The sequence below is a fragment of the Scatophagus argus genome, chromosome 13 (assembly GCF_020382885.2).
Source record: "Scatophagus argus isolate fScaArg1 chromosome 13, fScaArg1.pri, whole genome shotgun sequence".
NCBI classification, from domain to species: domain Eukaryota; kingdom Metazoa; phylum Chordata; class Actinopteri; family Scatophagidae; genus Scatophagus; species Scatophagus argus.
In genome coordinates this window covers 22,296,090-22,440,268 of record NC_058505.1, presented here as the reverse complement: position 1 = coordinate 22,440,268, position 144,179 = coordinate 22,296,090, and the positions used below count along the sequence as shown (strand labels likewise).

General features: G+C 41.0%; 5 protein-coding genes and 4 long non-coding RNA genes across 12 annotated transcripts in view; 3 read left to right on the top strand and 6 right to left on the bottom strand.

The window, feature by feature from the left end:
• The window catches only part of LOC124069194, a 2,813-nt gene extending 2,355 nt beyond the window's left edge, over positions 1 to 458 (top strand). Inside the window, exon 3 of the long non-coding RNA XR_006845028.1 lies at positions 347 to 458. This is a non-coding gene — a long non-coding RNA (uncharacterized LOC124069194). The remainder of the gene's footprint in view (positions 1 to 346) is intronic.
• A 12,672-nt stretch (positions 459 to 13,130) lies between these two features.
• Positions 13,131 to 16,384, bottom strand: LOC124070031 (serine/threonine-protein kinase pim-2-like). 2 transcript variants are annotated; one of them, XM_046409638.1, is made up of 6 exons: positions 16,185 to 16,384; positions 14,887 to 14,934; positions 14,488 to 14,709; positions 14,076 to 14,253; positions 13,773 to 13,946; positions 13,131 to 13,678 (listed from the first exon to the last, which is right to left on the bottom strand). In XM_046409638.1, exons 1-6 carry the CDS (start codon positions 16,299 to 16,301, stop codon positions 13,587 to 13,589), a joined length of 831 nt encoding a protein of 276 aa, XP_046265594.1. In that variant the 5' UTR covers positions 16,302 to 16,384; the 3' UTR covers positions 13,131 to 13,586. The 2 variants fall into 2 exon arrangements, with proteins under 2 accessions (XP_046265594.1, XP_046265595.1); XM_046409639.1 differs by lacking the exon at positions 16,185 to 16,384 and adding an exon at positions 15,390 to 15,539.
• A 4,648-nt stretch (positions 16,385 to 21,032) lies between these two features.
• Positions 21,033 to 28,408, bottom strand: LOC124069624. The gene is made up of 7 exons (XM_046408920.1): positions 28,150 to 28,408; positions 27,870 to 27,954; positions 27,162 to 27,306; positions 22,636 to 22,826; positions 22,374 to 22,515; positions 21,718 to 21,845; positions 21,033 to 21,613 (listed from the first exon to the last, which is right to left on the bottom strand). The coding sequence occupies exons 1-7, from the start codon at positions 28,275 to 28,277 to the stop codon at positions 21,299 to 21,301; spliced, it is 1,134 nt and encodes a 377-aa protein (XP_046264876.1). The 5' UTR covers positions 28,278 to 28,408; the 3' UTR covers positions 21,033 to 21,298.
• Positions 25,719 to 45,297, top strand: LOC124069623 (serine/threonine-protein kinase pim-2-like). 3 transcript variants are annotated; one of them, XM_046408917.1, is made up of 10 exons: positions 25,719 to 26,059; positions 27,789 to 27,948; positions 40,101 to 40,236; positions 41,542 to 42,030; positions 42,150 to 42,244; positions 43,496 to 43,543; positions 43,720 to 43,941; positions 44,175 to 44,352; positions 44,482 to 44,655; positions 44,750 to 45,297. In XM_046408917.1, exons 3-10 carry the CDS (start codon positions 40,209 to 40,211, stop codon positions 44,839 to 44,841), a joined length of 1,326 nt encoding a protein of 441 aa, XP_046264873.1. In that variant the 5' UTR covers positions 25,719 to 26,059; positions 27,789 to 27,948; positions 40,101 to 40,208; the 3' UTR covers positions 44,842 to 45,297. The 3 variants fall into 3 exon arrangements, with proteins under 3 accessions (XP_046264873.1, XP_046264874.1, XP_046264875.1); XM_046408918.1 differs by having other exon boundaries at positions 27,789 to 27,952; XM_046408919.1 differs by lacking the exons at positions 25,719 to 26,059; positions 27,789 to 27,948 and having other exon boundaries at positions 39,956 to 40,236.
• LOC124069625 lies at positions 30,873 to 32,452 on the bottom strand. The gene is made up of 2 exons (XR_006845075.1): positions 31,930 to 32,452; positions 30,873 to 31,240 (listed from the first exon to the last, which is right to left on the bottom strand). It is a non-coding gene; the product is annotated as an uncharacterized LOC124069625 (long non-coding RNA).
• A 6,035-nt stretch (positions 45,298 to 51,332) lies between the features above and the next one.
• Positions 51,333 to 52,183, bottom strand: LOC124069522. Its single transcript, XR_006845055.1, has 2 exons — positions 51,864 to 52,183; positions 51,333 to 51,605 (listed from the first exon to the last, which is right to left on the bottom strand). It is a non-coding gene; the product is annotated as an uncharacterized LOC124069522 (long non-coding RNA).
• A 2,153-nt stretch (positions 52,184 to 54,336) lies between these two features.
• LOC124069904 lies at positions 54,337 to 57,692 on the top strand. The gene is made up of 3 exons (XR_006845122.1): positions 54,337 to 55,659; positions 56,623 to 56,707; positions 57,655 to 57,692. It is a non-coding gene; the product is annotated as an uncharacterized LOC124069904 (long non-coding RNA).
• An 11,211-nt stretch (positions 57,693 to 68,903) lies between these two features.
• Positions 68,904 to 70,591, bottom strand: LOC124070013 (cadherin-18-like). Its single transcript, XM_046409597.1, has one exon. The coding sequence runs from the start codon at positions 70,496 to 70,498 to the stop codon at positions 69,851 to 69,853; it is 648 nt and encodes a 215-aa protein (XP_046265553.1). The 5' UTR covers positions 70,499 to 70,591; the 3' UTR covers positions 68,904 to 69,850.
• A 1,602-nt stretch (positions 70,592 to 72,193) lies between these two features.
• Positions 72,194 to 120,426, bottom strand: LOC124069479 (cadherin-18-like). The gene is made up of 8 exons (XM_046408677.1): positions 120,172 to 120,426; positions 111,565 to 111,752; positions 107,586 to 107,839; positions 105,086 to 105,222; positions 92,172 to 92,296; positions 87,864 to 87,978; positions 72,841 to 73,110; positions 72,194 to 72,246 (listed from the first exon to the last, which is right to left on the bottom strand). Exons 1-8 carry the CDS (start codon positions 120,320 to 120,322, stop codon positions 72,194 to 72,196), a joined length of 1,293 nt encoding a protein of 430 aa, XP_046264633.1. The 5' UTR covers positions 120,323 to 120,426.
• Positions 120,427 to 144,179: the final 23,753 nt, after the last annotated feature.

Genomic DNA, 144,179 nt, shown 5'->3' with positions numbered 1-144,179 from the left:
AACGCCGTTATGAAGGCTTTAATTTGTGTCAGCGTTGCAACATTCCTTCATGAATAAATAGCTCTATTAACTGCACAGGTCTGATTTAACATCGCCAATTTCATATGATCTACCTGCACCGATGTAACTGGGCAACATGTTTCTTGGAAAACTTTGCTTGAATCGGCACTGCACTAGTTTCAATAATGGGCAGACAACAAAGTCATTCACTCAAGTTCTCTATGTATTAACTTAAAATATTGCCATCTGCTACCTAGCCAGTAATGCCTCTGTCTGACAGCCACTAGCCACTTGCCATTGCACTGATGTTTTTTTTTTTGTTTGTTTGTTTGTTTCCAATGAACAGCATGTTTAACAGGATCTACATCCCTGGTTCCAAGGACTACATTCTTCCAATACTTACAGTACCACTGCTGGATGAGTCTTTGAGGCATGGGAATGCGAGCACCAGAGAAGATGTCAGGGCCATCTTTGTGTCTGCAGTAGGTCTGTTTATACATAAAATACAGTGTTAGTTCAATGTAAATATTGGTCATGGTGCATTCATTATTGATAATAAGAATTCAGAACTATCGGTGTGCTTATGAAGTAGCTAGTCTATTCGTTTTGCACCAAAGCTCCATAATGTTGTTTTAACTCAGGGTGGGCTGTCTTCTCTGTTTTGCGGGTCACATACTGAAAAATCTTAAACTGCCTAGGGCCAATGCAAAATGAAGTCTATTGCAGCCACCTCCTAGTGTCATTTTTCTCTACATCTACTCCCAGTACCCCATAATGACAATACATTTCATAATTGTAGAGTTTTTTGCAAATATCCACATTGACAAAAGCATTCATATGTAGTGCGGCCAGTTCTAGAGGTCTTCCTGGTTGTCCCATTCACTTTGAACTCTCATGGTGCTTTCAAGTTGCCTGCGGTTTGCCGTTTTGCATTCTGCTATGCTCGACACACAGCCAATTTCACCTGCTGATTGCTCGGGTCGTTAGCGCTTTGCATCATGACTTCACCACCTGTAGTTGTACTATTGCAATAGATTTAATAACCCTGCTTCAGATTAAAAAAATATACATAATCCCTCCAGTTTACAAGTTTCAACAATGCTGAGTGAATTCTACTTGCTCACCCGCTCTGCAGAGTTTAAAAACACCCATGTGTTTATTTTCTGGCTCTCTCACTGGTTGTGTGACCAAACGTCATGCGCTACCGCGGTCAAAGTTGAACCAAGTTGAACTTTGACCGCAGCACAGCAGAGGTGTGGTTGTGGGTGGTCATGGGCGTGTTACCGCAACCTGACAACAACGCATTCTGCACTGCTCAGCCACAGCGGCAAACTGCTCTGGCGCTGGGGAAACACTATGAGATTTTAACACACAGCTGTGCAACTAGTGCTGGCAATGTGAAAGCACCTTAATGCCTAATACAGACTTTATGGGAGATGTTATCATAACCTCTTACACTGCACTTACGTTTCGCCATGTTTTTCGATCAGGTGGGATACCAGGATGCGCACCATACATCGCCGCTGGGCAATTGTTAGGAAGCCATCTGTGGTCAGGCTGTCAAGAATGGACTTCCCAATTATTATTATTCTATTTTTCATGTGACCTATTGGAAGTAGTGCTATATTTACATTAAAGCTAAGTTAATGCTATAGCTGCTAGCAGTCCTTTTTGCAAATAGTTAGCTTACCGGTAGCTAGGTATTGAGACTGTTCATCGTGACATCATGGATAACTTTACGCTACTGTATGGATTACGTATCACTTATGGATTACATACGGCACGTTCCTGATTTTTTAATTTTTTTTCCCCGAATATGATCTACAATGGTAAGTACTACATTTCTTGAAATATTGGCTACGTTGAGCATTAGCTGCTAACTGTTGTATAAATGAAAGTCGTTGCTAATGTTAGCTATTTCTACGGTATGTTCTCATGCCACAACACGCTACAACAGGTGTCGTGTAGTGTGATGTCCGCTTTAGTCAAGTTGATAAAACTCGCCTCACAATAGCCCAGTTAACGCATCCTCAATTTAACATTAAGAATAATATTATTGATTGTAGTTTTATATTCTACTATTATTTTCACAATGGTGGAACTGACCGTGTCTCCTCGAAGAATAAAAAAAGACCGCCTAAAATTGCGAGATGCCTATTGCAAATAACCCAGTACTGGTGTTGATAACAACCCTACTGTTGGGTTAAAATAACACTGATGCTGCGTTGTCTCAATATGACTGCTCTGCCACCACCTCATCTTGCATAATGGCGTTTGTGTTGGGGAGAAATGGTTAATGTCATTTTCAAGCACATACAATCATGGGTTATGGTAGTTTATTGCTCGATACTTTGGCATCTTCTATGGTATGGGGCACAATAGAGGACATTTGCAGGGATTGTGCTGCCTGTTCTCAGCACAATTCCTGCTAGCAATCTGTGGAATTTGCGAGTTCGCAGTCTGCAAGATGTCGCACAAACAAGCTTCGACGCACAACCATGATGTGCGCTTCTTTTCTCTGGCTAAAATTCACAAATTTTAATGAAAAGTATAACGGGATCTACTGATCCAGGCTATATTATGACAATCGATCTGCCATCTAGCGATCTTCAGTGCTGTGCAAATAATCCGGTACATGCGTTTACAACGGCGTGGGGAATGGAAAAAAAAAACAACCAGATAGGTCTAGCTATTACTGCAGTAATCTATTACTATTGAGTTAAGTTCTTACCACAATTCATATGCAAAAACTTTTAAAGACAAAAAATTAGGAAAAACAAACCTTGGTCATTTTTCTTCTGGATCCTGCCCCTCTGTCAGTCGTAAAAAAGGCCACTTCACGAAAGATGATGCTTTTTATATTATTAATAACTCAGCAGTTGAGTTACATTTGCCCAGGGGTTTGGTTAGTGTAATCTGGTATGATCACAACAACTGACCCAACTCGTAACCCAAAAAATGGGTGGGATGAAACTACCCAACAATAGTTGATATAACCCAGTGAGGGTGCCCAACAGCTCCCCAACAGCTCCAACCCAGTGTTTGGGTTGAAAAAATAACCCAGTGTTTTAATCAGCAGTTATCATTGTTGTAAGTTTATGCAGTATATTAAATGCATGTTTTTTTATTGTCTTACTGGAAACCAGGCATGACACCCTCATTTATTATTCACCCTCAACCATTTTTTTTGAACTATGGATATTACAAAACACAGAGAAAAAAAAGAAAAAAGGGAGAAAAGAGCACATACAAACAAACTTGGAAAAACATTTCAATCCAAGAGCAATAGGATAGGTCAATGAGTCACTTTGGTATCATTTGCACAACAATCACACCTTTATGTGATGTTATGATGCCATGATGGCTCTGAATGCTTCTCTTCAGCCTTCTGGTTGAAGTCTGGGCTCACAACTTGAAGATCAACATTGAAAGACTAACTGAAGTCCTATGGTACTACAGGCATCATGGGTTATGTGTAATTATGTGTCAGATTTGTTGCAAGTAGTCAACAGACCAATGTACCTACCACTGCGTGGTAGCAGCCATGGCCACGCTGTGTCATCAGACAGAGGAGCTTGGCAATCTTTGTTTCTGTTAATATCTATCTAAAGATGCTGATGCAGTCCCCTGATACTTGCCATCAACACCTCTGTTCAGACGGCCAAGTAAACAATAATAAAGCTCTGTCATGTTCATGGAAGGTCTCATGTCATTGTCATTGAGGTGCCATATCAGTCTTAAACTTTGAACTTTGAAGCTTTGTCATTCTGTGGTCATCCATTTTCTCAAATGGTTCTTCTGGCTTTCGCTCTCTCTCTTTGTCTACTTTCCTTCCACCCTCTTTGCACTGACAATCTTGCATATATCCATCCATCCATCCATCTTCTTCCGCTTTATCCGGGACCGGGTCGCGGGGGCAGCAGCTTGAGCAGGGATACCCAGACTTCCCTCTCCCCAGACACTTCCTCCAGCTCTTCCGGGTGGACCCCAAGGCGTTCCCAGGCCAGCTGAGTGACATAGTCCCTCCAGCGTGTCCTGGGTCTTCCTCGGGGCCTCCTCCCGGTGGGGCCTGCCCGGAACACCTCCCCAGGAAGGCGTCCAGGGGGCATTCGGGACAAATGCCCAAGCCACCATCTACTCCGAGCTCCTCCCGGGTGACAGAGCTCCTCACCCTATCCCTAAGGGAGCGCCCCGCCACCCTGCGGAGAAAGCTCATTTCAGCCGCTTGTATCCGAGATCTCGTTCTTTCGGTCATGACCTAAAGTTCATCACCATAGGTGAGGGTAGGAACGTAGATTGACTGGTAAATTGAGAGCTTCACCTTGCGGCTCAGCTCTCTCTTCACCACGACGGGCCGGTACAACGACCGCATTACTACTGTCGCTGCACCAATCCGCCTGTCAATCTCACGCTCCCATCTTCCCTCACTCGTGAACAAGACCCCGAGATACTTAAACTCCTCCACTTGAGGCAGGAACTCTCCTCCAACCTGAAGGGGACAGACCACCTTTTTCCGGTCGAGAACCATGGCCTCGGATTTAGAGGTGCTGATTCTCATCCCAGCTTCTTCGCACTCGGCTGCGAACCTCCCCAGCGCACGTTGAAGGTCCTGGCCTGAAGAAGCCAACAGGACAACATCATCCGCAAAAAGCAGAGATGAAATCCTGTGGTTCCCAAACCAGACACCCTCCCGCCCCTGGCTGCGCCTAGAAATCCTGTCCATAAAAATAATGAACAGGACCGGTGACAAAGGGCAGCCCTGGGAACAGGTCCGACTTACTGCCGTCAATGCGGACCAAGCTCCTGCTCCGAGAGTACAGAGACCGCACAGCCCTTAGCAAAGGACCCCGGACCCCATACTCCCAGAGCACCTCCCACAGGATGCCACGGGGAATACAGTTGCATATACTGTATGTTATTTAAGCAGAAAAAGACATTTAGCCATATAATAAATACAGCATAGTTATTATGATGCAATATAAAATGCAAGATGAGGCTGGGGGAATCCACATTTTATCCATCCATCCATCCATCCATCCATCTTCTCACGCTTCATCCGGAATCGGGTCACGGGGGCAGTAGCTTGAGCAGGGATACCCAGACTTCCCTCTCCCCAGACACTTCCTCTAGCTCTTCCGGGTGGACCCCAAGGCGTTTCCAGGCCAGCCGAGTGACATAGTCCCTCCAGTGTGTCCTGGGTCTTCCTTGGTGGGGCCTGCCCGGAACACCTCCCCAGGAAGGCACCCAGGAGGCATCCTAAACAGATGCCTGAGTCACCTCAACTAGCTCCTTTCTATGTGGAGGAGCAGCGGCTCTAGTACAAGCTCCTCCCGGGTGACAGAGCTCCTCACCCTATCCCTAAGGGATCCCAAGAGGAACTCCCCTCCAACCTGGAGGGGGCAGACCACCTTTTTCCGGTCAAGAACCATGGCCTCGGATTTGGTGGTGCTGATTCTCATCCCAGCTGTTTCACACTCGACTGCAAACCTCCCCAGTGCATGCTGAAGGTCCTGGTTTGAAGAAGCTAACGGGACAACATCATCTGCAAAAAGCAGAGATGAAATGTTATATTTCACATTTTATATCACATTATATTTTATATCAGTATGTAAGTACACTTAGTAATGTGGAATCATTGTATCGTCCACTGCAGTTAATGTGGGCAAAACAATAGCTGCATTTTAACTATGTGGTCTTTGACTACCTGTTCACTTTCTCTCCTGGTTGTTGCTCTTTGTCCTTCTCTTCCTCTCCATCCTCCTCTTTCACTCTTTGTGTTGTTTACCAAAAGGCAAACACAACCCGGAGTAGCTATTTATGACACAATAAAAGGTAGGAATCAAATATCAATTTACAACATTATTTTAATTGAATACTGGGATGCTCTGAGTAATGTATCAGGTACCATCAAAAACCATCAGACCTACAGACAGTCAAACAGTCTATTTCTAAATCTGGTTCTTATTCTGACAAATGAATCAAACCAAAAGTCTGGCAGTTGTTCAGAAAACTCTCCATGAAGACAGAATAGAAAGCTACATAGCTGCACCTTACAACATATTTTAATACGAGATTCAAAAATATCATATACTGAAATCTTTTGGTGATATGAGGAGGAAATTTTAAGTGTTGAGATGTTTTAATGAACCAAATCCCTTGTTCGTGTAGGACCCTGAACACATGATCTTTTTGGTGTGAGAAACATGTTTTACATTGAGAAGTGCCTGAATCAGAATATATCCTCATAAAGTGTGGCCAAAACCTAAGGAGTTAATAATTATCAAGTTAGATATACTGTAAAGATGTAAAGATATACTGTAAAAGTTCGACAAGAATGTTGTGCATTCTGGCATACATTTCGAAAAAACATAACGCAAATACACTAAATTACATGCTGTGAAAACGTGAAAATGTAATGTTTGACACCCGTGAGTAAATTTTAGAAATCAGTGAGTATAAGTTTTGTTATTTGTTTATTCTGAATGTGTGACTCCTTTGATATTCATCATATGCAGCCTGCAGGGAGTGTATGATGATAGTAATTGGGAACAGAATTAATATCAGAGCAGTGGAGCTAACGGGCGCAAACATGTTTACTCTGTTCAGTCTGCCTACTCATGATCAGTGTTTCACTGCAGATGAGTCAGGCCTGGTGCTATGACCTGACACACCTGACACTTTACTTCTCTCCAGCCCTGTGAGCTGTATAGTGCACTCACATCCAATTTAACCACCTCTGGAATTTTCTGCATACAGAATATGTTGTTCTTTACTGTACAGTCTTACAGATTTTCTCAAATGCTAAGACACATTGGGATCCACTTGATGTTCACCATCACAGCAAAAGTCTTCTCTTGCAAACATGGCAACTTGTCAAATGTATTTTTCAAACATTTTTCACACCCTTTTTCAAAAACAGCTAGCACAGATCCCACACAGATCCATCACATTAAACATCTATCCACAACTGCTAGAAATCATTTGTATAATTGTGTGTGAAACTCCTTTGTACAACACTTCCGTAGTCTGTAACTCTGTAATGTTCCTCATCCATCTATAATGGCCAAAGCCCAGGGGAGTAGGGAACCACAGCCAAATAAGGTCCTTTGTCCTTTTGGTTTGCCATGTAAGCCGCACCACATGGCCACCCGCCACACCCATATATATAGATATATACATATATCTATATATATATATATACAGTGGTATGAAAAAGTTTGGGCACCCCTGATCATTTTCAGGATTTTCCTTTATAAATCATTGGTTGTTCGGATCAGCAATTTCAGTTAAGTATATCATATAGCAGACAAACACAGTGATATTTGAGAAGTGAAATGAAGTTTATAGGATTAACAGAAAGTGTGCAATAATTACTTAAACAACATTAGGCAGGTGCATAAATTTGGGCACCACAACAGAAAAATGACATCAATATTTCGTAGATCCTCCTTTTGCAGAAATAACAGCCTCTAAAGGCTTCCTATAGCTTCCAATGAGGGTCTGGAGTCTGGTTGAAGGTATTTTTGACCATTCTTCTTTACAAAAAATCTCCAGTTCAGTCAGGTTTGATGGTTTCCGAGCATGGACAGCCCGCTTTAAATCACACCACAGATTTTCAATAATGTTCAGGTCTGGGGACTGAGATGGCCATTCCAGAACGTTGTAGTTGTTCCTCTGCATGAATGCCTTTGTAGAGTTTGAGCAGTGTTTGGGGTCGTTGTCTTGTTGAAGTATCCAGCCCCGGCGCAACTTCAACTTTGTCACTGATTCTTGAACATTGTTGGCAAGAATCTGCTGATACTGACTGGAATCCATGCGACCTTTTACAAGATTGCCAGTACCTGCACTGGCCACACAGCCCCACAGCATGATGGAACCACCACCAAATTTTACTGTGGGTAGCAAGTGTTTGTCTTGGAATGCTGTGTTCTTCTTCCGCCATGCATACCGCCCCTTGTTATGTCCAAATAACTCAATTTCACATTCATCAGTCCACAGCACCTTATTCCAAAAGGAAGCTGGCTTGTCCAAATGTGCTTTAGCATACCTCAAGCGACTCTGTTTGTGGCATGTGCGTAGAAAAGGCTTCCGCCGCATTACTCTCCCATACAGCATCTCCTTGTGCAAAGTGCGCTGAATAGTTGAACGATGCACAGTGACACCATCTGCAGCAAGATCATATTGTAGGTCTTTGGAGCTGGTCTGTGGGTTGAGTTTGACCGTTCTCACCATTCCTCGCCTCTGCTTATCAGAGATTTTTCTTGGCCTGCCACTCCGGGCCTTAACTAGGACTGTGCCTGTGGTCTTCCATTTCCTCACTATGTTCCTCACAGTGGAAACTGACAGCTTAAATCTCTGAGCCAGCTTTTTGTATCCTTCCCCTAAACCATGATGTTGGACAATCTTTGTTTTCAGGTCATTTGAGAGTTGTTTTGAGGCTCCCATGTTGCCACTCCTCAGAGAAGATGCAAAAGGGAGAACAACTTGCTACTGGCCACCTGAAATACCCTTTCTCATGATCGGATTCACCTGTGTATGTAGGTCAAGGGTCAATGAGCTTACCAAACAAACTTTGTGTTCCAATAATTAGTGCTAAAGGTACTCAAATCAATAAAACAACAAGGGTGCCCAAATTTATGCACCTGCCTAATGTTGTTTAAGTAATTGTTGCACACTTTCTGTTAATCCTATAAACTTCATTTCACTTCTGAAATATCACTGTGTTTGTCTGCTATATGATATATTTAACTGAAATTGCTGATCCGAACAACCAATGATTTATAAAGGAAAATCCTGAAAATGATCAGGGGTGCCCAAACTTTTTCATACCACTGTAGATATATATATATTCTCTCTCTATATATATATATATGTGGCAGGACGCAATCGGTGGTCCGATCAGTTTCAGCTGGGTTGGGATTTTGGCCAATCATTGTGGGAGGAGATTGCTTAAAAGCGGGTAGAGAGCACCTGTCTTCCTTTTTTTGGGCTTGTCAGAGGCTGGGTCGTAGCACTTCCTGGCATTCCCCCAGTTCCGTCCCGGCGTGGTGGTAGAGGCCATTGGGGGTGTGCTATGCTCCACCGATTGCTCGCTGCGGGTAGGTGTGTTGTTCTCCGGTGTCTTCCTATTTGGCGTTGTACTTGTGGCAACCTGTGCATTTGTTTGCAGGTTGTTTCTGTGCGGCGTCTATTCCTCTCCTCCAAGCTGTGTCATCCAGGACTGCCTGATTGGCATGTAGGCTAGCACTTCGGTCCCTCCTCCAGCCACTTCTGAGTTGTTTATGCTGTATGATTATGATTGTAGGGGGAAGTATAACCCAGCTGCTGCGCAGTGTCGGCCGATCAGCGAGGGAAACCACTGCTGCTTTGCCGGAGATTGTTTGGCTGCAACCGCGGCTAACTGCTCTGCCTCATACCTGAGATTGTCGTTGGTGACAGAGATTGCCCGCTTCCGCTTTACGCTGGATACGGCGTGCCGTCAGAGGGATTAACTGCTTGCCTCGCCTTGGGCTCGATTGCTTCGCCCCGGGCGCGCGCTGTTCCTCTGCAACCGGCTTGGCCTCTGGCTGGCCGTTCGGTGCTCCCGTGGTTGGTTGGAGCTTTCTCCCTGTGGTGTAGCCGATATATCCATATGTATATGTCTGCGTGCACTAAGGTGTGCGTGTGTGCGTATGGCGAAGAGTGAGTAGCGGGAGATTATTCTGTTGTGTGTGCGCGTGTGTGTATGTTTGTGTGTGTGTATATATCTATAGTTTCTTTTTTCTTTTTCGTTTGTTTTGTTTTATTGGTTAGTGGTTGTTTGTTTTCCTTTTATAACCTGTTGATTTTTGTGGTCTCCCCATTCAGGTGCTGAACCTACGGTGGTGGATGGTCCTGGTGGCGGTGTCCCTTTTGTGTTGTTTGCACGCCGGGTGGATCTTGTTGTCCCAGGTTTGGTTTGCTTCATGTGTGGTGTTCCAGGGGTTCTCTTTTTATTTATTGTTTGGATCAAGCTCAAGAGGTTCAACCCTGATTGGTTTCTGTATTTGAGTGACAGGTTTGTGTTTTCTTTTTTTTGAATTCATGTATTTTCAGTCTCTGGTTTCTCTTTTTATTGTAAATAAACTTATTATTTTTACGAGCTACGGTCTCTGCCTCAGCTGTGGACGAACCTGAAGTTCACCTATTCTTGGGGAGTTAGTCCCCTGGAAAGAGTTCCCTGGGTGAAATTCCCAGGGTGGCGTTGTCTGGCAACTGGTATCGATATCCATGGCACTTTTTCTCTAGCACGCGGAGGTCTCGCCCTCGTGCCGCCACATAGGGATAACACAGGTACAGCAGCAAGAGTATATCTATACATAGGTGTGCATATATACAGGAGTGTGTGTGTGTGTGTGTGTGAGAGAGAGAGAGAGAGGGAGAGAGAAAGATGGCGATGGCGACCAAGATGGCAGACGGATGACGCGGGGGGGTATGTCCCTCGAAGGCAAGATGGCGGGTCGTCGTGTGAGTGACGTCAGTGAGACCAAGATGCCGATTGCCCACATAATGTGGCTAACGTGGCAAACAAAGACTACAAAGGCAAAGACCCTTGAGCGTCACGTGTCTCGCGAGGAGATTTGTGATCGTGTGCTCGGACCTCTAACTCATGCCCATGTAAAAATGTGAGAGAGAAAAAGATAGAAGAGGAAGTTAAAGAATTAAGAACCCAGTAAAGATCACCACTTCAGTTCTTGTGAGTCTCACACTATCACCACACAATAGCGGAGTCAGTAAACCGAAGTTTATCTGCTCAGATATTGGTCTTTTAACCGGTGATGCGCGAGCTCACGGAACTGATGGATTTGGATGATCGGTAACAAAAATTAAATGATTGCAGCACACATAAACGAGAGTCACACGTTAGAAACTCTATCTTAATGCTGGTAACAAAACTTAAATGATTGCAGCACATATAAGTCAAAGGAAACACGTAAACGACTCTACTTAACACTATCTCAGCCTTAATAATGCCTCCGCCCAGACATAAGCCTCTTACTATGAGTTGTTCTGGTCCTTCGGAGTTGGAAAATGAATAGTCCACTTAAACGTTCGCTGCGATGTCCTCAGCGGGGTGCTGGCGGTCTGTTGTTTCGCTTCTTTGGCGATGCGGCGTCTCACTGTGTGTTCCTCGGCGGCAGTGGGGAAAATCACAGAAAACTAACTTTGTTTCGTCCTTAAATAAAGTGATCAGCTGATTGCAGCGATCCACGTCGGCAGAATGAAAAAGGAAAGTTACAAAAAACACAGCAGTCTGTTTCTCGGCCTGTGAGTTTAAGAACTGTGACCTAGGATTTTAAAGTGATGATAATAATCAAACGTTTGACTGTTGCTCCCTTTCGGCGAGCTGGACACCTTGGAGAGCCTGGAATAGCTCTCATTGTCACAGCAAGCAGTGACCTTTTATTACCTGAGTGACGTCACCTTGAACCCCTGTGGAGATGGCTGGCACACAGCCAATGTCAGTGTCGGTTCTCTAACGGTTAGTCACTCTAACTCAGGTCTCTTGGGTTACATGTAGGCCTCTCTATTGTTCTCCAGAGCACATGGCCAGAGGTCCCAACACACTCCTACACTGCCATTACTCAGTACATCATAATCCACCACTGCGAAGGACAGTGCAGTGCAGACTGCAGTGTATCATTGGCTCTGCTGAGGAAGTGATGTACTGCAAACTGGTATTCCGTTAAAAGCTGTGGTCTCATCACTATAAGGACCCTCACTGAAATGAACCCCTTGCTTCCTTATAGATAACACGTTACAATAACCAAAAATCTCCACATTTCAAAATGACACGAAGTCACATCTTTTGAAATATTGGCTCAGTATATCGCACGTTATTTATACATCATTTTGCAGAAAATATAAAAAAATATATATTTCATTTTAAAGAGACATATTTTTCTCTACATTTTTATTGTAATTTTTATTTTTTATGTTTCATGACTTTTGGTGGGGCGGCACAGTGGTGCAGTGGTTAGCACTGTCGCCTCATAGCAAGAGGGTTCCAGGTTCGAATCCCGGTCTGGGCCCTTCTATGTGGAGTTTGCATGTTCTCCCTGTGCCTGCGTGGGTTTTCTCCGGGTACTCCGGCTTCCTCCCACAATACCAAAAACATGCACATTAGGTTAATTGGCTACTCTAAATTGCCCCTAGGTGTGAGTGTGAGAGTGTGTGGTTGTCTGTCTTTGTGTGTTGGCCCTGCGATTGACTGGCGACCAGTCCAGGGTGTACCCCGCCTCTCGCCCGTAGTCAGCTGGGATAGGCTCCAGCTCCCCCGCGACCCTGACGGATAAGCGGTATAGAAAATGGATGGATGGATGACTTTTGGTTCATGTTAATTTCTATGAACTAAAACACTCAGGCATATTCCCTTTAAGTGAAAAACCATCCTTAATCTCATATAATTTCTTTGTTCCACTTTTCAAATGTTAAGTATTTTCTACTCTTTCTTTCAATGTTGTGTTTCTAACGTGATTGTACAAAGAAATATCAGTCTTTACTTGTATTTGTCAGTTCTATACATTATGCGTGTATTATGGTAGGCATATAAAGCACTTAGATGCAGGTTATACCTGTTCTGTGGGTAATTAAGAATTTTTGATGACATTTAGTCACTTTCCATCAGAAACACTTTGAGTTAGGAACCTGTGAGGTCATCCTTGTCCCACTTGTCTCTCAAGATGTGTGTTTCTTCACAGACTGTAGATATGCTGAGCAAGAAGTGCTGACAATGCATTTTCCTTTTTGCATGAGTAAAATAAATCAGATTTAGAAATTGTAAAAATCATCAAGCAGTGTCCTCTTCTTTACAATCTTTGGACTTTGCAAGTCCTACATGTAAATGTAAGCATCCCACAAATGAGTCATCTGTACCATTCATCACCTTAAAACACTGATGTTTTACCTAAAATTTTTGGGAAAATTCAGACCATTAGCATGAGGTCAAATGCTGATTCATTTATTTGTAGTGCAGTACAATGTCAGATACAGTGTTCTTCAGAGATGTGCCCTCAGGTCACATAACTTGAAATTGAGTTATACTCAAGACACAAATGTGATGATTTTGGACTACAGTGAAAGTAGTGCTCTTCAGAAATTACAATCAGTGATAGAGAAGCTTCTTACTTTATTTGATAGCTGAGGTTGCACATGGCAAATTGAAACATTTTCATTAAAAAGAAAAATAAAACTGCTCTGCGTGCATGAACTTAAAACATGAAAACACATGAGACACAAACATGAAATGTGGCACGTGGACTACCAAAAATCAAAAAACAAAGCATAACCAAAACACCAGGCATGACAATTGGTTCCTGACCCAGCCCAAGCTCTCTAAGAGGACGAGGAAAAACTCCCCAGAATTCCTGAGCCCATCAGGAAATTGGGAAGAAACCTCGGAAGAGGCAATTCAAAGAGAGATCCCCTCTACACGGACGGCTGGGGGTTACACAGGACATCGAGATGGGGAAAAAGTCAATGTCAGTATCGTAGAAATGAATAATTTCCTTTGTGTTGTCCTTTTTTTCTGTGTGTCCTGCACTGATGCAGTTGTGGATGGATGAGACTTAGTTGAGCGCAGGGTGCATCTGTAGCTCCTCCAGAGTGGTTCGCAGCTCAGGGTCTCTGGTCAGACACATATACACCAAGATCTTGACCTCTGGGAAACGAGAGAAATCGAGATGAAAGGTTTTAGTGGGAAGTGATCCAGTGAAAACAAATAACAGATCTTGTGTTGTCCTTGTGTTTCTTACCCTTGGGCAGATCTCTGTTGAACTGAATGTGGTTGTTCATGAAGCTCACGGTGGTAAAGGTCCTATGTCCACACAGCAATGAATAAAATAGAACTCCAAGCTGCCAAACAGTGGTGGGACGAGCACTGTATTTCTGATCGTCAAACCACTCGGGAGGGAAGTATGCACGGGTACCTAGTACACACATCAGCAGAGCAATGGAGGGAAAAGACAGGAAGGGATGAAGAGAATCTTTGTTTAAACATGAAAATCATTATTTCAGAGATTGGCAAATGACTGAAGAGCACAAGCCAGATATCATACCACAAAAAGTTCTGTAAGACGCCTCAGTGGAGAAGCTGCCACAGCCAAAGTCGATGATACGCACTTTGGGTTCTCCACCGTTCAACTGCACCAGGACGTTCTGTAACTTGATGTCCCGGTGAAAGACACCCTTTGAGTGCATGTCGATGGCTGCGTCCACCAGCTGTCTCAGGATCATCTGAGAGGGACAGAATTGGAAGAGAAGGTCAGGAAAAATGTATCTCTTGAACAACACAACAATGAAAAATATGGCAGTAATGTATCATAAGTTCTGTGTGGGTTTTATTTATGAACTCTGATCTTCCTGTAAGGACCCAATTACACAAACATCTAATGAATAAACAATTAAATAAAATGTTTAGTCACACACACACACTCCCATACAGAAATGTTCTCCACCCAGCTTCCATACCTTTGCCTCATGTTCATCCAGGTATCCTCCGCGAAATTTAAGGTAGCTGAAGAGGTCCATGGAGCCTCTTGGTCTTTCCATGACCAGTATTAACTCCTGGTCCAGATGGTACCAGTCCAGAAGGGACACAGCAGTGGATTGTCCAATGGATCCTGGTAGACCTGCGGTTTTCAGCATGAGTGCCACCTCCAGAATGATGTTGAACACCTTCCCATTGCATTTCTAAAGAAAAAAAAATGCTTACATGTCAATGACTTGTAATAGATTCCAACACCGAATGTTTCAGACACAGAGACAAAACATGTGCAGTTCATTCACAGTATAGCAAAGACACATTTAACGTTCACATTTTGTTTTAAATACGTCACCTGGTGTTCATCATCTGATCAAATTACTTACAACTTTTTCTGTTCTCACAGCGCTCATGGGAATGTGCTTGATGGCAACCTGCAAGACAGAAGTTCAAATGATTTGGTTTGTGTGTAAACCCACCATGACATCACACATTGGTTTGCAGAGCGCAATCTTGGTTAGCCAAACAGAAGTGACCAATTACACATGTAGGTGTACAGGTCCTCCCCGCCACACACACACACACACACACACACACTCTGCTATATTATCATCTGGTATAAATGATGCACGCTAACAAAGCTCAGTGTGGGAACACCTGCTCCTCAAAGTCAAATGTAAATTAAGTTTAGTCACGTCATTAAAAGTTACTGCGACTGAACAAATTTAAAAACTGTTTAAGCAGGAGGAGGATGAGCTAAAACTCAAGCTAGCTTGGGCTGAAAGCAGGCAAGCTAACCACAGAGTGTGACCCTTTTTGCAGAGGTACCACAGAGACACAACTCAGTGTAAAAGTAAGTGTGATTATGCGAGACGAGTGTGTTCCTCACTCAGAGTCTGTCTGGCACACGGCAGAAGAAGCACAGAGAAGCTGACTAGTGCGGCTCCCCGAAGCTCATTGAGTCAATGGAGAGCCAGAATCAAAGAAAGAAAGCATCTCCTGCATTTCATGTCATTTTGTATTTTCCCCAGAAATGAAGTAGTTTTAATTAGCAGTTAGTGGATGTCTGGCTAGTGAAAGCAGATTTAACCAAAACCCAGACATTAAGGCACAAAACTACACTTTATCGTCTATTTCAGATGAAAGAAAGTGAAAGTGACATATTTTGTCATTGGAGGGAACTCACTCCAACGAAATTCGTGCTCTGCATTTAACCCACCCAAGTGACGTGCACACACACACAGCAAACCCGGGGCAGTGGGCGACCGCGTGCGGCGCCCGGGGAGCAGTGGGGGTTAGGTACCTTGCTCAAGGGTACCTCAGCCATGGACACCGGTACGGGGAATCAAACCAGCGATCCACCGGTTACGGGTCCGACACCCTAACCACTGATCCACGACTGCGGGGACTACAATTTATATACTGAGCATGTTGTATTGATAAGACCTGGACCTTGCAATTGAGACCATGAAGCCATGAAGTAATACAGTAATTCATCAAGTAAGCAGCATGGTCCTTTTCTCTTAAGATTACATACAGATGGACTTTTGTCATCAAGTGGAGTGTGCCCATTTTTTAGACTGGGAAACTCAGCTCAGCACGTACAGTACACTGTCTATAGCTGATACATCCTGAGGATCAGTGAATGTTGCAGTGTGTGTGAGCGTGTGTTTGTAAGACTTACTGGTTGATGGTCTGATTTACGGAAGCCAGCGCGCACTGTGCCGAAGCCTCCCTCGCCGATCGGATCCAACTCGCAGTACTTGTTCACGAAATCAGCTGAAAACACACAGACAGACATTTTCTTCTGAATTCTTTCCTTATTTTTTCATACTTCTTACATGAATAATTTTACACCTATTCTTGTGCAGTCATTTTGTTTCCCACTATCTGCTTACCTCTGCTCGTGTTTAGTGAGGAGGCCAACTCAAAGATCCTCTCCTCCTCGGACGAGGCACTGCTTGTGTTGTTGCAGACGTCTCCTCCACTCTTATTTACATTTGCTGCTGATGAAGAGGAGGATTCAGTATCACTGAGCAGAGGGAACCAGGACACTCCGCTGTCACTACAACTGGTTTTCTTCTCAGGTGCCTCATTATCGTCGTTGGCCTTTCTCTTGTTTGTCTCTGCTTTGGGCTCCACCACAGCTATTACACTGGGGTCAGAGTTGGAGCTGTTTCTGATGCTACACCTTCTCTTCTTTTCAGGTGGCCTGGCATCTACACTGATCTTCCTCTTTCCTCTCTGACTGATTCTGTCCTTTACTGACACATCACTGTGTTCAGAAGGGTTGGTGAGGTTACTGCACCTCATCCTTTTGTCGGGCATCCTGCCATCATCACTAGCCCTCCTCTTTCTCATCTCACGATCTGCCTGCATGTTGTTCTCTAAAATGAGAAATAATCTGTTTTGACTGCAGTACGTTTTAAAAATAAAGCAGCAACTTAAACATGAACTACGATGGTCATGTACTCAGACTGACTCAACATAAGGATCATAGAATAAACTTCATTTGTGATGGATGTGACAGATAACGTCAAAACTGGCCAGAAAGGAAAAAAGCATATAATGGATTTAATTAAGACTTCAGCCCAATTCACCTACTTTGTGCAAAATGTTGCTCGGATTAAAATGCCAAAAATCTGCTACTTGACAGATAGATGAATTTCTCATGTCTGAAAAGGTTTGTACTTTGAACAAAACCTAAAGAACCTCTCTGTTACAACAAACAGACCTTATATTGAAACTTATCTAAGAAATAAGCCTACAAGGTTTTGCCTAAAATGACTCTGGTGTCACACTGGACTACAAAGACCAATTGGGCCCACACAATTATAATTTTAAACTTGCATCAGTTAGTCACAGCACATTAAAGATTAGTTTCCAGGATTTGAGCAAACACACAACAACAAGACTATGAGCTGTAACTGGAAACACTTTGCACCTACCTGAATCTGTTCTGGAGGTCAGAGTCATCAAATGTTGGATGAACTCGTCGAATGAATCGAAGTTTCAGACGAGTTGTACTGTAAACACGTGCAGATAACCTGGAGAGTGTGTACTGATACCGAGTGAATCTCAGATCTGTTGGAGAGCACACTGTTCTGTTCAGAATGTGATGACACATCAAAGTCAGATGAAAGGTAAAGAACCAAGAATGTGCAAACTAGCATTCTGAAGTTCCATCACACAAGATTTGTTTGTTTTTTTAACTATATATATATATGTATATATACATACATACATATATATATATGTATGTGTGTGTGTGTGTGTGTGTGTATAGATATTTTTCAGAGGTCCTCTCAGGATGACAGACATTTCATATTTAAAGTGTACAGTGGTGTTAGCCACAACAAAGCAGTAAATCAGATAAATGAAATATTATTTCTGTCTGTTTCATGTATTTGTGTTCTACAGCACAAATAAACCACATTGCTGTGTTTTAAGTGAATTCACACACCAATCAGACACACAGACCAGCCATGAGACAGATAGGGCCTATAGCCTACAGTCTGACCTCACACCCTGCACACTGTTACTGGCTGGGGGCTACAAGCCCACAGACTGATGCTCAGAAATGTCTCTGACACTGTGAAATAACAATATGAAGAAAATGCAGGCACACAGAGTCTCTATAGGTACCACCTGGATGTTCACAGGTGCAAGTGGTAATGTCCTTCTCTGGAAGTCAATCACCATCATTTACTGGTGTTTAAGCACAGGTAGTTGCGCTCACACCAGTCCACAAAGTCCAGGATGACTGACCTGTACTCCTCAGGTCTCATTCCCCTCAGACACACAGCCAACAATGGCTGAGTCGTCAGAGAACTTCTGGAGGTGACATCTGTTGGTGTTGAATATATGAAAATGGGAAAGTCTCAAAGGAAAGCAGAGACAAAATGTTTTCAATGTGGATTAACAAAGTTAATGTGTGTGTTTGTGTTCTCAGGCTCCCTGAACAAAGTGACACCTAATCCTCAACACTGGCCCAATAGCATTTCCACAGAAGCTGCCAGCCTTCAGGACTATAGAAACAGAGACCAGGCATGCTTCTTTTGGATAGTTTCACACGGGCAACACCAGCATCTTCTCAGTAAAGGTGCTTTTACACAACAAGCAGATGCCACAAGGTCTACTGTCGAGGTTCTGTATTTTGAATGGGCAACAGGATGCACCTCTCCTGCCAGAAGCTCTCTGTGTGATGGCTCTTTCTTTCGCTCCTTATCTCCTTCCTGGAAGGCCAGTGCCTTTCAGGTACCAGACTTGGTTTGGTTTGATTATGTTTACTTTATCCTTTGGTATTGATACAGACAGTTTTAGTTAAAGTTATCCTCTGATTGTTTCACAACAGTTACATTGTGAACAAACAAACACAGCCACACCTCCACACAACCTGCCAAGAAAGTAACGCTTTTCTGGATTTGTATGAATTCACACAAAGCACACTGGAAATACGCACACAGAGAGCCCAGGCAGTCTGGCTACAGTGCCCTGCCCATAGACCTCCCAGCAACAGGTTATGTACCACATGCGTTTAAAACCGCTGTTATCAGACCTTTGCTTAAAAAACCTTCACTTGACCCAGACATCTTAGCAAACTATAGGCTGATATCCAACCTCCCATTTTTGCCTTTTAGAGGGCAGAAACCTCGGAGCAGACCCCAGCTCAAGATGAGTGACCATCTGCCTTGACCGGTTGGGGGGGGAGGTGAGAGAAGCAGCACACAAGCAGAGATGCATAGCAGCAGTAATAATACTAGAAATATTGTAACTGTAGATAATGATAATGAAGTATACAGGAGGTACTACGGTGATTATGATAGCAGTATTAGTAACAGTAACAATGGTAGTAGCTGTACAGAGTAGCAACAGAATTGAAATAGATTATGACTAAACAGTAGTAATTGCAGTGAGTTTCGAGCAGGACCGCAGCAGGAGGTCCATGATCCATGGGAACCTGCGAGACAAGAGAGCACAAGGACTCCAGGGAAGAAGTTGAGTTAGTGATGTGCATTAATGGGACATAAATGTGTGCAGAAGGAGAAGGAGAGGAAGAAAGAGCTCAGTGCGTCATGGGAGGGCCCCCGGCAGTCTAAGTCTATAGCTGCATAACTAGGGGCCAGGCTAGGCCAGCCCTAACTATAAGCTTTATCAAACAGGAAAGTTTTCAGTCTACTCTTAAATGTAGAGAGGGTGTCCGCCTCTCAGACCGAAACCGGAAGAGGGTTCCATAGTAGAGGAGGACGTGTCATTTATCCATCACATTAAACAGACCTCTAAGACCGCCTTCTTTCACTTCCGTAATATTGCTAAGATTAGGAGCGTCCTCTCTCAGAGTGATGCTGAAAAACTTGTCCATGCTTTCGTTACTTCTAGGCTGGACTACTGCAACTCACTATTGTCAGGATGTCCAAATTACTCTGTTAACAGCCTGCAGCTGATCCAGAATGCAGCAGCTAGAGTTTTAACAGGAATCAGTAAAAGGGATCATATCTCCCCCATCTTAGCTTCTCTTCACTGGCTTCCGGTAAAATTCAGAACAGTCTTTAAAATTCTCCTACTTACATATCAGGCCCTAAATGGACTAGCCCCATCATACCTGCAGGATCTAATAGTCCCATATATTCCCAATACAACACTCAGATCACAGAGTGCAGGTTTACTTGCAGTTCCCAGAATTCATAAAAGTAGAACGGGAGGACGAGTCTTAATCTGGGTTCAACAGGCAGACTCCACCTTAAAGACCAGACTTAAAACCTTTCTGTTTAGTAAAGTGTATAGTTAACCTCAAGCGAAGTGTGTAGGGCTGGTAGGCATAGTTACACTCACTTCTTGATGTACAGCTACAGGTAGAATAGGTCTGACTAACTGTTAATCTTTAATCTCTATCATAGTGTTAGGGCCAAATTATCTTTGTATTTAAGATGAATTACAGTTTTTATTTTAATCCTTGTGATGACTTGTGTTGTGGTGCCTTGCCCCTCACCCTCCCCTCCTGTGAGCGGCTATAACATAGGCTTTATATTAAGCAGCAGCACATCAGAGAAATGATGATACGTGCAGGGTTACTACCTGCAGGTTTTATCTGGAGAGAACATCAACTTCTTGAAACACGCTTCAGCTGCTGATTATAACAATGTTCCTGAAATTTCTTATTATTCACTGTAAGTGACAAGAAAATGACACTCTCTAAAAACTACCCAGTTACAGTTACTACCAGTTACTACCAGTACTAAAACCCAGGTGCTGAGTCACTATTGGACAGCAAACGTGCTGTGTTAGAATGACCCATCAAGATGGGTTGGTATTTTAACCCAACATGTGGGTAGCTTAATCCACCCAGATATTGGGTTATTCTGACACGGACGTTGGGTTACAGTGACCCAGAAAATGGTTGTGAACTTTTGACCCAATAATGGTTTATATTAACCTTTTTAGTTGGGTTTATTTGACCCTTCAATTATGTTGAATTATGTTATGTACATCTATCACTACTATTTATTTTTACATTTTTTTCAGGAGCCATGTAATGAAGAAATTCTTGAACCTTGAATCTTAAATTTATTTAAAATGGGAAAAATGTACAAAAAGTTGAAAAAACAGTAAAAAGTAATTATGTACAAGAGCAAATGTAATTATTATGTACAAGAACAATAATTATGTCCAAGAACAAATAGATAAAAATATATAACAGAATGAACAATTCAACTACACCATAAACTGGGGACCCAGTTCAGTTTCCGCCCAGTCCTTCCCAGTCTCTCTCTCAGTTGCTTTATGTGATGAAGGCAAAAGCTAAACTTTGTCAGCTTCTAAAATGGCCATGACAAAAGCCATGGAAGGAGTTGGTGCTTTTGTGCCCAACTGAAATATGGCACTTTGGAGGAACTCCCAAATGGAGGAGCATGGGCGGGGGAAATTAACATCAAAAACATAAAAGCTTTTGAAACAAACATCCACAGCATGGAGGACACTGCTTTCTTCCAGGGCGTTTCCGACCAAAATCACAAATGCCTGGGAGACTGTGCCTTCATCTCCCAGGACGAGAACAAAAGGATATGGTCGGCTGCTCTCCACATCCCTCAAATATTCAACCATGTTGATGCCAACCTGCAATACAAGAGCAATCAAAATGACAAAAAATAATGTGTTCAATGTTAAAACAAAGCAAGAAAATGTGACATTATTTTCTAAAGTTCCTAAACATCACTTACAGGTTGAAGGTCAATAAAGGCCTTTAAGGCTTCAGAGACTGTGGGTCGCATCATTTTTTTGCCCATTTTGAAGGCTTGTGGGGGCAAAAGGCTGGGTAGCAGCCTCAAGGCCTTGTATCCCTTGACATCTAGAAGAAGGAAAAAGGGGTTTTAAACAGAAGACAAAGGGCTGATTATTTAAAATATGCAGTAAAAATGTTCATAGTCAGGGTTAGATGTGGTAATATGCATACAATAAGTAGATGTAGACATGGAAGTGCTGGAAGTTGTGCTTTGCTGTTGAACTACAGAGGGGACAGCAACCAATTCCAAATCACAGTTGCTTTCTAGTTCATTGTATTTGCATAAGCTGCATGTGGCGAAGTGTCAGTGTCAAATTGTGTGAGTAACCAGTCTTCTTTGTCTCTTGACTACCTAATTCTAAATTCAAGATTTAAGATTTCCTTATAATGTCTCATTATGAGAGTAAATTATTATTATTAGTGTTATTGTACTTTGGTTCCCCATGCAATGCAAGTGTGTGTGTGCTTGTGATAGAGGTGAGGAAAGCATAGTGTGAGAGTATACAACCCAATACATATTTCTTTATTTGTAGGAAATTGGGAGTAATCTATTTACTTACATTACAATTACATTTGCAATAAAAATAAATATACCTTGTGGCAGTGAGTCAGTGGCACATTGCAATTTCCCCTCTCGTCTTGCTAGGCGAAGAACTTTCTCGGCAATGGTGATGTTCCAGGTCTCAAAGAGCTTCGGCGCAGCCTCTGCATAGAGAGTCTGGAAGTCCTGAGCAATCTAAGAAAAATAAGATAGATAGATAGATACTTAATTGATCCCGAGGGAAATTCAAGAGTGATTGCTCTTATACTACATACTAAACATTACACTCACACAAAATGCATAAGGAATACCTACCATTCCAGGACAAAGGTGTCTGGGGAACTCATGAAGGACCTCCTGCATGGTTTTCGAGCTGTTTGCTTTCACCCATTCAGCCCGATAAACTGCTGTGGCCTGCATGTATTCCTCCACCTGGTTGGTAGGCCTTGAATTTTTCTTCAGCCATTCCAGCATTTGCTCTGCCCTCTCTGGGCATATAGGTGAGGCTACAATGATATGGAGAAACAATTGAGAACAAAACAGAACATTAATAAGATAAAATATTACTTTGTATTGTATCACTGAGGCAGAATAACAATAATGTATAAAAGCATTTTGTGTAATTTGCATAATTTTCCATTAGTTGCTGAGTGTAGTTTAAATTCTTTGTTTAGATTGTTTAAATTCAAGTAAGCCTGGCATTCAAACTGTAGCCTATATTCTCATTCCTGATTCTAGATCAGGGGTGTCAAACTCAATTGTACAGAGGGCCAAAACTCAAACCACACCTTTGGTCGCGGGCCGAACAGGATAAACATTTATTGAATACACTAAAACTTGATGTTTTTTTTTAACACAAATATGAATTAAAATCAGACAGGAATATTATTCCAGAATAAACAAACTTAAACATTAATAACTTAAAATACTTTGCTCCTGTCAAAACTATACAAATTCAAAATGCATTCATGAAAATGAAAAAATGCAAATATAAATAAAATTTGTGCTTTTCACCAAAAGTTAAAATAACAACAAATTAAAACATTCAGTTTATTTTTTTTTTCAGTTTTCATTCAGTTTTTTTTTTTCAGCTTATGCCATTTTGTCAGAGCTGGATGCTCGGCATCTTTTGTTGGCAACAATTTCATTCAGGTTTGGTGTGAGGTCCTGTGTTGCAGAGATTCTCAGGATGGACTGCAGGTGTTCATCAGTGAGACGACTTCTGTGTACTGTTTTGTTAAGCTTCATCACTGAGAACAGCTTCTCACATAGATATGTGCTACCAAACATGCACAAGGTTCGAGCCGCATGTAGACGGAGCTGGGGCATTGCTTCAGGAATGGAGCAAAAAAACTGTGCGGGCCCTGCAGTGTCATACTTTGCCTTTAGTGTCCCATTACACTGCAGTTCAATCAGCTCCATCTGCATCTGTACAGGTGCAGTTTCCACATCGACGGCAAATGGGTTGCGAAGCAGCTCGAAGTTATTTTTTTGTGCTTCAAAGTCACCAAAGCGCCGTGCGAACTCAGTGCGCAGTGCGCTCAGTTTATCAGCAAAGTGCGCATTTGGGAACGCTGCTGTGTCGACGTGGTTCATCATTACTTGGCAACGGGGAAAGTGAGGCAAGTTGCACTGGTGCATTTGTGTCTCCCACAAGAGCAGCTTCACTTGAAATGCCTTCACCGCATCATACATGTCAGTGATCATGCGGTCACGTCCCTGGAGCTGCAGGTTTAAGGCGTTGAGATGAGCTGTTATGTCAGCCAGAAACGCCAATTCAAATTTCCATTTTTCGTCCCGCAAAACTGTGGAGTCTTTTCCTTTACTGTCCATGAACTGACAGATTTCTTTAATGAGCTCGAAAACTCTGTTGAGAACTTTTCCCCGACTCAGCCAACGTACCTCTGTATGATAAGGAATCTCGGCAAAATCCGAATCTATTTCGCGCAGAAAAGATTGAAATTGCCGGTGATTTAATCCCTTGGCTCGGATAAAGTTTATGGTCTGCGTTACAGTGTTCATCACATGCTCCATTTTTAGGACTTTACCACACAGCGATTCTTGGTGAATAATGCAGTGATATGCAGTTAGCTCACCAACACAGTTCTCCTCCTGCATCTTTACTCGCATCCTTCCCACTAGTCCACTTTTTTCACCACACATTGCCGGTGCCCCATCCGTAGTAAGTCCAACAAGTTTGTCCCAGGGCAATTTCATGTCGGTTACACTTTGACACACGTTTTCAGAAATGTCTTTTCCCGTTGCTGTTCCATGCATCGATTTAATGTCCAATATTTCTTCTGTAACGTGCAAATTAGAGTCCACTCCACGGAGGAAGATCGCCAGCTGTGCAGTGTCCGTCATGTCTGTGCTTTCATCCGCAGCAAGAGAGTATGCAACAAAGTCTCTGCTTTTTTCACTCAACTGTGTTCTCAAATCAGTGGCAATCTCACAAACCCGATCAGCAACCGTATTTCTACTCAGGCTTACATTTGCGAACATCTGCTTTTTGTCTGGACACAAGACGTCGCACACCTTCATCATGCAGCTCTTCAGAAACTCTCCCTCGGAAAATGGTCGGCCTGATTTGGCGATCTCCTCTGCCACTATAAAACTTGCTTTCACAGCAGCTTCACTTTGGGATTTTGCTCTGGTGAAAAACATCTGCTGGATCTTCATATTCTTCTTTAACTCTTCGACTTTCTGCATCTTCTGCTCTGCATTCAGGTTTTTTAGCTTATCCTGATGTTTTGTCTCGTAGTACCGTTTTACATTATATTCCTTAATTACGGCCACATTAGCTCCACAAAGAAGACACACGGGTTTACCTGCAATGTCAGTAAACATATACTCAGCCTCCCATCGGTTTTGAAAGGCTCTGTTTTCAGAGTCAACTTTTCTCTTGGCCATTGTGAGGGATTAGCATCCGCGAAACCCACAGCAACAGAAACGTCACCCTGCTTCCCTCCGTACAGCCTTCATGTAACGTAGAAAAATTCAAAAAAAAAAAAAAATCAACGATAGAAGCTCAGTTTCTCAACTGGCCGACGAGTAGTTTTAAAAGTGGCTGCGCTCGTCAGGCTCCCGCGTCAAGTTGACGCGGGAACGTTTCCAGGAAGTCTTGCGGCGGCAAGGCAGCTGAAGCGCTGAATTATGGGATCTGTAGTTTGAGAGTTATCAGCGTTTCATATAGCCGGACCATTATAGTAGATTAATAAAATGATTTCACGGGCCGGATATAATTGTACGCCGGGCCGGATGTGGCCCGCGGGCCGTGAGTTTGACACATATGTTCTAGATAGATAGATAGATAGATACTTTATTGATTGATTGAGGGAATTTTTTTCTGTCTAAAAAAAGGGACATCTAACATTTAACCACTTGATTTAAACAAAATATTTTTGGGCCTGAAACCCCTGAACCCGCCCCCGCCCCCCTCAAAATGTTCCTCATCACTGATCCCGGTTGCACTTTATTCCATATTATATTCCATATTATTATTTATACAAAACTAAATATTATAGTATGTTAATATTATACAAATGTAACTTAACGCGATAAGCCTGTGCGGCCCACTGTCTCCCCGTGGTGACCCCTCCTCCATCTCCAGGTGGTTTGTTCTATTATGCTTCAGTTTTACCTCAGGTTTGGAGAAGGCCTCGACAAGGCATCAAGAGTTGGGGGACAGAAAACAACAACAACAAGAGACAGCGAGTTGATTCTCGCGCGTCGCGTACAGGTTGGTCAATATTTTAAATATCAGTTGTTATATACAGGGAAATGTGTAATATTTAACTTGTGCCATATGCTTATGCTCACTTCAGGTTAGCTAGCTATACCGTTAGCAATCTGTTTAACGTTAACTTAGCTCCAACTAGCCGCATGTTCGGTGTTCTGTAATTGATGCTGGCTACTTTGAAGCCTTTGAAAACGCACCAGATTACACTATATGGTCGTCTTGGATGTTATGGGTTGTAATAAAAGTTGTTAATTGTCGAAACGATTCATTCATTTATTTATTTTAAGAGTAGCGTTTACAGTTTTCTGGCCAAGTGCGCTCGTACAGGTGTGCTCTCCACCGACCAAGTCCAATTAGCCTGGGATGCACGGCATGCCTAGTATTGATAGCACTCGTCATCTCAAAGCAAATGAAAGCACACTAAACATTCATTCACACAATCATTCGTGATGTGGCGGCGTTCCAAGTGGCAGCCTGTAGCTGCAGCTCCCGTGGTGTTTTTTTCTTTGTTTATTTGTTTGTCTATTTCTGTTAGTTTGTTTTTCTTATTAACCACAGCCTGGTCAAAAAAGTTGTGACAATAGCTGGAACGGCTCTGTACCGCGGACATTGAATTGCTGGCGGTGGGAATGTGTCCGTATTATTTACCTGGGGAGTTCACGTCTACCATTGTTATTACTGTTTACATCCCCCCCCCGTCAGCTGATGCGGCGGTGACCTGTGAAGTCGTCAGCTCCACCGCGGCCAAATTACAGACTGAACACCCGGATGCATTCATGGTTATTACAGGAGATTTTAATGGACAAAAACTCAATAACTTTCACCAGTATGTCGACTGCCCCACCAGAGACAATAAGACATTGTGTGCTAATGCCATGGATGCATATGACGTCATAGTCTCCTTTATTTATGTACCGTAAATAAAGTAAATTTATTCAAAATTCTGCTTAATCTTTGTGGACTTTGCATCATAGGCTAAATGCAGTCTTGTAGGAATGGGTCAGTGAATAGCTTGCCTACGATGACACTTGGCTAGAAAATAATAAATCCTCCACCTATACTCTTAAAAGTAATAAGTAAATTGGTTCAGTTTAACAGTTACCTGGTAAGAATATGGGGCGTGGCATGGATTCCTCTTCTCTCTGGGATCGTTGTGCAGACCTGATACTCTTTCTTATGTTCCTCAGCCTCTCCTCAAGAAAGCCAGTGGCTGGCCGATGCAGGCGCCCCTTGGCATACCAAGTGTCCTTTAAAAACAGAAACAGTCACTGTCATTTAGTTTTTCAAACACATCTCTACCATTTGCTAGCCAGACTAGCGTCACCTAGTGCTTCCGCTCGATATCACACTTTGCTACAGCACAGTCAGGGATCTCTCCATTAGCCAGATGCTTTGTACAAAGTGAAACAATGTGAAAGCGTTTGGTGCACCAGGCTCACCATTTACAGTAATCATATCGGTATTAAAAGTGCATTTTTAATCCTCAGTCTACATGAAAGATGTGATTGCTGTATTTGAGTTAATATCGTTAAGCTTAATTGTATTGCTGGAAGTGAATGACAGGTTTACATGCTCGCTCTTATATTCTGAATTTGGGGGCTTAAAAGTAATGCATGTACGCTAGCATTCCTTGCAGTTGCAGTGATAAATGCTTCACAAATTTACCAGTCTGTAGGTAGTTGGTATGTCATATCAGTCCTAATTTTGGCATTTTGTGATTTCTTCATAGGCCGATCTCATAATGAGACACCAAATGAGATACCCAGACACCTAGTGGCCAAGGATGTGACGAGTGATTGTGGCAACTCACACAGCCGCTGGTAGATGGATCCTTGAGACAGGGGAATGTTTGCACCAGAGAGGATGCCAGTGCACTTTTGGTATCTGATGTAGGTCTGTAACATAGGGAATATGATAATCTAACATTTGCCTCTCAAGATTGCACAAAACACCAGCACTAATTTGAATACCAGCATCAAGCATCCTTGAGTTTGATTGATTTGAGAATTTAATTATGTAATTATCATTTGTTATTATTAGTAATACTAGTAGACTGAATGACCAGTTAATTTAAAACATGATCTACTCACGTCTCTCCAAATGTATCCATTAGATAAGAAACCAAGATCCGGACCAGGCAACGCCTCTCCTTTATTGTTATTACACTGGTGATATCCAGGCTGTTCAATATCGCCTTCCCCTCTGCTGTATCTGCCATTATCTGTCGGATATCCTAAAAAGGACAAAGAAAATTTTGACAGAAGAGAGCATTGGTTGAGAATAACTTAATAACAAATCCATATTTGTTACCTACAAATTTGATACCTACAAACACAGGAACAATTTGGAGCACAGCGATGGATGGATAAAATGTGGATTCCCCCAGCCTCATCTTGCATTTTATATTGCATCATAATAACTATGCTGTATTTATTATATGCCTAATGTCTTTTTCTGCTTAAATAACAGACAGTATATGCAAGATTGTCAGTGCAAAGAGGGTGGAAGGAAAGTAGACAAAGAGAGAGAGCAAAAGCCAGAAGAACCATTTGAGAAAATGGATGACCACAGAATGACAAAGCTTCAAAGTTCAAAGTTTAAGACTGATATGGCACCTCAATGACAATGACATGAGACCTTCCATGAACATGACAGAGCTTTATTATTGTTTACTTGGCCGTCTGAACAGAGGTGTTGATGGCAAGTATCAGGGGACTGCATCAGCATCTTTAGATAGATATTAACAGAAACAAAGATTGCCAAGCTCCTCTGTCTGATGACACAGCGTGGCCATGGCTGCTACCACGCAGTGGTAGGTACATTGGTCTGTTGACTACTTGCAACAAATCTGACACATAATTACACATAACCCATGATGCCTGTAGTACCATAGGACTTCAGTTAGTCTTTCAATGTTGATCTTCAAGTTGTGAGCCCAGACTTCAACCAAGGCTGAAGCGAAGCATTCAGAGCCATCATGGCATCATAAAGGTGTGATGGTTGTGCAAATGATACCAAAGTGACTCATTGACCTATCCTATTGCTCTTGGATTGAAATGTTTTTCCAAGTTTGTTTGTATGTGCTCTTTTCTCCTTTTTTTCTTTTTTTTCTCTGTGTTTTGTAATATCCATAGTTCAAAAAAATGGTTGAGGGTGAATAATAAATGAGGGTGTCATGCCTGGTTTCCAGTAAGACAATATAAAAACATGCATTTAATATACTGCATAAACTTACAACAATGATAACTGTTGATTAAAACACTGGGTTATTTTTTCAACCCAAACACTGGGTTGGAGCTGTTGGGGAGCTGTTGGGCACCCTCACTGGGTTATATCAACTATTGTTGGGTAGTTTCATCCCACCCATTTTTTGGGTTACGAGTTGGGTCAGTTGTTGTGATCATACCAGATTACACTAACCAAACCCCTGGGCAAATGTAACTCAACTGCTGAGTTATTATAATATAAAAAGCATCATCTTTCGTGAAGTGGCCTTTTTTACGACTGACAGAGGGGCAGGATCCAGAAGAAAAATGACCAAGGTTTGTTTTTCCTAATTTTTTGTCTTTAAAAGTTTTTGCATATGAATTGTGGTAAGAACTTAACTCAATAGTAATAGATTACTGCAGTAATAGCTAGACCTATCTGGTTGTTTTTTTTTTCCATTCCCCACGCCGTTGTAAACGCATGTACCGGATTATTTGCACAGCACTGAAGATCGCTAGATGGCAGATCGATTGTCATAATATAGCCTGGATCAGTAGATCCCGTTATACTTTTCATTAAAATTTGTGAATTTTGACCAGAGAAAAGAAGCGCACATCATGGTTGTGCGTCGAAGCTTGTTTGTGCGACATCTTGCAGACTGCGAACTCGCAAATTCCACAGATTGCTAGCAGGAATTGTGCTGAGAACAGGCAGCACAATCCCTGCAAATGTCCTCTATTGTGCCCCATACCATAGAAGATGCCAAAGTATCGAGCAATAAACTACCATAATCCATGATTGTATGTGCTTGAAAATGACATTAACCATTTCTCCCCAACACAAACGCCATTATGCAAGATGAGGTGGTGACAGAGCAGTCATATTGAGACAACGCAGCATCAGTGTTATTTTAACCCAACAGTAGGGTTGTTATCAACACCAGTACTGGGTTATTTGCAATAGGCATCTCGCAATTTTAGGCGGTCTTTTTTTATTCTTCGAGGAGACACGGTCAGTTCCACCATTGTGAAAATAATAGTAGAATATAAAACTACAATCAATAATATTATTCTTAATGTTAAATTGAGGATGCGTTAACTGGGCTATTGTGATGCGAGTTTTATCAACTTGACTAAAGCGGACATCACACTACACGACACCTGTTGTAGCGTGTTGTGGCATGAGAACATACCGTAGAAATAGCTAACATTAGCAACGACTTTCATTTATACAACAGTTAGCAGCTAATGCTCAACGTAGCCAGTATTTCAAGAAATGTAGTACTTACCATTGTAGATCATATTCGGGGAAAAAAAAATAAAAAATCAGGAACGTGCCGTATGTAATCCATAAGTGATACGTAATCCATACAGTAGTGTAAAGTTATCCATGATGTCACGATGAACAGTCTCAATACCTAGCTACCGGTAAGCTAACTATTTGCAAAAAGGACTGCTAGCAGCTATAGTGTAACCAGCTTTAAGAATATAAAAGTGAATTACAGTATAATGATAACTAATAAAGGAATCTGGGCCAGAATCAGAAGATACCAAATTCGACAGGAGCCAATATACTGAGCAACGATAATGAGACAGACACAAGAATAACAGTTGAGTAGCCACTCTTATATTGTGCACAATGAACCAAGTAAATTGTTTGTACAGGATATGAGGTACAACAACAGTTGAAGAAAAATAAAAAAGTAGTGTGCACACTGGAAAATAAAAGAAATGTCCGTTGGGGCCCTTGAATGAAATGAAAGTTGTTTGAAGTGTAATTGTTGTAGAGTTGATGTAGTGAACCTGTTTCCAAGGATCGTTGTATTGTAATGTAAGTGTTTAGTGTGCGTGTGAATGGGTGCATATACGTGGGTAATCTCCTCGGTGCTGGACTTTCTTCAGGGTATTTGGCTCGCCATCAGTTTCAGCAAGTTCGTTGTGGACCACGTTCGTCCTCAAGAAAAAAAAACCTGACCTACAAGCAGGGTCAGAAAGCTTACATTCAACACCATTCTCTCAGATGCATCATTCTGGATATCTAATGTCAAGAGATGTACACTTTTTACATCTATTTCTGACATGAATCATCTCTATCCAAATCTCAAATCTCTCGGAGTTGTACAATATTTAATCGTGCATTCTTTATGAGACTAAGTATTAAAGTGCTCACGTGTTTACTTGCTGTTCGTGTGAACAGTGTTTCAATAATCATTAACATTCAAAACCATGTGCAAATAAACTAACAGTACTCTTTCTGAGTTAAGATTTAGTGGTATTAAAGAAGTGTGCTTAATTTACTCTGACACTATAGGCCTATTCATGACAGAGAAATGCACTAAAATTTACCCTCTAGTTACCTTAAACTCAGTTGAGCAACATAACATGTTCAATCAATTGCACAGTACAAATGAAACATTACATTCATTACAACATGTAAAACTATTCTCTTATCTCTTTAAATTGGCATTAGAAAAATAAAACATCATATACATACATTCACACATCAGAATAAATCGACAATCATACCACAGAAATGTTCAGAAACACTGCACCATTATTCAATTCAGTTCGCTAATGATATTAATATCACCACTGCTTTCTTTTAACACATGGAGAACAAAGGGGATAATGGCGCCAGAGCAGCTAACATGGCACATTTCTCACCGTTGCTGTGTGCAAATCAAGGTGAAGCACGCTGGTGTCGAACTTCGTAATAGCTCTCCAGATGAAGGGCAAGCAGTTAGCCGACGTAACTTTCCTTCTGTTGTTCTGTCACACTGCTCCGGACCTCCAGTGGATGTGCTACGACTCTTGCTTTTCTCTTTTCAACGTAACTTCGAGTATTTCCCCTCTTTTTCCTTTTCCTCTTCACACGCAGCTGACCATGCTTCTCTGGCTGAAATTGCAAAGGGCTGAAGAAGAACGCGCTTGCACTTCGTTTTTCGCGACGACAGACAGAGCGTGGCCTGCGTGACTCCTGATTGGCTGCTTAGACTACGCAACCCCCCACGTGGGGCTATGTGAACTGTGTGGTGCATTCAATTTCAATAGGGAAACTAACAATGCCAATGTGAACAATTTGCCAGTGTGAACAAATAAAAATATGGCAATTAAACAGTCTCTTTTTGGCTTTTAGTGTATTTAGTTAACTGTATGTTCTTTTGTTGTTTTCTTTTAATCCACCTGGCTACAATAGCATTAACTTAGCTTTAATGTAAATATAGCACTACTTCCAATAGGTCACATGAAAAATAGAATAATAATAATTGGGAAGTCCATTCTTGACAGCCTGACCACAGATGGCTTCCTAACAATTGCCCAGCAGCGATGTATGGTGCGCATCCTGGTATCCCACCTGATCGAAAAACATGGCGAAACGTAAGTGCAGTGTAAGAGGTTATGATAACATCTCCCTTAAAGTCTGTATTAGGCATTAAGGTGCTTTCACATTGCCAGCACTAGTTGCACAACTGTGTGTTAAAATCTCATAGTGTTTCCCCAGCGCCAGAGCAGTTTGCCGCTGTGGCTGAGCAGTGCAGAATGCGTTGCTGTCAGGTTGCGGTAACACGCCCATGACCACCCACAACCACACCTCTGCTGTGCTGCGGTCAAAGTTCAACTTGGTTCAACTTTGACGTTTGGTCACACAACCAGTGAGAGAGCCAGAAAATAAACACATGGGTGTTTTTAAACTCTGCAGAGCGGGTGAGCAAGTAGAATTCACTCAGCATTGTTGAAACTTGTAAACTGGAGGGATTATGTATATTTTTTTAATCTGAAGCAGGGTTATTAAATCTATTGCAATAGTACAACTACAGGTGGTGAAGTCATGATGCAAAGCGCTAACGACCCGAGCAATCAGCAGGTGAAATTGGCTGTGTGTCGAGCATAGCAGAATGCAAAACGGCAAACCGCAGGCAACTTGAAAGCACCATGAGAGTTCAAAGTGGATGGGACAACCAGGAAGACCTCTAGAACTGGCCGCACTACATATGAATGCTTTTGTCAATGTGGATATTTGCAAAAAACTCTACAATTATGAAATGTATTGTCATTATGGGGTACTGGGAGTAGATGTAGAGAAAAATGACACTAGGAGGTGGCTGCAATAGACTTCATTTTGCATTGGCCCTAGGCAGCTTAAGATTTTTCAGTATGTGACCCGCAAAACAGAGAAGACAGCCCACCCTGAGTTAAAACAACATTATGGAGCTTTGGTGCAAAACGAATAGACTAGCTACTTCATAAGCACACCGATAGTTCTGAATTCTTATTATCAATAATGAATGCACCATGACCAATATTTACATTGAACTAACACTGTATTTTATGTATAAACAGACCTACTGCAGACACAAAGATGGCCCTGGCATCTTCTCTGGTGCTCGCATTCCCATGCCTCAAAGACTCATCCAGCAGTGGTACTGTAAGTATTGGAAGAATGTAGTCCTTGGAACCAGGGATGTAGATCCTGTTAAACATGCTGTTCATTGGAAACAAACAAACAAACAAAAAAAAACATCAGTGCAATGGCAAGTGGCTAGTGGCTGTCAGACAGAGGCATTACTGGCTAGGTAGCAGATGGCAGTATTTTAAGTTAATACATAGAGAACTTGAGTGAATGACTTTGTTGTCTGCCCATTATTGAAACTAGTGCAGTGCCGATTCAAGCAAAGTTTTCCAAGAAACATGTTGCCCAGTTACATCGGTGCAGGTAGATCATATGAAATTGGCGATGTTAAATCAGACCTGTGCAGTTAATAGAGCTATTTATTCATGAAGGAATGTTGCAACGCTGACACAAATTAAAGCCTTCATAACGGCGTTGAGTTGGAGCTAGTGCCATTATTCCACGCATTGCATACCCATGCATTTAGCTGTTGTTGGGAAGTGATAAAACTAACCGCATAACCATGGCCATCTCAGTGCTATAGGACTTGAAATGATGGTTGAATGAATGGTATGCAGATAGCCAACGTCCAGATAAAGAGTGGCTGTTTTAGATTTAACAGACTGCTTACCAACGCGAGTGTGCGTGTGACTTCACAGTTGTTACTGTACATGCACATTTTAACAGACTGCTTGTGTAATGTTTATTTGTTACATCCTATTTAGCTTAATTTAACAACATCTTTCTTATATTTGTCAAAAAATGACCAAACTTTGCACTGCACTCACGCCATTAGCAAGACCCGTGTCAAATTTGAGGTCAATCGGACGAGTGGTTCGAGTCTTATGCATGGAACAGACAGACAGGAGGACAGAGTGACACACAGACAGACGTTCCTTGCATTAATAGATAGATAGATGACTGCTACAAAGCTGTTCCATCATCATCTATTACAAAATGTACCTCAATTCATTGTAGGACACCTGGTTTGCCAAGGGAAGAAGAGGCCATCCTGCTACCGGCTTCCTGGAGGAGCGCCTCCGTAACATCCGAAAGCGCATCAGGAGCTGGAGAAGGGGAGGAACGCCAGCCAGACAAGAGTCATCATCATCATTGTCATCAGTATTGTCATCGCCAGAAACCCGTATAATAATTACACCAGGTATGCAATTATGGTCTTAAAAGAATACGCCACCCTCAGGTGAAATTGAGTCACTCCCCATAGTCCCTAGAGTTGGATAAGTGTACAAAAGCGTTTTGCTGCCGACCAAGCCATTGTCTAAACCTGTAAATACCTCGGTTAGCTTTAGCTTTGCATAGTCGCTGTAATCCGGAATGTCCAGCAAGACAGTCGGTGCAATAGTGAATCAGATAACTCAAGATTTTTTCCTAATTATTTCCTGTGACCTCTACATTCACATCAAGTGTAAATATTAATGCAATCTTACACGAATGGATTTGCGAGACCAATTTAGAGTTGGAACTATTTTTGGGCAAAGCACCGGCGAAGCACTGCTGCCAGGTGCAAAGACACCATGCAGCACCCTTCACACAGCAAATAACCATTATTACTCAGTAAATGTGAAACTAACCTCAAACTACTAATGTAACAATCTTACTGTCTATCAACTGGTAACTCCATGCAGGTCAGACGGAATTTGGTTCTTTTCAGGTTCTGCGTGGTGTGTTTGCGCCACGAAAATGCTTTGCCAGAAAATAGTTCCAACTCTACATTGGTCTAGCAAATTCATTGTGTAAGATAAGAGTGCATTCACTCGATGTGAATGTAGAGATTTAATTAATGTAGACATTTTTCTATTCACGCTGTTTGGCTGCTGTGTGTATGGTCACATACCTAGCTTTGACTGATTAGAGGTGGACTGTCCAAATTTCAAAGCAACATTCCACTGTGTTTTCAAAGAGTCGCCCATACCGCCAGAAGAAGCAACACAAAAGACAGAATGGTTGAAGCACAACTCTCTGCCAGCCAGCCAAGTGGAGGACTACATGAGGGTTACAGCCCAATACAGGGCAAAATGGATCAGGGACAACACAGGGAAAACCATTGCCGATGTTTTAGGCGAGTTTCCACACCTGACCACACCAGGCATGGTATGTCCACCTCACAGTTGCAAATATGTTATGTTATATATGTTATATATGTTATATACATTTAGGTAACGTTACTAATAACATGCTAACGCTCCCTCACAGGAAAGGTCAAAAACTACAAGTCGCAGTTTAGAGAAGAATAAGAAGACAAAAGAAAAGAAATTACTTACCAAATAGACTTCTTTGGTTCGCCGTAGGTAGTTTCATCGGCTGGTCTTCGTCGGATGCTTTATCAATGTAGTTAAACTGCGCATGGTTGTCTTGAACCCCGTGAATGTGCGTGGTCACCTGAACTCAATCCGAAGAAAAGAGACCGAATAGCCGGAACTGTGACCTTTGACCTCGAAGTGATCTCAATACGCAAATGGACAAATTTGTATAATGTTTCTTCATCAACCATTTCCACATCAAAATAAATTCCTAATCAATTCCCTTACATGACAACAGTGATAGTTATTACCCAATAAATTATACATTGTGTGTGTGTGTATGTGTGTGTGTCAGTGTGTGAGTGTGTGTATGTGTGTACGTGTGTGTGTGTGTGTGTGTGTGTGTGTGTGTGTGTGTGTGAGACAACATGTGTATAATTATTTCTTTATTTTTTATATTTTTTCTCCAGAATACTCAATGTGCACTAATGGCTAAATGTAATCTTTCCCATTAAAGCATTCTGTTTGTAATTATTAGATGCCAAGGGAATACTGGCCCTTAGGACTTTGCCAAAACTTCTGCCATCTCCAGTCTACAAGAAAGGCAGGAAAACCATTCGGCATAGCTCAGAGGAGGCCACTAAAGCATTCCTGGAAATCAGGCCAGTAAGTGACTTTTTTCATTATTACTTAACTGGTATCTTTACCATATTTCTATCATTCCACCTCTTAAGTCTTCATATGAACATAACAGATTCATTTTAATATTCTTCTCTTCTCTCCTTTTTCTGAACTGCAGATTGGAACAAACATGGTAGAATTTCTACTGGAGGCTGGGGTGTCCAAACCTTAACCATTTGTATTGATGCTGGGGGAGGAGAGGATATGCTCGCAGGCATTTGTCGTGCTGTGTGGGGAGGCAATTGAGCAGCACACACTCCTTGGGGCAGTTGATGTCTGCTTCAAGGCCTTTTACATACTTGACATCAACTACCCCAAGGAGTGTGCGCCTGTCTGGGAACTACTCCAGACAGCAGTCTATGAGTTGGGGGGGGCAGTTTCACCGACTGTAAACTTCCTGGCCTCTCAATTACAGTAGGTGTTGGTGATTAGCTGAAATGTGGTTTGTTATGTTTTGTTGTGTTTGTTAGTGTTTGTTGACAGACCTCATGTTAGCCCCAGAGACTGGACTTTTTTTATGATGTATTCAGGGGGCAGGCAGCAAGTGTCATGATCCCTGTTAAGTGTTTTATTATTTCCCTCATGTTTCATGTCTTGTCTTCCTGTTTTATTTTACGTTCACTCACCTCTGTCTCTGTTTCAGGTTGTCTGTCCTGCCTCCTCCCCGTCTGTGTGCACCCGTTCCCTGAATGTTTTCCCCGCACCTGCCTCATATCACTCCCCATTAGCCTCGTGTATATATTCCCTCTTGTGTCTTGTCTCGTTGCCAGTTCGTTGTCGTATTTACTTCACGTTCCAGCATTTTTTCATAGTCTTGTCACCAGTGTTTTGATCCCTGCTCGTTTGTTTCCTGACCTCGTCTTAGCCTCACGTTTATTGGATACCGTTGCCTGTTTCTGACTGCCTTTTTGCGTACCGACCCCAGCCTGATTAAACGTTGTTTCTCTGCTTGACCGTCTCCAGTCGCGCTGTTGAGTCTTTCCTTATTTGCCTAGTCAGGACCGTGACAGCAAGTGGATCAATGGTCCCGCCCACCTTCCTGCCCCTTTGCTTTTAATGGTTTGACTGTTGAATTAATTCATCCGAATTTTTAAATTTGAAATTTTGAATGTTTCTAATAAAATAAAATAATAATATTTTAATAAAATGTTTTTTTTACATTTCTGAAGCTTATTGGCATTTTACTACACTTGGTAAATTACAAACATTTTGTAGTTGTTAATTTATTCACACACAGGCCAGAATAGATGTAAAGGTATGCAATGTATTTTAAAACAATTTATAGAGATGCTTTATTTATTCTGAAGGAAATTAAGAATGTTGTAAGTCATTATATGCATACATTTAGATTTGGGGAAAATATATATAATAACTTATAAGTTAGGTCAAAATAACCCAGTAATGAAGGTGAAAATAACATAAATACTAGGTTAAAAAGGACACCCAACAAATATGTAGGATTAACCTAACAGTTTTGTTACAATAACCCAATGTTTGGGTTGGAACAGCAACCCAACTCATTGGGTTGACTGCACAACCCAATTTCCTGTGTTAAGATAACCCATGCTGGGTTGGTCCAATAGTTACCCAGTGACTGGGTTGAAATTGGGTTGTTTTCAACCCAATATTTTTAGAGAGCAGCGTCTCCCAGGTGTCACTGATTGACGCACTAAATACCTGCACGTAGCCGCTCACAGGAGGGGAGGGTGAGGGGCAAGGCACCACAACACAAGTCATCACAAGGATTAAAATAAAAACTGTAATTCATCTTAAATACAAAGATAATTTGGCCCCAACACTATGATAGAGATAAAAGATTAACAGTTAGTCAGACCTATTCTACCTGTAGCTGTACATCAAGAAGTGAGTGTAACTATGCCTACCAGCCCTACACACTTCGCTTGAGGTTAACTATACACTTTACTAAACAGAAAGGTTTTAAGTCTGGTCTTTAAGGTGGAGTCTGCCTGTTGAACCCAGATTAAGACTTGTCCTCCCGTTCTACTTTTATGAATTCTGGGAACTGCAAGTAAACCTGCACTCTGTGATCTGAGTGTTGTATTGGGAATATATGGGACTATTAGATCCTGCAGGTATGATGGGGCTAGTCCATTTAGGGCCTTATATGTAAGTAGGAGAATTTTAAAGTCTATTCTGAATTTTACCGGAAGCCAGTGAAGAGAAGCTAAGATGGGGGAGATATGATCCCTTTTACTGATTCCTGTTAAAACTCTAGCTGCTGCATTCTGGATCAGCTGCAGGCTGTTAACAGAGTAATTTGGACATCCTGACAATAGTGAGTTGCAGTAGTCCAGCCTAGAAGTAACGAAAGCATGGACAATTTTTTCAGCATCACTCTGAGAGAGGACGCTCCTAATCTTAGCAATATTACGGAGGTGAAAGAAGGCGGTCTTAGAGGTCTGTTTAATGTGATGGATAAATGACACGTCCTCCTCTACTATGGAACCCTCTTCCGGTTTCGGTCTGAGAGGCGGACACCCTCTCTACATTTAAGAGTAGACTGAAAACTTTCCTGTTTGATAAAGCTTATAGTTAGGGCTGGCCTAGCCTGGCCCCTAGTTATGCAGCTATAGACTTAGACTGCCGGGGGCCCTCCCATGACGCACTGAGCTCTTTCTTCCTCTCCTTCTCCTTTTGCACACATTTATGTCCCATTAATGCACATCACTAACTCAACTTCTTCCCTGGAGTCCTTGTGCTCTCTTGTCTCGCAGGTTCCCATGGATCGTGGTCAGACCTCCTGCTGCGGTCCTGCTTGAAACTCACTGCAATTACTACAGTTTAGTCATAATCTATTTCAATTCTGTTGCTACTCTGTACAGCTACTACCATTGTTACTGTTACTAATACTGCTATCATAATCACCGTAGTACCTCCTGTATACTTCATTATCATTATCTACAGTTACAATATTTCTAGTATTGTTACTGCTGCTGTGCATCTCTGCTTGTGTGCTGCTTCTCTCACCCCATTTCTGAGCATCAGTCTGTGGGCTTGTAGCCCCCAGCCAGTAACAGTGTGCAGGGTGTGAGGTCAGACTGTAGGCTATAGGCCCTATCTGTCTCATGGCTGGTCTGTGTGTCTGATTGGTGTGTGAATTCACTTAAAACACAGCAATGTGGTTTATTTGTGCTGTAGAACACAAATACATGAAACAGACAGAAATAATATTTCATTTATCTGATTTACTGCTTTGTTGTGGCTAACACCACTGTACACTTTAAATATGAAATGTCTGTCATCCTGAGAGGACCTCTGAAAAATATCTATACACACACACACACACACACACACATACATATATATATATGTATGTATATATACATATATATATATAGATATATATATATATAGTTAAAAAAACAAACAAATCTTGTGTGATGGAACTTCAGAATGCTAGTTTGCACATTCTTGGTTCTTTACCTTTCATCTGACTTTGATGTGTCATCACATTCTGAACAGAACAGTGTGCTCTCCAACAGATCTGAGATTCACTCGGTATCAGTACACACTCTCCAGGTTATCTGCACGTGTTTACAGTACAACTCGTCTGAAACTTCGATTCATTCGACGAGTTCATCCAACATTTGATGACTCTGACCTCCAGAACAGATTCAGGTAGGTGCAAAGTGTTTCCAGTTACAGCTCATAGTCTTGTTGTTGTGTGTTTGCTCAAATCCTGGACACTGATCTTTAATGTGCTGCGACTAACTGATGCAAGTTTAAAATTATAATTGTGGGCCCAATTCATCTTTGTAGTCCAGTGTGACACCAGAGTCATTTTAGGCAAAAACTTGTAGGCTTATTTCTTAGATAAGTTTCAATATAAGGTCTGTTTGTTGTAACAGAGAGGTTCTTTAGGTTTTGTTCAAAGTACAAACCTTTTCAGACATGAGTAATTCATCTATCTGTCAAGTAGCAGATTTTTGGCATTTTAATCCGAGCAACATTTTGCACAAAGTAGGTGAATTGGGCTGAAGTCTTAATTAAATCCATTACCGTATTTTTCGGACTATAAGTCGCTCCGGAGTATAAGTCGCACCAGCCAAAAAATGCATAATGAAGAAGAAAAAAACATATATAAGTCGCACTGGACTATAAGTCGCATTTTTGGGGGGAAATTTATTTTATAAAATCAGAGATCAAAAACAGACATTACATCTTGAACGGTAAATTATAGTAATAACAATAGATTAGAGAACAACGGGCTGAATGGGTGTCTGGTATGTTAATGTAACACATCAACAGATGTTCAGATAACTATAACATAAACAACATAAGTTTACCAAACCCTGTTCCTCTAGCTGTGGCCACCTAGCTTTTAGCCCGCGATTAGCTTTTTTGGTTTTCTTCATTGCAGTTAGAGTATCCTCCGCTTTTCGCCAGTCCCTCACAAGTTTCTCGCCAACTACAAACTTTCTTTCAGCTGCTTCATTACTGTTTTTGACTGCATATTTCACTACTTGCAGCTTTTAATCTGCAGGGTATGATTTTCTTTTTGGGGCATTTGTGTTCAGTCTGTCTCAGTTGTCTTTATAAGTTTATGTTTAAATTTAAATTTTTCGGTGGTACAGGAGCGTAGCAGATACTGGCACACCAGCCTAGAGCGCCCCCTCGCGACTGTCAGCGTGAACATGTGAAATTACCGTATATATTTTATTATATAAGTCGCACCTGAGTATAAGTCTCAGGACCAGCCAAACCATGAAAAAAAGTGCGACTTATAGTCCGAAAAATACGGTATATGCTTTTTTTCCTTTCTGGCCAGTTTTGACGTTATCTGTCACATCCATCACAAATGAAGTTTATTCTATGATCCTTATGTTGAGTCAGTCTGAGTACATGACCATCGTAGTTCATGTTTAAGTTGCTGCTTTATTTTTAAAACGTACTGCAGTCAAAACAGATTATTTCTCATTTTAGAGAACAACATGCAGGCAGATCGTGAGATGAGAAAGAGGAGGGCTAGTGATGATGGCAGGATGCCCGACAAAAGGATGAGGTGCAGTAACCTCACCAACCCTTCTGAACACAGTGATGTGTCAGTAAAGGACAGAATCAGTCAGAGAGGAAAGAGGAAGATCAGTGTAGATGCCAGGCCACCTGAAAAGAAGAGAAGGTGTAGCATCAGAAACAGCTCCAACTCTGACCCCAGTGTAATAGCTGTGGTGGAGCCCAAAGCAGAGACAAACAAGAGAAAGGCCAACGACGATAATGAGGCACCTGAGAAGAAAACCAGTTGTAGTGACAGCGGAGTGTCCTGGTTCCCTCTGCTCAGTGATACTGAATCCTCCTCTTCATCAGCAGCAAATGTAAATAAGAGTGGAGGAGACGTCTGCAACAACACAAGCAGTGCCTCGTCCGAGGAGGAGAGGATCTTTGAGTTGGCCTCCTCACTAAACACAAGCAGAGGTAAGCAGATAGTGGGAAACAAAATGACTGCACAAGAATAGGTGTAAAACTATTCATGTAAGAAGTATGAAAAAATACGGAAAGAATTCAGAAGAAAATGTCTGTCTGTGTGTTTTCAGCTGATTTCGTGAACAAGTACTGCGAGTTGGATCCGATCGGCGAGGGAGGCTTCGGCACAGTGCGCGCTGGCTTCCGTAAATCAGACCATCAACCAGTAAGTCTTACAAACACACGCTCACACACACTGCAACATTCACTGATCCTCAGGATGTATCAGCTATAGACAGTGTACTGTACGTGCTGAGCTGAGTTTCCCAGTCTAAAAAATGGGCACACTCCACTTGATGACAAAAGTCCATCTGTATGTAATCTTAAGAGAAAAGGACCATGCTGCTTACTTGATGAGTTACTGTATTACTTCATGGCTTCATGGTCTCAATTGCAAGGTCCAGGTCTTATCAATACAACATGCTCAGTATATAAGTTGTAGTCCCCGCAGTCGTGGATCAGTGGTTAGGGTGTCGGACCCGTAACCGGTGGATCGCTGGTTCGATTCCCCGTACCGGTGTCCATGGCTGAGGTACCCTAGAGCAAGGTACCTAACCCCCACTGCTCCCCGGGCGCTGCACGCGGTGTGCTGTGTGTGTGTGCACGTCACTTGGGTGGGTTAAATGCAGAGCACGAATTTCGTTGGAGTGAGTTCCCTCCAATGACAAAATATGTCACTTTCACTTTCTTTCATCTGAAATAGACGATAAAGTGTAGTTTTGTGCCTTAATGTCTGGGTTTTGGTTAAATCTGCTTTCACTAGCCAGACATCCACTAACTGCTAATTAAAACTAATTCATTTCTGGGGAAAATACAAAATGACATGAAATGCAGGAGATGCTTTCTTTCTTTGATTCTGGCTCTCCATTGACTCAATGAGCTTCGGGGAGCCGCACTAGTCAGCTTCTCTGTGCTTCTTCTGCCGTGTGCCAGACAGACTCTGAGTGAGGAACACACTCGTCTCGCATAATCACACTTACTTTTACACTGAGTTGTGTCTCTGTGGTACCTCTGCAAAAAGGGTCACACTCTGTGGTTAGCTTGCCTGCTTTCAGCCCAAGCTAGCTTGAGTTTTATCTCATCCTTCTCCTGCTTAAACAGTTTTTAAATTTGTTCAGTCGCAGTAACTTTTAATGACGTGACTAAACTTAATTTACATTTGACTTTGAGGAGCAGGTGTTCCCACACTGAGCTTTGTTAGCGTGCATCATTTATACCAGATGATAATATAGCAGAGTGTGTGTGCGTGTGTGTGTGTGCGTGTGTGTGTGTGAGTGTGTGGTGGGGAGGACCTGTACACCTATATGTGTAATTGGTCACTTCTCTTTGGCTAACCAAGATTGCGCTCTGCAAACCAATGTGTGATGTCATGGTGGGTTTACACACAAACCAAATTATTTGAATTTCTGTCTTGCAGGTTGCCATCAAGCACATTCCCATGAGCGCTGTGAGAACAGAAAAAGTTGTAAGTAATTTGATCAGATGATGAACACCAGCTGACGTATTTAAAACAAAATGTGAACGTTAAATGTGTCTTTGCTATACTGTGAATGAACTGCACATGTTTTGTCTCTGTGTCTGAAACATTCGGTGTTGGAATTTATTACAAGTCATTGGCATGTAAGCATTTTTTTTCTTTAGAAATGCAATGGGAAGGTGTTCAACATCATTCTGGAGGTGGCACTCATGCTGAAAACCGCAGGTCTACCAGGATCCATTGGACAATCCACTGCTGTGTCCCTTCTGGACTGGTACCATCTGGACCAGGAGTTAATACTGGTCATGGAAAGACCAAGAGGCTCCATGGACCTCTTCAGCTACCTTAAATTTCGCGGAGGATACCTGGATGAACATGAGGCAAAGGTATGGAAGCTGGGCGGAGAACATTTCTGTATGGGAGTGTGTGTGTGTGACTAAACATTTTATTTAATTGTTTATTCATTAGATGTTTGTGTAATTGGGTCCTTACAGGAAGATCAGAGTTCATAAATAAAACCCACACAGAACTTATGATACATTACTGCCATATTTTTCATTGTTGTGTTGTTCAAGAGATACATTTTCCTGACCTTCTCTTCCAATTCTGTCCCTCTCAGATGATCCTGAGACAGCTGGTGGACGCAGCCATCGACATGCACTCAAAGGGTGTCTTTCACCGGGACATCAAGTTACAGAACGTCCTGGTGCAGTTGAACGGTGGAGAACCCAAAGTGCGTATCATCGACTTCGGCTGTGGCAGCTTCTCCACTGAGGCGTCTTACACTACTTTTTGTGGTATGATATCTGGCTTGTGCTCTTCAGTCATTTGCCAATCTCTGAAATAATGATTTTCATGTTTAAACAAAGATTCTCATCATCTCTTCCTGTCTTTTCCCTCCATTGCTCTGCTGATGTGTGTACTAGGTACCCGTGCATACTTCCCTCCCGAGTGGTTTGACGATCAGAAATACAGTGCTCGTCCCACCACTGTTTGGCAGCTTGGAGTTCTATTTTATTCATTGCTGTGTGGACATAGGACCTTTACCACCGTGAGCTTCATGAACAACCACATTCAGTTCAACAGAGATCTGCCCAAGGGTAAGAAACACAAGGACAACACAAGATCTGTTATTTGTTTTCACTGGATCACTTCCCACTAAAACCTTTCATCTCGATTTCTCTCGTTTCCCAGAGGTCAAGATCTTGGTGTATATGTGTCTGACCAGAGACCCTGAGCTGCGAACCACTCTGGAGGAGCTACAGATGCACCCTGCGCTCAACTAAGTCTCATCCATCCACAACTGCATCAGTGCAGGACACACAGAAAAAAAGGACAACACAAAGGAAATTATTCATTTCTACGATACTGACATTGACTTTTTCCCCATCTCGATGTCCTGTGTAACCCCCAGCCGTCCGTGTAGAGGGGATCTCTCTTTGAATTGCCTCTTCCGAGGTTTCTTCCCAATTTCCTGATGGGCTCAGGAATTCTGGGGAGTTTTTCCTCGTCCTCTTAGAGAGCTTGGGCTGGGTCAGGAACCAATTGTCATGCCTGGTGTTTTGGTTATGCTTTGTTTTTTGATTTTTGGTAGTCCACGTGCCACATTTCATGTTTGTGTCTCATGTGTTTTCATGTTTTAAGTTCATGCACGCAGAGCAGTTTTATTTTTCTTTTTAATGAAAATGTTTCAATTTGCCATGTGCAACCTCAGCTATCAAATAAAGTAAGAAGCTTCTCTATCACTGATTGTAATTTCTGAAGAGCACTATTTTCACTGTAGTCCAAAATCATCACATTTGTGACTTGAGTATAACTCAATTTCAAGTTATGTGACCTGAGGGCACATCTCTGAAGAACACTGTATCTGACATTGTACTGTACTACAAATAAATGAATCAGCATTTGACCTCCTGCTAATGGTCTGAATTTTCCCAAAAATTTTAGGTAAAACATCAGTGTTTTAAGGTGATGAATGGTACAGATGACTCATTTGTGGGATGCTTACATTTACATGTAGGACTTGCAAAGTCCAAAGATTGTAAAGAAGAGGACACTGCTTGATGATTTTTACAATTTCTAAATCTGATTTATTTTACTCATGCAAAAAGGAAAATGCATTGTCAGCACTTCTTGCTCAGCATATCTACAGTCTGTGAAGAAACACACATCTTGAGAGACAAGTGGGACAAGTATGACCTCACAGGTTCCTAATTCAAAGTGTTTCTGATGGAAAGTGACTAAATGTCATCAAAAATTCTTAATTACCCACAGAACAGGTATAACCTGCATCTAAGTGCTTTATATGCCTACCATAATACACGCATAATGTATAGAACTGACAAATACAAGTAAAGACTCTGATATTTCTTTGTACAATCACGTTAGAAACACAACATTGAAGGAAAGAGTAGAAAATACTTAACATTTGAAAAGTGGAACAAAGAAATTATATGAGATTAAGGATGGTTTTTCACTTAAAGGGAATATGCCTTAGTGCTTTAGTTCATAGAAATTAACATGAACCAAAAGTCATGAAACATAAAAAATAAAAATTACAATAAAAATGTAGAGAAAAATATGTCTCTTTAAAATGAAATATATATTTTTTTATATTTTCTGCAAAATGATGTATAAATAACGTGCGATATACTGAGCCAATATTTCAAAAGATGTGACTTTGTGTCATTTTGAAATGTGGAGATTTTTGGTTATTGTAACGTGTTATCTATAAGGAAGCAAGGGGTTCATTTCAGTGAGGGTCCTTATAGTGATGAGGCCACAGGTTTTAACGGAATAGCAGTTTGCAGTACATCACTTCCTCGGCAGAGCCAATGATACACTGCAGTCTGCACTGGACTGTCCTTCGCAGTGGTGGATTATGATGTACTGAGTAATGGCAGTGTAGGAGTGTGTTGGGATCTCTGGCCATGTGCTCTGGAGAACAATAGAGAGGCCTACATGTAACCCAAGAGACCTAAGTTAGAGTGACTAACCGTTAGAGAACTGGCACGGACATTGCGACACCTTCTTAAAATAATCGCATAATTCATTTTTTCAGGTTTTTCAGGAAACACAAAAAACTCCCCCCAAAATTGAAATTATGGCATAAAATAATAATCTCAGTCAGAAAGTATGTATCAGAGGATGATGCTTGACATATGAGAAAACTTGCTGTTTTTCATAATAACTAAGATTAAATAAATGACTTAGGCATTTTTTGGACCACACATTTGATGACATAGGCAAAAATAACGCTTTTCTTTGTATAGGCCTAAATGATGTGTCACTTAAGAATATTCATGTTTAAGACTAGACAGTACAAATTACAAAACTAAAATGATATCTAATGATTTTAAATGCTATATTAAAAGAAAAATGAATGAGACTTGACAACAACAATTGTGAATAATAAAACTTTACTCTCAAGAATATTGGTGTTGACAATAGGCAGAAATACAGTCAACCTTAACATTGTGGTGGAATGCAACAATTTTCCTCTTCTGAGATGATTCTTATTTATCTGGAGGCTCTGGAACACAACCTCCTTGAACATTTCTCCTTTGGGCCAGCTCAGCAATACTGTTCACAGGCAGAAACACTAACAAACAAGACTTAATCTTTTCCCAGGTGTTTGTTTTTTGTTTGTTTTTATGCATGTGGCAAACAGTCGTAGAAATGATGACACTCTTCTGGAATGACATGTTTCATCGACTGCAGGTCCTGGAACTTCCTCTCCTTTATTGACAGTGGCCAATGAAACATTCTTATCCATTTGATTGCTTTGCTTGGTGCCTGCACCCTCTGTGGCAGTTGTTCCCATGTAGACTTTTCCCCAAAGGACAGTTTGAAAAGGACCTTGCCATCACTTTGGTATCGGAGAGCTCGCAAGTGATACACTGTTGGGTCTCCAACTTTTTTCCCTGGCCTGATGCTGGTAAAGTATGATCCATTCATTTTTAGAATATCACTGTGCTTCAGTACCTTGACTTGATACGGTGATGGTCGGAGTCGAGCTGTTTGAAGGATGATGACATAATCTCTCGGGGTGAACACGTCAATAACCATTTTCTCTTTCAATTGTGCTGTGCATGCTGTCACATTCCATCTGTGTGTGCCCTGCGACCAGGTACTTCTGTGTTATTTCTATGTGGTATTTCCTTGCCAGCTCAGACAATGCATTTGCCACACATGAATTCCGATTCTGGTACCCACAACCGTCGCTCCACAAAACTAATTCCTTGAGTCCCGGATTGTCGATGATCACCCTCTCAAAATGGTGGTATTGAAGGTGAGCAAATACCTCACTGCTCAGGTCACCCTCCGACTCATCCCACATGTAGCAGTAGCCTTCCTTGGTTCTCAAGTTAAAAAGGGTGAAGTCATGCACCTGGAGCTTCGTTCTGTAATACATGCTGCTGGCTTGGCTTTTTGGACACAGCAGCACAGCTTGTAAGTCCATTGTCCAAACAGACTTCTCAGCATTTGCAGACTCCTTGTCACATAATTTCTCCTGCCTGGCTTCCTCTTTCTTAAGGATGTGTGAATCAAAATCATCCTTACTGATATTACCATGCCTGAATGAAACACAAACATCACATTGATCTTTTCGCGGGATAAACACAGAGTAGTTCTCTTCATGGAATACAACTGAGAAATGCTGTATTCCTGCAGCCCTCACTCCAGAAGTTGCGGCTGCCTGTTGGTATTCACGGTGTAGTTGGGCAATGGTTGTGCCTGGATGAAGGAACCTCTTGTTTTTGTAGGTCTCTGAGCTTCTGCAGTAGTGTGAATCTACGGTAGGTAGGTCCTTCAACCAGCCCTTGAGGAAATCCTTCACATCATTTTCAAGCTTTGCATGCTTTCCACTTTTAGGTCCAGATTTAATTGGACGTGTTGGAGTCACTTCATCATTGCTGACAGGGGATTTGTTAATCCAATCTGAAATGGTTCTGTAAGGGAGACCAACTGTAGATGAAAAAAGTGCCTTGCACACTTTGACACTTGTGCAATCTTCAAGCTTGAGTTGGTACAACATTGTTGAATTTAGGTGGGATTCCCCAATAGCCCTCCTCTGTTTGATGGTCACTTTTGTAACCAAAGTTGTAATGTACAATTTGCGTTCTTCCCAGGTCTTCATGGACCATATTTTCCTAAATATCCATTGCCGCTGCTCCTCTGTAATGGCTTGGCACTGTCGAGTTGAAGCTCGCTGGCAGAACTTAGAAAAACACGGGGGACCCAAAGCCTTTTCACTGACCTCTGTGCCACTTATGCCCATATACGACATTCCTTTGAGACGTTTTTGTTTTGCTTGGTTCTGCTTCCATGTTGTTGGATTAGGTTTCTTATTCCTTCTCCTTTTCTTTGAACCACCAGCACCCATATTTTCTTTGTCACTGGACTCATCACTGTGGCGTGGGTTGAAGTCTGGATCTTCAGCATGAACAGAGCTGGGCGAGCCGAACAAATCCTGATCAAAAACAGAGTTTTGCTCTGCCACACACAGTTCCATGGCTCCAATGCTGAGATCATTTTCAGCAACAGAGACTAGATTGGCATTGGAGTTGTCAAATGCATCCTCTACAAAAAAGGGAAAATATCAAATTATTACAGCCCAGTACAGTCAAATTGACAATAAATAATTTACTCAAGGTGTATTTTATGACAGGTGTTTAGATACAGCTCAGTTTATAGGCCAACACCGTTTATAGGCAAACACAATATACCCCCACTACATCATTTAGCTAGACTAGGTAAGTAACAAACTGATTTAAATTCATCACAGATGTATGACACAAGTACAACTACAACATTCCATAACAGTGCTTTTACTAATATTTATACAGTTCTGAAATTGACACAACTACGCTATATGTTCCTATTTACTCAAAAACCTCTATATCAAAACCATTTTAAATGAAAACCAACTCTTTACTAAAAAGGCGGGAACAGGTTCTATTTTTAGCATCTTCAGTGTATGGAACTTTAGCTAGCATTGTTAGCTACATAATTTTACTGTTAACACTAATAACACAATAATAACACTGCGATTCTACACTGTCTATGGAATATTTATTGGTTGAACTTTATCATTCAATCCCTCAATTTCTTATCATAGTAAAAAAAACTCATTCTTACCATTTTGGGGTGAACTTTGAATCAGTGCAATAAGTTCACTGAATGAATCATCCATCTTGAAGCTCTGTGTGAAAATTGCCTAAGTCACACTGTATTTTGACTTGGGCAAAATAAATCAGCCTAAGTCACACTCTGGACATAGGCAGTAATCATATTAGGGTATTACCACATGATCAACTCAACTGAGGATTCTGGGAATTCCACCATAGGTGGCCAGCAGGGGGAGGACATGAGTGATGCAAAAAAGTGAACTTGGGCAAAAAGTGACTTAGGCGATTATTTTAGGAAGGTGACGTCACAGGGGTTCAAGGTGACGTCACTCAGGTAATAAAAGGTCACTGCTTGCTGTGACAATGAGAGCTATTCCAGGCTCTCCGAGGTGTCCAGCTCGCCGAAAGGGAGCAACAGTCAAACGTTTGATTATTATCATCACTTTAAAATCCTAGGTCACAGTTCTTAAACTCGCAGGCCGAGAAACAGACTGCTGTGTTTTTTGTAACTTTCCTTTTTCATTCTGCCGACGTGGATCGCTGCAATCAGCTGATCACTTTATTTAAGGACGAAACAAAGTTAGTTTTCTGTGATTTTCGCCACTGCCGCCGAGGAACACACAGTGAGACGCCGCATCGCCAAAGAAGCGAAACAACAGACCGCCAGCACCCCGCTGAGGACATCGCAGCGAACGTTTAAGTGGACTATTCATTTTCCAACTCCGAAGGACCGGAACAACTCACAGTAAGAGGCTTATGTCTGGGCGGAGGCATTATTAAGGCTGAGATAGTGTAAAGTAGAGTCGTTTACGTGTTTCCTTTGACTTATATGTGCTGCAATCATTTAAGTTTTGTTACCAGCATTAAGATAGAGTTGCTAACGTGTGACTCTCGTTTATGTGTGCTGCAATCATTTAATTTTTGTTACCGATCATCCAAATCCATCAGTTCCGTGAGCTCACGCATCACCGGTTAAAAGACCAATATCTGAGCAGATAAACTTCGGTTTACTGACTCCGCTATTGTGTGGTGATAGTGTGAGACTCACAAGAACTGAAGTGGTGATCTTTACTGGGTTCTTAATTCTTTAACTTCCTCTTCTATCTTTTTCTCTCTCACATTTTTACATGGGCATGAGTTAGAGGTCCGAGAACGCGATCACAAATCTCCTCGCGAGACACGTGGCGCTCAAGGGTCTTTGCCTTTGTAGTCTTTGTTTGCCACGTTAGCCACATTATGTGGGCAATCGGCATCTTGGTCTCACTGACGTCACTCACACGACGACCCGCCATCTTGCCTTCGAGGGACATAACCCCCCGCGTCATCCGTCTGCCATCTTGGTCGCCATCTCTCTCTCTCTCTCTCTCTCTCTCTCTCTCTCTCTCTCTCTCACACACACACACACACTCCTGTATATATGCACACCTATGTATAGATATACTCTTGCTGCTGTACCTGTGTTATCCCTATGTGGCGGCACGAGGGCGAGACCTCCGCGTGCTAGAGAAAAAGTGCCATGGATATCGATACCAGTTGCCAGACAACGCCACCCTGGGAATTTCACCCAGTGAACTCTTTCCAGGGGACTAACTCCCCAAGAATAGATGAACTTCAGGTTCGTCCACAGCTGAGGCAGAGACCGTAGCTCGTAAAAATAATAAGTTTATTTACAATAAAAAGAGAAACCAGAGACTGAAAATACATGAATTCAAAAAAAGAAAACACAAACCTGTCACTCAAATACAGAAACCAATCAGGGTTGAACCTCTTGGGCTTGATCCAAACAATAAATAAAAAGAGAACCCCTGGAACACCACACGTGAAGCAAACCAAAACTGGGACAACAAAATCCACCCGGCGTGCAAACAACACAAAAGGGACACCGCCACCAGGACCATCCACCACCGTAGGTTCAGCACCTGAATGGGGAAACCACAAAAATCAACAGGTTATAAAAGGAAAACAAACAACCACTAACCAAGAAAACAAAACAAACGAAAAAGAAAAAAGAAACTATAGATATATACACACACACAAACATACACACACGCGCACACACAACAGAATAATCTCCCGCTACTCACTCTTCGCCATACGCACACACGCACACCTTAGTGCACGCAGACATATACATATGGATATATCGGCTACACCACAGGGAGAAAGCTCCAACCAACCACGGGAGCGCCGAACGGCCAGCCAGAGGCCAAGCCGGCTGCAGTGGAACGGCGCGCGCCCGGGGCGAAGCAATCGAGCCCAAGGCGAGGCAAGCAGTTAATCCCTCTGACGGCACGCCGTATCCAGCGTAAAGCGGAAGCGGGCAATCTCTGTCACCAACGACAATCTCCGGTATGAGGCAGAGCAGTTAGTCGCTGTTACAGCCAACGATCTCCGGTATGAGGCAAAGCCGTTAGCCGCGGTTGCAGCCAAACAATCTCCGGCAAAGCAGCAGTGGTTTCCCTCGCTGATCGGCCGACACTGCGCAGCAGCTGGGTTATACTATACTACTATAAACAACTCAGAAGTGGCTGGAGGAGGGACCGAAGCGCTGGCCTACATGCCAATCAGGCAGTCCTGGACGACACAGCTTGGAGGAGAGGAATAGACGCCGCACAGAAACAACCTGCAAACAAATGCACAGGTTGCCACAAGTACAACGCCAAATAGGAAGACACCGGAGAACAACACACCTACCCGCAGCGAGCAATCAGTGGAGCATAGCACACCCCCAATGGCCTCTACCACCACACCGGGACGGAACTGGGGGAATGCCAGGAAGTGCTACGACCCAGCCTCTGACAAGCCCAAAAAAAGGAAGACAGGTGCTCTCTACCCGCTTTTAAGCAATCTCCTCCCACAATGATTGGCCAAAATCCCAACCCAGCTGAAACTGATCGGACCACCGATTGCGTCCTGCCACATATATATATATATAGAGAGAATATATATATATATATATATATAGGTGTGGCGGGTGGACATGTGGTGCGGCTTACATGGCAAACCAAAAGGACAAAGGACCTTATTTGGCTGTGGTTCCCTACTCCCCTGGGCTTTGGCCATTATAGATGGATGAGGAACATTACAGAGTTACAGACTACGGAAGTGTTGTACAAAGGAGTTTCACACACAATTATACAAATGATTTCTAGCAGTTGTGGATAGATGTTTAATGTGATGGATCTGTGTGGGATCTGTGCTAGCTGTTTTTGAAAAAGGGTGTGAAAAATGTTTGAAAAATACATTTGACAAGTTGCCATGTTTGCAAGAGAAGACTTTTGCTGTGATGAAGGTGAACATCAAGTGGATCCCTTAGGGATAGGGTGAGGAGCTCTGTCACCCGGGAGGAGCTCGTACTAGAGCCGCTGCTCCTCCACATAGAAAGGAGCCAGTTGAGGTGACTCAGGCATCTGTTTAGGATGCCTCCTGGGTGCCTTCCTGGGGAGGCGTTCCGGGCAGGCCCCACCAGGAGGAGGCCCCAAGAAGACCCAGGACACACTGGAGGGACTATGTCACTCGGCTGGCCTGGAAACGCCTTGGGGTCCACCCGGAAGAGCTGGAGAAAGTGTCTGCGGAGAGGGAAGTCTGGGTATCCCTGCTCAAGCTGCTGCCCCCGTGACCCGGTTCCGGATGAAGCGTGAGAAGATGGATGGATGGATGGATAAAATGTGGATTCCCCCAGCCTCATCTTGCATTTTATATTGCATCATAATAACTATGCTGTATTTATTATATGGCTAAATGTCTTTTTCTGCTTAAATAACATACAGTATATGCAAGATTGTCAGTGCAAAGAGGGTGGAAGGAAAGTAGACAAAGAAAGAGAGCGAAAGCCAGAAGAACCATTTGAGAAAATGGATGACCACAGAATGACAAAGCTTCAAAGTTCAAAGTTTAAGACTGATATGGCACCTCAATGACAATGACATGAGACCTTCCATGAACATGACAGAGCTTTATTATTGTTTACTTGGCTGTCTGAACAGAGGTGTTGATGGCAAGTATCAGGGGACTGCATCAGCATCTTTAGATAGATATTAACAGAAACAAAGATTGCCAAGCTCCTCTGTCTGATGACACAGCGTGGCCATGGCTGCTACCACACAGTGGTAGGTACATTGGTCTGTTGACTACTTGCAACAAATCTGACACATAATTACACATAACCCATGATGCCTGTAGTACCATAGGACTTCAGTTAGTCTTTCAATGTTGATCTTCAAGTTGTGAGCCCAGACTTCAACCAGAAGGCTGAAGAGAAGCATTCAGAGCCATCATGGCATCATAAAGGTGTGATGGTTGTGCAAATGATACCAAAGTGACTCATTGACCTATCCTATTGCTCTTGGATTGAAATGTTTTTCCAAGTTTGTTTGTATGTGCTCTTTTCTCCCTTTTTTCTTTTTTTTCTCTGTGTTTTGTAATATCCATAGTTCAAAAAAAATGGTTGAGGGTGAATAATAAATGAGGGTGTCATGCCTGGTTTCCAGTAAGACAATAAAAAACATGCATTTAATATACTGCATAAACTTACAACAATGATAACTGTTGATTTGGTTACACTCTAAAAAACACTGGGTTATTTTTTCAACCCAAACACTGGGTTGGAGCTGTTGGGCACCCTCACTGGGGCAGGATACAGAAGAAAAATGACCAAGGTTTGTTTTTCCTAATTTTTTGTCTTTAAAAGTTTTTGCATATGAATTGTGGTAAGAACTTAACTCAATAGTAATAGATTACTGCAGTAATAGCTAGACCTATCTGGTTGTTTTTTTTTTCCATTCCCCACGCCGTTGTAAACGCATGTACCGGATTATTTGCACAGCACTGAAGATCGCTAGATGGCAGATCGATTGTCATAATATAGCCTGGATCAGTAGATCCCGTTATACTTTTCATTAAAATTTGTGAATTTTAGCCAGAGAAAAGAAGCGCACATCATGGTTGTGCGTCGAAGCTTGTTTGTGCGACATCTTGCAGACTGCGAACTCGCAAATTCCACAGATTGCTAGCAGGAATTGTGCTGAGAACAGGCAGCACAATCCCTGCAAATGTCCTCTATTGTGCCCCATACCATAGAAGATGCCAAAGTATCGAGCAATAAACTACCATAATCCATGATTGTATGTGCTTGAAAATGACATTAACCATTTCTCCCCAACACAAACGCCATTATGCAAGATGAGGTGGTGACAGAGCAGTCATATTGAGACAACGCAGCATCAGTGTTATTTTAACCCAACAGTAGGGTTGTTATCAACACCAGTACTGGGTTATTTGCAATAGGCATCTCGCAATTTTAGGCGGTCTTTTTTTATTCTTCGAGGAGACACGGTCAGTTCCACCATTGTGAAAATAATAGTAGAATATAAAACTACAATCAATAATATTATTCTTAATGTTAAATTGAGGATGCGTTAACTGGGCTATTGTGATGCGAGTTTTATCAACTTGACTAAAGCGGACATCACACTACACGACACCTGTTGTAGCGTGTTGTGGCATGAGAACATACCGTAGAAATAGCTAACATTAGCAACGACTTTCATTTATACAACAGTTAGCAGCTAATGCTCAACGTAGCCAGTATTTCAAGAAATGTAGTACTTACCATTGTAGATCATATTCGGGGAAAAAAAAATAAAAAATCAGGAACGTGCCGTATGTAATCCATAAGTGATACGTAATCCATACAGTAGTGTAAAGTTATCCATGATGTCACGATGAACAGTCTCAATACCTAGCTACCGGTAAGCTAACTATTTGCAAAAAGGACTGCTAGCAGCTATAGCGTTAACTTAGCTTTAATGTAAATACAGCACTACTTTCAATAGGTCACATGAAAAATAGAATAATAATAATTGGGAAGTCCATTCTTGACAGCCTGACCACAGATGGCTTCCTAACAATTGCCCAGCGGCGATGTATGGTGCGCATCCTGGTATCCCACCTGATCGAAAAACATGGCGAAACGTAAGTGCAGTGTAAGAGGTTATGATAACATCTCCCATAAAGTCTGTATTAGGCATTAAGGTGCTTTCACATTGCCAGCACTAGTTGCACAGCTGTGTGTTAAAATCTCATAGTGTTTCCCCAGCGCCAGAGCAGTTTGCCGCTGTGGCTGAGCAGTGCAGAATGCGTTGCTGTCAGGTTGCGGTAACACGCCCATGACCACCCACAACCACACCTCTGCTGTGCTGCGGTCAAAGTTCAACTTGGTTCAACTTTGACGTTTGGTCACACAACCAGTGAGAGAGCCAGAAAATAAACACATGGGTGTTTTTAAACTCTGCAGAGCGGGTGAGCAAGTAGAATTCACTCAGCATTGTTGAAACTTGTAAACTGGAGGGATTATGTATATTTTTTTAATCTGAAGCAGGGTTATTAAATCTATTGCAATAGTACAACTACAGGTGGTGAAGTCATGATGCAAAGCGCTAACGACCCGAGCAATCAGCAGGTGAAATTGGCTGTGTGTCGAGCATAGCAGAATGCAAAACGGCAAACCGCAGGCAACTTGAAAGCACCATGAGAGTTCAAAGTGGATGGGACAACCAGGAAGACCTCTAGAACTGGCCGCACTACATATGAATGCTTTTGTCAATGTGGATATTTGCAAAAAACTCTACAATTATGAAATGTATTGTCATTATGGGGTACTGGGAGTAGATGTAGAGAAAAATGACACTAGGAGGTGGCTGCAATAGACTTCATTTTGCATTGGCCCTAGGCAGCTTAAGATTTTTCAGTATGTGACCCGCAAAACAGAGAAGACAGCCCACCCTGAGTTAAAACAACATTATGGAGCTTTGGTGCAAAACGAATAGACTAGCTACTTCATAAGCACACCGATAGTTCTGAATTCTTATTATCAATAATGAATGCACCATGACCAATATTTACATTGAACTAACACTGTATTTTATGTATAAACAGACCTACTGCAGACACAAAGATGGCCCTGGCATCTTCTCTGGTGCTCGCATTCCCATGCCTCAAAGACTCATCCAGCAGTGGTACTGTAAGTATTGGAAGAATGTAGTCCTTGGAACCAGGGATGTAGATCCTGTTAAACATGCTGTTCATTGGAAACAAACAAACAAACAAAAAAAAACATCAGTGCAATGGCAAGTGGCTAGTGGCTGTCAGACAGAGGCATTACTGGCTAGGTAGCAGATGGCAATATTTTAAGTTAATACATAGAGAACTTGAGTGAATGACTTTGTTGTCTGCCCATTATTGAAACTAGTGCAGTGCCGATTCAAGCAAAGTTTTCCAAGAAACATGTTGCCCAGTTACATTGGTGCAGGTAGATATGAAGATATGAAATTGGCGATGTTAAATCAGACCTGTGCAGTTAATAGAGCTATTTATTCATGAAGGAATGTTGCAACGCTGACACAAATTAAAGCCTTCATAACGGCGTTGAGTTGGAGCTAGTGCCATTATTCCACGCATTGCATACCCATGCATTTAGCTGTTGTTGGGAAGTGATAAAACTAACCGCATAACCATGGCCATCTCAGTGCTATAGAACTTGAAATGATGGTTGAATGAATGGTATGCAGATAGCCAACGTCCAGATAAAGAGTGGCTGTTTTAGATTTAACAGACTGCTTACCAACGCGAGTGTGCGTGTGACTTCACAGTTGTTACTGTACATGCACATTTTAACAGACTGCTTGTGTAATGTTTATTTGTTACATCCTATTTAGCATAATTTAACAACATCTTTCTTATATTTGTCAAAAAATGACCAAACTTTGCACTGCACTCACGCCATTAGCAAGACCCGTGTCAAATTTGAGGTCAATCGGACGAGTGGTTCGAGTCTTATGCATGGAACAGACAGACAGGAGGACAGAGTGACACACAGACAGACGTTCCTTGCATTAATAGATAGATAGATGACTGCTACAAAGCTGTTCCATCATCATCTATTACAAAATGTACCTCAATTCATTGTAGGACACCTGGTTTGCCAAGGGAAGAAGAGGCCATCCTGCGACCGGCTTCCTGGAGGAGCGCCTCCGTAACATCCGAAAGCGCATCAGGAGCTGGAGAAGGGGAGGAACGCCAGCCAGACAAGAGTCATCATCACCATCATCGTCATCAGTATTGTCATCGCCAGAAACCCGTATAATAACTACACCAGGTATGCAATTATGGTCTTAAAGGAATACGCCACCCTCAGGTGAAATTGAGTCACTCCCCATAGTCCCTAGAGTTGGATAAGTGTACAAAAGCGTTTTGCTGCCGACCAAGCCATTGTCTAAACCTGTAAATACCTCGGTTAGCTTTAGCTTTGCATAGTCGCTGTAATCCGGAATGTCCAGCAAGACAGTCGTTGCAATAGTGAATCAGATAACTCAAGATTTTTTCCTAATTATTTCCTGTGACCTCTACATTCACATCAAGTGTAAATATTAATGCAATCTTACACGAATGGATTTGCGAGACCAATTTAGAGTTGGAACTATTTTTGGGCAAAGCACCGGCGAAGCACTGCTGCCAGGCGCAAAGACACCATGCAGCACCCTTCACACAGCAAATAACCATTATTACTCAGTAAATGTGAAACTAACCTCAAACTACTAATGTAACAATCTTACTGTCTATCAACTGGTAACTCCATGCAGGTCAGACGGAATTTGGTTCTTTTCAGGTTCTGCGTGGTGTGTTTGCGCCACGAAAATGCTTTGCCAGAAAATAGTTCCAACTCTACATTGGTCTAGCAAATTCATTGTGTAAGATAAGAGTGCATTCACTCGATGTGAATGTAGAGATTTAATTAATGTAGACATTTTTCTATTCACGCTGTTTGGCTGCTGTGTGTATGGTCACATACCTAGCTTTGACTGATTAGAGGTGGACTGTCCAAATTTCAAAAACAACATTCCACTGTGTTTTCAAAGAGTCGCCCATACCGCCAGAAGAAGCAACACAAAAGACAGAATGGTTGAAGCACAACTCTCTGCCAGCCAGCCAAGTGGAGGACTACATGAGGGTTACAGCCCAATACAGGGCAAAATGGATCAGGGACAACACAGGGAAAACCATTGCCGATGTTTTAGGCGAGTTTCCACACCTGACCACACCAGGCATGGTATGTCCACCTCACAGTTGCAAATATGTTATGTTATATATGTTATATATGTTATATACATTTAGGTAACATTACTAATAACATGCTAACGCTCCCTCACAGGAAAGGTCAAAAACTACAAGTCGCAGTTTAGAGAAGAATAAGAAGACAAAAGAAAAGAAATTACTTACCAAATAGACTTCTTTGGTTCGCCGTAGGTAGTTTCATCGGCTGGTCTTCGTCGGATGCTTTATCAATGTAGTTAAACTGCGCATGGTTGTCTTGAACCCCGTGAATGTGCGTGGTCACCTGAACTCAATCCGAAGAAAAGAGACCGAATAGCCGGAACTGTGACCTTTGACCTCGAAGTGATCTCAATACGCAAATGGACAAATTTGTATAATGTTTCTTCATCAACCATTTCCACATCAAAATAAATTCCTAATCAATTCCCTTACATGACAACAGTGATAGTTATTACCCAATAAATTATACATTGTGTGTGTGTGTATGTGTGTGTGTCAGTGTGTGAGTGTGTGTATGTGTGTACGTGTGTGTGTGTGTGTGTGTGTGTGTGTGTGTGTGTGTGTGTGTGTGTGTGTGTGAGACAACATGTGTATAATTATTTCTTTATTTTTTATATTTTTTCTCCATAATACTCAATGTGCACTAATGGCTAAATGTAATCTTTCCCATTAAAGCATTCTGTTTGTAATTATTAGATGCCAAGGGAATACTGGCCCTTAGGACTTTGCCAAAACTTCTGCCATCTCCAGTCTACAAGAAAGGCAGGAAAACCATTCGGCATAGCTCAGAGGAGGCCACTAAAGCATTCCTGGAAATCAGGCCAGTAAGTGACTTTTTTCATTATTACTTAACTGTTATCTTTATTTCTATCATTCCACATCTTAAGTCTTCTTATGAACATAACAGATTCATTTTAATATTCTTCTCTTCTCTCCTTTTTCTGAACTGCAGATTGGAACAAACATGGTAGAATTTCTACTGGAGGCTGGGGTGTCCAAACCTTACCCATTTGTATTGATGCTGGGGGAGGAGAGGATATGCTCGCAGGCATTTGTCGTGCTGTGTGGGGAGGCAATTGAGCAGCACACACTCCTTGGGGCAGTTGATGTCTGCTTCAAGGCCTTTTACATACTTGACATCAACTACCCCAAGGAGTGTGCGCCTGTCTGGGAACTACTCCAGACAGCAGTCTATGAGTTGGGGGGGGCAGTTTCACCGACTGTAAACTTCCTGGCCTCTCAATTACAGTAGGTGTTGGTGATTAGCTGAAATGTGGTTTGTTATGTTTTGTTGTGTTTGTTAGTGTTTGTTGACAGACCTCATGTTAGCCCCAGAGACTGGACTTTTTTTATGATGTATTCAGGGGGCAGGCAGCAAGTGTCATGATCCCTGTTAAGTGTTTTATTATTTCCCTCATGTTTCATGTCTTGTCTTCCTGTTTTATTTTACGTTCACTCACCTCTGTCTCTGTTTCAGGTTCCTGTCTGCCCTGCCTCCTCCCCGTCTGTGTGCACCCGTTCCCTGATTGTTTTCCCCGCACCTGCCTCATATCACTCCCCATTAGCCTCGTGTATATATTCCCTCTTGTGTCTTGTCTCGTTGCCAGTTCGTTGTCGTAGTTACTTCACGTTCCAGCATTTTTTCATAGTCTTGTCACCAGTGTTTTGATCCCTGCTCGTTTGTTTCCTGACCTCGTCTTAGCCTCACGTTTATTGGATACCGTTGCCTGTTTCTGACTGCCTTTTTGCGTACCGACCCCAGCCTGATTAAACGTTGTTTCTCTGCTTGACCGTCTCCAGTCGCGCTGTTGAGTCTTTCCTTATTTGCCTAGTCAGGACCGTGACAGCAAGTGGATCAATGGTCCCGCCCACCTTCCTGCCCCTTTGCTTTTAATGGTTTGACTGTTGAATTAATTAATCCGAATTTTTAAATTTGAAATTTTGAATGTTTCTAATAAAATAAAATAATAATATTTTAATAAAATGTTTTTTTTTTACATTTCTGAAGCTTATTGGCATTTTACTACACTTGGTAAATTACAAACATTTTGTAGTTGTTAATTTATTCACACACAGGCCAGAATAGATGTAAAGGTATGCAATGTATTTTAAAACAATTTATAGAGATGCTTTATTTATTCTGAAGGAAATTAAGAATGTTGTAAGTCATTATATGCATACATTTAGATTTGGGGAAAAGATATATAATAACTTATAAGTTAGGTGAAAATAACATAAATACTAGGTTAAAAAGGGCACCCAACAAATATGTAGGATTAACCTAACAGTTTTGTTACAATAACCCAATGTGTTAGCGAACTATATATGGAGAGAAGGAGGATCCAGGTGCGGGTTCTCACTAGGAGATTTATTAGCACAAAAACCAACAAAAGGTGTCCTCAAACGGAGGGTAGAAATACAACAAAAGGTGTCCTCAAACGGAGGGTAAAAATACAACAAAAGGTGTCCTCAAAAGGAGGGTTTAAACACAACGAAAAGTGTCCTCAAACGGAGGGTTTCAGAGAAGAAAAACACAACGCAGGACGCCGTCACTGCCGGGCGGGGAACTGGAGCTGGTGATCTGAAAGAAACAGAGGATCAGGAGACGAAAAGGTTTTTTCAGGAAGAGTTTTAAACATTTGCCGAGTACTACCGCGAAGGAAAGCTGAAGAACTGGCGGAGAGTGGATGCAGACCAGGTCCTTAAATAAGGAGCGGAGAACAGGAAACAGGTGGGTTAAATGACACAGATGATGGCACTCAGCTCCAATTCCCCGTCCCGCCGACACGGCTGTCCCCGGCGTGCCTGAAGGAAAAAAGAATAACAAAAAACCAAAACAAAGGGAAGATAGCCGAATATTCGGCCACAATCCTAACAATTACATGCTGTGAAAACGTGAAAATGTAATGTTTGACACCCGTGAGTAAATTTCAGAAATCAGTGAGTATAAGTTTTGTTATTTGTTTATTCTGAATGTGTGACTCCTTTGATATTCCTCATATGCAGCCTGCAGGGAGTGTATGATGATAGTAATTGGGAACAGAATTAATACCAGAGCAGTGGAGCTAACGGGCGCAAACATGTTTACTCTGTTCAGTCTGCCTACTCATGATCAGTGTTTCACTGCAGATGAGTCAGGCCTGGTGCTATGACCTGACACACCTGACACTTCACTTCTCTCCAGCCCTGTGAGCTGTATAGTGCACTCACATCCAATTTAACCACCTCTGGAATTTTCTACATACAGAATATGTTCTTTACTGTACAGTCTTACAGATTTTCTCAAATGCTAAGACACATTGGGATCCACTTGATGTTCACCATCACAGCAAAAGTCTTCTCTTGCAAACATGGCAACTTGTTAAATGTATTTTTCAAACATTTTTCACACCCTTTTTCAAAAACAGCTAGCACAGATCCCACACAGATCCATCACATTAAACATCTATCCACAACTGCTAGAAATCATTTGTATAATTGTGTGTGAAACTCCTTTGTACAACACTTCCGTAGTCTGTAACTCTGTAATGTTCCTCATCCATCTATAATGGCCAAAGCCCAGGGGAGTAGGGAACCACAGCCTGTCCTTTTGGTTTGCCATGTAAAGCCGCACCACATGGCCACCCGCCACACCTATATATATGTATATATATATATATATATATATATATAGAGAGATATGTATACATGTATAGATAATAAATATATCCTCACTGCTGTACCTGTATTACCCATTGTAGTTAGTAGTTAATGTGTGTATGGTAGTTGCTGTGTTAATAAATCCTGTTATAATTTAACTCGTCATTGTTTGTGGTTATTGCGAACATAGTTGTGATAACAGCTGGATTCATAACAGTCAGCGCTTGGATTTACCCTTCGCAAGCTCATAAGAGACTGTTACTTTGCCGCATTAATTTAGATATTGGTCCCTGGTGACAGGGTGGTGCCCCGATTTTACATGTATAAAGAATACACTTATTTTGTTTCAGTGATTATTCCCTATGATCATTGACCTTCTTGCCAATAACCAAATTGTCCCTGCTAATGCACAAGTGTTTCAAGCCCCTGTATCAATACATTATCAAACTCAAAACCAAAATCAGTTAATTTTAATGGAATCATCACTATCAGGGGATTAACTCATTGAGGCCAGGCGGAGCCGGTGGTTGGGGGGGGTTGAGGAAATGAGGGAATACAGAGATTACACAGGCCAAACCGGTAGAAGCTATTGGATTAACTGTTACATTTTCCCGTTTGATATATCCCTGCTCTGCTGAGTATTCAGTAACTTTCAACAGATGCAAAACCATCAATTCTGAAAACAGCTGTATAATGTCTTATAGTTCTTCTGTGGAGGAGCTTTGTCAAATTTAAGAAAGTTACTGAATTGATGTCATTTCCATGGTGATATCCATGATATCAACTGAGCTTGGATACCAATTCATAGCTCCTCACAAAAATGACACATGTGCAAATTGCCTTTTCACATTTGCATTCTTCACATTCACATGTAACTCACATGATTCACATGATTTATGCTTTCTGGTCTTACAGTGGCATGCTAATATGGACACAGGCAAGGCAAGTGAAACTCCACCAAGGTGCACAGTACACTGCAGAGTGCAGTCTCTCTGTGGTCTATTCTTCACTAGTTTATTATTACATTATTCCCACCATGATTCAAATCACCAGGACTATCTTTGTACACAAGCAGTGGTCCCCTGTGAAACTCATCAATCTTTGATTTCCTTCCTTTCCAACATGGATGAAACACTGGGAACTCTAATACAATTTGTTCTCCATCCTGCTGTAGGACTCTCTCCTAATCCAGTTAGATAACAGGGACTGGTAGAGACCATAAGGACCCCCCCGCCCGCCAAAAAAGAGGAGAAGCAGGTAAAAGTGGACAGAATCAATAATATCTTCAAACCTTATCCGTTGCCATTCTGCACCTTATCTGCTGTTATCTATATCTTATGTATATACTCTGTGATTTTTATAGTACTCTCTTATTTTGTATATTACTGTGTTATTTTTATATTTTGTGTGATTACTGTGGTGTGCTACCTTTGTATGCTTCTTTGTACTGCAACCCTGGCACAACAATTTCCTGCAGGATCAAAAGTTCTTATCCATCTATCTATCTATCTATGTAAACAAACAGAATAAAATGCAGACAGGGATATCAGATCTCATCATCAAAACAGCGGATAGACTGAAATTGTCGTGGACACATTGGATTTGCTCACTGACATGGCAATATCCACATTTAAGTTTTACATTTAAGATAATATAAGATAAAATAAGATTAGATTAGATAATCCCTCATTCATCCCTATGTCATGCCTGGTGGTTTTCTGTCATGCCTGGTGTTTTGTTATGCTTTGTCTTTTGATTTCTGTCCATGTTCCATGTTGTCTTGTGCTTCCATGTATTATGTTAAAGGTTTTTTGTCATGTCCTGTTTTATTTTGAAAAGCGTAACTTCCCCTGTGTGTCCTGTTTTCTTGTAGCTTTGCTTTTAGTTTTCCTGATTGCTTTCTCCCTCCTGATGTGTGTCACCTGTGTCTCGTTGTCTTGTCTATTTAGTCCTTGTCTTCCCAGTCACTGTTGTCAGAGCGTCTGTGTTTTTCCCCCATGCCATGATCGGATCGTGTTGTTGTTTTTGCCTTGCCTTGCCTTGCCTTGCCATGCCATGCCATGCCATGCCATGCCATACCTTGTATTTTTGTAGATTTTCTGCCACGGTAAGAGTGAGCCTTTTGTTGGTTTTTGTTCTAATTAATTAAAAGACATTTGTTTTGCGATCTGCCTGCCTGCCTGTCTGCTCTTTTTGACTCTGCATCGGGGTTCAGCTAATTTCTGCGTCAGCGACGCCGCCATTCTTGACACCCTAAAGGAAAAATTCTATGCCTTTCCATTAATTTGGTGACACAACACTATCTTTTTACAAATCAGTTATAAACAGACCAAACACAATTGAGCTCTAATGGAATAATGAGACATAAAAGAGTAGACAGCCTTTGCTCTAACAATGGTTTGTGCTAATTAAACATGACTATGCTGAACAGCAGCAAAAAGGAATAGCTGATACCAGAAGTAACAGCTCAACTGACTCAACTGATCTGCCAGGCTCGTGTTTGAAATATGAATTAGAGTTTAAATGATACATAATGTGTTCAAGAGGGTGTGATTTAAACAGTTTGAACGGTTAGACCTGACTCCTGTTTGTGTTTTCACAACTAATAATTAATTTTCACCATCAATAGTTCCTCCATTACTCAATTACTTACTACACCACTAAGATGTATTCTGGAAAAAACAAACAAACAAAAAAAAAACAAACAAAACCTTGTAATGGACTACCACCATCACTAAGTTGACTATTGCTATTTCTGACACACGCAATGTACTCCATTATTACACTCTTTTAGCATATTTTCATCTTCCACACATGTCTTTGTCACCACTCCAATCATTTTTCTTATCTTTCTTTACTCTCCATTTAATTTTACCAGCAGACTAAGCAATCCTATCTGCATTTCTTTCTCCTCACCCTCCCTTCTCTTGCGCTCTGTCCACCTGAGCTTCCTGCATCCTCTCACTTAAATAGAACTTGAATGCAGTTGGGTGCAATACAAAAAATGACCACAGGGGGGATACAATAACATAATCTGTACAGCAGTTCAACAGTGAATGTTGAAATGCTGTGTGAAATGCAATGTCTGCACACACTGACCCAGCAAACCAGTAAGCAGTAAAATTATAAAGGACTTTCTCAATTTTTTTGCCTCAAACCTTCCCCACAATGGTTAAATTTAAATGTCAGCACAGCTGAAAACACAGATAAGAAGTTGTCATAAACCCAGATTTATTCTGATTTTGTCAGATGAAAATAATGACTTTATTACATCAGTGTTGCAGGTTTGAAATGATTGTTGGTTAAAAACAGCAGAAGTTTGGACGGAGGTTTAACCTGCTGTGTCTGTAGCTGGTCAGTCAGAAATGGGGGCTATACGTAAAGGACACTTTTTCTGACATCACTCATTTTAAATCTCGGGCGATCCAGTATGCCAAATCTTAGTCATGATGTGCAATGTTGTTTGCCAGGTGAAAAAAAAGGGTGGAGAGAAAGATATTTAGCCATTTTTGTCAGGTTTCACCGCTGGAAGAAGTCTCTTCTGAATTGATCTGCAAGTGTCATTCTACACACAAGCTGTTTGTCACAAGAAAATGCATAACAAAAATGATCGAGTCTAATGCAAAATCCAAGTTAGATAAGATAAGATAAAATAAGAAAAGACTTTATTGATCCCTGAGGGGAAATTTAATCATTACTATACTACACTCCGGTGATGTCTGAAACATGGTGTCCCGGTCATTGCAAATTTTCCTGAGTTGTAATGATATTAATTTACTCAATAGACAAATAAAAAAGTAATCCCGTTTGTCATTATTTTACCGTTAATGTTCTAAAAAAAATATCATACAATTAGTATATTAATAATATGTCTTACAGTTCTGCTGTGGACATGAGCAGCTTGTCCTATTCACAATGACTCCAGTCCATCAGTTTGATGTTTTCTGACTGACTGCTTGAGTTTTTTTTGCTGTGAGTGGTCTATAACAATAAGTGAATTCGCAAATTAGACGAATAAGACGCACATGCATACATACGTACACATACTAGTCGCTGTAAGTTTAAGACTTTGTGGTTACTCTCTTCGACCAGTCCAGGGTGAACCCCGCCTCTCGCCCGTAGTCAGCTGGGATAGGCGCCAGCTTCCCCACGACCCTGACGGATAAGCGGAATAGAAAATGAATGGATGGATGGTTACTCTTTTTTGTATCTTTGTTATTTTCAAACATTGAAAGCATTAATAGCATTACTTACTGTGTGACTGTCAGAGACCAGCGACCTTGGAGATCCTACTAATCAGTGTGCTGGTTGCAAAGCTGGCATTTACAGTTTACCCTGTGAGTCCCTTTAAATGCTTTTTTCACTCAGAGCCCCAATTACACTTTTCATGAATTATTCATATTTTCAGCCTTGTTGATGTCACTGGTATGCATCAACCTTCCTGATTACTTCTTTAATCAATAAATTATTGACCAAACACCATAAGAGCAGGCAACATAAATTCTCCTCCCAACATGAAACAAAAGAACATGCTGCATGAAGCCAAATTAAGGAAGAGTTGAAATAATTAATTTTTCATGTTTCAGTGGACCAAAAAATTATGTAAAAAGGCCTGTTGAACAATTCAGCTAATTCAAAATAAAAACCATGTAACAGAGGCTGAATTGATCAATGGCTCTTCCAAAATGCTTGAGTAATTTTTTTATGCACTTAACTGTTCTTCCAGGGATGAGCTTCCAGGGGTGAGCTATGAAAGCTAACCTGTTCCTTGGCAGAAATCACCTTGAACTGAGAAATCCCTTGATGGCTCTAAAAGCTGCACAGCTAAGCATTTGAAGGCAATTTCGACACACAAAATACTGCTGTGGCCCAATTAAAAACTTTTCAGGCTCTTTGTGTGGGGTATTTATTTCATTGTTAATCAATTTTAGAGAAGAGAAACGAGAAAGAGAAAGGACGAGGAGAAAAGCATGCTCTTTTAACAGGACTGTAGCTCAGATAGCTCAGATGGTGTTTCAAGAAAAGACAAATCTAGCGCAATTAACGAGAATCCCAAATGGACCACCCGCCCTACCACAACTAATAATGGAAAATAAGTTAAAAAAAAAGCACTTTTCAAAGACTGCCCAAAACTAATAAAAGCAAATAAACTGCTTTTCTGAAATAATTTGCCTTTTATTCACCAAAAAAAAAAAAAAAAAAATACACCAGGGAAAATAGGCTTCATTTTGTCAGTCTTCCTGATTTTTCTTCAGTCCATCTATTCATTCATTTCCATTTGGAAAAGATATGAAAACATACAGTCTCTGTCATTGATTTCAGCACAGTGAAAAGATGTATACTGAAGTTTCACAGATTCACAGAAGTCAGCAAGGTTACTTGGAAAATGAGAGACACAAATGAGGAGAGTGGGGGAAGTCATGTTTGGAACGGGAATGGAATGGAACTTGAACAGTCTCAATTATTAAGTTGTTACCAAGCTTTCCACTTGTATCACTGTCAGTCTATGTCCCTAGATGTCACTGGTAACTTTTTTCACATTGGTGGACTAGAAATGGACTGATACAGTCAACAAATAGTTTTTTTCCACTGCAAGAACTTAATGAATAAAAGCTGGGTTCTGCTTACTGTTCACTGTTTCATTTATGGACTTCTGGCACCACATTACCGGTATTACCATCAATAAAGGTGTCATATCGTCTAAAGACTGTGAAAGCCTTTGAGCCCAATTTGTGATTTGTGTAATATGATAAAACTGATTTGACTTGAATTGATCATGATTGGTCAAGCAGACTTATTGTGACTACAGTGACTACAATAAACAAAAAAGCAGTAACCACCACTTTACAGCTGCATCTATATGGAGTCAGTGGTTAAAATCCATAAGGTGAACCAGAAGAATTCTCAGCATCTGACAGAAATACAGATACAACATACAGCCAAACAGTGTAGAAAAATACAGAAGCAAGATATGACTTTATGAAACAAAGGAGGAGGATCACAATGAGTAGGAATTCATTTCATATGTAATTATTTCTTACTTTAATTAATTTATCTCCAATGACTTTGTGCCATTTTTGTGGCAACAAGAGTGTGAACAGACGTTCATACAGAAGATCGGAGTTTACCTTCTCAGTCACACACCTATAGTTCGCTTTTGCCAATTGTTTTATTACTATAAGTGTTATTGGCCTAACCCCAATCATAACCCCGACATAGTTTATTTGCATTAAATATAGCCATACCATATACACAAAAAATAAATAAAGAAATAAAAAACATTGGCATTGGATGTTAAAAATCGCTGTAGGTGGTAGGTAAGCAGGTTGTTAAGTGGAGACAAAATCTTAGAGTCATCAGGTAAATGCACAATAATGATATCACTCAGTGGATGAATGCATGCATAGTGGACGTTGTCATGGACGTTGACCATTGTCATGGTCCATTGACCATGACAATTACTCTGCAATACCACATGATGTATCATAGGTTCATAAAACATAATCTGATCAGCTAATGATGATTTCAAGTTGGTGGCATAAGACTGGAACCAGTTAAGAACAACTACAGAAATGTAGTATGTTAAGTATCTAAGTAAACAGTAGTTTATAATAGCCCAGGTCAAGTTAAGTTCCTGCAGTGGAAAAAATGGTTAGGAGAGATCATGTTTCATTTCTTGGATCTTTGGATTAGCTAACCCTCACTAATCCACACCTATAAAATGATACTTCAGGGTCCTTTGTCCCCATGTGCATGCAAACATATTTATGGTTTCATGACCCGACAGAATGCATATATTATAAAAAAAAAAAACAAATGTAGTCATTTTCAGAGGAAGGGCTTAGCTTTCTTTGGCCTTTAGAATATCTGCCACTCTCACATGTGTCTTTTTTACTTTATGAATAAAAAATCTGTAAAACTCCCTGTTCCCATAATTCAAGCCAATGGATGACTAATGACCTGAACTACGGTACTAATCTGTGCTATGGTTTTTAAATGACTGGAGTTTCAGGAACAGCAAAGTTCAAGTCTAGAGTCCTTTGGGCCAAGGACTAGATGTACCATATCCAATAACACAAAAAAAAGCAGAGCAGACGGAGTAAACTGTCATTTTAAAACACCTGGTTTTCTCTCAGTTAGCATTTTGTCCTTCATTTCATAAAATCACTTGAGCTTGGATGTTTTCTCCAAAATCTCCCTTCAGCGTATGTGCTCTTCTCTCCTGTTAAAAGTAAATGGCTTTTCCTGTCCTCTGATTTCACGATATCATCGCTCCAATTTTTTATCATCACTTCGTAATTTTGTATACTTGCACCAAGGTTTAATATCACAAGTAAAAAGCAATCTGTTTCAGCAAATTTGGGAAAAGGTAAAAAATAAATATATTAATAATGATAATAATTGAAAAAAACCTTCAGGTGTCAGGGTTAGCTTGGTCTGTAGCGAACTGGTCTCTGAGAATATGTTCCAGCGTTTGCCTCACTGGCTCCCAGTCTTCTAAGCTGGCATAGTTTAGTTCGGGCACTGTCGCAGTCAGGCCCAAAGAGCTGACTGAACCGGTCAAAGACCCATGGCCTTCATAGGCATATGTCTGAATTGAGTCATATGGTGGACCACGTGTGTCTAAGTCTGCTTCGGCAACCTTCTGCTGGATGATCTCCTGAATGATGTCATGACTATCGAGCAGAAGCGAAGGTGCAGACTGGCTGATCTCTCGAGGAACACAGTCAATGACAAACCAGGCAGGTTCTGACTCTGGGCTGTAGCTCCTGTAATTGACCTGCTGTGCTTTCTTCCTCCTTATCACCAGAGTGCCTTCCCCATCCCCCTCGGCGTTGTCCTCCTCTCCGTATGGGCTTTGTCCACAACCAAGGTATGTGTGGAACTTCCTGCGAGGCTCAGAGGCTTTGGGATTTCGAAGTGCAGCAATGTCAAAGGCTTCTGTGTCCTCCTCTCCCCCTCCCTCATCGTCATAGGTCACCACATTTTCTCTGATGTCCTCTTCAGAGAGAATCAAGGGTTCTTTGCTTGCTTTCTTATTTCGTAGCTGGGTGAACAGCATCACAATGGCTGGTGGGAAATGAGCAAGAGAGGTAAAAACAAATACAGAAAGGGCATGAAGAAGTGAAGTACACAGAGTAAAACACAAAGCCACATCCAAGGTACTTTTCAGTGACATGAGCAAAATGATCGATGAATACAGATTGCAGGTCAATGTAGATAACAAACATGAGAGATATTATTTCCAAGAAACTATAAAGTACATTAAAATAAGCACCTTTGATAATGCCCAGTAAAAGAAGTACATTATATACCAATTTGGTCCTCATGCAGAAAAAGGAGATAAATTCTCAAGATTAGTTCTACTGCTGTTCTAACACAAATGAAATAAGTCAAAATAGAACAAAGAATTTGAGGAAAGATGGACATATGATCTTTTACTTGCATCAAATGAAGGTCTTGTCTCTGTACATGTATTGTTAGACCCCAGCACTGCATTTAATACTACTGACCATTGTATTTTTTCAGTGAGACTGGAACACTTAAGTTGCATTAAAGGGAAAACTCAGTTCATTCAAGTTACTGATGAATCCTTCTTTCACACAAAAGTCATGGAGTTCCCTAAGGTTTTGTGCTCAAACCAATATTATTCACCCTATATATGCTCTCCATTGATGACATTGTTAGGAAACACTCTATAGATTTTCACTGTTACGCAGAGGACACAATTATATTTATCAATGAAACCAGGTAACCAAACTTCAGGCATGCCTCAAGACATAAAAACCTGGATGACTTGCAATGTTCTTCTTCTAAACTCAAACAGTTATTGTGCCCGGCCCTAAACATCTTAGAAACAAATTATCTGGTGATATAGCTACCTTAGATGGCATTGTCTTGGCCTCCAGTCCCACCCTAAGAAATCTGGGAGTTATTTGATCAGCATATGTCTAACTCACACATACCTCATAGGACTGCCCTTTCTCACCTTTGCAACATTGCAAAAATTAGGCACATTCTGTCTCAAAAAGATGCAGAAAAACTTTATTACCTCCAGGCTGGACTATTGCAAGTCCCTATTATCAGACCCCAATAAGTCCTATAAGACTCTCCAGCTAATCCGGAATGCTGCTGCACGTGTACTGACAAAACTCATATTAGAGATCATATTTCTCCTGTATTGGCTTCTTTATACTGGCTGCCTGTAAAATTCAGAATAGTTTAAAATTCTTCTCCTCACATACAAAGCCCTAAATGTTCAAGCACAATCTTACCTTAACAAGTTCATAGTACCTTATTATCCAACCAGAATTCTATGCTCCCAGGATGCAGGGTTACTTGTGATTCCTATAGTCAGCAAAAATAGAACAGGAACCAGAGCTTTTACTTATCAAGCTCCCTTCTTATGGGATCATCCAATTTCTGTCTGGGAGGCAGTCACTCTCTCTACATTCAAGAGCGGACTTAAAACCTTCCTTTTTGATAAGATTTATAGTTAGGGCTGGCTTAGGCTGGTCCCTAATTATGCTGCTATAGGCTCTGACTGTCGGGGATCTCCCATGAAGTTTCTCTTTCCTCCTCTAACTCTTCTTCCACACATATTCATGTCCCATCAATGCATGTCACTAACTTGACTTCTTCCCCGGAGTCTTTGTGCTATCTCGTCTCTGAGATTCCCACTGATGCTGTGTGGACTTCATTTACTATACCACTTTTCCGTCAGGGTCGCAGGAGGGCTGGAGCCTATCCCAGCCGACTACGGGCGAGAGGTGGGGTACACCCCAGACCAGTCTCCAACAGATCGCAGGGCTGACACACAAAAACAGACGACCACACATATGCACACACTTACACCTAGGGAAAATGAGTAGAGTAGCCACTTAAGTTAATGTGCATGTTTTGGGGGGTGTGGGAAGAAGCCAGAGGAAGGAACTGCACCACCAAGTACTTAAATTATGTTATGAAATCTGACCCAACTTCATGACCACAACTAACAAAAACTACTTGAAAGAAAGATTGGAATAGTTATTGTGACTAAAACGAGAAGGTTAGTACAGACGCTTCACAGCCAGAGGGTTCCAGGTTCAAATCCTGTTCTGGATGCTTCTGTGCAGAGTTTGCCTGTTCTTCCTGTGCCTGCGTGGGTTTTCCCAGGGTACTCGGGCTTCCTCCCACATTAGGTTAACTGGCTACTCTACATTGCCCCTAGGTGTGAGCGTGTGTGGTTGTCTGTCTTTGTGTGTCAGCCCTGCGACCAGTCCAGGGTGTACCCAGCCTCTCGCCCGTAGTCAGCTGGGATAGGCTCCAGCCTGCCCCCATCCTTCAGTGATATCTTCACTGCCTATTTAAGAACGTGATGTCGGTAGGGGAAATGAAGCAAAAGATTTACATTCACATACTTACCAAGTAATATGACAATACACAGAAGTATGGCCACAAAAGCGCCAGTGCTGAGGCCAGCTGAAGACAAGAAAGCCTGGGCCTGACAGACATTGTTGCTGTTACGCCCCCTTGCGTTCCTCTGACACACACAGACTCTGAGGGAGAGTGTAGCAGTGCTGCTCAGAGGAGGCTCGCCACCATCAGCCACCACCAGCATGAGGCTGAAGAACTCCTGGTCTCTGTCCTTGCTGAAGCCTTCATGCCGACGAGATACTATACTGGCAGTGTTGTCTGGGAACGGTGATGACACGACATAGGAAAGAGAGGGAGTGAGGTAGAGGAAGGATAGATGAACAGAGAAAGGCAAACAAATGGTTGAATGGTATGAAAAATAAGGGAGAAAGTGAAGGAGACAACAAACAGCTCTTTAAGCAGGTGCAGTAGGTTGAATGAGCTAGCTGTATAAGCATCATTCTTCACAATCATGGATCAGTCAGGGAGCTTTATGAGAACAGGACAAATAACTGACTTTGAAAAGAGGTGGCAAATTCTTGAGTAGTTCAGGTATGAGGTGATTGTATCCTAAGGAAGAAACAGGTAAAGCACCAGCATATTGGTTAAAGAACTCCCAGAAATTAATGAAAAAGATTTCAGACTCACCAATCAGGTTTTTGATCCAATGCATCAATGTTTTTCGTTTAATACAATGACAATGACAATTTGTTTTTGACCAAGTCCTATTGGTTGCAATTAAATTATCCAATTTTTTTTTAAACTGCAGCACATTTACCACCTGAAGGTTACAAAGCAATGCCCGGAAAGCCTAAACAGTCTTTTGATCTCACTTATGTATTGTGATTTTACTAATTTAAACATATTCATGATGTGAAGCATTAAAGTTGAAAATAATATGATATGCTACACCAAAGTAAAGCATGTTGATATTTATCCTTTATTCCCAGCAGACTTTTGATTGGCCATAGCAGGACAAGCACAGCTATAACCCTAACATGCCCTGCTGTGTGTCTCAGTAAGGGATGATTCCACTGTAATGCTGCCTGATTAGTAAGGCATACGAATGAGTTAGCACTACAGTTACAGGGTCCAAGAACATGCATTTTTAAATCCTCTGCTAACTGAGTTTTATGCCACCAGGGAGCAGCACAACCAACTGTAAACAGAACAATGACATGCTGTCACCGCGTGAAGCTTTGAAGGTAAAGCTGTTAACAAACACTTACCTAGATGCATTCGGCAGATGTGCTTTAATCTTTACTAACTCTACCAAACCTGTCTGGCTTACTGCTAACTTCGGGCCTTTCTGAAACTACCACCTACACCCTCTTCCTACCTGCATCTGCTCCATTTCTACATCTTGTGGAGGGTCCACAACATTAAGTGCCATCCCAAACCAATTACACTGGAGTGAAAGTGGGTTATAAAATCCTCCCACAGTGAGTATAAAGGGATGCTGATGTACTGAAGATGTGCAGTGCTGTGTTGTGTTTGTCATGGAAGACACTCTGCATGGCCAACATAAACTACTCAAACTAAGATAAACATTTAATATTGTTATACTGATGTTAACAAGTTAAAGATTGCTTTGTATGTTAGATGAAATATTACATCTCTGGTCTAGAAAAACGCAGACATATTAATTCGATTCTAAAAGTGTTTTACATTTACAGTGACTGAAGCAGAAAACCAATCAACCAACCAATCACCTTGAATTAAAAAAGCTCTCTCATATGCAAATTACTGCCATTAATAAAAATTACTGGAGCTTTAATCCAATTTAGAGCTTTATCTTTTCACAAAGATATTTCTTTTACATAAGCATTAGTAACTTTAAAATTATTAAAAGTAAGCTGAGGTTGTAACCCAAGCTGAATTGAATACCCTGCATCATGGCACTGCAAGCAAGGACAAATTAAATCCATCAAGTGTACAACAACAACAGCAATAATAATAATAATCTTTTTCAATATTAGCACTTAACAACTAAACAGCAGCTATCAGAAGAACAGAGGGATCATAACAATGCAGCAACATATTAAATATTAATAAAAACCTCCTATAAAAGACTGTTTGAAGAGGGGTCTGATCTTGATGGGTACAGTGTTTCACAGTCTGGGGGGTCTCATAGCAAAGGCTTGTTATCAGACCAGGATCAGAGAACTTCTATGAAATTTGGGCAGCAGGGAGCTCTGACTGATTTTTTGTTTGTTTCTTTATGAAGATTTTTTTAGCTGAAAGAAACATGACAGAAGAAGACTGTTCACTTGAGCATCAAAACTGAGATCTGCTTTATATATTACGCAAAGATTTCTAGGAGCCTATTTCACATGAATGAACTCATGTTTGATTATTAGATTATCAGATTATCTAAACTGCAGGAGTTACTGCTCTGGGGAGGGATATATAAATGTGTGTCATCCACAAAACCATGATGGGAAATATTGAGTGGCTGAAATTAATCATGATAGTCCTAATAACTGTTTATAATTCATTTTTTTAACAATTAAATTCAAATTAGCTGACATCTCATTGTGAATGACAGGTGCTGTTGAGAAAAAGGGTGTTTTTTTTGTTTTGTTTTTTTACATCATCTAATGCAATGTTTTGTTTTGTTTGTTTGTTTGTTTTTTTGATTAGGCAATTAATCCAACAATTTACTCAAAAGTTTTCATGCCACTGCTGTCACTTAAAACTTGAAAATGGTTACGTCAGGGATTTATTTCATCACTGGAGTAGTTTTGTGAATCAGTGTGGAGCAAAATAAAATTTACATAAAGTTTACAGGCTGTAACCAACAGTCAATATTAGTTCAGGACATTTTCTCATCCACAAGAGGATGTTAAAGTAAACAGAAAATATGAAACATCCACACAACAATCTACATGATGAAGGATGTAACATCACATTACTATAGCAACAACAGACCAGAAATGATGGTTTTGTGGAAAGCCATACAATGTAAATGGATAAACTAATTGCTGCTGGTCCACAACAGTCATAAGCCTCCTGCCAGTTTTCCAAAGTAAACTGGGGAGCATGTGAAATTCCTTCTGTGACTCACTTTCTCCCTGGCTGTCAATCATCTGTTCTTGTGTGCAGCTCGCTTACTCTCTGAGTTGAGTCAGGCCTTAAAGTCTGCAGTCTCAGGTATGTGTTCTGAGTTTTCAGCACCATGAGAAAAATGTGTTATTAACCTCTCAGCCAAATCTGAGTGATTAAAAATATCACTAAGTATATAAAACAAGGTTTCAAAAATTGTGAAAAAATGAGCATGCCCTGAAACACTCCAAAACACCAGACACCAAGCCCACTCGCAGAAAGTGCCCGTGTCTCTGACCTGTCAAACACGACTATGACCCGAAACACGGATGCTCCTTCTAAACGCATTATTGGACATGTGCAGCCACATAAGTTTGAGCCATCAGAACATCAGGACTCCAGCTCAGATGGTTCATCTGTGAGTCAACCTCATTCCACTCAGTCTGTAACACAGTGGTCATTTCTTTCCTCTTATTTAAGCAAGTTAGTAGGAGTATATTGTATTACCAGCAAGCATAGACTAGCTAAATAAAGTTAGGCTGTTATTAAATAAGAACAAAACATATTTACTCTCTTTACCCAGTAGTTGTATTTGTCTGTTTAGTCAGATCAAACTAGCACCCATACTTCACACTGTACCATTCATTTTTTGTTTTTTTAATTATCCATTCATATAGTTTCTGTTTTGTAAATAGCAGCACTAGTGACAGATTAACCTTGTACCCTTCATTGTTTCATTTTGTTGCATATTAAGCTATATACTGTATGTTTATTTATTATTATTATTATTATTATTTATACTACACTCATAATAATAATAATACTAAGAAGAATTTACTTATGTAAACTACACTTTTACAGGTGTACCTGTGGGGCATGTAGGTCAAGTCCACAGAAATGAAGAATGTCTGCTGCAAAGAGCTTAATGCTGTATGTAATAACAATAAAAGTATCTTCCATGATGATCATTAAAAGTACAAGTATACAACCAGTACAGTACTAGATCTCTAGCACTAGCACACTTCTATAACACAAACTCCTACAGGTTCTGAATAGATGTGGAGAGCTTCTTGAAGAGCCAAGATGTATGACTCTTCAGCCAGGCTTTGAGGATGTCTGCCTGACACCCTACTACTTCAGTATGCCCTAAAGGCATACCTGGCCGACAATGGGCCACTGGAGCTGAAAGACAGAGCCGTGTATGATAGACAATGAAATTATTTTTATTGATTTGAAATGTGTAGAAATTAAACCTTTCTGACCAAATGCTTTTTTTCCCAAAAGCTCTCATATTTTGAAATACAAATACTCCAGCTATTGCAGGATGATTAGTCTTTTGGCTTTAACAATCAACATCCATTGAGTGTTTCTTCCACAAAGACATTAGTTACTGATATTTATTAAAGAAAGAATAAATAAATAAATAGAACACAATCCCACGACATTCTTTTGTCACTTTCGTCATTACAGGTGTACTCGCTAACTGACCTATAGAGGCATTGGTCATGGTGCTGGGGACACCTCGGAAAGCAAAGCTGGGTTGTCATACTGCCATCATACTGCCATCTTCATCAGGATGCTCCTGATGAAGATGGCATCTTCATCAGCATAGTGTTGTGTGTCCACATTGCACCAAATTCGTAAAAATGGGTGTACTACAGTGGAATGTTCTTTTTATAGTGTGGATGCATGCCATTGTTTCTACATGACTGCTTATGTTCAGAACCAAAAGCGGTTAAAACAGAGACTCCATGGGCAACACCGGCTGAAGAGAGCTGGGTGTGCAGCAACAGTAGCCTGCTCAACTGCCCACTACTGCAACCACAAGAGGGAATTACTGAACAGCCGGACAAAGTCAGTTTTAAATAGTTCAGTCTTTTGTCAATAGATATCAATTGTGCCAGCGTTGACAATGACCTTGTTAATATTAAGTTCATTTTCTAGTATCTCTAGTATCAACCTGAGCTGTGAGCAGATGCCGTTGACCTTTGGACACATAGCTGGTTACTCTGGAGATCACCCTGAACCAGCGGCTGCTGGGATAGTGGTTCCTCTGGAATTCAAATAAGTGATGCCCCATCTTTCCCACCATCAACCTGTCTTCCTGCTGAAAAGATTCAAAAGTGGGAGTGTGGGAGAGGTTCAGCTGTCATTTAATGTCACACCAGATGATACTGCTCTAAAGGAACAGTTCCATTTCATGGATTTAGCACCAAGACTGGGCTAAGGATCTTCCTTATGGACTGATCTCATACATGAGCAGCACCAGCACTGGGATAACAGAGGCAGTAAGCCAAGAAGGGGTGGTGTTATCGTCAAGGACGTGGGAGACTTCTGCAAGGTTAGCTATAGCAAGGTTGCTATCAACATGACAAAACGGTGTGCAGAAAGTCTGTGATGGCAGGTGCTGGAGCTACTCCTTGGGCAAGATCCAATATTGACCTTTCAGACAACTCAAATAAGATTAAATTCAATTAAGAGATAAAAAAAAAAATACCCAGAACATCAAGTAATACTTGTAGGGCACTAAAATCTAAAATCAATTAAAAAGTGTACTTAAAACTAAACAATTGCACCACAGCAAGATGTGCGAGGCATATCATTGTAAGTTGCCCAAGTGACCTCAGTAGGGTCCTTTATGTTATCTATGGTCCTGTTCTACTGTGCCATTCCAGTCATTGTAGTTATCGTTGCAATGAGAGTTGGCAAATAAACAGAGACAGGGACTGAGAGAAACAGAACTTAAGCTGACCAAGATAGAGCTGTTGAATATGTATAAAGAGTGTATCTTAACAAAGCACTGCATGTCCAAACTGTCCTGGGCAGCTCTGAGCCATGAAAACGCATGCGGTACGCCTGGCTCAGGGGGAACCTGAGCGTAGCATAAAATGAACTCTCCCAGCTAGCATACAGTGATATGTGAATGTGTTCTGGATGTTCTGGATGTACATGCACTGCCATATGTGTGCATTTATCTGTGTGGTTTTCACAGTGTATTCAGGCTATCCCCATGGGCCTCACAGAAGGAAATCTCAGTTTCTCCCTTTACATTCTGTGTTTCCTGTTGACAGGCATAGAGCCCCTGGTTTGCACCCACATACAAAAGTAAGCACATACAGGCAAAGTCATCGTCCTCACCTGTGGAGGGAGGTAATTCTTTATGGGCTCATCAGAGCAGATAATTTTAAATATTGCACAGCCAAGGCTGAATTTGGTGTATATTTTGTTGAGTGTATACTTACATTATCATGAACATCTCTAATAATGCTTAAATGTGTGTTTTGGTTGACCAAACATTGTGAATAAAACAACAGTGAATAAAACTTTAAATCTGTAAACATTTCTGTCTAAGTCATGTGAGATAGATTTTTATCTGTAATGGTGGATATTTAAAAATGAAGACAACTCCCATGATCTCACACTGCATAACCGTGTTCCAGCATGTCTGACTGTTGAAATTACAATTACAAGTGCAGTTGTATCTTGCTTGTTAGGTTTCAAAGTACATCAATTTTTTAAAAAAAACTATTTTTTAATCAATAAGCATGGCATGTGTTCTGAAGGCATACCTACGTGGACATATTAAGGGCAACTCGATGTTAACAGATACTGTCCCATTAATTCAATCAGTGTATCTCACCAAAAACATACATTAATATACTACATGCACTCTCCCAGGAGAACTTTCTTTCCTACATATTCAGAAGGAATTTTAGTTGGGAGCATGTGAAAGTGTATCAGAAAAGTTTTTCCTTGGTTAGGTAAATTATCATACAGCACAACCCTAAGCAGCGCTGAGAGGAGTTAAAACAAGAGTACAAAAATGATCAAGGACCACAACAGAAAAAAAAACATCTCCGACAGGCAGACTCACAATTATTCAATTATTTAGATTGTTTTCCAGCATGTACACCACTAAAGATTCTCTTTCAGAGTTGTTAGGAGCCATGGCAAAACACCAGGCCTCACAGAGATGAGGCATCACAGTCTGTTGAAGATAGATCATTAAAAGATCATACAGTGCTGTAGTGCTTTGTGCATGCTTGTCACACACCCTATCCAAAAGCCAGACATTACCATATTCATCTATCCATTTACACACAAGCTACGCAATGCTGGTTGTATAGTCTCAAAGCAGCAGGAGGGAAGGACCTGCAGAACACACTCCTTCACACACTTGGGGTGTTGTGCGAGTTTCATGCAGAGGGTGAGAGTCGTTCTCCAGCAGAGAAGATAGCTCTCGGGGGGGGGTCCCTATGACGGAGCTGGCCTTCCTAATGATTCAGTCCATTCTCTTTCTGTCTGCAGTAGAGATGCTGCTGTCCCAGAAGACCACCCCACAGGATATGACCACAGACCACAGAGTCGAAAAAGGTTCTGACGAGCTCCCCCTGCACACCGAAGGACCTAAGCGTCCTCAGCAGGTACATTCTGCTCTCTGCTTCCTGTCCAATACAGTTTGCTGTTGAGGTGAACACTGACATGCTTTGCAATTACAAATACCAGTAACAATTGCTCCGATCAACTCCTCTTTATGGTCCATATCTAAAGAAAATGGTACAAAAACTCTTCTCAACTGCAATTTATTTACCTTCACAGATTCAGTCTTTGTCTTTATTTGGTTAACAACTTGCACATATATGTTGTGACTTTCTAGATGTTACTAAAAGCTCCCTTCTTTCAAACTGCACTTCTGTTTCTCTGATTCTTTGTGAAAGGCATACTATAAAAAAAAACAACGCATAGACTCACAGAAAAGTAATTCCTTTCACTTCGGAGCTTCCAGAGGTGTGTGGTGGTGTCTGTATCTGCAGAGACTCTGCCCTGTGCCTGCATTTCCTAATTTAGTACGTTTCTGTGTTGGAAACGTTTTGATGCCAGGCTTTGTGCAGCCCTGTAGGAGATGCATGTCGGTTTGTGTGTGTGAGCTACATACGGGCAGGCATGGCTGAGCAGAGACACACAGTGAGAGGATGAAGCCTGGAAATCCAGAGGGCTGCGTTGAGGTATGGGCGTGTGTGCTTTAGAATGCAAACGCTGTGAAACAATCAGAAAATAACTTTATTTTTCTGAATCACTGTTTTGGTGGTGCTAACTCATTCACACGTCTGCTGCTATCTTTGTCTCTCTCTTTCTCAACCACTGCTTTGATTTGAGTCATTACAAATAGTAACCAAAGTGTTTTACACGTTATGCTTTTAATAACGACTATTGATTATATGACTTTTGACACATGAATTGTAGCTTGATATAGAAGCTGTTGATGTGTTTTCCAGTCTGTATGGTTGCAATGTTGTGTGCACTGCAATAAAAGATGTAGAGTGTTGATGCTGGGGAAGAAGGTTAAAGGACAGAAAGTGAATTAGTGAACAACAAATAATTGCCAGGGAGCAGAGGAGAGGTTTGCTGTCAACAGCACTATTGATTCTCCTCTGGCTGAGAGGGAGGAGGTGAAGAGTGAGGAGTTGAAGAGAAAGAGGTGGCACACAGAGCTTAAGTGTAATGAAAGGAAACAACTGTGAAGAAAGAAGGAGATGGGAGTGGAAAGTTAAAGGGGTGGAAAAAGGGTGAGGCAGGAGATGTATCAGGAGCCGGGCACAGAGGGAGCGGAGGACATATCCTAGAATGTGAGAGATGGTTGGAAGCAAAATTAAGTGAACTGAAATGAAACATGAATTGAAACAAAGGAGGTCATTTAAAGTAAACAGACTTGGAAAAAACACAAGGGTCATCATTAAATCTCCTAACTGCTTGTTCTATTCTTAAGTTCCAAAACAAAAGACAAATACTATCTTCCTATGGCAGACAGAATTCTTAAATTAATGGTTATGTTCTGTATCTTATTTTAACTAAGAAATCCTAGTTAAAACTCTTCCAACAGCAATCATTCTGTCACGTCTATAACAGTTCAGAATGGACACAAGACTGTCTGTAGGATTAGTAAGGATCCCCCTGCCTTTCTGCAAAAGACCCAACCTACACTATCCTTGATTTGCTGATTTGCCCCACCCTGCCTCTAACTGACTTACCCTGATGCTTTTCATGAACCCAGTTTAGATGATGGATGGATGCTTTACAAAACACACAGTTGACTGTCTTGCTGACAGAATGAGACGTGAGTTGTAGTTTCTCCAGTAAACCTGTTAAACCTGGGAGAGGCAGTCTGGGGCACCCAGCGTCCCTTCTCTCCCTCACCCAAAGACACTCCAGCAGGGAAGAGTTGCTCTTCGCATGGTGAAGGAGTGACCCAGAGGGGAGCAGCAGGCGGGGACAGGAAAGACTACGACAGCTGAGGTGGTTGGTGTTTGCCAGGGAAACTACATCTCACAATCTGAAGTGTCAGCACTACTGCTGGCTGGTTGCCATGTTTGTCATTTGCAAGAAAATCACAGCCACAACCATTAGTACATAAGCTTCTATGCTTTTATTTAAAAAAAAAATAAAAACCCAACTAAGGCAACCAATCATAGGCTGTAGTCATAATAACTCAGTGGTCATGCCATTTCCTATCTTTAATTTCACTGCCATAAAGACACAACAACAGTGGTGCTACCATTTTTGGCAGTTATATAAGAAAAAGTTATATGTCGCCTTAAATCAGGATTCCTAAATCCATCAGTTAAAAGGGTTCTGTAACAGCTAAATTCCTATCCTAAGTTGGTATTGGATTTTTACCTAAATGCATTTAAGACACTTGTTCCTGTTATCTGTTGTAACAAAAATCCCTAAAATGTCTCCCTAAAATGAGTTAAGATAGGGTTGTTGCTTCTATTCCCCAGGGGGGACTTTACCCCCTGTATGGATCAACTGACTAACTACAGAAAGTGCCTGTCAAAGCTCTCAAAAGCTAATGTGATCCATGTGGTCCCAGTTCTGTTTTCTGATTTTGGAGTGTGCCATGTCCCATGTTTCATGTTTTAAGTTCAGGTTTCGGTCACGTCCTGGTTCTGTCTTTTGGTTTTTGAGTGCTTGTGTCATGTTCCATGTGTGTCTTGTTTCCATGTATTATGTTCAAGGTTTTTGTCATGTCCTGTTTTATTTTGAAAAGCGTCACTTCCCCTGTGTGTCCCGTTTTCATGTAGCTTTGCTTTTGGTTTTCCTGACTGCTTTCTCCCTCCTAATGTGTGTCACCTGTGCCTCGTTGTATTGTCTATTTAGTCCCCAGTCACCTTTGTCAGAGTGTTGTTAAATGTCTTCAGTTCATGCCAGGAGACCTTTGTCTTGTCTTGCCATGCCATGCCATGCCATGCCATGCCTTTCCTTGCCATGCCATGCCATGCCATGTTATGCCAAGAGTGTTTTTTTGCCAGTTTTCTTTGATCTCAAGTCACAGTAAGTGTGTGTCTGTTTTGTTTATTTTTGGGATTTTTGTAAATAAAGACCATTGTTCGCACCTCTGCCTCGCCTGCCTGCCTTTTTGACTCTGCATCGGGGTTCTGCTCTTTTTGCGACAGTTCAGGATCTTACCAGGGTTAAATTAACTTTCCATTTTCAATATGACCTACATGCTAGCTCGAAGGCTGGGGTTGTTGTTTCTCGCAGCGACAGGGCTTTTTAAAACTGCTAACATGCAGATTATTGGCTTTTTAAATGAACTCAACATCATAATGTAAGTTCATATAAGTTATAAATGCTTATTTGTATTACAATGCAATGTTCAAAGGAGGGGCCCTGTGGGACTCACCTGCCTCATGGGACTTGCAAGAGTATTCTACTCCCTGCTACTCTGAAGTTACTGTAAAATGTCACTGACACTACAACAAAGATTAATACATTTGGATGACACTGCCTGTAGTAATTGCACTGTTGATTTAGAAATCTAAGGTGTGTTATACACCCATATAAACACCGACATATTCATCTGACACACACACACATACACGCACTTGAGCAGGAACACTCATCTGGGTAGTCACGAGTTTTAAGAACTATGTCTTGTTCCCATAATTTGAAACTTAACTTTTATTAGTGCTTTGAAGTGAACCAATTGAAAATTGACTAAAGTACTGGTACGGGTACAGGTTGAAATTGCCAGTCATTTTAAAATACTTCTTAGAATTTGGTATTAAGACCAGTAATTTAATTTATTTACACATTGACACATCTTGTGATCAAAAAAAATTAAACTATCTCAGAGAAGAACTTTCAAGTGGTTTCCCAACTAATTATTGTATTACAGTACAGTAATCAGAATCTAAAAATAAAAATGCTATCCAGTCAGGCTTGACTGTAAACAACAAAAACGCTAAAAGCCTGTGGTGTTTGGCTCACATACTGGCCTTCATCCTCCCCGCCTGAATCTTCTCACTATGTCTCAATGCTAAGACTGCTGTCTACTCTCCACTGTCCTGTATCTGTCTCTGTCAACTGCAGAACACTGCGCAGTAACACCAGGAGAGATGCAGTAGACCTTACAAGACAGAAAAGAAAACAAAATTTGGCAGAATGAAAGAGACACATTTAAAGGGATACAGGAGTAGGGGAGTCACAGTGAGAGGAGATGGGTGAAACCACACAAAAGGCAGAAGACCAAAGCTCAGAACACATCACACAGCCTGATATATACCTGAAAACTAAAAGACAACCCGCCTTCTTCAGTTTATTCAGGAGAGATAGAATCAAAAGCTAAATGAGGAGAGGAAATAAACAAAAAACTCAGAAAAAGCAGCTGGGTAACCAAGGCAACAGCACCTCAGGTTTTCTCTCGGACATTAAAGCAGATCTCAGAAGGAAGAGGGGAAGCTGGTACCTGTTCCAGTAAAAGCAAAGGAGATAACACTGTGCTAATGATGCCAACAGAAACTACAGACACCTCAAGGTCTGTGGGCACAAGGTAGAGCGGGTCGTCCACTTATCAGAAGGTTGGTGTTCGATCCCCGGCCCCTCGGGTATGCATGTTATGAACGCCAAATTAATCCTGATGCTCTGCCACTGGTGTGTGAATGCATGCAAATGTTGAGATCATTCCTTCTAACTGATAGCAGCCTCTGCCATCAGTGTGTGGATAGGTGAATGTGGCAGTAATGTGAAACATAGTATTGTGGGGACAGTGCAGGGGTCATTGATACATTAAGAAAACTGGATACTGTGCTTTAAGTTGATGCCTTACACTGAAAAAAAAAATACCAAGCCTCTTTGAGCATCTGAGTTTCCGGGATCATTGTGGATAAATATTCAAGCCTGCTTCCTCCACATGAGAAATACCATGATATAACTTCTGTTGTGATTTGCTGCAAGATAAATAAAACTGACATGACTTCCTCCAGCCAAACCAGACTTCCTGCCAGTGGCAATGCTGGGATGGTAGTGAATGGCGAGTAAGTTATCCAGGAGTAGCTACAGGTTTAATTATAGTGCAGATCGTCAACCACCAGGTAACAAAGGTGGATATTCAATACAAAATGGCAACCATGGCATATATTTTTACTGAGACACAAACACTTTAATATTCTAAGTGTATATCTAAATTATGCTGTAATTAGGAACCAAATTTGCATGCATATATCTGTACAGATAGGTGTATCTACAGATTTCTGCAAAGAAAATTAGCCCCTATTGTAGACCTATCTGCAGTTATTACATGTAGATCTTGGTGTCAGATCAATAATTTTCCTACAGCTACCATACAGCATCATTTAGGAATTTAGGAATGATTGAATACAACAAAAAGGGGTCATGTGCTCTTGTACAACTGTAGCCAAAAGGCCAAATTCACATCACAGTCCAGCGTTTGTCCAGACCTTTGGTCCACTTTGGACATTCAGACCACATCTCCATGCTTCTCCTATGAGCTTACTTGCAGGTGATTTAAAGGGTCAAACCATTACATAAATGTTATTGTGTGAAGATTATAGCCTCTAGGAGCAACCAATCAGTCTTGAGAAATAAACATAAGTAGCCTAACACATCAGCAATTGTGTTAATGATGTGACCCAAAAAAGATGCATTTTGGTCAGGTGACAAGGAAACATGCAACACTGCCAGAGCAAGGCTGAAAGCTGGTATCAAAGTGACAAATAGGAGAATTCAGCAAAGACTGGAGGGGGACCTTTGCATCAGCAACACTATAGATGCAGTGCATCCGGAAAGTACTCACACCACTTTGCTTTTTGCACATTTTGTGGATCATACATTGGGGCTTCAACAAAGTATTGATCACAGGGTGTGACTACTTATGTACATGTTATGTTTTTGTTTTTTTCTTTTTATTTTTAATAAATTTGCAAAGAAATTCAAGCAAACTTGTTCCGCTTTGTCATTATGAGGTATTATGTGTAGAATTTTGAGGAAAAAAAAATATTAAGTATTTAATCTATTTTGGAATGAGACTGTAACATAACAAAATGTGAAAAAAGCGAAACGGTGTGAATACTTTCCAGGTGTACTGTATGTGGAAGATGATCTAGAACATAGCAGACTACATAAACGTCCCCATCACGTGTGAGGACCACCAGATGCTTTCACCACTGCCCAACTCTCAGTCTTCAAACCTTTTGTCATGTTATATACACGCATTGGAATATTTCATGCAAAACCTGTGAATTAAATTTTGGATGGTGGGTCATGCTGTTATTAGGAGACAGACAATTATTTTTCTGATAATCATTCATATAGCTACATTATATATGCAATGCCAGAACTGAGAAAAATATCAGGCTCTGCTCCACTGTGTTCACTGGTTAGTCACTGATTTTGCCTGTCTGCTGTTTGATGCTGTGCTGGTACCACACAGCAGTGTGGAATGTTAAATAGCAAGTAATGCAAGTCTCAAAAAATTTTAAGACTGAATGTATCAGTGGGCAAGCGTGGATCAGCGGTTAGGGTGTCGGACCCGTAACCGGTGGATCGCTGGTTCGATTCCCCGTCCCGGTGTCCATGGCTGAGGTATCCTTGAGCAAGGTGCCTAACCCCCACCTAACCACACTGCAACATTCACTGATCCTCAGGATGTATCAGCTATAGACAGTGTACTGTACGTGCTGAGCTGAGTTTCCCAGTCTAAAATATGGGCACACTCCACTTGATGACAAAAGTTCATCTGTATGTAATCTTAAGAGAAAAGGACCATGCTGCTTACTTGATGAATTACTGTATTACTTCATGGCTTCATGGTCTCAATTGCAAGGTCCAGGTCTTATCAATACAACATGCTCAGTATATAAGTTGTAGTCCCCGCAGTCGTGGATCAGTGGTTAGGGTGTCGGACCCGTAACCGGTGGATCACTGGTTCGATTCCCCGTACCGGTGTCCATGGCTGAGATACCCTTGAGCAAGGTACCTAACCCCCCACTGCTCCCCGGGCGCTGCACGCGGTCGCCCACTGCCCCGGGTTTGCTGTGTGTGTGTGTGCACGTCACTTGGGTGGGTTAAATGCAGAGCACGAATTTCGTTGGAGTGAGTTCCCTCCAATGACAAAATATGTCACTTTCATCTTCTTCTTTCATCATAAAATGTTCAATAATAGTAAGAACAGCATTTCATTTCCAAATCCATTCACACAAACTAAATGACTGTTTCACTTTTCAGGGCTCTTTTCTTTGGCACAAACATTGGGGAATGACTGGCTCTGATGTTAAAGGTCCACTGTGTGGGATTCTACAGTAGCCACGAAACAACAAACCCAACACTTCTTCACAGAAGTCCTTTCGCTTTTGTAGTTGCCACCACAGAGGAGGGTTAGATGAGGGGTGTTCAACTGGTTGCAATCTGTAGCCATACTGCTAGATGTCAATAAATCATACATACTTGACCTTTAAACCAATTCCATTTGCTGCTTAACTCTAACCACACACAGGACAGAACCCCAGTCTATGTTGTTAAAGTCCTGTAGCTTGTATTCCAACCATCCTCCCTGTCATTCTGGCAATGTACAAAAAATGTAAATTGCATCCTCTTTGTCTCTGATCATAATCCAGGCAGCGGTTATGTTAATAGGAAAGAAAACTAATACTCATATTAAATAAGTTGTCTATTCATGTGAGTTTTACCTCTGTTGTCCTTCAAGGTAAAATTCGGATTGACTGGATACTCAGCGGGCACATAGAAGGAAAACTTCCCATTTGCAAAGTTGTCCAGATCTGCTGCTCTGATTGTCTGAATTACCTGATTAAGATAAACAGAAAAGATGTAAAGTTATTTTTTTAAAGAAAACAACAACTGACAAGACAAGCAGTGGAGGGAAACAAAGCTAACAAGGCAACAAGGAAAGAAAGAGTGTTTGGTTGAATTCTTCACTACACTCAGTTTGAACTAACATCAGGTCAGTGAACAAATCTGACATCTTTAAATTCCTTACAATCCATTACACATATTATCAAGTTAATTGCCCTTGTTTTCCTGTTTACACACTTTATGAATGAATATGTATTATCACAAAGCTCAAACTTTAGCTTTAAACCTAGTTTTGAGAAGAGGTGACAATGCTAACCACTGCACCACCATGCAGGAGCTTGAATACTTCTTCCACTTGAGTATTTTACAGTATTTAATCAATTTTATTGCTGGCTGACTATTCGATATGCCTTATAGACTATCCATCCATTTTCTGTAGCGCTTATCCGTCAGGGTCTGGGGGAGCTGGAGCCTATCCCAGCTAACTACGGGCAAGATACAGGGGCGGGGTACACCCTGGACTGGTCGCCAGTCAATTGCTGGAAGACAGACAACCACACACGCACACACTCACACCTAGGGGTAATGTAGTGTAGCCAATTAACCTAATGTGCTTGTTTTTGGTATTGTGGGAGGAAGCCCGAGTACCCGGAGAAAACCCACGCAGGCACAGGGAGAACATGCAAACTCCACATAGAAGGGCCCAGACCGGGATTCGACCCTCTTGCTATGAGGCGACAGTGCTAACTACTGCAGCACTTATAAACTATAATGAAAAAAAAAGTGTTTTATGAGGGTTAGCAAGCTATTTTGGTTAGTACATTTAGCTAGTTCACTCGTGTAATCGTGTAATCATGACAAAGCCCTTCCTTCCTGCTCACTCCTGTTTGACGTTTCTGCCTCTTCGCCACTGTCTTCATCATCACCTGCAGACTGCTTGAATCAGGCTGCAGACTGCTTGAAAAGATCACCTCTCATGGTTGCTCCAAAATCTGACTCTGATGAAATCTGTGCAGTGCTACAAGGCAGAGGCCACTACTGGCATGTAGTTGTGGTCCAAAAATAAAGCACATGCCTTGTCTGCATTGCATGCCAATACTTGGCCACATGTACCAGTACCACATGAGAAGTTACTTTCACTGTCTTATTGTGTACTGTTGTCTGACAATGTAAACAGGTTCATCTAAGCATCTAAGCTGCAGAATAGGCATATTATCATGAAAACTTCCCTGATATTTCAACATGCCCATGTCAAATAACTGATCTATGTTATTTACATGTCATTTTCTTTTCACTTTTCTTTCTCATCCAAATAGCCAAAATTCTTTAATAATAATCACAATTTGGTTTGTAATCTATTCCAGTTTACAGGATGCAATTTAAATTATACTATAGAGATCCCTATAGGCATCACTGAATGTTTCTCAAACATGCAAACAAAAAAAATTTAAAGTGGACCCTGAGGCTTCTATCCTCCACTCCTCTCTGTGCAGCAACACAGTAAACAAGAAATCAGTATAATGTACTGTATGCCCCCAGCCTAAATAGTCTCATCATTTTCCAATCAATTACGCAAATATTGTATAACTGAGTCCCCAAAAGCATCAGGGAAAAACTGTCACCGTATGATGTACCACGCATGTAAATTTCTTAGTGTCAATTTTACTGCAATGCCAGCTCGATGAACGAAGATTCCTCCCTTACATGACTATCCTAGCATGTGTTGTCTGTTGCCTGAAGGAAAGCTAAATGATTACACACTCACACATGCACACAAAAGTCAGATACACTTAAATTTACATAAAAAAAACAGATAAAGTGGTGGATAGATAATAAGAGAGCAATATGTATAATAAGACAGAAGTGGGATTTGTGTGTGAATGTACATGCTGTGATGCAAATCTATATCTGATGATACAAAATGTTTTATTATCCCTGGTTCAGAGTTTGCCCTACTGTAGAACAGAGAGGCTTGCAGCATGGTGGAGGATGGGGCAAAAGGGGGGAGACAGGGGAGGTAGGGAGGCAGGCCCATGTTTGGGTTTAATATGATTGTCTCTGCTGCTATCTGGCCCAGCAGTGGAATCATCAGCATGCTCTGCAGTCTGAATAATTTATGGGTTCAAGAAGCTGCAGAGTCTGCAGCTCAGCTGATAAATCCCCCACTGATGGTGTCAGACATACAACAAAAATGCTACAGATCAACATGAATGTGTGCCCGTGTGTGTGTGTGTGTGAGAGAGAGAGAGAAAGAGTGATAGATAGAGAGGCAGACTGTGTTTTCATGCATGTTTTCATTAGATTTTGTTTTTATTAAGATTTTATTTGCACATGATTTGGCCAGTGAGTCCAATGGAGATGTTTCCTTTTCTGTACACATCCAGCCTGACTGTTAGTATTTGCTTCAGTTTTTCATGATATACAACAACTCTATCAAAGAATGACAATATTAAACAGATAAGAGTTAACCTTAAAGTCAGTAATTTGTGTTAACAAATCTCATAAAAAGAACCAAAACAACAATGTGTTAGTCTGTCTCTCAGTACTGACTTATACTGTCTGTAGCGCTCTGCATCATGCCCATTGGTTTCCAGTGAAGATCTTTTACCCATGAAATGCTAAATCATGCTAAAGCAACTGGTCACTGCAGTGTTTGAGGAGCCTTACTTTACCAGGAAACAGTGCATTTGTTGGGGACTATTTTTATTTGGGGCAGCAGGCCAGTGTGTTGAACTGAGTCAAAAAAAAATCTGTGTTGATGGCAATGAAGGAAGATGTTAGGCAGCACAGCAGAGTGTCCTCATTACTGTGTGTTTAATAGTTTGTCAGTAAATGGACTTTCTTGATTGTCATCAATTCGGGTCAGCTTTCATCAAGTGGAATAAATATTGAACTCCTGTCATGTGATAACTATTTGAATGGAGATGCTAGCAAGTGGATTGTGAGTTTTACTCAAATAATTCAGTACACTATACACATTTAATCCGGTAATCATTGCAAATAGTATTCCAGGCACTGTAACAACATGTAGATGCATATCCACAAGCAGCAAAGTTGGTGTGACTCTGTGTGGCTAATTTTTAGCACGCTGAATACTGCATGCATAATGCAATATACAGTCATTTATTTTGTAAAAACTGCAAATGTTAGTTCAAACAGTATCCATCTATTATAATTACTGTAATTTCCAGACTATAAGGCGCTATTTTTTTTCATACGCTTTGAACCCTGTGGCTTAAACAATGATGCGGCTAATTTATGGATTTTGCCTCAAGAAAAAAGTCACATTGAGAGCGATAACAAAAGAGAGACTGACAACGTGGACACCTGCAGCTTATAGACATATTGCGGCCTGTATACTATATAAGTTTTTTTTTTTCTTTTTAAATTTAGTGGGTGCAGCATATATTCAGATGCGCTCAATAGTCTGGAAATTACAGTACTTTCATTAACGAAAATGAATGTGCTGCTCCAGGGCACTTTTTCAGACTTGAACATGGTTTACGCTTCAAAAAAGGAGCATTTTTTGAATAAAATATGTCAGAAATTTGAAAATTCAACAAAATCCAATTGAGACAGGCTTAGCAAACAATTCATGACTTCGGATACATGCATCTGACTTAAAATATATCACCCTAGCTTGAATTTGAAATTTGATTTTGAAAGTTTCCAGACAAATGTGTTTAAAAAGGTGCTAAAATTTTAAAGTTTGCCAAATTTTAAGGGCATCATCATCATCTGGAAGTGTTCTGGTGCAGTGGTTAGCTCTGTCGCCTCATAACAAGAGGGTTTCAGCTTTGAATCCCGGTATGGGCCCTTCTGTGTGGAGTTTGCACCTGTGCCTGTGTGGGATTTCTCTGGGTTCTCTGGCATCCTCCCACAGTCCCAAAAACATGCTAGGTTTAGGTTAATTGGTTACTCTACATGGCCCATAGGTGTGAGTGTTTGTGGTTGTCCGCATTTGTGTTTAAGCCCTGCAAATGATTGACGACCAGTCCAGGGTGTAAGCCGCCTCTCGCCAGCTGAGATAGGCTCCAGCCCCCAGTGACCCGGACAGATAACGCATTATAGAAAATGAAGGAACGGATGGATGGACATCATCATCCAGCTGCAGTGACAGCTGCATAACCAACAGTCACAGAGTGGTTCTTTTCTTCTCTTAGGCCGGAACATTAGCAACCTACCTGTCCATTTTTGGTGTTCTCACACACTATGATGGCATTGTTGCCTCCAAAGATTGCTGGAATGTTGTCATTGACATCCAGGACCTGGATGGTGACTGGGACATGACTCACCATACGAGGGTTATCTGAAAATTAACATAAGAAACAGATTTAAGGTCACCATAATGTTTAATGCTAATAACACAGACAGGAGCCTATTGGGGGCTGGTAACATGTAGCTACATAGATCAACAGTTCATAATATTCTGTTATTGTACTGTATCACACATGTACTACTACAATCCTCTTACAGGGTGGTAAGTCCTCACTAATGTCAAGTCCCTCTGTTGAACTTCAAGAGATTGTAGACTGCAACCATCTTCCCTAAGTTTGAGGCTTTAAGGGTTCTGTGCAGTATCTTAGCTGTTCATAGGACTGCATTCTTCTGGACATAGACCACATGTTGTACCTGGAATCTGCTGAAGCCACTCTTCCAGTTTGGGGGTCACAGCCCCCAGTGCCCAGATTGCCACATCTTTTCTAGCTTGCTCTCTCTCTATATATATATACTGTATATAAGTCTTTCAAAACAAAAAGTCTTGAAGTTCAGTTCCAATTTTGCCAATTTTTCTAACCCATCCACCATGAACCCAAGGATTCCCCGCAGAACACTGCATTGTAAACAGATGATTGACACCTGCCAGTGGTTTTAATCTTGTGGCTGATCAGTATATAGTGTACACCCATGCAAACAATTCTAAATATAGGATGGTATCAAGGTGCAACACACAACTCATTCTATACATACAAGGTACATAAATGAAAGGACCAATAAATGCTTTGTATAGGTTTATATTTACGCTTATATATGTGCACAAAATGGTGATGAGCATATGACTATACTATACATTTCCTTAATGTTTTGTAAAAAATATATATTTACAGTATTAAAATTATTAATAAATGTGCAGTGTGATATGAAATGTGATTTATTATGAATTCTCTTCCATTTTGAAGAAAACTGGGTCATGGATAGATTAGAAGGTAGCCTCCCAGGAACAGCATTGGGTTTTGAAACCAATTTTGGTCAACATAGACAGACAGAAGTGGCTATAAAACAACAGATTTTATTCTTTTTTTGATTGTCATAACCCCCATAAAATGATTTGTTTTTGTATCAGAATTTGATCCATTCCAATCACAACAGGCACATTCAACTTGTACCAAAAACAAAAAGAAGCATGGAGTGATATTCTTTATTTGGGACAGGGACTGGAAGACAATAATGGCCTCACAACTGCAACTGCCCCAATTAGTTGCAGTGGGTTTGAAGCTACCATGGGCCTCAGACATACAAAATTTCATTTGGCCATGATCAAAGAAGCTGCATTTCATCTCTGGAAAATGCACAGACTTTTCTGTATAAAGGGCTCAGGCACATACAATACTATTGTCAGAGCACTTTGCCATGTCATAAATGGTGGTAACTCTCATCGGGTGTTAGAGGATTATTTCAATCTTCTGTTCTTTGTCTCTCTGTGCCTGACTCTCCATATATAGGGGCAGGACATCCCAAGGCTACTTCCTTGGGAATAACAACATTCTCTTTGTTTTAATTTGTTGCCTGCAAAATATCTCACTTGGGCACCAGGTGGTGTATGATCTATTTGTGCTTTATGACCATACCATGTATCATAGTGCAAGACATTGATATCTCTGACAGCAAAGGTATGTAATGTTAGTATGTGACTAATGTCTAAAGTTTGGTATATATGTATCTAGACTGGGAGAGTAGACTTCAGAACTGGCGTGGTAATGCACTGAGGAACATCAGTTCCATGTTAACGCTCTCCTCGATCAAGTGTCATCAAATACTCCATCAGAAGACATCTCCAGAGTCTCCTTCTCTCATCTGAGTTTGAGGTTTTCCTCCACATGTAGCACAAAGTGGGTAAACCTTGATATCAAACCATGACTTGATTATAAAATACATATATGAAAGCCCATTTGGTTAAAATGCATAGCATACATAAAAAACATATCAGAGTTTATACTTTTTTGACATATCTGATAAATATATTCATTGTGTTTTTTACTTATGTAACACAACTTACTTTCCATATGTATGTGACATTTACATAAATTAATTATAGAAGTTAATAAACATAAATAAACATACATTATATACAAAAGTATTCAGACAGGGGTTGTTTTTCAGGGGTTGGGCTAGGCCCCATACTTCCAATGAAGAGACATTTTAATGCTTCATCGTTCCAAGACATTTTGGATAAGACTAAGCTTCCAGCTTTGTGAGAACAGTTTGGTCAAGGCTCTTTTTATTGCAGCTCCATAAAAACACTAGATGAGTTTGGTGTGGAAAAATTTGCCCAGACAGAGCCCTGACCAAAACTGACTCTAAGCTGAGGGCCACTGACCAAGCTGCTGCATTTGACAAGCTGGAGTGGAGTGTTTCCTCGGCATATCTCAAGGAAGTTGAAGTCACAGAATGCTAAAGAAGTGACTATAGTTTTATCCTTCTTAAAATGGTCAGACGCTGACATCTTTTTACCCAAAACAGCAGCAGATTATGTAAAAGGTGAGCTGTTGCAGGAAGACAACAGAAGGAATGTGAATCAAAGCTGGAGAGAGGAGTTCAGAGTTTACTGAGTAGAACTGCCAGCAAGAATTTATTTTCAAAGTTGTGGCTGAATATTTTGTGGATTTCAACAATCCAGATGAGTATAACAGTAATTCACCTCTTGCAAGATTTCAGGGTGAGACCTGTTTTGACCCCTCCATGAATTGCCAACTTATTGTGGTGGAGGGGTTTGAGCTCCCTAATGATCCCAGACAAAGCACAGTTCAAGAAGACCACTATGAAGAGGAAAAACAAGGACATGTGTACCCTGCCCAGAGGGTTACTGGGACCCCCTACTGGAGCCAGGCCTGGGAAAGAGGCCCGTTGTTGAGCACCTGGTGGCCGGGTCCACCACCCACAAGAGGAGTCAGAGGGGTCTGGTGTAGTGTGGATTTGGTGGCAGACAAAGGCAGGGACCTTGGTAATCTGAACCTTGGTTGCTGAAGCTAGCTTTTGGGACAAGGAATGTCACCTCACTGGTGGGGCAGGGTTCTGAACTTGAATGAAATGCCAGTATAGTCAGGCTCATCTCTACGCACAGCTTGATCTCTGGAACCAACTTTCTTGAGAGGGGTTGGACTGTTTTCTGGAGTTGTTCCAGGTGAGAGGCAGTTGTGGGGTTACTTATAGACCCCCGGCTCTCTGCCTGCATATTGGAGTTTACCCCGGTGAACGTTGCTGTCCTGCACCTTTGGGTTGTGGAATGGGCCTTGACTGTTCTTTTTGCATATGCACCAAACAACAGTTCAGAGTACCCACCCTTTTTGGAGCCCTTGGGAGGGGTGCTGGAAGATGCCCCTACTGGGGTCTTCATCGTTTTACTAGGAGACTTCAACGCTCACATGGGCAATGACAGCATGACCTGGAGGGGTGTGACTGGAAGGAAGAGTCTGTCTGGTATGGACAAAGTGGTTTTCAGTTACTTGACTTTTGTCTTAGTCACAGTCTGTCCATAACAAACACCAACATAAGGGTGTCCACAAGTGCACATTGGCATGAGGACACCCTAGGTCACCAGTTGATGATCGATTTTGTTGTCGAATCAGTGGATCTGTGGCCGTATGTTCTAGACATTCAGGTTAAGAGGGGAACAGTCAACTGATCACCACCTGGTGGTGAGTTGGATCAAGTGGTGGGGGAGAATGCTCCATACCGCCATTAATGAAGTGGCAGCTTGGAGGTGCGGTCAGAAGGTCACTGGTGCTAGCTGAGCTCGCTGGTGGACACCAGAGGTGAACGCTGCCATCGAGCTGAAAAGGAGTCCAACAGGGCATGGTTGGCTTATGGGACTCCTGGGGCAGCTGTCATCAGCAATTCCCCGGGGTTGGATGAGATCTGTCCTGAGATCCTTGAGACTCTGGATACTGGGGTGTCATGGCTGACATGCCTCTGCAACACTGCATGGTCATCAGGGACAGTACCTTTGGAGTGGCAAACAGGGGTGGTGGTCCCCGTTTTTAACAAGGTGGACCAGAGGACCCTCCCTGGAAAAGTCTACGCCAGGAGAGTCCGTCTCTTAGTCAATCCTTTAATTCAAGAGGAGATATGTTTTTCGCCAATGACCTCCAGCTTGCACTGGGGTGGTTTGTAGCCAAGTGTGAAGCTGCTAGGATGAAGATCAGCACGTCTAAGTCCAAAACCATGCGTCTCAGCTGGAAAAGGCTGCATTGCCCACTCAGGGTCGGAGGAGAGGTTTTGCCCCAAGTGGAGGAGTTCAAGTATCTCAGGGTCTGAGAGAAAAATAGAGCTGGAGCTGACAGGCGGATCAGGTCAGCTTGTGTTGTTATGCAGACGCTGTACCAGTCTATTGTGGTGAAGAGAGAGCTGAGCCAAAAGTTGAGGCTCCCAATTTACCAGTGAATCTATGTTCCAAACCTCACAAGACCTAGGACACAATGGAGGGACCATGTCTGTCACCTGTCCTGGGAATGCCTCAGTGTCCCCCCAGACGAGCTGGTGGAAGTAGTCAGGGAGAGGACAGTCTGGGCTTCCCTGCTGAGACTGTTGTACCCGGGACCCGGATAAGCAGTACAGACCAAACTTGTTTTGTAAGTATTTCTGGTTGAACAAAACAAATCTTACTCTTTACCAAAAAGTCTGTCACTTTCTGTAATGTGAGATGCTTCTCTCTGTCATCGTGTGAATTGCAAAAACAGAACAAACAAACAAACAAAAAAAAAAACACTTTTAATGTATTTACCTTTCATGATGTTACCTTAAAGGATTATGTTGCCGTTTTGTCCTTCCTTTCTCATTTCTCATATTTAAGTAGGTCTGAACTGACTACATTTATCTTTCAAGTTTTTCCAAGGAAAAAATCTGCTCTCCTCAGAGGACTCCACGGAAAATCACTGGAGTCATCACTGGATAGAAAAAGAATTTATGAACATTTACAAAATATCACAGTCTGAGGACAGTGCCCTCATGTTCTTCGTGAAAGACATTTCATAGAGGTACAAGGCCTGAAATGTACACAGGTTCAAATGCACTAAAATTAACACAGAATTATACTAACAGTGAATAAGTCTGTTCTCCTCTGCGATTCTGTCATTTAATAGCACTTTCTGTTGCTGTCTGTTGCTGACATTTGACCACAAGATGGCAATAAACTAATGGACACCACTGAGCCACTGTTTCAGAGCAGTGTGGCACAAACCAATCACGACTGCTGCAGTAAGTTAAAGTTTAAAATGTAGTTCCAACTGATGTGTTGATCTGTGTAATAGATGAATTGTCCGAAGTGTTCAAATTTCATCTTGAGGGGGACATGAACAAATTTATGATTTATGTTTAAAAAACTGATACCTGCCCTAAAAAGTAATGGCAATCCATCCAGTAGTTGGCATTGACATTCCAAATGTGAACCTCATGCAGCATCAAGAGGGAAAGCCAGAGGATCAAAGATACCATGAAGATTCATCATCTAGGAGTAACGAATGTGTGCACCCTGAAGTTGCTATCAATGGTTTAAATTATTTTATAAACCCTGGGTCATGGGTGAGAGACTCACTTTTCCTTGTGGTTCAGGAGAAGTCATCAAAACTCATGCTTTAAAAAATGTTACTTTGAGGTTTCTCTGCTGTTATGACAACAGGATGGTAAAACCTACAGTTCTTGGATAATAAACTTAGTGTTAAGTCTGAAACTACAGACCTCACATCTTGTTTCATACTCTGTCCTGTCCTTAACTTTCTTATCAATCCCCTCCCTGTCATCTGTCCTTGTCTAAATCCTCCCTCCACCTTTGTGCTTTGCTTTGCTGGGCTCCCCTCAGCTCATCCCATTACATAAGGCTCATAGTTTCTCTGGTGAGCAGCTTGCCACTGCACCAGAGGCATTTTTTTGATCAGACCTGAGTTACCTGAGGTCAGATTTCCCATCTGAAAAAATCTCTCTCTTCACTTTGCTTAATTCCCCAGTCTCAGCCGCAGACAGAATGAAGTTGGCCCTTGCTCCTGACCTTTCTGCTATAAATCACTACAAAGCAGATATGTAACACAGTGCTGACTTTAATAATTACAGAGCAGAGAAGATAATCTGCAGGTGTAGACTGAAAAATGGACACGTACACTGCACTTCTTTTTCAATATTACATTTAGGTCTCTCGTTTCAAATTATTGTATATGGTATGTACTACCATTTGTCTGGGCATATAGTGCACTCAATAGCATCTGTGGCAGACAACTGAATAAAATCATTTGAGAGAGAAAAAAACCCTCCAGACCCAGACCAAGACACAGGCAACAATATATCTCATAAATTACTGATAATTATTAACTTTTGACAAAGATTTTTCAGTTAAATAGGCATAGGTCTTTTCTTTACAGCACTACTGACACCAGGAAACTGTAAATCCTCCCACATGATGCTACTCAGCCAATCAAATCTGTGCATTTGGATAAGCTTAAGAGTCATTGAATGACTGACAACAAGACAGACAAGAGAAGAGACAACTTGGAGGAATAAGAGAGTAAGAAAACAGCTAATTAGAGTAAAACCTGAGCTTTTAATCAAGAATGGACGGGCTTACAAGTTCATTCTTCCCACAGGCTGTTTAAAAGCAATATTTCTAATAGACTGTGACAATTATGTTCACTGGTAATATGAAGCACTGCTACTAGACAAAGCACAGAGCACCTTTTGATCAAATACAGCTACTCAAATCTGAACTGAGGTCACAGAAAATAAAGTATTAGTATATTAGTACTGGACCATAATTTGTGAAGATAGAAATTAGTTTACAAAGTAAAGTATCTTAAAAGCAGTAAGTGAAATGTAATTGTTTGGCTGTCTACACATCAGCATGAGCTGGTTGTGGGTAATGTAGTCACTAGGTTTGCCCAAGAAATAACGCTGCATGGTATAAAAAATATGATATTTTTGGTTTGACTCTATGTCAGTAAGTCCAACACTGTGAGAGTGCAACAAATCCACGGATTGCTTTTTCATTTGAAAGACTTGCAAAACAGACACAAAACAAAATGTCTCCAAGATACACTGCACAACAACTCTCCTCTATGCCATGCTTTGAAAATGGGATAGGGAGTACAGTGATCAGCCCTAACATTATGAAGACCTGCCTAATACTAGGTAGGTCTCCTTTTTGCTGCAAAAATTGTGAGATTGGGCCTTCATGGACTGAACTTGTTTTTCCAGCACATCCCACAGATCAGTCAGTGTACATCAATTTTCATTTTGTAGGTTAGCTAACTTGTAGAACTAATGTAATTTGCTGCAGCTAATACAACTAGATAAAACTGTGGTGATTTTACTTTAAAGGGGTCACAAACTCTGACTAACCCTGCTGTTCTTTGTCTACTTAAGCATCCCTCTTTATCTGTCTCTATGTCATATGAGATGAAACTTGATAGAAATGACAGTTGGCGGTGATAGCTTTTAATTTCCCACTATTCCAGTAGTCTATTCTCATTAAGATGTACCTTAATATTGAGATGAATTTCTCATAGATTCACTTGAGGAGAGATATACCATATAGATTATGTGCTAGGTGTCCCTCCAGCACAGGAGGTTTGGATCTTAGATTAATGACCATGAGACTCAGCATCAGGGTGACTGAACCGTCTGGCATTTATGAATGCCCCAGCTCAGTCCATTACTCACATTAATGCGCAGTAAAGGCTAGGAGAATGTGTAATAGGCAAGAAGAGCATTGGGGGACAGCAATGAGAGAGAGGAGGATCAAGTAAAAAGAACTGATGAACTATTCCTAAGATGCCTTCAGCACAGACACAATCTCATCTACTCAAAAGTCCTGTCAAATCACTAAATGTGTCTTAAAGGGTTAAACAGCTTTCACTAATGTCTTTCATTTATGCAATTTGTTTGCAATTTTTTGGACATGCAAATTTTCTAAGACAAATGAAAATTTTATCCATGAAGTACATCATCCTTAAATAGCTGAAGTAAATTTATAGACTTTTGTTACTCGAAAATACCGTCTAAACCAAGAACACAACTATAACGATTACTATAATGACAACACAACAATGATGTTCTGTAAACTGTTTCATCAAGCTCAGGTTCTGAGCTCTAGCTGTGTCAGTAGTGTGTCTGTGTCTGTAGTTTCCCTGACCCACTGCATTTGTAGGTTGAAACAAGAAACAAAAAAAACAATGAAATTCTTCAAAGACGAGAGTGGTTCAATTAATCCAACACTTTGTTGTGTGGGTTCTTGTCCTTTGAAGACACGTTTTATTGGTTCTTTCATATGAGTCATCTTCCATCCATCCATTCATCCATCTTCTTCCGCTTCATCCGGAACCGGGTCGCGGGGGCAGCAGCTTGAGCAGGGATGCCCAGACTTCCCTCTCCCCAGACACTTCCTTCAGCTCTTCCGGGTAGACCCCAAGGCGTTCCTAGGCCAGCCGAGTGACATAGACCCTGGGTCTTCCTCGGGGCATCCTCCCGGTGGGGAATGCCCGACACCTCCCCAGGAAGGTGTCCAGGAGGCATCTGAAACAGATGCCCGAGCCACCTCAACTGACTCCTCTTTATGTGGAGCGCTGAGCTCTGAGCTCCTACCGGGTGACAGACCACCTCACCCTATCCCTAAGGGAGCGCCCCGCCACCCTGCGTAGGAAGCTCATTTCAGCCACTTGTATCTGAGATCTTTCTGTCATGACCCAAAGTTCATGACCATAGGTGAGGGTAGGAACGTTCCTTCACCTTGCAACTCAGCTCTCTCTTTACCATGACGAACCAATACAACGACCGCATTACTGCTGTCGCTGCACCGATCTGCCTGTCAATCTCACGCTCCCATCTTCCCTCACTCGTGAACAAGACCCCGAGATACTTAAATTCCTCCACTTGAGACAGGAACTCTCCTCCAACTTGGAGGGAGCAGACCATCTTTCTCCATCAGATTTGGAGATGCTGATTGTCATCCCAGCTGCTTTGCACTGCAAACATCCCCAGCGCATGCTGAAGGTCCTGGCTTGAAGAAGCCAACAGGACGACATCATCTGAAAAAAGCAGAGATGAAATCCTGTGGTTCCCAAACCAGACACCCTCCGGCCCCTGGCTGTGCCTAGAAATCCTGTCCATAAAAATAATAAACAGGACCAGAGACAAAGGGCAGCCCTGCCGGAGTCCAACATGCACTGGGAACAGGTCTGACTTACTGCCCGCAATGCAGACCAGACTCCTGCTCTGAGAGTACAGAGACCGGACAGCCCTTAGCAAAAGGCCTCAGACCCTGTACTCCCGGAGCACCTCCCACAGGATGCCGCGGGGAACACAGTCGAATGCCTTCTCCAAGTCCACAAAACACATGTGGACCGGTTGGGCAAACTGCCTTGAACCCTCAAACACCCTGCGGAGGGTACAGAGCTGATCCACTGTTCCATGACAAAAAACGCATTTTCCTGGAATCCTGGATTCCCCCTGGATCCGCGGTCCGACTATCGGCCGAATTCTCCTCTCCAGTACCCTGGAATAGACTTTCCCGGGGAGGCTGAAGAGTGTGATCCCTCTGTAGTTGGAGCACACCCTCTGGTTCCCCACCTTAAAAAGAGGGACCACCACCCCGGTCTGCCAGTCCAGGGGAACTGTCCCCGACTGACACGCGATGCTGGTGAGTCGTGTCAACCAAGACAGCCCCACAACATCCAGAGCCTTAAGGTACCCAGGACGGATCTCATCCACTCCCAGTGCTCTGCCACTGAGGAGCTTCTCAACTACCTCAGTGACTTCAGCTTGGGTAATGAGTGGATCCAGCCCAGTCCCCAGCCTCTGCTTCCATGATGGAAGATGCGTCACCAGGACCGAGGAGATCCTCGAAGTATTCCTTCCACCTTCCAACAATATCCTATATAAGTCAGCAGCTCCCCACTTTCACTGTATACAGTAATAGTAGGGCACTGCTTTCTCGAAGCTGACCGATAGTCCTTCACCATGGCCTCCCCGAACTCCTCCCAGACCCGAGTTTTTGCTTCCACAACCGCTCGGGCTGCAGCATGCTTGGCCCTCCAATACCTGTCAGCTGCCTTGGGGGTCCCATAAGCCAACCAGGCTCAATAGAACTCCTTCTTCAGCTTGACGGCATCCCTTACTTCTGGTGTCCACCACCGGGTATGGGGATTGCCGCCATGACAGGCACCAGAGACCTTACGACCACAGCTCCGAGCAGCAAGCGAGCTGTGACTAGTACAGAAGCCAACGACAGAACACCACTTGGATTCAAGTCGCAGAGGCCATTCCTCCCAATCACATCCCTCCAGGTGTCACTGTCATTGCCCACGTGGGCACTGAAGTCCCCTAGTAGAACTATGGAATCCCCAATAGGAGCACCTTCCAGTACCCTTGCCTCACATCATGGGCAACTCCAGAGTGTACAAGAGAGTGCAGCCTCTCTCCAGGAGTTTTGTTCCAGACCCCAGGCTGTGAGCCCAACTATTTCTAGCCGGTACTGCTCAATTTCCCACACTAGCTTAGGCTTTCTTCCCCCCAGTGAGGTGACATTCCATGTCCCCATAGCCAGAGTTTTTGTCCAGGGTTTGGGTCGCCGGGATCCCCGTCCACAGCTGTCGCCCAAACCACATTGCACCGGCCTCTGCTGAACCCTCTTGCGGGTGGTGGGCCTACGGGAGAGCGAGCCCACGTCGCTTGTTTGGGCTGTACCCAGCCGGGTCCCATGGGCAGAGACCTGGCCACCAGATGCTGCGAGCTACAACCCAGGCCCCTCTCCACGGCGAGGCCCCGGTAACGCCAATCCGGGCGACGTACACGTCCTTGTTGTCAGACCTGTCACCTAGCACCTGTTTGCCTTGGGAGACCCTACCAGGGGCAATAAGCCCCCGACAACATAGCCCCTAGGATCATTCAGGTGCTCAAACCCCTTCACCGCGTTAAGGTGGCAGTTAAAGTAATCTTTCATTTAATGATACTTCAATGATTTTGAAAGTCAGTCTACAAAGTGATTCCAAAATGCCATCAGTTAATATATGTCTGATGTCTCAGAGAGAAGTCCAGTTAATATACAGAAAGTCAATATACAAAGTTTTTTGAAAATGAAAGGAAGAAACTAGTAACAAAAATCCACATCCACATTAACCCTGCTGTGGACGCTACAATTATTAACTAAAATTGTCTGCTGTGTAGCAGCAGCAGTGTGTCAACAAAAAAGCAAGGGTCACGTGAGTGAGTGTGTCGACCAAAGAATTTTTGTCCTTAGGTCAAAGTATTTTTTAATGAGAGCACCATGTATGTACTAAAACATCAGCTTAAGAACAACAAGGGGTTCAGCATTTATTCTAGTAGTATCACATTTGATGATATTTTCTGTAACTCAAGAGCTGAAAATGTTTCAATTTGGGCCCAACGCTGTGCTTGTTGTGTATTGTCACTTTTCACCCAGTTAGAATGGAAATGCGTGACAAATACCAACCAGACAAAGACCGACGACCACATTCCATATGTACAAGTGCAGAACAAAAAGAACAATTACATTAATACCGCTGGTTGCTGAGGATTCTTGTTTGTATCAGATGACATCTCTGAACTGCCACAATACCAATATGCACCTCTACAGTGCTCTCAAGTGCCTCCAGCTGGGGATTTTCAGAAGAGCTCAACTCAACAAATATATTTTCTTGTAAAGTGTCTCTTGCAATCGATAACATGGATGTTGTCAGAACTTTGTTAATAGGTAGGACTATTACCGCACCATGGCATCCTTCTTTGTGTTTATGACTCTGGGAAACTACTGTGATCTAACTACTTTCTTTAACCAAATCACACACATTGATGCTACTCTGTGTATTTATTCAAATAATTAATGTAATATTTTTTCACTGCCTTCACTGAGGTTCCCCTGAAACTGTTTGAAGCTGCTCAGGGAGGCCTGTCTCACACTTTAAAAACTTCTGGTCTACTCTAAACAGCTGCCCTGTGGCACTAACCATTCTGATGAAATTCTTTGAGAAACTGGTTGTCCAGCATACCAGAGACTTTGTAATGGCCAGCCTGGACCCTCATCAATTTGAATTTAAAGTTAACACATCCACAGAGGATGCCATAATCCAATGCCATAATCTTCACACACTTTGAAAATAACAGCATGCAAATGAAAATGCCGTTTGTTGATTTCAGCTCAACATTCAATACAATCGCCTGTGCCTGTGATGGGCTCAAATAAGACTTAAAGACAACACCCACTCCAGTCACAGCCTGTTCACCCTGCTGCTGTCCTGCAAAAGACACAAAGGTATCTGCTGCTGTACAACTTCACTACAGAGCAGCTTCTTTCCTCTGGCTTTGAGAGTCCTGAACTCATTCTTCACACTCCACCATAAATACTAATTTTCATTTTGATAACTTACAGCTGATTGATTAATTTATGTGTCAAGCCATTTCAACACTGTATAATGACTAATAAATTTATATTGCATATTTTCTGAATCATTGCTGAATGTCACCTTAATTTTCTTGCTGACGGTATATGCTTAGTTGATCTTAAAAGCATTGTTAGACTCAAAGTATACTTTGCATATACTTTAGTGTATATTGTTGTTATTATTGTATTTGTTTCTTTTTTAAGTGAAGTACAGTGATCAAATGCTAAAATGAGCATAATTCAGTTACTTTCATTTGGCAGCAAAAGATGCACACATATAGCAAAAGGCAGATGATGGATAGATAGCTTTAGCCAAAGAGACAAATAAATGGATGGATAGATAACTTTAGCTGAAGAGACAAATAAATATGACATGTTGATGATAGATGGATATCATCAGCGCAGACAGTTTGATCTGGTTTGCTTTTGCTCTGAACTTACCAACCTCTGCAGCCATCACAGTTATGTTATGCCATGCTATTTCCTCCCTGTCCAGAACCTGAGAAGTCCTGATGATGCCACTATTCACCCCAATGGTGAAATACAAAGGCCTTTCCTCTTCGTTTTCTATGAAGTACCTGTAAGAGAGCGTGACATGAACAATAAGATTCAAGATCCAATTAACTGATTTGAAAATGCCTCACATGGTTGACATCTTAAAATTGAAAACTTGACACCTGGGAAATATTGTCCATCAACTTTGACCTCATTGGAGCACAAGACATTGATGTAAATACAGTCCAAGTGCAACAGTATGATCCAGAATGTTGTGATAGGGCCAGGTCTACGTAAAGATGTGAGCCTAACATGCTCTGATTTTCCTTTGCTAAGTCCATTTTGTTCTCTTGCAACTGGATACTTGCCAAAAGCAGGCTGGGTAGAGAAATATCCTGAGGTCCAAGTTGGCTTAACTCAACTCCTAATCTTTTCTCTTCCCTCTCTTTCTGGGTTGTTGCACCACTTGTAGTGGTCTAAATGCTCTGTCTGACTGGTCACAGGATATTGTGAGCGGAACCTGTTTGAAGGTCCATCGCACTTGCATTTTGAAGCTGATGAGTGCATTTACTGTGTGTCATAAATAAGCTGTTCCACTGTTTGCACTACATGTATATATATATATATATATATATATATATATTTTTTTTTTTCTCTTGTAAATATTTTATTCTTCTTTTTATTATTATTATTGCTATTTTGTATTTTGTATGGTCAAATTCCTTGTATGGTCACACATACTTGGCAAATAAAGCTGATTCTGATTCTGATAATATGTGTCTCATCAATAAAGACAAAAAAATAACAAATTAAAACAAAAATGTAGCAAAATTTGAGCGAGTTACTGGCTGCCACATATGGCATGGCAATTCTTTACACCACTGATTTTCAACTTCAAGCCTTGCCAAAAAAGTCAAAATAATGTACACAGGGTTAGGACAAAGCACAGCTCTACCCCACATATGTGTTACTATGCCCATATATTTCTCTGTAGTTCTATGTAGGCATCTAGATTGGTTAGATCTAGCCTGATGTGAATTGCTAAGTTTTGGAGACATTGGCTGTAGAGATGCCAACTTTCTCTTGAATATAATAGATATAGATGGCACTTAGTTTGAATTGCTCAAAGAAGCACAAATATTTAAATAAATGAAACACTTTCCACAGAAAAAGTGATTGGACTGTTCAACCACCTGCAATCATGAGCTGGGCTGAAGATAGAAAGTCTTTTTGTTTTTCTTTGGTTCTTGCAACTGGTCTGCCCCAGAAGACCAATATGAGGCCTCTATCAAAAGAGCTTTTCGGGGTTGTATCATATCCAGTTTCCACTAAACTATAAAGCTTTCAAAAGACCCCTGTTCCCTGAGGAAGATCATTTTCTGCATAAACAGTGTACTTTGAAGTTGGGTTGGGCAACATACAAAATTAATTTGATTAATTTGAATTTTTTTTGTTTTTGTTGTAGTTTACACAACTGTTGTGACCCAGGATGTCTCTCAGTTCCCTGTGCTAGCTGGCTGTGTCAATCCTGTAGTGAATTTTGTGGTGGCATCTATGAGACTGTTGGACTGACAAGACTACACACTGATCTGTGCTATCGGTTTGTGTTTGTTGACGAGACATGAAGCCACTGGAATCGACTGAATAGTGTGCAGATATTGCTTTGTTAAGTCTATCCTACTGGGTAGCTCATGCTAGTTAGCAGCTGTCTGCATACCTAATATCAAGAAACCAAAACAAAACAGATGGACTTTTCTACTCTGGATGAATGTTGAATCAATTTGACATCTGTGAATATGTGTTTTGCTCTCAGTTGCAATGACAAAGGGATAAGATTTGGCTTCATGGGGGTATTTAGGTTTTCCGTGCCAACTACTAAACCAAACTAAAGAAAAAAGAAAAATATGTCAGAAACAAAGTTGAAATAATTAAACATGAAACAAAATAACACTACTGGGACCTTTTGTGGAAAACCTCTACTGTCAACAAGCTGGATCAGTAGCACTCAGCTTCCTTCAAGGTGACAGACCTGGAATCAAACTATATTTACCCCTGTACACCATGCCCGTTTGCCAAAACACAGTGGGCTATATCAGAACTGGGCACAATGCACATCAGTATTAGTTTTTGGAAAATTAGGGCATTAAAACAGCCCTTATTCACCAGTGAGACAGTGTATAGGCTGATCAATGTTCATAGCCTACCTGTGTCCCTGCTGCAGCACATGTGTCAAGTGAGGGAAATGTAGCACTTTTACAGATGTGGGGGTTCTGCACAGCAGTACAATTCAGTACATGTTGGAACTATATACTGTGACACAAATTCTCTAATCAAACTGCATATCCTTTTTTTTTTTTTTGGCAGGGACACCTGAACCCCAAATACTAATACTAAACATGCACATGCAAAATACATACACATAACATCATATGATTATTTATTTTACCTGACAACGCTGTTGGTGCTATCAGGGTCTACGGCAGTAACAGCTCCAACCTGGGTTCCGGCAGGTGAGTTTTCATACACGTCCATTATGTAGTAGTCCATGGAGAAGATAGGAGGCTCATCCACATCACCAACAATGACTCGCAGCGATGTGGAATCCTTAAACGGCCCCAGGTGGGAGAAGTGGGAGTCTGTGTAAGTGTTGGAACCTTCAATGTTGAGGGTGTGAACTTTTCTCTTCTCATAGTTCAGGGGCTGGGGAGGACACAGAAAGAAGAATTATCCCTCAAAATGACACATTTCAAAGATTTCAATGATATGCATAATAATGATAGTATGCATAAATAATGATTAACATCCACACATTCTCAAGTAATTATCATACAGAGATCAGTTGAAAGTTTAAAGTTACTTTGGCTAAAAAAGTTTCTCACAACATATAAAAAATGAAATATTAAAAATATCTGTATGAAAGGAGTCATTAACAGGCAAATGGATAAACACTCTATATACACTATACAACTAAATTGCAAGATGTGTGTTTGGTGACTATAATATATAATTTGTGTGTGTGTGAATGTGTGACAGTGTGGCATAATGAAAGGCACTTTGAAGAAAATAAATGCAGCCATTTACTATTTATAATAGTCTTAAAGAAGACTTCATTTTCTTTGCTTTGCTTCCTGTTAGAGCTTTGGCCATGGGAATCATCAGCTGTGATTGGAAAATAATGCTTCACAGCAGTGAACGCCTCAGAATATCCATTGATAATACTTCAAATGATATGCATAAGGAAAAAAAAAACTATTATGGACTCCCCTTGTGCTGGGAGAATCCTCTGTCTCCTTGCCCTGAGAATATTACAGAGAAAATCAAAACCACTTTTAACTTGTGGCATTTAAAAAAAAAAAGAAAAAAAAAAAGCAATGCTCTCTCCTGCTGAGCAGGGGCTTCCCTGTAGTCATCATTCAAAGGCTACTGAGGCAAATCAGACACACTTGACTGTCTGCTTGAATTTCAGCTTGGCATAAGCCAGTACTGGCCATGCATGTTGAATTTGATGCAGTTCCATTTTCTGTTTAGTTCACTTCTTTATGTTTGAAAAGAGGAAGAAAACTATTCAGACTGTGTTGTAATAATAAAACTGGTGCTGTGAGTAGCTGAACATTGTCCAGTGCTATTGACTCCTGAGCAGAATGTCAGATCAGATGTCAGAACATTACATATTCTTTGATCCCAATAAGGCTCCAGAACATGCTGAAAGTAATCTTGGTAATAGCTAGTGGTGTATCTAAATTGCTTACCTAACCTGATTATTGTTGCGAATGATGCAGTATGACTGTCGTGCAGTTCCACAGAAAACAGACTACACGCAGGATGAAATCTTGTAATGTATATAGATATATATCTATCTATATAGATATAGATATATCTATATCAGTGTACATCACTGTACACCAGATATATAAATATATATATATATATGTATATATATATATTATATCAATATCTCTATATATATATATAGAGATATAGATATATTTTATATCTATAGATATATAGATATAGTGTTTTTCTGTGAATTTCTGGAACCTTCTATACCTACTCTACATAAGAACATTGGTAAGAAGTAACCAATTACATTACTTGAGTACTGTACTTGAGTATACAAAGACGTACACTAAATATATGTAATTTCTTACTAGCTACTGTGATTGCTCTCAAACAGGTGACACATCCCCCTGGGGGGTGCACGGACACTCTCTGGGGGGGGGGGGGGAGTGATCACAGGACGGGAGGGGAGAAAAAAAATCACGAAAAATCACGTACACACTGGCTATTAGTACAAAGGAGATACAGCAGATTCCCCCCATGTCGAAATGCAAGCAGTTGGACAATTATAACACACAAACAAATTAGCCACACAGTTTCATTTCAAATCTACCAATTAAAACAGAGGGTAGTATTTTTGAACCTGTGATGACGTCCGTGCTACTATATAAGCGTCCGCACAGATGTGGCACAGCCATTCACTCCAGTTCTCTTGCCAAGTTCACTTGTGCCATCTCTCATTATCAGTTTATTTACTTTAAAATGCCAAACAGTCTTTTTAAAGACTATCCCCATCTCAGCCCTAGCCAGTTAGTTTTTAACTGCTAGACTGCTGTTTACTGCTCTGCCTTTTTCACAACACAACTACGACACGACTAACACACACACACACACACACACACACACACACACACACACACACACTCACTCACTCACTCACAAAGGTCTGCAATTGTCAAGTCATAAAATAAAATCTGCATTGCCTGCAAAAATTTTAATTGTTCATTAAAGATCATGTCTAAGTCCCGACTGATTAGCCCCCGATTCTATAGTCTCCCAACATAGCCACACACACACACATGCACACATTTTTAAATCATAAACTTTATTGAAAACAAAACTGGAAAAAAAATAACACCGAAATTATTTCACAACCAAACAAAAATGGAGAAATTTCTTGTGAGTACAACCACCAAGGCAATCAGTGCACCTATCAGCTGCAAAAACAGTCATAGCTGACCAGAGACCTCAGTGTGTAGTGTGTGCCGAGGTGCTGGCAAATGACAGCATGAAACACTATAAACTTAAAAGGCACCTCGAAACCAAGCATGCTGACTTGATGGCTTTCATCAGCAATAGTCAACCAGTACAATGCACAGCACTGTCTCTAAACAGTAAATCGCATACAATTGGTGAGACTCTCATTTTGCCGACCGTGCAAGACGTGCAGAATAATGATAGGACAGAGTGCAGTAGTCAAACGTGGTACAGTACCACTGTCCAATGACGCAGTTGCTAGGAGAATTTCAGACATGTCTAATGATATCAGAGAGCAACTGATAGAGTTGGAGGCAGCTGTGGCCTAGATGTTGGAGAAGCAGCTTGTGACCGGAGGGTCGCCGGTTCGATTCCCCCAACGGACTGGCAGGAAAAATTTGGATGTGGTAGAGTGATTAAGAAGAAAATGCCCCCCCCCCATCAGCTGGCTGATGTGCCCTTAAGCAAGGCACTTAACCCCCAATTTGCTCCCCCTGAGCTTGCAAAAGGTTGAGAACCCCTGAGCTACTGCATTTGAAAATCTTTTCCTTACACCATGTGACTGACTGAGCTGAATTTGTTTCCTAATGAACAATTCTTGTACAATTATTCGTATCCACTAATGAAAGCATGGATTAGTAATCAGTGAACGATTCTTATTCTAAAAAACATTTCTATTTATCCAATTATAAATAGTTTGTGAAATTAACCTTCTGACTGAAGTGCTGAAAGTAATAGTTAACTGTCAAAAGACACCATGTACACAAGTGAACACAGAACAGTAACTGAGCAAATGATTTCTGTCATGCTCAGTGTGCAACTGTGACTCAACTGCTTTAAATTGCTTTATTACTCACAGCTGGGAAACAGAACTCTGTCCAGCTTTATTCTTGTGTGTTGCACTGCAGTGACGCAAATAGCCAATCAAAGTCCATTCTGGGGAAAAAAGCAGTGAGTTGATTTGAAATTGAAAGGAGTGACTTTTACAAAAATGTTCTCAGTGAAATTAGTTTTTTCTCACAAATGATAAAATTATGTTATAAATTGTAATACTACTACTAATACTAATAATCACAATAATGATAATGTTTTCAGTTCACATGTGTACTCTTCATGTGACTTATGGCCTGTTTCAAGGCACAGGCTTTCATTCTGGCACCCGTGTGGAGATGAAACACGCCAGAGACTTGACACATCGAGACACTGGTCAAAGTGGGTTGCCTTGACAGTCGTGACAGATTAAATGAAAGCACAAGCCAAAGAAAAAAGCATCATCCTGTTCTTTCCTACTACAGTGTCCCCCCCAGCTACACATGAAACCAGAGCTCACACAGCTCAAACATGTTATATACTTAGATAAACATCAATGTGTAATGATCTCTGTTTCATACCTGCTTGAGGGAAATGATTCCCTCCCTGTGCTCAGTATCAGTGGTGATGGTGAAGATGGAAGCTGCATCTGCATTAGTGATACTGTAGGTCATCTCAGCATTCTGCCCTTCATCTTCATCACTGGCTCTGATCCGACCCACTGCCTTTCCTACTGGAGCCAGTTCTGGTACATACAGCTGGTAGCTCTCTGCAACACAGAGCAGTTTGTTTTCTTGTCAGCTGAAGTTTGCCTATGAGGACTGCCCAAAAATGAGAGTGAATCATTTTGAATACAACAAACAAAGGAATTCCTGCCACTCAATCAAATCTATCAATCGATCACTTGAGTACACTGCCACATGGTGGTGTGAAAGTTCTGGTTATTGAGTTAAGAGTTCATACTAATGAAGGCTGTTAGAAAACACTGAGGGGAAAAAAAACACCTGTATTATAAATGAATCCCCTTGATTTCTTTTATTGTGATTGTTTTTTGTTTCTGAATGTTTATATGTATAAATAACCAGAGCTTAGTCTGCCCGCTGAATGCTATTACATAACTGGAATTGCTATTAGCACTGCAGCTGCAATAATATTATCTTAACAAATAATCTATTTTACTTGCTTAAGATGAAATAAAAAGTGCTTATACTTGCAGGCGTATATTTCCTGATCTCTGTGGAAACAAACTAATAGCTGAGTTTAAACTCAAATCCCCAATAGGTTTAGAAATAAAAATCACCACCAGTAGGCAGAGGTATTGAGAGGGAAACACATATGTATCTTCATATTTTCTAATTTTTAAACATTATTATAACACCTGATGAGCAGAAACAGCAATTTCTTCCAAAAGTGTGACTTTTTTCATTCTCCTGTGCATTTTATTTACTACTTTTATATGCAGTCAAGTCGAGTTTTGAGAATACAGTTTTTTTTTAACTTCATTTTTCAATCAATAACACACACCACAAAAACAAGCACATACAGGTACACAAAAACACATGGAGGGGGCTCTACTGTCTTACATAAAGAAGCCATTTTGACCATCTCACAGTATACAGTTCTGTTTTAATTCTTAAGCTGTATGTAATTTGTTACATTGACCTTATTTCTTCTACAACTGCTAGCCAATGGCTCAGCATAGGTGGCTCCATCTTCAGCCATTTCCTTGTAATGTCTTTCTTAGCCGCAAGGGATAGGATTTTAAAAAGGTACATATCCTCTTTCACCATTACACCATCTGGTATCAGACCTAGATAGACAACCCGGGGATTGTAAGGAAAGTTATAACCCAGAATTTCCGCCTTGATTGTCCGGGTCCCCTCCCAGAATGGATATGTATAGCCTTACACATCCAGAAAATGTGATGTGTGATTGACATTCACTTCCCCACACTGTCTCCAGCAATGTTGATACCCGCCCAACTGTTTACTTTTAATTTTTGGTGTAAAAAACAATTGAATTAAGTTTTTCCAACCAAATTCTCTCCATCTTTTGGAGCTTGTAGATTTATGTTGGGTCCTGATGGTGGAATGCCAATCACTCACAGACAAATCAAAACAAATCTCTCTTTCCCATTTCACTTTTAAGTACATTGTGCTGCTTCAGCAAACTTCTATACAGTCTAGAGACTATTTTTGAAGGAGTTTGTTTATAAGCGCCTGTCAATACCTCAGTTCCCTTGTTCCGATCCATTGAAAAATCCTTTTTAATTTCTTCATTGTACTAGTGTCTTAATTGCAGATATCTGAATAAACCTGAGTTCTCTAATCCGAATTCATCTTTCATTTCTCTAAATGTTTTGAAGTGTTGTTTGTCTATTAGTGCACACATAGCCGTTATTCCTTTCCCCATCCACCTCCTGAAGATCCCATCCAGAACTCCCGGTCTGAATCTGGGGAACAGTGAAGGTCAAATCAAGAGCTTACTGTCTCCACTCAACCTGTATCTTCTCATCAACTCATGCCACATCTCAAAGGTTCCTCTCATAATTATTCTCTTCTTTAAAATCAATATGTTCCTTTCCACCCAACCATGATTGTGGGGGAGTCAAACTCAGGCCCATCTCAATGTCCTTACATCTGGCTTGATAACTCCGGGAACACCAATACACTATGTAAAGTAGGTATGAGGCGTAATAGTACTCTCTAAGACTTGGCAATGCCAGTCCTCCACTTTCTTTGTCTTAAGCCTTATCCTAGGTGTGGCTCTTGCCTATATGAACCTTGATATTAGCTTGTCCCATGCCTTAAATTGTGAAGCTGTTATTTTAACAGGGAGTGATAGAAAAAGGTACAAGTGCCTTGGCAAAGGTTCATCTTGATCACTTAAATTCTTGAGCTTAAGTCCAATATTAATGTTGACCACTTTTCCACATCTCTTTGGATCTTATCTTTTATTAGGCCGTAGTTTGTTTTTCTCATAAATGTCATTGAATTTCTTAGTTGTTATTACCCCTACATACATATATCAATTTAGTATTACAATTTAAGTTGTATTTTCTCCTGGTTTCATTGTTGGTCTATAATTAAAAGTTAATAACTGGGTTTTTGATATATTCAATTTGTAGCCAGACATCTTGCCATATTCTTTCATTATCTCAATCAATTTGGTGAATGTTGTTCCTGGGTCCTGGAGGAAGGTTATTATGTCGTCGGCAAATAAATCTTGTGCTCATCCCCTGCTATTGTGATCCCTGTCAGCTCCCCTGTTTGCTGTCCCTTTATGAAGCCTGTCTGGTCTTCATGTACCAGGTCAAGCAGGTAGTGTTCCAGTCTTTTGGTAATTATCGAGGTAAACAATTTATAATCTACATTAAGAATTGATATTGGGCGATACGACTCACAGTGTTCCTTATTTCTCCCCTCTTTAGGAATGACCGATATCACAGCTTCACTCCATGATGGTGGAGATATAGCTTTTTCGAGTGTCCAGTTAAATGATTCCAATAATACTGGGGCAAGTTCTCCTTTGAATTTCTTGTACCATTCATTTGGCGAGCCATCACTCCCAGGGCTCTTGTTAGTCTTCAGTTTGCCTATGGCTTTATCTAATTCATCTTTTGTAACAGGGGCAATCAGACATTGATTTTGGTCTAAGCCCAGTGAAGGGAGGTCCAGTGATATCAAGAATCGTTCCACCCTTTCTTCATCAGCTGTCTCAGGTTGTGAGTATAGAGTTTCATAGTAGTTCTTAAAGATTCCATGGATTTCTTCTGGGTGATGTGTTTTTGTTGAAGGGTCCATAACCTTATTAATGAAATTTCTTTTTGTGTTGTTTCTTTTTAATTTGTTGCATTCTAAGATGCCTCACCAACAGGCGAGATGCCCTCGGACCTGATTCATAAAACGTTTGTTTAGCAAATCTCAGTTTTTTTTCTACTTCTTCATTGATCAAGGATTCTATTTGTTTCCTTACTTCTTTGATCTGAGTCCCAATTAAATCTTTATTATCACTTTCTGGTTTTTGTTTTTCCAGTTTTTCTAATTCTTTCTCTAATTGATTGTATTTCAATGTCCTCAGTTTTTTCAAATGTGCCGTTCATGAAATTAGCTTTCCCCTCATCACATTGTCCCATACGATATCAATCAAGGTCAACTTGTGAATCATTACTATCATTTATGCATTCAACTATTTCTCTTTCAATTTCCTCCACTGAGTGAGTGTATTATTCAAGATCCCAGTATTCAGCCTCCACAGAATACTTCTTGACTTGTTGTTCAAGCACACCTTTAGGTAGATAGCGCTGTGGTCAGAGACATCTGCTGTTCCAATTGTGCATTCGTGAAGCCTGTGTTTATCTGAGGTGTTCATCAGGAAAAAGTCCAATCTAGAATGCACTTTGTGAGTAGCCGAGTAGTGGGTGAATTCCCTGTCTCTGGCATGTTTACTCCTCCAGACATCGGATAGGCCTGCCTCTTATATCAGAATATTGAAGTCTCTCAATTTTTGGGATCTATGTTTGTTTTTGCTTGTTGTGTCCAAATAATAGTTGAAAATCGTGTTCCAATCCCTAATTTTCAGATATAATCAAATCGAACAGTCTTTTGAAGAAGGATCTGTTACTCTCCGGGGGAGCATAGACATTCACAAATGTGACCAAAACACCATCTATCTTGCCTTTATTATTAACTATTACATATCTGCTGTCGTTGTCCAACTTTTCTTTTATCAGATCAAAATGTAGTGAATTTGATATCATTGTCACCACCCCTCTCCTTCTCTCATTTTTACACACACTGAAATACAGATTGGAATAACCAATTTCTCATGTTCCTGTTTCGACATGTGTGTCTCCTGTAAAAGCACCACTTGGGTCTCATCTTTCCTAATTTTTGCTAATGCTCTGCTCCTCTTGACCGGATTGCCTAAGCCATTCACATTCAAAGAAGCAACCTTCAGATTACATGGCATTACAGATCAAACATGAAAGAATATGTACGGCTTTGCAATATTCATGCCCCCCAAAAGAAAACAAACACACACAAAAAGCCTGAACAGCCACAGAACAAAACAGGAAAAACACAAACATGAACAGACCTCCAAACCGGGAGGAAAAACTCCTCGCCATGACCCTGTTGGCAGGTCGAGGGTAGATCCTATCTCTAAGGAAGGGCCCTAAAAGGATGGTAGGGCCGTAAGGCACCAACTTAACCATCCAATAGTCCAACATTGTTGTTCCTATCCATCTGTCTTCTGTATCAGATAATATCGAGTTTTTGATTACTGAATGGGTTATTCGTGGTATGTCTGGGAGAGCGGTCCCACCTTGCGTCCAGTCACTCCATTCGCTAAACTGGAAGTTCCGAGACGATGGTTTTCAAGTTCAATTTAACCTGTGATAGATGTTCATTTATACACTCATATTTGTGCTTTGTAGAGCATAGTAGGAGAGAAAATAATTCTCCATGCACGAGCTATGAGAGAGACCACACAGTTGAAGCATCACAAATAATCACCTGTGATGGAAAGAAACTAAGTACATTTACCAAAGTGGTATACTGTGAAGTACAATTTTGTAGTACTTGTACTTTACTTGAATATTTTACTTAATAGTTCTTCTACACTACAGTTCATGGTGAAATTTTGTATTTTTCACTCCACAAAATTTATTTGATAAATTTAGTCATCGGTTACTTTCTGATTTCAGAAGACAAACATCTGCAGATTGAAACAGATGAAAGAACAGAGTGGGTTAACAGATAATTAGAACAGTTATAATTCCAATTAAAATAATGTTCTGTTTCAGAATCAAATATCACAAGATATAAGTGGAAAGCTTTATTGTTGCAACTCCATCTATCCATTTTTTAAACTCAAACATAGCATGTTTCAGTACATGTTGACAATTTAAAAGCCATGAATTCAAATTAAACTAAAGCTGTTACCAAACTAGTTGCAAAAAAATGCAAGAGAACATGCAAATCAATTTTTCCAATACTAACATGCAAGCTTGACAGCTGTGAGTACTAACAGCAGTCATTTTTGTTGTTTCTACGTTCATCATGATATGGTTAGGTAACCTATTACTTGTGAGCTAGTTGGATATGGTTAGCGATTGTAGCAGGACATCATTGGTGGTCCTTATGAGTTTCAGCTGTGATGGGATCTTAGCCAATCATTGCGGGAGAATATAACATAAAAGCAGGTAGAGAGCACCTGTCTTCCTTTTGGCTTGCCGGAGGCGGGGTTGCAGCATTTCCTGGCGTCCTCCAGTTCCACCTTTGTGGTGGTAGAGGCCATTTGTGTGTTGCGCTATGCGCTACCTGTTGCTTGCTACGGGTAGGTGCACTGTTTTTGTGTGTCCCTCTGTTTGGCCTTGCACCTGTGGCAACCTGTGTGTTTGTTTGCAGGTTGTTTTCGTGTAGGGTCCACCCCTCCGCTCCATGCTGTGCTGTCCAGGACTGCCTGACCGGTATGTAAGGTAGCGCTTTAGTTCATCCTCCAGCCATTGCTAAGTTGTTTATGCTGTGTGTGATTATTATTATTGTAGGGGAAAGGATAGCCCGGCAGCCGCGCAGTGTTGGCTGGTTGGCGAGGGAAATCACTGCTGCTTTGCCTCACGCTGGATACTGCTTTGCCGTAACCGAGGCTGACTGGCCGGTCTCACGCTGGAGATTGCTTTGCTGTAACAGAGACTAACTGCTTTGCTTCACGCTGGATATCACTTTGCTATAACAGAGACTAATTGCGTTGCCTTGTCTTTTTGGTTTGGTAGCCTTGCTTCGGGTGTGCACCGCTCCACTGCGAACTGACTTGGCCTCTGGATGCCTTGCCTGGCACCTGGCTTGTCGTTTGGCGCTCCCGTCGCTGTCTGGGGCTTCCTCTTTGCGTGTGTGTGTGGAGGGGGATGGGAGAGTAGTCTGAGATTTATTCCTTTTGGTTTGGATATTTTGTTCCTTATTTATTACTTCTTGTTTTGTTTTCTTGGTTATTGGTTGATTGTTCTCATTTTTAATTTGTTGATTTTTGGTCTCTCCCATTCAGGTGCTGAACCTACGGTGGTGGACGGTCCTGGTGGTGGTGTCCCTCTTGTGTTGTGTTTGCACGTCGGGTGGATTTTTGTTTCATTTTTGTTTGCTTCACGTGTGGTGTTCCAGGGATCCTCTTTCTTTTGTGTGTTTGGATCAGACACAGTAGGTTCAGCCCTGATTGGTCTCCTGTACTTCCCCCCAGTAACTGTTTGTTTTATTTTATATTAGTCTCAGTGAATTCATTTGATTTTGTAATAAAACATTTATTTTTACATTTGTGAATTACGGTCTCTGCCTCAACTGTAAACGGACCTGAGGGCTGTTCCTTTCTGTGGAACTAGTCCATGGGAAAGAATTCCCTGGGTGAAACTCCCAGGGTGGCATTGTCTGGCAATCATCACCTACTTTCATGGCCCCTTAGCATGCGGGCCCCTCGTGCCGCCACACAATGATAACAGCGTGCTGCTTATTCAGACTTGATGAAATTAGCTCTAACTTCACCGCTGTGCCTGAACAGCTCATAGTCAAATAAACAGTGTTACTGCAGCAACAGCTGTAGACTTGTCCAACAACTAACCCTCTCATTGAAAGCACCCACAGCACTGAACAGTAACCTCCTGAAGTAAGGAACAAGCTCCACAGCAGCAACAGAAAGATAGCCGTACAGCAGCTAACACAGTTAGCACTAAGCACACATCCACAGCAGTGAACAGTAATTGCCAGGCTCGAAGGGAAGGGGTGGATTATTTCTCAGTTAGGTAGTTTCATTATGGCATACTATTAGTCCTTACTGAATCTGATTATTGATGTGTGTTTACATTAGTAGACAAGACAACTTTATTTGTATAGCCTATTTTTACAAACAGTTTGTCTCAAAGGGCTTTACATAGCAGTAGTAGAAATCATGATGTATTATGAACCCCATCAGTCAACTTCTAATAACTATTCAGCAGCATCCATAAGACATTTGAACTTACAATTCAAGTTACATCTATAATGTTTTATGACAAGAGCATCAGAATCCATTATGTGTGTTTCTGAGTGAAGTCATAAACACATTGAATGCATTATAATTCTATCCCCCATATTGCACTATAGATGTTTTCTTTGTACATGGAATTTAGATTTTTTTGCGTGCCTCTGTATTAATGGGTTTCCATGTCCTTGAAACAGAGACAGCAAATAAATGTGTGCATAAAAAAGTAGCTGCCATTTGTGATATAACATCTCTTGGCATGTTTACTACTCTTATTAGCATAATACTATATTCCATGCTGGCCTGAAGCTGTAATTGTAAAACATGATGTGTGCTTGTGTGTCTGTGTATGTATGTGTTGATTTATAGTGTGGGCACACACACTATTCATGAGCAGGACCAAGTGTCTCAGTCAGTAGTGCTTTGATATCTGGCTCAGAAGTAGTATGGGTCTGCACTGGACGTTTGGTCACAGCTGTCTTGCTTTAAAACAGACTAGAGTAAGAAGAAGAAGTAAGAAGAAGTCACATGGAAGGTGATGAATTTTTTGCCATTTTTGTAATTTCACACATTTCAGTCAATAGCATTATATAAGCAGTTTTTAAACTTATAGACTTATGCAGTAGCTGTTTTAGGTCAGTACACCAGGTTTTAACACAATAAGGAAATAATTTTCTTTGGAATTACTTTGGACCTTTTTTTTTCCGAATTTTTCTGAAATAATGTTAGCTGACCAGATATAGGCTGGCTAATACAGCAATGTTACTTCTGCAAAGCATACAATGCACAAGTTTCGTGTCATTTTTTTATACTGCTAACATCTTACACAGGCTTTTAAAATTCATGGTTAATGGTGCTGCATTTGTTCCTTTGATGTGAGCTAAAAAAAAAAAGTTCCTTAAAACAGAGTTCTCAAACTGTTATTTAAGAGAACTTGACAGGAGCTGCAGTTCTTTAATTAAAGTATACCCTCCATACTTTTAGAAATTAAAGGACAATTTTGCTAGATTAATCGAGATGGCTCAAACTGAAGTTATGGAAAATTTATTTGTACCATGACTAAAGTGGAATAAAAGTGAAGGATAAAAGTGAAAAAGAGGTAACAGATGAAAATAAGGGGACAGTTGTTGACCTGCTGCCGTTAGAAATAAACTGTACTGAATATGAAAGGGATCACTTACTCTGTGAAAACTTTGGAGGGTTGTCATTGACATCAGTGAGGGTGATGTTGACGGTAGTAGAACCAGATAGTCCTCCGACCGAGCCCGCCATGTCCTTGGCTTGGATTACCACAGAATAGTGGTCCCTGGTCTCACGGTCCATATTGGACATTGCTGTACGGATAACACCTAAGGCACAGATGAAGACAGAAAAATATATGAGTACTAGAGCAAACCTAATGAAGCTATATGTGGAAAAACATTGTTTGCGTTCAGTAATTTTTGCACAAAATACTTTTTAATGATGGCTACCTCTGTGCACAGGGCATTTGTTTATTCAGTCTGCAAGTACAGTGTCAAGTCAGGTGTTTTTGTTTATTGTCACTTCAGCTGTTTACAGTAGTACAGTACACAGTGAAATGAGTGCTACAAACAAGTGCTACACTACCCTACATAAAAACGTCAACCCAATGCTATTATGTATATACACGTATATACATACCATACAGCCATACAACTATACATAATACAACCTGTACATAACTGTACATTGTACAAACAAACAAGGACTTTACATAATGTACAAAGACTATACACAGTGCAAGAGAAAACAGTAAACCCAAAAACAGAAGCAGCATGTGGAGTGTGAGAAAGTGGCCTATGTTTCAGGGTGTTAGGGTAACGTGCAGTTTAGCACACCATTTGCCTATTGCTAATTAAGAATGACAGTTAAATGGATGCTTAGTTATGCTGAAACCAGGTTTAAAGGTTTAGTTCTTCAATTATGAAAACACAGACTTTTCCCAAACTGTCAATCAGTCTTTCCAAAAAGACAACACGTGGGAGTTGAAGGGCACAAAGTGTCCATGTTGTTTGAGTGGCAAATGTGCTTGTACCCTTGTGTCCAAGCTCCCATGTGGATAACTATATCTGGAGAATGGTTGCATTGACCTTTGAAAATAAATAGGGTAGGGGACAAGATTGTCAAACCAGTGAGTTTTAACCTCTGACCTTTCCCAACTGGATTCAACTACTTAATAGGTTAATCCAGTCACTCTAGGAAAACGCAAGTAGACAATAAGTAAGGCACATAAACACACACTGTCCACTAACAATCAGACCTTTTGAAAAACATTGATATTTCTGTGAAAATGCAAAAAGGAGACAGGTGGAAGCTGTAACAACTTGGTGGCCACCAGGAGCTGCAGAGGTGCAGTTTGAGCTTAAAGGTTTGAATTCATTCAAAAGATCCTGATGGAACTTGATACACACAGGCTTTCGACCAAAATCCAGGTACTCAAAAACAAACTGCTGGAATAAATGCATGAAGCCATTACAGCGTTATGATCTTCCAGTTATCCCTCCTGTTTTCTTTTTGTTCTCCCTGTTTTCTCCCTTCCTAGTGTCTTGGTTTGTTCCTGTTTGTTTGGCCCCCCTCTCTTCTTGTCTGTGTCTCGAGCCGGGTGTGGTGACCTAATTTCTCTCTCCGCCTCTTCCCCTGTGCACCTGCAATCAATTCCCAACTAATCAAACTCCACCGTCCAACTGCTGATAAAAGGCTGCTCTCCTACTCCATCGTGGGCAGATCGTTTTGTTACTCATTGTGGTAAAAATGCTCCAGGCTCCTACTTTAGTGTTTTGTTTTTTTTTTGTTTTTTTTTTTTTTGCAAATCTATGCTTGAGCTTTCTTGCAGTAATTTGTTTGTCTCCTTGTCCCAGGTCCATTTGCCTCCCCCCTGCTTTTTCTCCACACCCAGCTCTCCTGAGTTTGTGGATTTTTCCCTGGTTTTTCTCCACCTAGATCCTCTGGAGTTTTGTGTGTGTTACTTGACCACACCTCCTCACCCACCACACCAATGCTTTGGACATGTACATTTTGCATTCTTTGGGATTTCTAGCTTTGACTTTTGTACTCTTTTTTTTGTGTGTTCTTTTTCTTGGGGGGGGGGGTATTGTGTTCTCTCCTCTCCTGGTATTGTGTTCTCTTCCCAGAACTTGTACTACTCAATTTTATTCCTGGCGTTTGTGTGTACTCCTCAGCATTATGGATCCACTCTTTGCCACAGTAGTTGACACATTTGCCTATTACAAGCTGAAACCACAGATTTAAAAAAACATTTTTAGAACCCTCTGACAGTAACACAAAGCATTTTAAATAAGGTTACTTGCTATTAACTTGTTGTTGCTTAAACTAGTAAACACGTCATAGCTTGCATGACACAAGATAAAATATTCAATTGGTGACAAAAGAAGCAATCTAAAAGACAATGACGAACTATCCCAGAAGAAATATTCCTACATAGACCAATGATGCATTTGAACCAAATCTCAAAAGAGCAATCAATTGAGTCCAAGCTCCTCAGTCAGCACTCTGGCGGAAGAATAAAGAGTGATGGCATGTATTAGATCTGCAGGAGTGAGAGCGATTGGCTGTAATATAAAAAATATGGTAAAAAATAAATAATATGATTTGGCCACAGGGAATGGTCATGTTTATAGCTTATATTCTTCATCTGATGGTAAAACACTCACTAACTCACCCCCCCCCCCACATATATTTTTTTCTTTTTCATATCACACACACAGTCATACCACTACACCAGCTCTCTTTCTCTCTTTCATTTCATCTCATTTTTACTTACTACTATTCATTTTGTATGAGCTGTCTGGTTCTTGAAAATGATTTCCTGTCTCAGCTCTCACTGAAAGCTTTATGTACAGTCTTGACACAACATGCATTGATGTTTGCTCCACCCTCCCTTTTAATTCAAATAGACTCTTTTGTTTACAACAATAACAAACTATGGCCTTTATTCAATACCTTGCCACTTTATTACAGTACATTCATATGGGTAAAATTAAAAATCATTTATTTCTTCTGAATAATTTATTATAAGTTATTTCAACTCCTCCTTGAACTGCCACCTTAACATGGTGAAGGGGTTTGAGTACCCAAATGAACCTTGGATCTATGTTGTCAGGGGTTTAATGCCCCTGGTAGGGTCTCCCAAGGCAAACAGGTCCTAGGTGACAGGTCTTACAAAGAGCGGTTTAAAAACCTCTAATGAATAGAACCCGAGTGGTGTTCTGTTGTTGGACTTCTGTGCTAGTCACAGCTTGTCCATAACAAACACCATGTTCATGCATAAAGGTGTCCATCAGTGCACATGGCACCGGGGCACCCTGGGCCGGAGGTCAATGATCGACTTTGTGGTCATGTCATCTGACCTTCGGTCGTATGTTTTGGACACTCAGGTGAAGAGAGGGGCACATCGAGAGGAGCCAATTGAGGTGGCTCGGGCATGTGTTTCGGATATCTCCTGGACGCCTCCCTGGGGAGGTGTTTCATGCTGACTCAGGACACGCTGGAGGGATTATGTCACTTGAACTGTAATCTCTAGTGGTTGAGGTCTGCTCATTTCTGGGGCCCTAACTTTAGTCTAAAATTTAACATAACATAAAGGGCAAAAATTGAAATGAGTTCTTAAAAACAGTGAGGCCACGGAACTCTTATTGGGTTAATTTGTACATGTGTGAATGTGTCGCAAAATAGTAAGAAACTGCAAAATGCCACTCTCCACCAAAATTTAAATGTGAGATTCCAACGGTTCCCCCAAAGCTTCAGTCATGACTAAGGATGAAAAACAAAAGTGAACTGAACCCTTTTGCTTCCAAAGTGAAAAATATAAGTGCCAATACCAGTGCTAAAACCTTTGTCAATACCCTGTTGAGTAAAAATTCCAAAATAGTTGATAAAGACAAAGCTGCCAGGCCAGACATACAATAACTCAGTGATGTTCCCATTGGGATTTTCAGTGATGCTGTGGTGTGTCTCCAAAGACCAGCAGACTTTGTAAAGGAGTTTATCAATTGCTTCCATGCTGTGCAGAAGTCTAATGCAAGCATAAAAATAGAACAATGTGATCCACTACCAACTCTAATGAATGGCCTATTCCCTCATGTATACTTAACATCAGTGACTGTGCTTGGCAAACAAAGACATTTTCACACGATCTGACATTGATTTGAGGTTAAAAAAAGAAACCCAAAACAACAAAAAACAGTGTGTTTCAGACAAAATCCTCTTTTCCTCATAATAGATCTGATGTCAGCAGAGGGAGTGACTCCATAGAATGGGTGGTGCTGGAATCCCATTGGTAGAGCCTGTGTCGATACCAGCTCAAGCTGATACCAATTCTCATTGTATTCAATAGACATTTTTGATTTATTTTAATCATCCAGTGAGTCTTTAATGCCTATAGGCAGATATACTTTGTTTACTCTAAGTTCTATGCTTTGCTTTTGTTTACTATTTGGATCTACCAGATGAAAATATGTTTCAAGCGGCTGTTACTAAACACTGTATATCAAATATATTTTTGGCCAGATCAGTCTGATGATGTTTTACCTTGTTGATGTTACACAGTCTTTTGACATAAATGTTTCTGCTTTATGTACTGTAAAGGTCTATCCCACTTTGCAGTGCACAGCTACATTATTTCTCTGTTGTGCACCACTGTCCTATCAGGACAGGGCAGCCACTTTCTTGGGCCAGCTTACTGTTATCAGCTCCCACTCATATCTACTTTGGTCATGAGGGCTGTGCAGCCACAGCAACTCTGACCAAAGAGCATAAATTGTTATTTTGCAACACAGACCATTACCATTCCATTGCTAACTTGCCCATTTTTCAACCATGTGATCTGGGGCCAATAGTTTTGCTAGAAAAACAGAAACCCACTAGTGTGGTTACTACTCAGCCTGGTTCTTCAGATTCCTTTTCTATTTTCTATTTTCATTCCTGTCTGTCGCCATCAAACTGCTAAACTCAGCACTGTGACGGACAGACTTACTTTATATATACAATGTATATATTGTTTTTACACATGTAAATACCTGTACTTTTAGATTTTAGATTTATAGTTAACTTGTTTTGTTTATCCTATTTTTATACCTTTCACTTTTCTTTCTTGGTCGGGAATACTGCAAGTGCAATGTCTGCACGAAAAAGAATTTCCCTTTGGGGATAAATAAAGGAATTCTGATTCTGATTCTGATTCTTACATTGAGTGGTTGTTAGATCTCCATGCATTACTATGCACACTTAAGGCAACTGGTGTGACGTGACAAGATGGCACCTATATCTGTTGGCCCCTCAGCTCAGACCTGTTTGTCCAGTGCTCTGAAGCTTGTGATTCTCACACTGTCTTTCATTCCAGGTGTCACCACCCTAATTATTACTGTATATGAGAAGCTCCTTGGATGTTCAACATAAAGCTTATCTACACCCATAAAACTTAAGTCACTCACATTTCTCTACTCTCTGCTCTGTTGCATGTGCTTGTGATTGTTGCAGGGAAAGGTGAAATCAAAGTCAGGGTAAATACTAGATTTGGGCATCCCTGGGCCCAGTCATCCAAATAAAGCAGGGGCCACAGAGATCTTCAATTTGCTTAACAATCACTGGACCTGAGATACTATCATCTCCTCTTGCATTCCCCCAATGAAATATGAAACAGTTATAGGTTCTTTGCTTTAAGACCAAAATGGAATCAGGGAAAGAGTGTGTTTATGTGGGTTTATAGGCCCCCCCTCCGAGCCAGACAAAGACTTTAAAGCAGAATTATTCAGCTTCCCTTTTGTATTGTCCCATTGTATGACAGACTGTTGATCCTGGGTGATTAAAATTCAGGTATGTTGTCCGGGTAACCTTATGTCAATTTCATACATGTCCTTGATTCTTTTGTTCTTCTTCAGCATATAGATAAACCTATGCATTTACAAGCACAAAGTTAACTTTATTTATGTCTTATGGGTTTTCTATTCTTAATATAAACATCAAGTATATGTTTTTCCTGATCAAATGTCTATGACCTTTGATGCCACCTTATCTAGTCCTCTGTGCAATGTCAAAACCCCTGGTTACCCAGGGAATACCATTACATAATTCCCCTTCTTGCAAATCAGGTTGCAGAAGCTCATCAAAGAAATGTCATCATAACTTATTTCTTCTGCTTTTGATCTGCATTTTCAGAAAAATTAATTTCCCTCTTCAACTATGCTTGACTCTGAAGCTGCCCTCAAACAGACACCCCAGACTTAAACCCCATTAGATGAACAATTAGACGATTTAACCCATTCTTTTAGCCAGGCACGTCAGAAAATTGAGTGAAGATGTAAAAAAGATATCTGAGTTTCATTTGAAATTTTAAAAACTTAGGGCAATTTCAACTGGTTTCTTTGTCTTGCTTGTGAAACATCTTCATACACATGAAATTCACAAAATCCCTCTATGATGTTACCCCTTGTTGTTAAATGTTTAAATAACAGTCAGCCCATCTCTAAAGTGCCATTTGAATTAAGAATAATGGAGAAAATTGTGGTCTCACATCTGCACCCATTCTTGAATACTAATGAGATCCTTGATCCCTTTCAACTGGGCCAAAGCCCTCAACAGCATTGAAACAGCTCTGTTTAAGGACAGACAAATGATCTGTTGCCCTCTGTTGACTCTAGGGAAAATCCCATCTTGATTAATGTCATTCTGATATTACTTTTGCCTTTGATACAGTGGATCATGACAGCTTTTTTAACAGGTCTCCTCAAGTGCCCTTACAACAGTTATACTGGTATTAAGGGCACTTAACTGGTTTAAATCCTACCTCGGAAATCAATTTTGTTCCAAGCAAACAAAATATTGTAATGATAGATTATTATAATATTGTAGAATAACACTCTAAGTGGACTTAAAAATCATCAGCAATAACAAATTATTAAAATATATAAAATGTAATTGCATAATTAGATAATCAAACCAGAACAGCCAGAATTTTAATATCTGGTAACATTCAATACCCCAGACCATTATAGTTTTTTGCTCATCAACATCATCTGAAATCATCAACATGAGATCTCATTAATTCCAAGACAGTTTACGCATAAATTGTCTAGTAGAGGTGTAGCTTTACTGCTGGGGGGCAGGTTAGAAACACCTTTTTCACTCAATGTACCAAGCCAAGCTACTTATCAGTAAATCAGAACCTACTGAAGAACCTACTGGTGAAACCCAACTCCAATGCCCGCTGGGGTCATGCATGTCCGAGTCCACACAGTTAAGGCTGCGGGCAATATCCCCATCACTATTAAACAAATGTGTGTTTTGCTTCCAACTAAACATTGGAGCAAAGCATAGTTTCATAGAATGTTTACTTCAAACATAACACTATCAAGTGGGTGAAAGGGTTTGGCTTTCCTCTGAAGACATTCCGCTCAAGGCTGAGTCTAAAAAGCTCTCTCCTTGGATTTTGGGACCTTTTGTGATTGAAAAAATAATCAGTTCTTCAGTAGTGAGGCTCAAACTTCCTCCCTCCCTTTGGGTTCACCCCACCTTTCACATGTTCCAGATTAAGCCAGTCACCTCCAGTCAGTTGTGTCCTCCTTCCAGGCCCCCTCCACCCGCCTGGCTCATCGACGGCTATCCAGCATTCATGGTTTGTCATTTGCTGGACATCAGGCAGCGGAGTACAGGGTTGCAGAATCTGGTCGATTGGGAGTGGTATTGCCCTGAGGAGCGCTTCTGGGTACCTTGCTTGCTGTGTTCCATTTAAAGGTAATCAACTCCTCTCGTCTGGTTGCTTAAAAGGACTGGCTCTCCTGTACCTCCTCACCAGATTGTCTTGACTCATATGCGGTATCACATCAGGTCATTTTGTAATATCTATTGCTGAAAGACTTTCCTGTGCTCATCCTGTACCTTGTTCCATCCAAGTTCACTGCATCTGCTGCAACGTCCAGTTTCTGCTCCTGTTTCTGACCTACCAGGTTGGATTTAGTCTCCGTCCTCAGCCAGCCTGCTTTGTGGAACATTTCTTTTTATGCTAGACCACACACACTGACCTGCCACCTGGTTCCCTTTGTTTTTGGACTCAGTCATAGCGAACTTTCCCTGCCTGAAGTCACTAGTACTTTGTTAATTTCAGTATTATTTCAGTAAACTCTGTGTAAATGTGTGTTCCCGGACTCAGTGTCTGCTCCTTATGGTCCCAATTTCCTACCAATCCTAACACTGCCTTAAAAAGGAGTGGTTAGCAAGAAACTCCATTTGATGTCCATGTAACTTATGCTATTTGTTGCAACAGTTTCTTGCCAACAACTACTTAGAATGAATGTGGTAGATTATAAAGTGATTATGAATGGCACAATTTATAATTTTGTATTTATATGGGTTGTTAGCAGCAAGTGTAGCCAAGGACTCAACAGATTTGGGTTGATGTAGGGGGATTCGTGAAGCTCAGTTATCTTTTGGAGCCCAGTGAATTAATTGACTTGTACATGTCTATGGTACAAAATATCACCATAGTCAAGAATAGACATGAAATTCTTTTTTGTGTCAATAGTTGAATATGGTGGAATCTCAGTGGTGGAAACTGAAAATATTATGGATTTTGTCTTCTCTGCATTTAAAACTTATGATGGAGAACTGATGGTTGAAAATCATCAAAGGCAGATTGGAGATGGGTCAGGACTTGGGTTAGGGTGGAACCAGGGGCATACAAAATTGTGTCGTCAGCAGAGTATTAGACATTGAAGTATCGATCAGGAAGAATGAGACAATGTTATCAATAGCTGAGATTGCAGCTGTAAAGGAGCATAGTTTAATTTAGAAATAGCGAAATTTATTGTTGACACCATATATTGACCCATAATTGCAATTTCTGCTGTGCTTTACAGTTCCGGTTACTGTGTTGAGAGTTCCTCTTCAGGTATACATAACTTGAAAATAAACAAAAATAAAGGCACAGTCTTTTGACATATGGATCTCACAAATGTACCTAAAAAAATATTTACCTCTATGTTTGGTATGATTTAAATTTGGTGTCTGATGTAATGATTTTGTAGTTATGTGTAACAGGCACAAGTAAAATAAAATAGGGCACAGCCAAAAGTGGCAGCCTGAAGGACTGAAGACTTGTCAAATGACCTCACTTTGCAAAATAACCACATTTACACTGTCTGAACTCAAACTGGTCCTAACAAGGACAAAATTGCTACAACAGACACACACACACACACCTCCCACATGAGATGCAGGCAGTGTTTAGCCTGGAGGCTCTGCTCCACTGCATTACTCGCTTCAGAGGTTAACAAAGCAGAGAGCCATCTGGCCTTATCAGCCTCTTTAGACTGAGTAGAAAGACACAGTGCAAGTTGGACAGGACAGGCAGCACACATTATGCACCTGCATCTGAGAGAGTGACCAGAGGAGAGACACATATAGAAGCAGAGAGAGTTTGAAAATAAGTGGAGAGGACTAGTGTGAGAGATGAAAAAATGCTAGGGGGACTAAAGGAATTCAGCTTCTTTGTTTGGGATTGGGACAAGATTAAATGTCCTGATCCAGGGACAAAACCTGAAACAATTTCAGACTACTAAAATAGTTTTTGTTTTTAAAAATGTTTTTTTTTTTTTTGTTTTTTGGCCAAAACCATTTTTGTGTATTGAGATGACAAGGCTGCAGTATAACTCCAGCTTCAGTCATTTTGACAAAACAACAAAGAGATTTCAAGCTGTCCACATTGCACATTTCAGCAGCAGGTTCAAACTGAAATGAGAGCAGTCTAAATAATATATATATATCTTCAGAAAAATAGATTTGTGTTTTTTTCCCCAATACAAGGTACTTGATATTATAAATATAGCTTTCTTCTGCATGTTCTCCTCTCACTTTTCACTGCAATCCCTCATATACAGACAAGGGAGAATAGAGATGGCAGATAAGAGGAGGATATTTTTCTCTCCTTTAATTTGGAGAGACAGACAAAGATCGAAAGGCGAGAGGAGGAAAGCTAAGCGTACATTTTAGGCTTCAGTGGACGTTTCTCTATTCAAGACCTCAATAACAGACTGGTTCATTTTTAGCATCATTAAATTTGACCAAAATTACACCTATCTTTAAGCATTTGTCACATGATTTTATGTAGGAGATTTAGGCAACCATAGCAGCTACTGCTACTAATATAAGAGAAATAAAACATGTCCAAGAGTATTTGTCATAGAGTGGCATGTAGGAAAAGTAATTTAGGCAAATAAAGTAGTCAAGAAACAGAAGGCAGAGTGTGCCCACTCAGGGAGTGAATTTGAGACAATTATATCACATCTACCATCTCTTCTGTAGTAGCAGTATATTGCATTATATCACATCTATTAGTATATATTAATACTATTATGTACATAATGTACTGTTTGCAATACAAAAACACAACTTAAAATTACACTATATGCTCTAATGTTTATATGTACACTTTTTTATTTATTTCATTTTATTCTTGTCGATAAGTGAGTGACCTCAACAATTGTACAGTTCTTTTGTGTATTCTAAGGTGGTATGCGTAATGCATATTTATGGACAAAACGTCCAAGTAACGAATTGATTTGGATTGATTTGTTTTGTTTTGTTTGTTTGTTGTTTTTTGGGGGAAAGCTATTGAGTGACTTGCAGGTGGGTTCTAAATTCCACCCCCATTCAGGTACATATAATTACACTCATCAAGCTCAGTATATATTTACACAGTTATCTGAAAAACAGCTTGGCCAACAGACCAGTTGGCCAATTTTTCAGTATCTTAAAGTGACATTTCATCTGAATTTTCTTGGCCAATTGGCCCAAAATTTAGTCAGGATCATCTATAGACTTGACTATCTTTAAGTCATGCCAATTATTTTTTGTCATTTTTTCCTCTTTAATTAGCAACAAATAGAGTCATGTGAAACATGCCTTGAAAGTCATAGGCTACACCAAATATTCTATTGTAGAGTCATATCATTCAACAGGGCTTCAGCATATTGTCATGAACGCATTTGATTATTTTAAAGAAATCCCAGTTTTTCAGTCACTTCCATTGTGCTCAACTGCTTTTAGAAAACTGTTCATAGAAACATCCCAGCTAGCCTTGACACTCACCAGTTTGAAATTCAGCCAGTGATGGTGGAATGCAAACAGCAGTGAAAAGATATCAGGAGGAAATCAGCAGTCTTGAGTAGTGCACAGGGAAACAACCTACTGCTCATAATCAACAAAACCAAGGAACTAATTGTTGATTTTAGAAGAAACATACCTCAGCCTATGTCAGGTGGAGAAGGTGAATAAAAGTCCTACTAACTTTTGCAACTTTTATAAAGAAATGTTAGAGAGCATCTTGATTAGAAACATCACAGTGTCACGAGATGTGCATGATCCAGCTAGTGATAAAATGTGGAGCATCAGGTGAGGTGCACAGAGCTCAAAGGATGCTACAAGACAGCACCTACCTCAGCAACAGCCTGTTAACCATTCCACTATACCAAAAGATACAGAAGCGTCTGCTGCTGTACCACAGAGCAGCTTCTTTCCCCAGGCTGTTCCCCTACACTCCAATACAAGGTAAGTTTTATTTTTCTGACTCATTATTTAATCATCCATTTATATAATTTTGTTTTTATGAGTAGTATAAAAAAACTAAAATTTTGTTGTCCTATTTTGTATAATGATAAATAAACTGGATCTTGAATCTACCCTCTAGTATAAGACATAATAGATCTGATCCAAAATGTATTTTCATCACCTCATGCACCTCGATCATACACGCATACTGCAGTCTCCCTGCAGAATTTGAATTGTAGGAGTGATGAGAGGCAAGAGGGAAACAGGCAACAATCAGTTACATTAGAGTGAGCAGTTTGATCCTTCATGTTGTACATTACATGAGCACCTGAGTACATGGAACCATATGCCACTCAGGGGACTGGGCTGCAGTGCTGAGTTATAAAGATGAACTTTCATTTATATGCTTTTTCATATGATCAAGCTGGAAATAAACAGTTGAACACTGGCACATCAAGTACTGATTGATGATCATAGTCATATGCAATTGGATTTGTAATCACTTATTTATTTAACAGTGATTAAACCTGTATTTCTGTTATGCTCAGTGTTGTTTTCTTGTCAGAAAAGGGCCACTGATGTTTAGGTTTCTCGGAATGTGAGTAAGATCCCAGGGAGATTTACAAATTACAACAGAAAAATGGAAAATTGAGAAAGATTCAATAGTGATGGATGCTTTATCATACAAAAGAAGACGCTGTTGTCTGCTTTGCATGCAGTCTCTTTAAAAAAATGGTAAAATACACCCAGATTTAGGGTGTCAGCTTAAAGAACATGAGTTATCAAAGTCATAAGTATTCAACACGAGTTGAAAAGAAGAGAAAAAGAGAAAATGAGGCAGTCCAACAAGAATTGATGCAGCATGAGATAGGGAACCAGAAAGGTGGCATCAGAACAATCATCGCCTACATATGCCAGCTAGCTGAAAGGAACCACACTCTAATGGGTCATAAAAATGTCTTGTATGACAGACACAATGGAAAAATTTTAGCACAGATTGATTCATAGCAAAATTTTATCTTGTACATCAATGAACATGGGCAAGAAAAATCAATAATCTAATCACTGTGTATTTCTTTATCTTCATTATATCCATGAGCCACTGTCCTGGTTTCATTTTATTTCCTCTTATCTTTTTTCTTCCGACTTTCTATAACTAACATTGTACATCATTGTAACTGACTTTAGATGACTTCCAGTCTTCTCTTTGTTATTATGCATTTTCACCAGGCCAATTTAAGGGGATTTATGATTGTCATTGAACAATATGCCAATATGTGGCTTAAGTGGCTGTCAAATCTTTACTTACAGGATAAAACTAGTGGCACTGTGTATTATTTTTTTAACAAATCTCATGTGTGCAAACCAAAAATAATGTATCTGACAAGCATTATGGCTGTATCCACTGAGCCACATTTTTTCACTAGGTTACATGTTTCTTCATTACACACACACTGTAGATTATGTTAAATCAGTCCCACATAAGCCATCCTGCTGCCAGAGATACTTATTAAAGAACAAAATGAAACAGTTTGGATTCTTGTGCTGCTGAAAATAGTTCTCAACAAATAAATATAAATATAATACATAAATGATATATCATTTTTTATTTCATTGAGGAGCAGGAAGGCAAATAAAAGAGTGAGACAGAATTTAGACTGAAAGAATATCCTTTCATATAGACATGCACACGCCCTCACATTCAAACAACCTCTTTGTCAGTCTGAATGTTAGGCTTTCATCCTGTGATTCTCTCCACTTCAGAAAGTCAAAGGTTAGCTATCCCTTTCTCTCCTGATAATTCTTATGATCATACAAGAATGAAGGCTCAAAGCTGGTACCACCTTTGCAAGGCCACCGGAGAGCTGCACAGAAAGGAAATTACTGTTGAATATCAGCTTGGTGCAGATAAGAGCACAAAAGAATGGGTGTTTTGGTGCACCTTATGACTGCAATACTCATGGGGTTTTTATTTTGTTTCATACAGACCGAGAAATTGAGGCTACGCACCTGTCTAAAGTTAGTCATTATGTATGCCCTTTTTGTATAATCTCATGAGAGAAAACAAGATAAGACAATATAAAACAGGAAGAAAGTTTTTTTTGTATTCACGTTTTATTTTTCTCTTGTGATAAGATAAATCTTATTAAAAATTAAATAGAAATACTAAAGGGTTAGTTTGGATTTTTTTGAAGTGGGGTTGTATTAGGTACTTACAATTGTACCATTGTCCCTAGCAGTAGTCAGTGTATTACATACAGTACATGGCGCTGCTGGGAAAGGAGACAGGAGTGCCGACACAGCAGTAAAACTTATTTTGCCCACCTAAAGAAAGACGAAGCAATGATATTTTGGTGTCTTAAAGAGGTAGTTTGGATTCACTATGGTTACGCAATAAAATATCCGATCCAGGCAGTGGTAGACCAGGAACTCTGGTGTAGTCATGACACTGTTACAAAAGTATTCAACTGTGTAATAAAATATAATGATGACCAGACCGGATTGTACCACTGTAGAAGAGGTGAAGGAAAAAAACGTGACATTATTATTCTAATGTTTTTCAGCCAATATCAACACCAACCACATATGACATTTTTAATGTAATGTTAGCACATCTTTAATTTTGATATTTTGGCCTGGTACGGCAGGTTTATGGCAGGTAATGTTGTCTTGATCAATGACAGTTTTCATGACAAAGAAATCTCAAAGTGTCAATTATTCATAAAATAACACAATTAAGCAAATGATGCAGTCAGGAACGTTCGTAAAGACTCTTCAGACCTTCATTAGGTCTGTCTTCAGTCTTCGGTCTAGTCTCTTCAGCTAGTGTTACCCATTTTCCTCTTCTATCACAGATTCTTACCGTTATTTTTTTTTACTTCCCTTTTTCTGCACTTCTCCCTCTCTCTTGTTTTCCTTCATCTCTCAACTCCCCTGCTCTCCCACTGATGTCAGGTAAATTCCAGCAAACATGTTGTGTTTAGCTCCCACCTGCCTGCACCACTAAGTTCATCTGTCAGCTGACTGAGATGCTCTGCAACATGTTAAACAAGCCTTTAGCATTCAGCTGCTGGCCTCTGAGACACTCTGGCTTCAGTGCATGGCCAAAAGCTAGAATTCATTTCCTGTCTGTGTATGTGTAGTACAAAGGGGGATCTGTCACGCTAATGATATTGATCAAAATGAAGCAAGTGGGAGTCATATGCTGGAATTTATTGTTGCTTTAATATAAAAATCCAGCTGTGCTTCCACAGAGTGTTCCTGCAACATAGAGGAGTGTTCCATCTTTAGAAAATAAACACAAGATTGCCTCTTTGGACATAAATACAGAATGTAATTTGTACAGTAAATTGCCTCACGTACAATTATGTTGGCCTCTCATCTTCAATTCGTTGTCATGACAGACATTTAGATTTCCTTCTTTCTTTAGTCATCACACAACATGGAGATGTTTAGACAATATAACAAAGGCACACAGCAATCACAACACTGTACTGTGAAAATTCCTTACAAGGGTTTGACCTCAAATGTACATGTCATGTACACAACACACTGCCAGGGGTCCTCCCAGAATGCACTGAGCTCTTTCTTCCTCTCCTTCTCCTTCTGCACACATTCATGTCCCATTAATGCACATCACCAACTCAACTTCTTCCCTGGAGTCCTTGTGCTTTCTTGTCTCACAGGTTCCCATGGATCGTGGTCAGACCTCCTGCTGTGGTCCTGCTCGAAACCTACTGTGATTACTACTGTTTAGTCATAATCTATTTTAATTCTATTACTACTGTGTGCAGCTACTACCATTATTACTGTTACTACTATTGTTATCATAATCATAATCACCATAGTACCTTCTGTATACTTCATCATTATTATTATCTACAGTTGCAATACTTCTGGTATTATTGCTGTAGCTACACATCTCTGTTTGTGTGCTCATATATTCAAACAGAAAGAAAGTACTTGAATTAAAGCTCACATGACAAACTGCAACAACACTGGTTAAAACCCTTTCATTTCTGCAGCCGTGTAAGTTAGCAAGCTTATCTGGCTTCCAAAATGCTTATGGGGATGTGCTCTTGTGGCTGATTTTGCCTCCTGGGAGTCTCTGTAGACCACCTAGACGAGGACATTAACTGTGTCTGACTTTGGTCGGGACACCTAATAGAGCCTCTTTTTAACAGTACTTTTTCCTAAAAAGCACTACCTCCTCAAAAAGAGCAAATCACAAAATCCCTCCAGGTGGAAAGCATTTTTCTGCAGGCGAGGAGACGGGAGAGCAAAGGGAATAATGGGACTGAGGTGAGCGAAGAGCAGAAGCAGATTGGAGAAATTGTGTATTAGACAAGAAAGTAGAGGAGGGAAAGTGCGTTTGCGTTGAGAGAAGGGAGGGCCACTGGTGCTGTGCCCATTCAGTCTAACAGTTTTATTTTCTATCTTCCCACTGGGAGAAATAGCTAGCCTAAAATAGTTTAACACTGTTAAAAAGGATTGGATTGGATTTCTGGGTGCACTGTATTTCCTGGTGGTGTATTTTTATTATTCCTGTGGATGACTGATAAAACATAATGTAGATGAGTGAACATTACAGGTCTCTAAAATATCAACAAAACAGAATATAAAGTCTCAATCCTGGCACTGCTTACTGGAGATATTCTTCCATACCTTTGTAATTAATGGACATGTTTTAAAAACTATTATCAATAAATTGCTGCAGAACATCTGCATCAACATCTGCATAAATAATGAAAATAAATGTTTTATTACTGAAAGAAACTACAATTATAAAATGAAATTAAATGAGGAATAGCTAATTGGAAGCTAAGATATAAATAACTTAGCTCCAAACTGGAGCCATTTATGTGAATTCATGACCAATTCTGGAAATGGACAGGCAGATCAAAGGGATGACCAGTCGAATTAGTGTTCCCTATATACGACTGAAAAAGCACAGATGTTGCTAGTAACATAAACAATAGCTCTGTTGTATTCAGGTAAGCCATGAGAGTCTGACAGTGAGCCACCCAGAACAATAACAGGAGCCTGAAATTTAATAGTTTATAATAATTTAAACCTGTGCTGTTCCTGTTGTCACATGTCAAATTCTCCTTTGTTAAAAGGGCCAAGTAATTATACTTTGCATAGACAAGGTTGACCCGTCAGGTTAGAAAAATGGACATAGGAACCATTTTCTTCTGTTGTAAAATTGGTACAGTAACACATTTGCTAATAATAATAATAAAAATGATAATGATAATAATAATGTATCAACTATAGTTGTGAACTGCATTAGAGGAAAAAAGTAGAGAGCGTACAAATACCAGGATTCAACTGTTAGTCAGTGTAGAAGGTGGTCCCAATTTAAGACCCAACCTCAGCTATTCTCAAAGACAATCAAATCTAAAAAGAACTCACCACTGGCAACAGTTTTCCTTTAGCACCAGAAGAATTAACATCAACATGACCAACCTGCAGCCCAGGATACCCTCATTCCCAGTGCTTTACAGGGAGCCAATATAACATCTGCTAACCAGTGGCCTCTGTAGCCACAAGTGGCAATCATGGGAGTGTGGTGAATATTAAAAACAGATCAACAGTAAAAAAGACTTGTAAAATCAATGAACTGACACAGTAATTTTAACAGTAAATCTACCTTAGGTTTGTTGTCATTAGCCGCTATTGTCCAGCAAAAACAAATCCCTGAATGTGTTAATGTGATGCTAGGCCTTATGCTCAGACTTGTTAATAGAATTTTTGTAATATTACCTGACCTTAGGACATCAAAGTATATTGCTAACATTCAACATACCAAATATCTGCATGTATTTTTGTAAATCTAAATATCTAAATCAATTAAAAATATCTAATGTAAAATGAGCAACTGCATAAATAATCATCCCCTAGATTGCCCCCTTGGGAACAATCACAGCACCGAGTCTGTGTGGATAAGTCTTATAAGTCAGGTTTGCACATCTGGACCCTGCAATTTTATTACATTCTTCTTTGCAAAAAAATCTAAATATCTAAATCAATTAAAAATATCTAATGTAAAATGAGCAACTGCATAAATAATCATCCCCTAGATTGCCCCCTTGGGAACAATCACAGCACCGAGTCTGTGTGGATAAGTCTTATAAGTCAGGTTTGCACATCTGGACCCTGCAATTTTATTACATTCTTCTTTGCAAAATTGCTCAAGCTAAGAAGCATCCCCACAGCATGATCCTGCCACCACCATGCTTCACAGTGGGGGTGGTGTGCTTGTGGTTATAAGCAGTGTTTGGTGTGCCCCAAACATAGTGTGTAGTCTGTTGGCTCCATCTTGTTATCATCAGATCAAAGAGCAGTAGTCCAGCAGTCCTTGGAGTCTCCCACATGCCTTTGGGCAAACTCTAGTCAAGATTTAATTTGAGCTTTCTTCAACAGGGGTTTTCTCCAGTGTTGTATACTCAGTTGTAGCCTCTCATAGAGATTTTCAGTGCCTTGGATTTTTTTTTTTTTTTTTGACTCTCTTTCTTGACTTATACTTTTCCAGTAACTTCAGTAACTTTTCTCAGAGTTGCTTGGAGTGTTCTATTGCCTTCATGGTGTAATTGTACCTGGAACCATTGACTAACCAGTGACTGGAACTTCTGGAAACAGATGCCTTCATACCACAATCACTTGAGACACATTCACTGCACTGAAGTAATCTCCACTTCATCAGTTGTGAAAGTACAAGCAACAACTGGATGGACCTCTACTAAATCAGGTCAGTCACTTAAAAGAGGGTAAATCTGATTAAAAAAGAAAAAATATATTGACTATAATTCTATTTCTAAATAAAAGGGAAAACATGAAAGCACAACAAGAAGCTGTATTACCTGTCTTGGCATCAACAGAAAAGTAAGGCTTTCCTTCCAGGATGCTGTAAACTATCTTGGCACTGTTCCCGTAGGTTGGATCATCTGCATCAGAGGCTGTCACCTGGAAAACTGATGTTCCTGTGCAGTGAAGGGGATAAGTAAGTCATCAGATGGTGATTAACTAAACGCATTTGCTTCTTTAATGAACATAATTCATTGACAAGAACTTTACTGCTAGTTACTCATAGTTTAGAAAATATTTTTAACAAATATCAAGTAATTTTATGATTTCACTCTCATAATTGTGGCCATTTTGATCAGTGGATCGCTAACTTTGACATCCAGTATTTAGGTATTAATTAATGCTGTAATTGTGGGACCTGTTAAAGGCAGTCTTGGAAAACGGAAACATATTCCACAGAAGAGAGGGACTCTAACTATGTAACTGTAATACATTTGTAGCTCGGATCAACACTACTGCGCTGAAGAATGTTTCATCTTCTAAAAATAAACTTAATATACAAGCTTATCTGGAAGACTGAGCGCCGCCACCCCCCCCCCCCCCCCCCCCCCCCAAGTGGAAGTGTGAGGATGAAGCAGGTTCACTGAGGAGCCAACGCTTAAGATAACATGAGTAAGGTTTGAGGACGTGACATTCTACTTATAAAACCTTGCTAATGTGAGAGGTGAAGTCCAGCTAGCTGTGGAGGAGATATCATGGATGGACATCCCCTTAAACATAGCCCAAGAGGTTGCAAGGCCCCTGGTAGAATGACCCCGCAAACCAGCTGGGGCCTGGGGGCTCGTGCTGGAGTAGGCAAGGGAGATAGCATCTACTATCCACTGAGATGGTCTTTGCTTAGTAATTGGCTTGCCCCTGTGTGGCTTAGCCGATGACACAAACAACTGGTCCCCTTTCCTGATGGCCCTCTTCTCTCCATGTATGTGTGCACAGAACAAACTGGGCACAGCGAGTGCAGACAGAACTGTGGAAAGGTGACTGAATCACTGCCAACTCCACTGGCAAACCTGAGTTCATCACTTTATTGATGAAAACAGGATTAGGTTTCAAGGTTACCCCAAGATTACCATGGGAGAACCGCATACAAGAGGGATGCACAAATAGAGTGTGCCACTCACATGTTTAGCTGTGGTTAGAGCCAGCAGCAAAGCCACCTTAAGAAATAACATTTTCATGTCGATATCTTCTAGTGACTCAAAGCGTTGACACTGAGCATGAGCACTGAGGCTGGGGTCTATCACACCAGACGGTACCCCAGGCACAGGCTGTGCAAAGATGCCCCAGAGACCATTCAGCACATAATAGCAGGGTGTAAGATGATGGCAGGAACAGTGTACATGTATTGCCATAACCAAGTAGTTGGCATAGTGAATAGGAACATCTGCACTGAGTATGGGCTGAAAGTCCCAATGTGGTTGAGAATGACAATGCTAAGATTTTGTAGGACTTCCAGAGCCAGACTGACAAAATGGTGATTGTGAACATTATGGTTGTTGACAAACAACAGCAGAAGGCAGTGGTGATAGATGTGGCAACATCATAAGAGGGAACATTACAAGCTTGAAAAATACCAAGGGCAGAAAGAAGAGCTAGAAAAGATGTGGCAAGTAAAAGCAATACCCATGCTAGTGGTAAAAGGGGCACTAGAGACTGTGACCTCCAAACTGGAATGGAGTGGCTCCAGCAGATTCCAGATACAACATCGGGGTTTCTGTCCAGAACAGTGCAGTCCTAGGAATAGCTAAGGTACTGCGCAGAACCCACAAACTCCCAGGTCCTTGGTAGGGGACATGAGCTTGAGGATATATATGCATGTTTATCCCTCCTGTCGTGTTCACCTCCCGCCCCTTACTTTAGTGTTCCCGGTCAAAGTTGACCGGTATGTTTTAACTGCTCTTAAATTAGCAGTTTTTCACCACCAAATTGTTGTTCAACATTCTTTAGCTGTGAACAATGTCTCAAAGTAGTGTTTGACATGAATTTATAGAATTAGACATTAAATAACTGCAGTGAAAATACAAATGGGCACTGACAATGTATTACAAAATGAACATGTAATGTAAAAAATAAATGGAAAACCAAAGACCAAACTCAACAAGAAGTCGTGTGTGTATGTGTGTGTGTGCATGTGCGTGTATGCATGTGCGTGCATGTGTGTGCGTGTGAATTCATGCACATGAGTGGCATGTGACACTTGTATCAGTTCAGAGTGGGCCTTACAAACATAGGCATCACATTTTCAGCATCTCATCTAAAATCAACAGACCTATGTAGGCTTGGAGGTCTACCGGGTTGATTTGTCTCCAGGTGTCCCCAAATAATTCTGGAGAGAACTGACAGGTTTGTCATCTCCAGTATAATTCCCTCAATGGACTCTGGTAAAAAGAGGTGAAAGATGGACTTGATGTCATCCACACGAGATGTTGCATACCGTGTTGGCCCTGGCGTCATCTTTATGATGTTTTCCACTCTCGCTCTACTTCCTCTGTCCTGGGGGGATGAAGACCAGAGCAAGTGTCCACTCTTGGACTGGAATGTCTTCTCAGATGCCTGTTCTTCAGGTGCCTCTCCCTTTCAATCTGTTGACTGGTCAATCTCCTCAAAGTCTGGATCAAAATCTGTGTTGTCTTCCACTTCCGAGACATCCTCCTCTATCTCTGGTTCAGTTTCAGCGCCCTCTTCATCATGTCCAAAAACCTGGACCAGAACCTCTTCGACAGAGAACCACTTGGTCAGTCGCCTACTCGTTGTGCTTAGAGTAAAAGGTGTGCAAGGCAAACATCAAGCTATATATGTGGGGTCTGTGTGGAGCTGATACACTGATTAGTCTGGAAGGTGTGGTTCACGTTGGGGACAGGCACAAAAGCGTGGGAAAGAGATGGGTTCACATAACAGACACCTGTCTAGTCTGTGTGAAGATATGATACATTGTCTCATCAGGAAGCTGGTTCATGTGGGAGGATCGGCACATAAGCACGGTAAAGAGATGTGTACCAGTAAAAGACATTGTTCAGTCTGAAGTGAGTGAGTGAGTGAGTTGGGGTGGTGTGTATGGGGGTGTTTTCTGTCTGATGGATGAATATAGTGTGGATACCCATTCATTTCCTATGGCGGTCACTTTTGACTGGGAACACCACAGGTGTAACAAGGTTGAGTAAAACACTCAAAATTCAATGAAGGAGGTGATCATCACTTCTATATGTTCAAGTGCATAGTGTGGAGGATATAATAAGACCTTGAGGCAATCAGTTGTAAAACACAATATTTATGAGTGGGGGGGCAACATCCATCCATTCACCCATCATTTATAACTGCTTATATTTTGCAAGGTCGTGAGCTGGATCCAATCCCACCTGACACTGGATGACAAGCAAGTTATACCATGTTTCCAGTTAATCACAGGGTTGACACATGGAGACAAACAGCTATCCATGCTCACATTCACACCTATGGGCAAATTAGATTCACCAATTAAACTTTTGACCTCCAACCTTTCAACATACACTTAACTTTAACACTGCAGGTCAGAGTCTCAGGGTTACCAAGCAGATAATGAGTCCAGCAAGAGACAGGAGAGCAATGAATGAAAGAGGCAGAGAGGCACATAGAGAGAGAGAGAGAGAGAGAGAGAGAGAGAGAGAGAGAGAGAGATGATATTCCACTGAGAGAAGCAGGGAGGTTGACAAATGAGTATTAGATGGGTGGTATAAGTAATGAAGAATGAAGTGGGAAGGATGGACAGTAAATGGAGACAAACAGTCATTGAAAGGAATGAAAGAGACTCAGAATGATATGCAGAAGGCCAGACAGTGAGAGAGATAATGATCAATATATAGAGAGACAAAGACATGAAGTGAGATGATGAAAGTGAAGACAGAGAAATGCTGCCAGCTGGACTTTATGCTCTGTCAGCTGTCTGTTTTTACAAAGTCATGTTGTTTGATTGATGATGGAAAGCAATGGGAGGGTGGCCTGACAGTTCCTATGGTAGAAGGAACGCTGTTAACTGTGTTTAAATCAAAATCCAGCTGACCAGCATAGTGTGGTATAGGAGGACAGTAGACACATAAGCAGAAGAATACTTAGCAGCCTAGAGCACTTTAAGTGTGCTCACTTTCTTTGTTGTAGTTCTCTTCTGTAATGTGGTTACATGTGTTCATGTATCTGATCATCTAAATTCTTCTTCCTCTGAACACATATGGCATATGGTATAAGTTCACTCTCCTCATGTATCATATTTTGCTTTACACTCCCCGTCATGTTCTTTGGGATTGCCTTGATTACTTTCACGTCTTGCTGGGATTTTTTGTTGGACTTGTTTTACTTGGGCACCCAGCTGTCCAGAGCTCACTGACTCACTATCATGGCTCACAGGAAATAACAAGCCATTTCGATTTTTATTGATTAAACCTGTGTGTTCCAATTAAGTCAGTGTCTGTTAAAACAGTGTGTAAGACTTACCAATATCAGACATCTCAGGCACAGTTGCAGAAAATGGTCCATCCAGGAATGTTGGAGCATTGTCATTGACATCCTGGACCTTGATGATGAACTCTGACTCTGCCTCCAATGAGCGGTTCGTCCGCCAGTCAATGGCCCTTGCGTGTAGGACATACTGGGACTTCCTCTCTCGGTCCAGGCTCTTGGCAGCGTGGATGTCACCCGATGTCTCGTCAATGATGAAGATAGATCCGGCCCCCTCACCAGACAGGATGTATCTCACAGATCCATCGCCCTTGTCAGAGTTGGAGTGGAGCTGGAGATGTAAGAAGGAGAAAATAAATGTGGTAAGGGATGGAGCGGTATAGTGAATAACACTCTGAAATACAGGGGAATTGCCAAGTGTAAGGATGAGTCAGTTGATAGTGAGGAGAAGGAAATGAGCTATCCAATCAGCTATCCAATCCAACAAGGGGAAGCAGAAGTTCCAGAGGATGACAGCTTGTACAAAAGGTGCAACATCTGAAAAAAAGTTACTGTCACAGTAAATGGAAAAAGAAGAATGTGGCAGAACATGTACCACATGCATTCTATCCCTGGTAGGATGTGTCACAGACTAAATTAAAGATGTCAAAAAGAGAGACAAATAAGTAACAGAGAAAGTGAAATTGAGACCCCCTGATAAACAGTAGTTCAGTTCTTGTAAGGTATAAATCAATGGCCGTGGCCTAGAGGTTGGAGAAGCGGTTTTTGATTGGAAGGTCGCCGGTTCGATTCCCCCACTGGATGGGCAGGAAAAAATTTGGGTGTGGTGGAGTGATAATGTCCCCATCCTCCATTAGCCAGCTGATGTGCCCTTGAGCAAGGCACTTAACCCGCAATATGCTCCCTGGGTGCTTGATGCAGCCCACTGCTCCTGTGTGTTTCACTGCATGTTGCATGTGTGTGTGTTTCAATCAGTGATGGGTGAAATGCAGAGAAGTAATTTCCCAGCTTGGAAAAAAAAAAAAATCTGTTCTGTGGCTGTGAAGTTCTAACTGTGTGGGCTCTGGGCTTCAATGAAAATTAAGCTAACATGCTAACAGCCTGCATGCCTTCACACACCCTGCATTCCAAAATATCATTTAAGGCAAATCATAACACAGTTGATGCCAAAAAATGAACCAGAAACAGACAGCACGATGCAATGAATTTAAGAGAGGGAAAGAACAGAAATATCTTGCCAGTATAAGCTCGAACAATACTGCAATGTTAAGACAAAGAAAATCTATCTCCCTGGCACAGAATAAAACATTTAAAACAA

Bases quoted from the DNA above. Each gene is read 5' to 3' on its own strand.
- LOC124070031 (XM_046409638.1), bottom strand. From the start codon at position 16,301: ATGTCTGTCTGTGTGTTTTCAGCTGATTTCGTGAACAAGTACTGCGAG. The intron at 14,710-14,886 runs GTAAGTAATTTG...TTTTTTCTTTAG, and splicing joins CTGTGAGAACAGAAAAAGTT to AAATGCAATGGGAAGGTGTT. The intron at 13,947-14,075 runs GTATGATATCTG...TGTGTGTACTAG, and splicing joins GTCTTACAGAACTTTTTGTG to GTACCCGTGCATACTTCCCT.
- LOC124069624 (XM_046408920.1), bottom strand. From the start codon at position 28,277: ATGGCAGATACAGCAGAGGGGAAGGCGATATTGAACAGCCTGGATATC. The intron at 27,955-28,149 runs GTGAGTAGATCA...CCTATGTTACAG, and splicing joins ATGGATACATTTGGAGAGAC to ACCTACATCAGATACCAAAA. The intron at 22,827-27,161 runs GTAACTGTTAAA...ATATCATTGTAG, and splicing joins ACGCCCCATATTCTTACCAG to CCTCACCTATATGCCCAGAG.
- LOC124069623 (XM_046408917.1), top strand. From the start codon at position 40,209: ATGACTCTGACCTCCAGAACAGATTCAG. The intron at 44,353-44,481 runs GTATGATATCTG...TGTGTGTACTAG, and splicing joins GTCTTACACTACTTTTTGTG to GTACCCGTGCATACTTCCCT. The intron at 44,656-44,749 runs GTAAGAAACACA...CTCGTTTCCCAG, and splicing joins CAACAGAGATCTGCCCAAGG to AGGTCAAGATCTTGGTGTAT.
- LOC124070013 (XM_046409597.1), bottom strand. From the start codon at position 70,498: ATGCTGTTCACCCAGCTACGAAATAAGAAAGCAAGCAAAGAACCCTTG.
- LOC124069479 (XM_046408677.1), bottom strand. From the start codon at position 120,322: ATGTCCAATATGGACCGTGAGACCAGGGACCACTATTCTGTGGTAATC. The intron at 111,753-120,171 runs GTAAGTGATCCC...TCTGTGTTGCAG, and splicing joins CCCTCCAAAGTTTTCACAGA to AGAGCTACCAGCTGTATGTA. The intron at 107,840-111,564 runs GTATGAAACAGA...TGTCCTCCCCAG, and splicing joins GAATCATTTCCCTCAAGCAG to CCCCTGAACTATGAGAAGAG.